Source organism: Lithobates pipiens, unplaced genomic scaffold (genome assembly GCF_037356315.1).
Source record: "Lithobates pipiens isolate NorthernLeopardFrog02 unplaced genomic scaffold, aLitPip1_a1.2 Scaffold_19, whole genome shotgun sequence".
Classification (NCBI taxonomy): domain Eukaryota; kingdom Metazoa; phylum Chordata; class Amphibia; order Anura; family Ranidae; genus Lithobates; species Lithobates pipiens.
Window position 1 is genome coordinate 30,971,861 of NW_027507764.1, and position 139,655 is coordinate 31,111,515.

The window sequence follows — 139,655 nt, forward strand, 5'->3', positions numbered from 1 at the left end:
GAGCTCGGTGTTCAACTGGAACGCATGTTTGACTCGAACATCGGCCGTTCGTCTGTTCGGCGAATTCAGAACTTTGTGGACTGTTCTCACCAAATTTGTGTGGCACGAACAGCCCACAATGCACTACGCCATGCGCTGTGATTGGCCAAGCATGCGGAGTCACAGTGCATGCTTGGCCAATCACAGCGCCAGCAGCAAGGAGAGCCATAATTGGCCACAGGCAGGATTATAGCTCAGGGGGTTTAGTACACGCCCCACACTATATAAGGCCACCAGTGCAGCAGCCTTGTGTAGTGTGTTCCGATGTGCAGGGAAAGAGCAAGATAGCCAGGGACAGTGTTCTTTTCTCAGGCATCTGCAGGAGTTAAAGTGGGTGTTGTGTGCCTCCAGCACAGTATACACCTGTATCTACCCTTTTTTTGCTGGTGTTCTCTAATACAGGCATCTGCAGGAGTTAGTGGGTGTTGTGTGCCTCCAGCACAGCACAGTATACACCTCTATCTACCCTTTATTGCTGGTGTTCTCTAATACAGGCATCTGCAGGAGTTAAAGTGAGTGTTGTGTGCCTCCAGCACAGTATACACCTGAAGATACCCCTTATTGCTGGTGTTGTCTGTTGCATATCTTGCATATTAGCCTTTAAAATGAGCACTTTTGATTTTGAATGTTCGAGTCCCATAGACTTTAATAGGGTTCTAAAGTTCGTACGAATTTTTGGTCCGTTCGAAGGTTCTGGTGCGAACCGAACCAGGGGGCGTTCGGCTCATCCCTAGTGTTAGAGTAAATTTGGAGTGATTATGTGGATATCTTATTACTACCTAGTCACAAAGATTTTGGTCAGAAAGAAAGAAAGGAAAAAAATACCAAGATCTGCAGAATCAGAAGTTTGAAGTCACCACATCCCAAGAATGTGGGAAAAACACGAAACCCCCTTGATGGGTGGGACTTTGAAAGTGACCAAAAACAATACTTATATCATATAAAAGGAGTTTATTACAAAATAGTCTATTCAATAAAAATACTTAAGTCATAAAAAGGCAAAAGTATACATTAACATTTGTATGGATTACGATACATATACAGACACATGTGGAATTTTTAGATGAACATGCAATGTAGGCATCTAAAAATCCTACATGTGTCTGCATATGTATTGCAATCTATACAAATGTTAAAGTTTACTTTTGTCTTTTACGACATATCTTTTTATTGAATAGACTATTTTATAATAAACTTCTTTTAAATGATATAAGCATTGTTTTTGGTCACTTTCAAAGTTACACCCGTCAAGGGGGTTTCATGTTTTTCTGAAAGAAAGGAAGGGCACAGAAGAAGAGTGGAGATGTTCTATGGCTACAGGCAGGTCCGGACTGGGGCAACAAATAGGCCCAGGCAATTTAGACTGAGCAGCCAATTTTCCAGCAACCGCCCGTTCGCGAGGGTGGTTGGTGGCGGGATAATCACGGAGTCGGTCCTCTGCACCATAATGTAATGGGGCACTGTCATATAAAGGGGACTGCACTGTAAAGGAAACTAATGATTACAGTCCCCTTTTACAGTGCAGTTCCCTTTTCATCACAGTGCCTCTACCAATCACAGCCCCCAATTACAGTGCCCCTTGCAGTCATGCCCCCTCCTTTTTCTCTGTAATCACTGTGGCCCCTTTTTTACCCTCAGTCCTACTTTTAGCAGGGTGTTTTTTATTCTTCTCGTTCTTTCACTTTTATCTTTTATTTTTTTTCTTTCTCCCTTTTTTTTTTTCTTTTCTTTTAATTATTATTTCTTTTTATATTTTTATTTCATTTTTTTTCACACTTTATTTTTTTCTTACTAATTTTCTTTTTTTTTCAGTTCATTTTCCAACATTTTTCTCAGTTGCACCTTACCCTCTTAATTTGTCTCCTTTGCCCACTCATTTCTTCCTTTTTCCTATTCTCATTTCTCTATCTTTATCCTTCTTTTTTTATTTTTCACTTGTATTTTTTTCTTATTTTCCTCCCCTTTCTCTCTCTTTTTTCTATTTCTTTTTTCTTGCTCTTTCTCCTTTTCTCTTTATATATCCCCCCCTTTTTTTCTATCTGTTCTTCTTCCCTCCTCCTTCCCCTCTTCTTCACCCTTCCTTATCTCTTTTTTGCAACCATTCATCTTTATTTAATTTACACTTTCCTGTGTCCACCATTACTCCTTTTTCTGCCTTTTCTTGTTTATCTTCAGTGTCTCCTTTCCTTGTATGCACTCCCGATCTGATGGCTTCACTTCTCACGTTTACTGTCTCCTTCACTCCCCTTGGTTTTATGAATGGACGTAATCTGCCTAGGTGGGTGGGGTCTCCTGATGTCATACATTTCCATGACATCAGTGGCTCCAGCCCTGCTCAGCGTCTCCAGTTGCCTAGCCATCGCCGGCTGTGGGCCAGCGATTGCTGTTTTAATTGGATCCGACCTGCTGCCCAGGCTGTTCAGTGTACAGATCTCTGGATCCTCCCACCCCTGCTGATAGATGACATCGTCGGCAGGGCAGGAGAGCCTGGAGAGGAGACACAGGCATGGCCACATAACAGGGGGGTGATCGGTGACCGCGTCCTCCAGGCCGCGGCCCCCACACACCTCCCACTGTTCGGCCCGGTCATCAACGGACATCGGACCATGGCCCCAAGGTTGAGCCCGGCGTCCCCGGTCCACCAGGCAAATGTCCGGTGTGCCCTATGGCCAGTCCAGGTCTGGCTACAGGTTCTTTCACTTCATTCCAGTGTGTTGAATGACAAAAGTACTGACCATTGTTCAGGTCTTTATCAGCATCTGGACAAAATTTGAGGCTTCCATTATGGCGGACATACAGGGTTGGATGAAAATAAAGAAACACTACATGATTTGCAGGTGTAAAAGTGATTCAATATTTTGAAGCGAAAGTGATTTAACATTTTATCTTTTACTTCTGCTGTGTGATGAGAACTCGAGCTAACAGGTGGAAAGTCTCACTTTCCTTACTCGCTGTGTGTGCTCCTAGTAATACGACATGTCAGAGCTTATTGGGTTTCAAAGAGTGCACATTTTTGGCACCCGCTTAGCTGGTGCCTCTGTGACTATAGTTGCCATCACTAAGCTCTGAGGGGTGGAGTGAAATGCATTGAGGCCATGGCCCGGTGGGAGCCCAGGCTGGGGTTGTCTCTCTCATAACCATCACAGGTTATCCTGATCACCTTCCCAGAGTAGAGTAAAAAAATAATTAAGTTGTTGTTTATATTATTTTTTTTTTGGTTACTTTCACTAGTCATCATGGGTGGAAGGAAAGAAAATTGCTAGAACAGTTAGTGTTGATGGGGAAATCCCTCACACAGGAGCCAGTGGTGGCTGGTTCTTAATTTTTTTGGGGGGGCAGAAAACAAACCTCCCCCCGCTCACTCGCATAGCCGCCACAACCCCCCCATTCGGGAGACAGACGGGAAGGCGGCTTTACCTTAGGAGATAACGAGGATGGATGACAAGGGGTAGGGCTGCTGCTCCTCGCTCTAGCCGAGGGAAGAGCCTGGGGCTCCTCCTCCTGGCCAAACAGACGTTGCTTCTCCTCCCGGCTGACCAGGAAGTGGATGCTGAGACCCGATTGGCTGGGAGTCCTAAGACTTCCTGGCCAATCGGGTCTCAGGACCCACTTCCTGTTTGGCCGGAGGAGAATCAGGAAGACAATAGCGAATACTCGCTATTGCCACACAAGTGGGTGGGCTCAGGGCACCCTGAGCCCACCCTTTTTTTAAGCCAATTAGAGCCTCATGCTCTAATCATCCTTCCAAAAAAAACAAACATTGAAATCCATGTGTCTGGCACCCTGCATGGAGATTAGGGGCCGGGCGCATGGATTAGGGGGGTGGCGCCCCTGTGCCCTGCATGGATGGGCTGCCATTGCACAGAGATATTGTGATCTGGTGGCAGGGAGCCTGCCCTGCTGGCAACACACAATGATCACTGCTGGTGGCTATAGCTACCAGCAGAGATTGCATACAAAAAATCTGACAGGCTGGTTGTACAGAATTCGATTGATGGATTAACTTCAGTACAACCAGCCTGCCTATAGAAGAATCTAATTTTGGCCTGTCCCTGCTGAATTTGCAGAGGTTTTTATCCACCAATGGCTGGCCTAAATCAAGGACAGGCAGCAGGAGAACGGTTGGCATAGTTAGTATACCACAAGGGAACAGTGCTATGGATAAAAGTTATAGCTGTAGCAGTAACAATAATAACCGTCATGATATCAGATGCCCTATACGGTTTTAGCAGAGGATAATCTCTGGGATTGATGACTCCTTTAGGCATACAGGGTCAATGTCAGTCTGTAGCAGAATTCAGAGGACAATAAATCTGCTAAGACAGATCAACAAATGCCTCTTACTGCACAGAGAGGGATCAGTGACCAGTGATTGTAAGGTGCGCCCCTCTAGTTCTGCTTGAGATGGACTCTAGTGGTCAATGGAAAAGCTCTCTGTAGTCAAGACACCATACACAGTGTGTGGATGATCACGAATACAAAAGTTTATTCCTGCTTCACAGAATAATATGCAATAAGCAAAAAGGGGTCCTATAGGGGGAAGGCCCCATGAACAACCAATCACATTCAAGCATTATGTTAATACAATATACAATTAATATTAACCTAAAAGATATTCATAGTAATTCTTCCTAGAGACAGCCTCAACGTCACAATATTTGACCTTATCACCTTGGCTTGAGGCCAATGTTCTCAACACACAATATATGTTCTTAATGTCCAGCAACTAACCGCAGATGCATCCTGCTTCACACTTCGCCTTAGCACGTCTGGTAATTTTAGCACAAGCTTAGCATGAGATGTTCCAACGGACCAAAAACGTTGCATACTCTGAAGCAAGTACGAGACGGAAGCTATTGGCTACTGGTTATTGAACTTCCTTTTTCTAGTCCCGTCGTACGCGTTGTACGTCACTGCGTTCTTGACGTTCGGACTTTGGTGTGATCGTTGTACACAAGACAGTTTCATCGGAAATTCCGTCGGAACTCCATCGGAAAAACCTTCAGAGTTTATTCCGACAGGAAAACCGGTTGTATGTACAAGGCATAAGACTATTTATTAAGGGTTTATTGTGAATGCTTGTTGACATTTACTTGTCTGTATTTTTAAGAAAAAGTACATGTAGCGCTGGTTCCTGACGAGCAGGCGCTATGGTTTTTTCAAAGTTAACTTTCCTGAAACCACAGTTGGGTTTTGGGGCTAATTTTCTAAAGTTCTGGTTTCAGTACCAGTCTAGCTGGGTTGCACTGGGTTGCACTGAGTTCCCCTTGACAGCAGGTGTCTTTCGGAAACTGCCTAGTGGGAATATTCTCTTGCTGGGCATTCTGGGAGGTGGCATTTAAGGTGCTAACATCACGTGCACCGGAGTTCTGTTCTGCTCTTTTGGAGAGAATATTTTCTGGCTGTTTGGTTCTGGTCCTCCTGACCAGCCCCATTGCCCTCCTGGCCTGGGGTGCGGAACCATGCAGTTCAAGTCTTGGGGCTGGCTAGCCCAAGTTAGTGCAACTGCAGGGACAGCCCTGAATGGATTTTGGGGGCCTATTGATCCAAAGGTGGTCCGGTGCTGTCTCATCCAAGGGAGAGGCCAAGCAACTGGAGAAACCCCAGGGGAGGACTCTTCAGGAGAAGGCCGTGCACAAGGCTGGCTTCTCTGAATTGAACAATTGAACAGTGTTTCAACTTGGGATCAGAGGGTTGGAAAGGAGGTGCAGGTACTCTTATGCCAAAGTCCAAAAAACGTTAAAGAACTTGCTTGCTTTGACTGTATCCACAGAATAGCCATTCACAGCTGTATGAACACTCAGATTGGAAGCCCCTCTCTTACAAGGCCTAGCAGCTAACAAGGTGCATTACTCAGGAACAAAGTCTTTCTCACAGACATTGTTGCAGAACATGTAGGGAAACTAAGCTTTAGAACACTTGTAGTCTACCTGGATCTTTCAGCCTGCTTGGCGATATCCACAAGACCGGATCCTCTCGGTAACCTCAGTCCTTCCAGGCTCTTGTTAAGAAAACCAACTCGCCCGTGGTGTTCTTCTAAAGAGTCCTCCCCTGGAATGCTTGAAGTACTCTGGGTCTCTCCCGAACCAGAGACGGCACCCAACCACCTCAGAATCCTCCTTTAGTTTCTTTGCCTTGGGCTAGCCAGCCCCGAGACATTAAAGTCAGGTGGATCTGCACCCCAGGCCATAGCCTTCCTGGGGGATGGTCAGGAGGACCAGGACCATGTAATCAGCACTTCATACTGGGCCGGAACCCCGAACCACGTGACGTCCACATCTTAAATACCCTCTCCCAGAGGGCACAGCGAGAGGGCCACTCCCACTGACCTGGCTCCGAAAGAGAGTAACTTAAGCGCCTGACCAGACCATGGTTCCACACCTGCCACAAGAGACAGTGCCCCCTGTGGCCAGGCTGAACATCTCACAGTCCAGTCAGACTGATGCAGAGGTCCAATTTAGACAAATAAACCCAAACCAAATTGCAGTTTAGTCAAAGTTTAACTTTGAAAAATGCATAGCATGTGCTCTTCAGGAGCCGCCGATACACCAATATGAACTAGAGATCAAAATGCTCACTGTAGGAGTGTATATATAGAAATAAAAAGCTGCGCCAACCCTCTAATTAATTAAATGACAAAGATCTAATATTAGAATATATGAATAATTATCATTGAATAATTATAGCAATCAAATAAACACCATAAGTGCATAAAAATCACAAAAATACATGAAGAAGTAAAAAATATCACAAACAAAATCCAATCATAAAAAGTTCATATGTGAGTCCAGGTAAACGTTTGTGGCACCACAGTGATTCAACACATTCCAAAAGCGCATGAAGTGCCCGTCACCATATAGTTAATGCGCTTACCAGAAAATATATAAATTAGAGCGTTTGTATATAGTCGATGGGTCCCATCAAAGATATCCTCCTTTTGGTGGGTCAGCACTCCATCTCATAACAGTACTCTCCGGATATTGATCTATTCCGTGGTCCCAATAGGGAGCTCAGTAATCCCCAGAAAAGAAAGGAACCGACATAGCATAATATCGTAGGGACAATTTATTGAAAGAAAAAGTAGCACACTTACATGTGGGTAGATAAAACACAGCGTATAGGAACAATATGTAAAAAGCCGGCCGGCAAACAGGAGCCCGTCCTCCTCTCCTACAACGTGGTGGCGTCACTGCGTGCCTTTCCAGACGCGTTTCGTCATACCTGACGTTGTCAATGGGGGGTGTATATATGCGTCTCAGACTGGCAGAGTGGGGATCTATTTATATAATAGCGCCGAACGTCCACGCGTGCGCAATAACCCGCCGTAACTGTGCATGCGTGGGAAAGTGACGGGAAGGAGAAAGCAGTGCCATCAGATTAAGTTAAACTGGAACGCAAGCCCTGTCCGCCCTTGGCAGAGGCAGCGGCTAAGATCAATAAACCACAAATGGAGAAAAGCCATCAGGTCAGAAAGACATGTACAGGAAATAAAACTACAAAATGTTAAAAAAAATATATGTCAAGTCGCCAGAAAAAAGTCTGATAATTGTGTAGCGTCCCTAGAGATTAAGAGCCTCTAATAAGGCACCCAAAAACGTCCCCACATTCACATTGCCACTTAGTGGAGACAAAAAAGAATGTATACATATGAAACAAAGCATGCACAATAAGGAATCATTAAGAGCAGGTACATGTATAACCCTGGTGTTTATTGTGTTTCAAGGGGATAGCACCATACCTATGTAGGTTTATGGGATATACAGTATATTTAGAGATAAAAATCTGGAATTGGAAACGGGGGGGGGGGGGGTATATATATAATGGTATATAGAGTAAACAAAGAATTTGTATTGACAGAAGTTAACCTTATTGCAATATTGGACCAGTGTTGCAGATGGTCCAGACACTTTTGAAACACTAGCAAAAGGTTGCTCTCGCAATGTTTACCCCACTACATCCCAGACGCCAAATGAAAACCCTTCTAAGAAAGGGCGATAGCTAATACAATCATTGAGGCCTGGTGGTAAAGTGGCTCGTAAGGCCACTATCCACCTTGTTTCTCTCTGTAGGTGGGTTTTATCCCAATCACCCCCTCCGTTGTTGGGGTGAACATGGTCCAGTACTGCAAATTTAATATTGGGAAAATTCCCCTGATGTATGTCCCGGGTGTGCCTGCCCAGAGGGAGATCTGGGTTACATGTACGCATACTATGTATATGTCTGTACATTCTTTTGTGTAACTCTAACTTGGTTTTTCCAACATAAAAGCACCCACAGGGGCATGTTAAAAGATAGACTACCCCAGGTGTGCGGCAATTAGTGTAATGGGAAGGTTTGTGTTTAAGACCATTTGGTAACAGAAAATCACTCTCGGTGTTGATAAATTGGCAGTAGGAACATCCCCCACATCTAAATGTACCCCATATCTTGCAAGGGTCCCCTCTGAATTCCCCAGTGTACTCACTGGTGACTAGTTTGTCCTTCAGTGATCGTGTGAGTTTTGTATGTGATCAGGGGATTCTGGGGTATAAATTGATTTAACATCGGGTCAATTCGAAGAATGTGCCAATGTCTCTCTAGATTTTTTTTTTTTAATTTATGTTGTTTGTTAAATGTGGTGATGATTCATATTTGTACATTTTCTCTAGTTAGGTTTCATCCCTTTTTTGGAAATAACAGGTCATGTCAAGTTTTTTCTGTGGCTTTTCTGTAGGCCTTTTTCAAGCCTTTGGGGGAATATCCCCCTTGTAAGAGCCTGGTTTGTAATTTGTTTGCTTCTATTTCTATTTCTATTTGGAAAGTACTCTCCTTGGAGCAGTTCTGACGAATGCAAAGGTATTGGGTATAAGGGATAGACTTGATCAATGGTGCGGGATGGAAACTAGTAGCGTGTAAGATTGTATTACCCACCATTTCTTTGTGGTACAATACACTTGAGAGGTCACCATCTGGGTTTTTTAGAATAGTAATGTCCAGGAAAGTGATCTTATGAGGATCACTTGCCATTGTAAACTTTAAGTTGAAATCATTGCAATCCATGTACGCAATGCACTGATTGAGAGTATCGGTGGAATTGTTCCCGATGAGAAACATATTGTCGATATATCTATACCAGGCTAATATCTTTTCGGTAAATGCACTGGATCTGTCATCAGATAGAAAGGAATTCTCCCACGCCCCCGGATAAAGGTTGGCATATGATGGGGCACAACATGATGGGGCACAACATGTCCCCATAGCTACCCCCTGTATCTGGAGGAAGTGGGAGCCGTCAAAAGCAAATGCATTATGTAACAAGATGAAATCCAAAGCTAACAAGATAAAGCAATGTAATGGCTTTGTTATCTCTGTGAGATTGGGAAATTGAATGTTTTATTACCTCGATCCCCTTGGTGTGTGGAATTGAGCTATATAATGCCTTGACGTCCACAGTGACCAAGATGGAGTTAGGTGGAACAAATAAATCTTCCAGGTTTAGGTGGGCTATGTCCCTGATATACGAGGGAAGATTGGTGACTAAAGGAAGTAATTGTTCATCTATGTATTTACTGAGATGTTCAGTAATGCTCCTCCTCCCAGACAAGATAGGTCTACCTGGTGGATTTTTGAGCTCCTTGTGGACCTTTGGGAAGACTATAGAAAGTAGGGATCTTTGAGTGGCTTGTGTGTATGAAATCCCATGTCTGCTTTGTAATGACATTGTCAAGATATGCCTGGTCCACCAGTAAATAGATTTTTTTGTCAAATTTTTAAATTGTTAGTTTAGATATGGGTTGGTACCAATCCTTATTGGACAAGATTTTCTTTTGCCCATGGACTGATATTGGGAGTTATTCATAATTACAATACCCCCCCCCCTTTATCCAAAGGTTTAGTTGTAAGTTGATGCTGTTTGGCAAGTTTATCCAATGCTTTCTTTTCGCTGTCTGATATATTGTCAGATGATGGGTTCTGTTTGAGATTTTGAATTTCCCTTGTAGTCATAGCAAGGAAGGCCTTTAGATTAAAATTTAAGTTAGGAGATGGAAACTTATTTGATTTATTTTCAAGTGTGGATTGCCACTGGTAGTAGGAGAAATTTGTTCTTAAACATTTTGATGAAACATTATTTTTTTTCCCCTTAGGATTCTAAGACTATGTATAAAGGGTTTATTGGGAAGGTTTGTTAACATTTACTTATTTTTGAGGAAAATGAGGTAGATGGGAGAATTTTGCTTAAAAAGGGATACAAGATTTGTTTGTCATCTACAAACAACAAATTCAATTTCATTAAGAAACAAGATTTGTCTTCACATTTAAATTAAAGCGGATTCTCTCAACATTTTTGAATCAAGATTCACTCTTCAGCAGTGGCATACAACATGATAGATTCCAGTATCCTACAACATTCAGCCATTACATTTTAAATTCCAAAAGATTTATAAATCAGCCACACATAAAGTGAGTCCTATTTGAAAATAAAAGCAGTAAAATACAGATGGATGAGTGTTCAGAAAACATTTTCTATGAGGATCCCATCCATTATACATAGACAACTTTGTGTTTAACAAGTTCTCACCAAACCTATTGCAAAATGATGGCCGGGTCAGCCTTTTCGTCAATCTGGGTGGACGTCCTCCCAGATTGAGCTGTAGCTTGATCTGTCATCGGCTGTGTCCATCGTAAATAGTAACCATTACAATACATGGGTCAGAATGGCTCATCTGCCCAAAACATTAGTGTTAAACTGCAGTCCTCAAAGCCTCCCAAATGCACTGTTTCCCCCACCAGAGTTGATTATAAGTGTTGTTGCCTTAGGCTGCCCATAGATAAAACCGCTTTCTAGGAGTGATATAAAAAAATAATCTGCAGAATGTGGGGGTTGGTCATGGTTCTTCTCCACTTAAAATGAGGAAACACATACAGTGCTTTGCTCCTTCCTTCTTCGTAGACTTATCACCCCCAAAAGCAGATTTCAATCATGAGCCAAGAATCTCTTCCCACCCATAAGACTAAGATCGATCAGAAATGGCTGTCTTTTGTTGATAGGAGGTGACATTTGCATTATCACTGTTTGTAATCATCAGGCAACCATCATCTACTGTCTTTGATTACTTTTATCTGATTGAAATAGTAATAAACATAATATACGGGTCAGAAAGTCTCTCACCTTCCCAAACTATTGGTGTTAAACCGCTGTCCTCAAAGTCTCCTAAAACGACAATTTTGTTGTTGTCTTAGACTGACCATAGATAAATGACTTTTTAGGAGTGATGGGCAAATGAATCTATAGAATATGGGGGTTGGTCATAGTTCTTGGTCAGTGAAGGAAGAAACACACACAAAGCTTTGTATCTTCCTTCTCCATAGATGTGTAAAGAATCCAAAGACTTCATTGTACCAAATCAAGTGTTTATGAGGGCCTGTGACTCTTGTTTTCACCACATAGAGAGGCCATATAAGTTCTAATCATTACAAGTGATTCTTACTTTGTGAGGATTGGGTTTAATAGTGTTTTTTTTTTGTTTTTTTTTGTTTTTTGTTTTTTGCAACTCTTGCACAGGTTACTAATTTAATCAGTTGTGTCTCTCCCAATACTGGGATAATCCTACAAATCTGGCATTCCCTGAGGGCCACAGTTGGACACCATTAGCCCCAACAATGGAGGTTGGCTTTCATAAACATGGCCATTGTGATGGAAACAGTATCGGCGGTCACACCCCAGCCAGGCATTCTCCCTCCTCTTTAACATATCAATTCACAAGGCCCTCACCATTGAAAATCCCCGGGTGTTAACGTCCTCTCTATATTCCGCAGCTGGATAGTCATTGTCAAAGTTTGAGGTAAAACCAAAGTGTATTTAGTGAATAACATAAACTCTGTTGTATTATTACATTTACCTAAATATTTAAATAGCTGCTATTTTACATTTTTCACTACATTTTACATTTTCAGGTGCTTCTTTTAGTGGCAGTTACCACACAGTCGGCATCCCTGATGAACAACAGGTGACATAAAAGGAAGCTCCATAGCAAAGATACTAGACTAGACTAGAGACTAGAAAAATAAAATTGCGATGAGGGGAAGCAAAGCAAAATTAATAGGATGGAATCAGATTCTCCATATGTAATGAGCAAATATGGCTACCTTTTTATATGCACATAAACATTGTTTTTTACTTAAACCTTAGCTAAGCAACTAAAAATTGCTGGCACATATTTTTTTATGGCGGATCAGACTCACAATGGTTCTTTCATCATGGAAGCTTCTTCCTTGCCTGTGAGATTGTTTCCTAATTGTACACTAACTGCCATACACAACAACTCGGCATGCAATCTCTGTATATCATGAGTAAGTGCTGGAACGTACTTATATCATACATGGCAAGACGATAGAGAATACTAAAGACTCCAGACACAGAAGACCGGGAGAAGATGGCATCTGCCATATTTTGTAAATATGATGTGCATACTTGCAAATTATGGCAAGAGACCTGGGGCCTCTTATGTTTAGTTCTACTTTAAGCTGAGAAGTTTCATATATAAATCTAAATGGTTTAAAAAGGCCAATTCCTTCTCAACCTTTTCCACATAGAGAAACCCATTAAATAACATTCAAGTCTCAGAGAATCCTCCTGCTAATGAATGCTAAATCCATAGACATGCGTAGGGAGTGTGCCAGTTGTGCCTGGGCACATCCAAATCACTCTGTGCAGTGCCAATTCCCCCTAGTGCCTGGGCTTCCCCCATGTTGGGCCACTGGCTTCCCTCCTCTCCTCCCAGTTTCTGCAGTTGGGATATTTCAGGATGGAGAGCAAAGTAACTGGATAGTTGCTATTTTATTTACCGACCCCCTTCCTTTTCAAAGTGAACAAAATGAACACACTCACTATATTCATTCATAAACGGTTTACTATGCTTCAGTTTGTGAATGAACAGGAAGGCACTCGGCACAAAGCACTTCCCATTCATTTGGTTGAACTGGATGGACTTGTGTCTTTTCTCAACCAGATTAACTGTGTAACTATGTGGCTTCACAGAGCCTGGGGACCTTTAATTCACAGCTTAGGCTGCAGAGAAAGGTATGTGTGTTTTAGGCTTTAGGCTGCGCACACCTATGGCTATATCTACAGCTCTGTGTATATTAGTGTGATGTTCAATAGGAAGAATGTTCCTTTTATTTGAGGTCAGAGGGAACCCCATGTACAGAAAGCTAGAAAAATCATTTGTTGTTAGTGGAAATATATTAATGAGGTAGACATTGCTCCTTTTATCAAGGAACCCTCAGTAACCTCCTGGAGGAACCTCCTTGTTTCATGGAACGATGGTTGAGAAAGACTGATCTACACAACCTCTCACCTTTTGGAAATTAAACATTTTCCTGCAGTAAAAGAATGGCTGGTTTTGGCCAATGTGGACATTGTTCAGTGGTTTCCCATGTATAATACTAAGGTTAAGGCTTTCTTTATACCATGACACAATCTAGTGTTTTGTTATTGTTTTTTTTATGGCAACTACTCTACAGATTACTAATGTTACCACCTGTGTGTGTTCCAATACTGAGACAATAATGCAAATTTGGTATCCGCTGAGAGCCACAAAAGGACACCACTCTTCCCAACAATGGAGGTTGGTTTCCATAAACACGGTCATTGTGATGGAATCAGTATCAGCGGTCACACCTCAGTCAGGTATTCTACCTCCTCTTTAGCATATCAATTCACCATCAAGTCCCTCACCATTGAGATGATTAGTTACATCCTGGGTGTAAACATTTCTCTATATTCTACAGATAGACATTGTCCAAGAAAACCAAAGTGTACTTTTTGTAAATAACACAATCTCAGTTGTATTATTACATTTACCTAAATTGTTAAATATTTGCTATTTTATATTTTTCACCACATTTCAAATATTCAGGTGCTTTTTTTTTTAAAAGGCCAACTCCATGCAATAGGCATCCCTGATGAACATGTGACATAAAGGGAAGTAACATAGTAATTGTATTGATTTTATACAGTCTGTTCAGACTGGTGGAACTATAATGAGATGAGGTGAAGTAAAACAAAAATCAAAAAGTTGGAACCAAATTCTCCATGTAGAAAGAGCAATTGTGACTCCCTCCTTGTACACATAAGCATTTTTTTACTTAAAGCATAACTAATCAAATGTATATACTGTAAAACCTGGCCGGCCAATAAATAAAGCTGAGGACTCTGAACCCAGAATACCAGGAGAAGGTAGCAATGGGGGCAACTAGATGAAATAAAGACATTGTGTGTGGTAAATCTGCCATAACATGCAAAAATTAGGTGCGTAGTTATTGCATTATGGCAAGAGCCCTGTGTACACTTATGTTTAATTCCACTATAAACTGTTTATATATACATACACCCTAGAGGACTACCTAAACCATCCCGTTCTCGAACTTTTGAAAATGGAGGAACCCCTGGAATAACCTTCAAATCTCAGAGGACCCCTGCTAACAATTGCTACACTTACTGCTCTGTGTACATTAGACCCCATACACATTCGATTTTCTGCAGATTTTTGTGTTCAGATTTACCAAAACCATGTAGTACAAGGGCCTACCGCATTGCGGTTAAATTTAAACTCTTAAGGCTTGACCTCATATTATACGGTTTTGGTAAATCTGAAGTCAAAAATCTGCAGAAAATCTAATAGTGTGTATGGGCCCTTAGTGATTTGGTCAGTGGAAAGAATCTTATTACATTTGTGGTCAATGGTAAGAACTCCCTTTACAGATATCGGAAAAGATCCTTGGTGTCAGTTGCAACTTATCAATGAGACAGAATTTGCTTCTTAGTCAAGAAACCCGTAACAACAATGGAACCCTGGTTAAAATAAGCTCATCTTCATCTAGATCAATTCTATTGTTATTGGAGTTAAGTTTTCAGCAGTTAAGGAATGACTCGTTTTGGGCCAATGGGGACATTCTGGTTTTCCATTTAGAATACTAAGATTAAGGCTTACTTTATGCCATGGTAACCTCAAGTGTTGTGTTATGGATTATAAAATGACTGACAACCCAGTTTTATTGTACAGTATTCAGAAGCATCGGTTTTGAAAAGTATTTACTTTTGAAGGCACAATCTACAGATTTGGCATTCTTGTCTCAATACTTGGTTTGTTGTTTTCTCAGAACATCATGTCAGTATGATATTTTCCATTATATGATATACACATGGATTGTTCTAGGTCAGAGACTCACCAAGTAGTGAAGAGATGATCAGGATGTTTGGAGATAAATCTCTAGAAATAAGCCCAGACATGGCAGCTCCAATACTCCTGCAAACTATTTGTATGCTGATGATATTTTTATGCTTCATTTTTTTATTTTCGATAAGGCCTTTTTAATCTAAACCCATTGGTGTACAATGTTACTAGAAGGCATAAAACATAGGCAAAAGGCAAAAACCCACAAGAACCTACAGCCGATGTTACATGTTTTTGTTTTTTCTCAATAAATTATCTGGTTAGTTTCCCCTTTTGTTTAAAAAATGAGCAGCACTGCTTTACTTTTTTAAACAGTTTTTTATTTATTTGATTCTCTATCAAAGCTACAACGGCAGTGGTCTGTTTTTTGGTATTTAAGGCCCTAAACAAAATTTTCTGTGGCGCTTTTCTTTTTATTCATCTTAACATATTGATAACCTTGTTGTATTTGGGTATATGGAGAAAAGGGTGGTAGATTTAAAGGAAGTTTTCAGTTAAACCAAGGAAAACCTGGGATAGACTTAGAAAGTAGAAACCAGTTGAAACATCCAAAACAAATTAAGATTTGGTGGGATGTGACTATTCTGGAATTCTATATTAAAGAGAGGAGAACCCAAAGGAGGTTGAGATGGGACACCAGAAAAACAGACCAGTGCTTCTCACTTTTTTAACAGTATTTTATTTGATGTTCTAGCAAAGCTTGGGTGTCAGCGGTCTGTTTTTTTTTTGGTATTTAAGTTTCTAAAAAAAATTCTTTGTGGTGCTGTTGGTTTTATTAATCTTTTGTTCTCCCTCTTGTATTAGTTATTCAGTCTATAATCAGGTACAAAATAAATATTAGAAAACAAATAATTTTCTATTTCGTAGTTAATATGGTGGAAAGTTTAATTTTAAAACTCAGTAAAGTTTTTAAAGTATTTGTGTATTCAGCATGTTTAATCCTATCAGCGATTCTCTAGAAAACCTGTTTATATGCAAATCAGCAAGAACAATGCGGGGTCATTTACACATCATTTACATGAGAAGTCAGCCAATGGAAAGCCTCCATTCTCTGCCTTCCCCGCCCATCTCCCTTGTATAAAGTGGGCCTCTCCCTCCTGTGATCAGTGACTACTTCCAGAGATCCCGGTATACTCATCTATTACAGCCTAGCTGCAGATTTGCCGGTGTTGATCTGCAGTTGAACTTAATACTTCGAGAAACGAATCCAACTTCATCACCGCTGAATCCTCCCGACATTAAGGTAAGTTCACTTTCATCTAACCAATCAATGGATCTTTATGATTTAATGAGCATTCTGATAATAATTCTGCAGAGGTTTATGAGGTGTATGTAATAAATATCTAAAACCTAAATATAAAAAACTGATGAAAGGGGTAATGAATGGAGGTTCAGGACAGAATATTATGAAATACAATGTATACAGAAGACAGGATAGCCATTGGCTTGCCATGATCAGCCTGATAACAACATTGTTTGTAATAAATTAAGTGCAATAAAAGTTGGGGCAGTAATTTGTGTGATGTAATCCAAAGGAAACACATGTTTGGGTAGCTAAGTAATGTATAATTTTTATAAATCTCCTATTATAAGTATATTCCAATCTGTACAAAACAAATGACTCAACATCATTGAATTCTTTGCTATGAAATTTTCCCTCTCAACAAAATCCGAGTACAACATTTTACATAATAACCTCACTGAGCATTCCCTTCACTTCATTTCATGAAGTCTGTCAGTCTGATGCTATGAGGTCTTACTGAGAACATAAAAATGACATTGAGCAGGAAAATGCACTGAAATCATTTTTTTAAGGTTCCTGAAAAGTGATGTGACAATGGAGTGTTTGGATGTTATCACATCACTCATGGTTATTGTTGGTCATTCTGGGACTTCACAGTTTTGAAGAGAATGTTATAAGGAAGTGTCACTCAGATCTTCTGATGGCTTTAGCATGGCCTCTGATGTCTTGTACTGGGTACAAAAGGTGAGGCAACCATTGTCCTTATTTTACATGATAGGTCTGATTAAATTTACACTTCTTACTTGGCTGAGCTCTGTGTTCATCCTCCTGACTTTATGTAAGGAAACTGGAAAGTTGAGATAGCTGGTCGGCAAAAAAAAAGCAGAGACTCTCTTGCAGATCATCCTATGGTATATTTGGTCTTTTCATGGCAGTACCTGCCAGAAATATAAGATTCACCAAAATTCTTCTGGCAGCAGATACACCTTTCCACCTGCTGGCCAAAGTCTATTACATTTCCTTCCCGAAGGACACTTGGAGGTAAAATTACTCTTTTGACCCCCCCCCCCAGTTTCCCAGACGGCCCCCCCACACACATAACTGAACTGGTAAATATTGGATATATCCTGGCACCTATTTATTGTTATAAGTCTTGGCTTTTCCATTTGATTTTGTAATTGACCAAGTTATACATTTGCTTGATAATTGTCTTGTATATGGATCGCTGTATTTCCATATTCAGGTCCTCTTAACTGTTCTTCATACATTTCTGTTGCTCTGTTAAAGCTCTCACTTATATAACTGAACCTTATTCCTGAGTCACATTCATTAAGATGTGGAGCTTTATTGAGCATTTCATATTTAAAGGGACAATTAAATGCTAGTAATAGTATTCATTTTTCACAAATTTTTAAAGTTTCTCTTTAAAGATTTGTTTTCTTCTTAATGTAACAAGTTTTCTGTTTTTCCTTTCCAGGACACTATGGCCTCCGTTGCTGATGATGTGGAAGGACTTCTGGACAGAATGTTCTCCTTCTGGTCCCAAGGACTAGTGAAGGTAGACTTACAGGAGTTCTTCCTCATTGTGAAGGAACTGGGAAAAGGAGGCTATGGAAGAGTATTATTGGCAAATGACAAGATAACAGGTCAGTGAATTATTCTAACCAACATTTCAATATCAATATTGTCTATGATGATTTATGTATATGTATGTAAATTTGATCTTTAAATTATAGACTATATATTTATTACATTTCAATAAGTATAAACTGTTTAAAGTATGGATTCAAATTGTTAGAATTATTTAGGTAACTAAGCAATGGGATGAGTCTTGGGAAGAGTTATGCAAATATCAAAATACTTTGATGGGTACATATCTGCCTGGAAGAGTAGACTGTATTTGCATGCAGACTGCCTCGATAATGATGGTTGCATCTGGGGAGGATATGATGCTAATAATGATGGAGGTTCCCCAGCCAGAAAACAAGATGGGGTCTTTCTGATTAGTTGCAGCTTCTAATGCACTTTGAGAAAAATCCAAGTAGGACATTTCAGTCCATGAGAGGTTCCTCTACACTTGACTGTTTATAAGGCTGAAATGTAACTTTAAGTGAAGCATAATACATTCTCAAACATTTTAATAAGATCTGTTGCTCCAAGACAGAGATTTTCAAGTGGACATAAAAAATAATCAGCTAAAAAATGTCCAATTCTTAATCCAAGTTAAATGATTATTATTATTTTTTTTTTACAGGCCAAACAATGGCGTTGAAGATCATGGATAAAAAGAAGACCAGCCTGCGGTCTTTCCTCCAGGAGTTCAGTGTTTCATACTTCCTTTCTCCTCACCCTAATATCATCGGATGTATTGGCATCGCCTTCACCACCATCGACTACTTTGTTTTTGCCCAGGAACTGGCCCCTGTTGGTGATCTGTTCACCATGATTTTACCCCACGTAAGTACATTAAGATTTCAGTATGCCCATTTTTTTTTTAGTTTTGGTAAAGAAGTGTTAACTAATATATTTTGAATTTTACATCACTTTGTCTTAATGATGGTGAAAAGTTATGGTCGTACATATACTTTCACTGATTCTGAATTTCTCTTTATATTCTACCAAACTGTATTTTTAACATCTCTTTTGTATTTTCATTTCTTTTTTCCTAGGTGGGAATCCCAGAAGATGCAGTCAAGAGGTGTTCTGTCCAGATCTCCAATGCTCTTGAATTCATGTCCGAGAAAGGACTTGTTCATATGGATTTAAAGCCAGAAAACATTTTATTGTTCGACAAGGACTGCCACCTCATCAAGATCACAGACTTTGGCCTTTCTAAGGTCAAAGGGAAAATGATAACCTCCAGGTGCGGCAGTAAATCTTATATGGCCCCAGAATTGCGTGACGTGACCATCTCTAATGGACTGGTGGTAGATGGTAGCCTGGATGTGTGGTCGTTTGGGGTCATCATCTACTGCATACTCACGGGGGAGATGCCATGGCAGGTGGCAACCCTTGATGATCAAGGATATAAATGTTTTGTTGACTGGCAGAACAATTTTCATATGGACAAGCCTCCTAAAGCATGGAGAAAGATTCCCACTGAGATAAGAAGGATGTTTATCTCTCTTTTGGCTATTGACTATATGAAAAGAAGTAAAGCTACAGAAATCCTGAAATATATGACTGAAAGCTGGAAGGAAGAAACCCCAGATGCAACCACAGGACAAGAAGACGAGGATCCAATAGAAAGCTGTTCTGTACAATCTGAGGAATACATGGCTTCCTACTTGAACCCCTCACAAGGTAGTGTTTCCATCACATCCTTGTCTTACCTTTTGGCCACAGAAACGTCTGGATCTCAGTCTGAAATGACTCCAGAACCACAGAAGGACAACATGGAGGAGGCACTTATCATATTTGATGATGAGTTTTCCTTACATGTTGGTGCAGAGGTAGACATTGAATGAACAATGAGTGATGGTGCATTGGAAAGAATATCACATATGGACATCTTTCTCAGGTATGTGGCTTTCTCAATTCAATATTCAATATTTTATGCCTGTGTCACACTAGCAGTTCTGCACTAAGTCATTACTTTTTGTACCACAATATCCATGAGTGATTTTGCTTTGAAACATAAGGCAATGCATGTTTGTGTATTTTGTAGCTGCCTTATTTTTCTCCTTTAGAATGATTTAAGTCTTTTTTGGAGCTCTCTGTTCCTCTTCTGATATACAGATTTCTCTAAAATGTACTATTTAATGCCCAAGAATGCTGTAACAAACTCAACCTTTCATCCAACCTTTAAAGCATTGCAAAACTAGCATGACATGTGTTCTATCCCTACATACTTGTGCTATGTGTCCTTCCCTTATATCTCAGGAAGTAGGGAGTTATGCCAATGATGGAACGTCTGTTATCAACTCTCAGAGTGGTGGGGATAAGACCTGTAGTTAAGAACATTAAAGGGAAACTTGAATCAAAGAAGCTGATACAAAGTGTCTTCTAGCTAACAATGGTAATAGCAGGACTCTTGTTGGATATTATCAGGTACCAAAGTGCTGGAGGCCAATAGATCAATGGTTTCCCTTGCAGCTCAGTTCCAGACTCCCCTGGAGGTCAAACAGGAGGAGTCAGGCCCAAAGTCGCACAGGTCGCAGGAGTTGCTTGCAGAAAAGGGTCAGGAACACTGCTGATGAGCTGCGGGGCTGCTGCAGGCAGGTCACGCCTATGAAATGTAGCAGGTAACCAGGGTCACAGAGAGATGGTAGTCAATACAAGTCAAGGTTCGGTGCCAGGTGGATAGCAGGGGAGACAAAGTTTAGGTGGGAGCCAAGGATCAAGACAGGTAGCAGGCCAAGGAGATCCGTTAAACAAGCCAAGGTCAAGGTCAGGAGGCAGGCAGGAGACATAATACATAATAAAGAATCACAAGAAACACAGGAACATTGGTAATAGCTGGGATCAAACACCACTTCAGCCAAGGGCTGACTTCCTTATAAAGGCCCATGTGATGTGCTGGCAGAGGTGCTGGGTCCTAGAACCCTTTTCGTGCTTTGACCGATGCTACATCCTAGAGACCTACTGCTATTGGTACCCTGACAGATATATTACCAGTTTGCTGGTAAACATTTTAAATGGTTGCTATTTTATTATGGCATTACCAAGACCAATTATAACACGTTTAGAGCAGTAACAAGAACACCAGTGTAGGATGGCTGCTTATTGGTTGGTGTATGTCTCTATCCATTTGTACTTTGTCTTGTTTACTAGATCTGTCTATTCTGGGGTTATTTTGTAATTTACACAACCACAACCTTTGATATTACCTCTTAGTGGAACCTTTTTTTAATCTTTTTGTAACCTTTTTAATGGAACCACAACCTGTGACCTTATGATTTATTACCATTTCATATATAAATATATAATTTATTACCGCAGCATACTCAGTTATTCTGCAGATAAATATACCTTCAGAACTGACCACATGCAGTTTGTTATTATAAATTACATTTTCATGATTTAATTTTAGGAACCATTTCTCTATTTTGTTCTAATAATATTTCTTTACATTTTTTAGATGACAAGTCTGGACTATCCCCAGTGGATGAACAAGACCCCTACCTGGTACATGGTGGATGTAACTTGTACATATATGAGTAGTTACTCCTCCTGTGCACTGGGTGGGGCTCTTGAATTTTCTCCACATGGAAAAATACCTGCTGATTCTGCTGCAGATATCCAGAGGAGAAAGGAGGTACATTGGTGGGACAGGTGAGAAGGTGGTTCAGCGGTGAGACAGAAGAGCATGGGGGTACAGCGGTGGAGCGGATGTGCAGGGAGATACAGTGGTGATGAAGATGAGAAAGGGGGCACATTGTTGGGGCAGATGGGCAGGGGGGTTACAGTGGTGGGACAGAAGAGCTGGGTGGTACAGAGGTGTGGCAGATGTGCAGGGTAGTACAGCGGGAAAACAGATTTTCAGGGGGTACAGTGATCTGAAGTGATTTGCAGGAATTGGGGCTGATGTGAGGACTGGAGGTACAGGACTTGGGACTGATCTAAGGCATGAGAGTGCAGGAGGTTAATTAGTCACTATTACTCAAGTAGTTTACAGAATTTACTTTATAAAAAAATATTTTGTGATTGAGAGTGTGAAGTTGACATTTTTTTGTTATAATATCGGCACGCTCAATTTCTTTGAAAAGATTTTTCGGCACACTGTGCTCAAAAGGTTGCCTAGCCCCGCTCTATTTCATTATAAATCAAAGAAACTGAATTAACTTTCATACAAATATTTTTGCTTCACTTGAACTTCTCTTCAACTTGTACATTTTTGCTGAAACCATTATTTTTTTTCCCTTTAAGATTCTAAGACTACGTATAAAGGTTTTTTTTTTAGGAAGGTTTGTTGACATTTACTTGTCTGCATTTTATTGCATTTTCTTTTCAATAAAAATTAGGTAGATGGGAGAATTTTGCTTGAAAGGTATACAAGATTTGTTCTTCATCTACAAACGACAAATTCAATTTCACTAGGAAACAAGGTTTGTCTCACATTCACTGTTGTTTGTAGTTATCAGACAACCATCAGACAACCAACTGTCTTTGATTACCTTTATCTGATCAAAATGGTAATAAATATAATATACGGGTCAGAGAGTCTCTCATTTTCTCAAACCATTGAAGTCCTCAAAGTTTTCAAAAAGGACAACTTTTACCAACAGCGTAGATTTATAAGTGTTGTTGTCTTAGACCAGGGGTCTCCAAATTTTCCCAACAAAGGGCCAGTTTACTGTTCTTCAGATCATGGCCAGCAGGAGTGGACATTTTTCTGGCATCAGTAGAAGTAAACATCACCACTTTTGGTATTAGGTTAGAGGAATAGTGTATCGTTGGTATCATAAGGAGGAATAGTGCCCTATTATTAGTGTCAATGGGAGAAATGGTGCTCCATTGTTGGTGTTAGATGCCAAAATAGTGTCTCCTATCAGTAGGACGATTAATGCCCCAAAGGGCCAGATAAAGGCAAGCAAAGGGCCGCATCTGGTCCCCGGGCTGCAGTTTGGAGACCCCTGTCTTAGCCCTTGTACACACGGTCAGGGATTCCGACAACCAAATCCGTTGGAGTTATTCCGACTGATTAATTCCGGACGAGGTCCGGAAGTGATGTTGCATACACACGGTCGGACCAAGTTGGCGGAATTTACGGTTGCCAAGAACGCAGTGACGTAAGCCGCGTACGGCGGGACTAGAAAAGGGAAGTTCAGCACCACGTCCGGCACCCTTTGGGCTCCTTCTGCGGATCTCGTGTGTATCGCGTGTTAGTAGAAGTTTGGTGAGAGACGATTCGCGCTTTTCAGATTTGTGATTCAGTTCGCAACTGCTCTTCAGTTTCTGCTTGTCTTTGTGTATCTGATAATCAGTGCGTGTAGTCAGTAAGTATTTGTTTTTCATTGTGGACTATATCTTGGTATAGTACGCTTTGATTTGCATTGCTTATTGTCTGCTTGCTTCTGCTATTCAGGTCGTTCTTTCAGACATTGCTGTTTATCCGTGCTTTCTGTTGTCCGTTCTGACCAGCCGACCGTTATAAACCATGTTTCGTCTACGTACTCGTCGTAGAGTTTGTGCTGTGCAGGGGCTTCGTGTTCTTACTTTGACACAAGCCCGGTCCATGAACAGGGAGGGGAGGCGTTTGTGGACCAAGAATTGGTTGCGCCAGCGTAACCAGTTCTCACACATGCTTTTGCTCCGTGAGATCCGCGAGAATAATCCTGATGATTTCAGGAATTATCTCCGGATGACGGACCCCGTTTTTCACCGTCTGCTGGCTTTGCTGACCCCTTATATCACCAGGCAGGATACCTGCATGCGGCAAGCCATCACTCCGGAGCAGAGGCTCATCGCCACGTTGTGCTACTTGGCGACAGGGAGAAGCCTTCAGGACCTCAAGTTCTCTACAGGCATCTCCCCCCAGGCTCTGGGGCTCATTATTCCAGAGACCTGTTCTGCCATCATTCAGGTCCTGCAGAAGGACTATATGAAGGTAAGTTTTATCCTTTAACATCACATTCTATGTATATAATGCTTGCTAATGTATTACATTTCTTTCCTCATTCCCTAATTACCATCATTGCAATATGCTCTAATTCATATGCTCTGCCCCTTTGTCCTCATGCATATTTGCCTCACTAACTTCCCCACCATGCTCTTTTTGGCCCATAAAACTATAGTCTAGTCACTTACCAATATCTTTTGTCATCTCCATAGTATTGCTTTCCCCCTAAACACCCCCTAAAATGTCTACAAATATGTGTGTGCTTCAATTCATGCAGAGTGACATTTTTTTTTGGGTTGTGCCAAACTCATTAGGAACCCCCCTCCCCCCAACTTCTAGCTCAGCTTATAGCAATCCTCTATCTGCTGATTTTACCAAACCCAATACACACTATATCTACCTTTTTGATGGTCACATTTATGGATGAATTCACCAAAGCATGTAGTGCAAGGGCCTGCCTCAATACTGTCAAATGCTATAATTTTTTTTAATTTTTTCCCTCTATTATTATCTTGATATGTAATAGCAGAATGTCAAAATGTGCTTCCATTTTGTTTTCTATTTTGGTATTATGACACTTATTACCTGTCCGGTGGGCTGCCAATAGTGTAAGTAAGGAGGGGCTTCCCAAAGTATCACACATTATTTAGGCATTCAGCTCTCAATCAAGTGGAGAGGGTTACCTGTCCTAAACATCCCCCCCTCATTTTTTAGCAAGGGCCCATCAGATGGGGGGATGGGGGGGGGTGATGACTCTGATAAGGGGACCTTATACTTTAGGCTTTACATACTCAGTTCCCAAAATGTTATACTGATATTGTCCAAAAATGTTTGTGTCTAATCTGCTTGCAATGTTGTTTTGTAAAATTACGAATTTTTTGTCTTGTTTCACTCCACAGTGTCCTTCAACGCCACAGGAATGGCAGACTGTGGCCTCCCACTTTGCCAATCGTTGGGACTTTCCCAATTGTGGAGGTGCAATTGATGGGAAGCACGTCCCCATCTTCCCACCACCCAACTCGGGGTCGTACTATTTTAACTACAAGGGGTTTCATAGTATCATGATGTTGGCTGTGGTGTCTGCGACATATGAGTTTTTGTATGTGGACGTGGGGCAAAATGGACGGATGTCGGATGGTGGAGCGTTCTCACGGAATGGAGTTCTACTGGCGTCTCCAGAGTGGCAGTCTGGGCTTGCCACCCCCAGAGGAGAATCAGGAAGGACTCCGTTCGTCTTTGTCACAGATGAAGCGTTTGCCCTGGCGAACCATCTGATGCGGCCTTTCCCGATGAGGACCCTCACCCCGGACCACAGTATTTTTAATTTCCGCCTGTCCAGTGCCCAACGAGTGGTATAGAACACCTTTGGAATACTGGCCAGCTGGTTCCGCCTTTTTTTAACACCTTTCCACATGGCAGAATACAATCTAAATCACATTGTGCTGGCCTGCTGTGTTCTTCACAATTTCCTAAAAAGACATTCTGCAAACTATGCGGTCTCAGTTGTCCAAGAAGCAGACTTGATGGAAAATGAGAACCTCACGGGCCTTGAAGCTGCTCATCCTGGCTTGCCCCCCCAAAGCGCCCGTGAGGTTAGAACCCAATACATGGACTACTTTGTGGGTAGGGGGGCCATTGATATGCCAGACAATGTCTGAGTGGCATTTTAAGAATAAATTATTCTTTCAAACGCCAACATTTTTTACATTTACTGCTTGGCTTGGTTTTAGGTGTCTCCTAGGTAAATTTTTGTTTTTTCTTGTTGTGCCTTTTTCACCAACAGTGCAAACCCAAGTTCTGAGCGAGATGAGGTGACAGACTCTTCTTCAGATAATCTTATTATGTTGTGGGTCTGCTACACACACACCTTGTTTTTGCTAACTAATGTATGTAGTGCATTACTGACCAAAATCATGCTCATTTTCAGCACCATGGCAGGAAAATGGCATGATTGTGAAAATTAACACATCACAGTGGGTGTTATTTATTAAAGGCACATCCACTATGCACTACAAGTGAACTGAAAAAGTGCACCTTAAACTGCACTTGGAGTCCAAAGTGGAGTTACCTTTAGTAAATAACACCCATTGTCACCGAAAACAACAATTTTACTCCAAATACATCATTTGCGCAATGAAAAAGGAAGCCACACATTGTTGATAATTAAAATTTTTAATCAAACCACACTCACATGTGCGTTTAGAAAAGGGTTTTACAACAAACCAACAAATTGGGTGTATCAAAAACATTATTTCTGGAAAATTTTGTATACTTGGTGTTTTTATGTAAACAGGCATGTATCAAAGCGTAACATACAGAACACAGGAACTTACAAAGTTCAACTTTGAAAAGTGAAGACAATATCAGACGAGTATGTACAAACTGGGCTGATATTGCCTTCATCACATAGGGTGTCACCCCTGGAAAATCCAAATTTGTAAGATGCACACAGTGTGTCAACATGTGCCATCTCCCATCATGGGGGATCAATGTACATGCTTTGGGGCTGCAACCCCTTCATCTCAGACACTTTACACAAAACACGTACATTGATCCCCCATGATGGGAGATAGCGCATGTTGACACACTCTGTGCATCTTCCAAATTTGGATTTACAAAAAATAAAACCCGAGCTAGTTTGGGCTGTTTCACACTCTCCCCAAAACATCAATGATGTTCATCTTCATTTTCATTTTATTTTTAACATCATTGATGTTTTGCTGTATATTTTCTAAATCCCGATTGCACCCCATTATCTCCCCAATCAGGATCTGGGCACTTTCACTGGTAAAATGGGATTCTTCTTCCACATCACCTACAAAACAAAGCAAATAAACACACCATGTATTATAAATATGGTGACATACATTAACCACTTCGGGACCGCCGTATTGCCAATGTACGTCAACACAATGGCACAGGCAGGCAGAATCACGTAAATGTACGTGATTGCCTTCTAGCGGGTGGGGGGTCCGATCGGACCCCCTCCCGCTAGATACGGCGGTCCCTTTCGGTGCCGGAGCGATCGGCGATGAGGGGATGGCCGTTGGTTTCCGCCCATCCCCTCTCGATCGCTCCTGGCCAGTGACGAACTTCCTCCCCTGTGAAAATGTAAACACAGGAGGAGGAAGTGATGTCACACTCCTCGTGGCGGTCTTTTTGAACCGGACAGCGAGGAGTGAAGACGCAAGTAAGTGCACCAACAGTCCACTGACACATAGGTACACACAGGCACACATTTCACCCCAGTCACCCCCCGATCACCCCCCCGATCGGCCCCCCGCCCCCCCCCAGTCACAGTGTCACTAATGCAGTGTTCATTTATTTATTGATCACTACATTTAGTGTCAGTTGTGACTGTAAAAAGTGTCAGGGCAGCTAGTGTTAGGCCCCTTTAGGTCCAGGGTAGCCCCCTACCCCCCCCTAATAAAGGTTTAACCCTTTGATTGCCCTCCCAGTTAACCATTTCACCCTCTTTTACCAGTGTCACTAAGCGATCGTTTTTCTGATCGCTGCAATAGTGTCACTGGTCCCGCTAGGAAGCTAGTTTTTTTTTAGGTTCAACGCCAGGTTTTTATACCGTTAGGTACCCCGATATATAACCTAATAAAGGTTTTAACCCTTTGATTGCCCCTAGAGTTAACCCTTTCACCAGCGATCGCTGCATAAGTGTCACTGGTGACGCTGGTTAGCCAGTTAGTTATTTAGTTATTTAGGTTCCCCGTCAGCTTTTTATAAAGCTTCAGGTACCCCCATATAAATACCCAATAAAGGTTTTAACCCCTGATTGCCCTTAGTTAACCCTTTCACCAGTGATCACCGTATAAGTGTTACGGGTGACGCTGGTTTGGTAGTTCGCTTTTTATAGCATCAGGGCACCCGCCATTTATTACCTAATAAAGGTTTAACCCCCTGATCACCCGGCGGGTGATATAAATTTGGTTTTAGGGTCAGAAAGGGTCTGCGTCGCCCCAGGCAGTGCTAGGTTAGTGCCAGCACCGCTAACACCCACGCGCAAAGCATACACCTCCCTTAGTGGTATAGTATCCGAACAGATCAATATCTGATCTGATCAGATCTATACTAGCGTGCCCAGCAATTTAGGGTTCTAAAAAAACGCATTGTTAGCAGGATCAGCCCAGATACCTGCTAGCACCTGCGTTTTGCCCCTCTGCCCAGCCCAGCCCAGCCCAGCCCACCCAAGTGCAGTATCGATCGATCACTGTCACTTACAAAACACAACACACATAACTGCAGCGTTCGCAGAGTCAGGCCTGATCCCTGCGATCGCTAACAGTTTTTTTTGGTAGCGTTTTATACAGTCGCTGACAGGCTAGGTGCTTTTTTACCTGTGAGTCTCACTACTGTACCCCTAAATTTAGAGCCCAAAATGGCAAAGCGAAGGTACACTAGTGAAGAGGCCTACACGTTTCTGAGCATGACAGATAGTGAAGAGGAAGACACTGATCTGTCAGAATCAGGCTCAGAATACGAACCTGTAGAGGACAGCGCCTCCATGTCAGATAGCTCTGACGACGAAGAAGAGGTCCCTGCTATTGTCAGGCGTACCCGACCCCGATTTTCTGATGTTGTTGAGGTGCAGGAACCGGAAGTCCCTCGTATGGAGTATAGAGCCAGTACTAGCGCCGCTCATCCTTTTGGTGAACTGGCAAGCACCAGCGGCCTAGTACACCCTGGGCGTACATCCAGCACTGCAGTATCACGTGGTGACGTGGCGAGTCCCATAAGTGCAGTTCAAGCTGGCGAGGTGGCAAGCACAAGTAGTGTCCCGCTGCCACCAAGAAGAAGAAGACAAAGACAGGCCCGTCGTACCCATAGTGCCCTTCCTGCAGAATTCGCCTATCCCAATTGGGTGCCCACCACTTCTGCAGAACCCGTACTTCCCCCATTCACTGCCCAACCCGGTATTCAGGTGGATACAGATGATTTTACGCCACTCGATTTTTATTCTCTGTATCTCACGGAAGATCTCTATAGATCTATTGTGGACCAAACCAATTTATATGCTGGTCAACGCATCGCCGCTAATCCCCAGTTGCCGTCTCTTGCCAGAGATTGGAAACCAGTTACGGTTTCCGAATTTAAGACGTTTTTGGGCCTTTCCCTCAACATGGGCACACACAAATTTATGCGGATGCGGGCTTATTGGTCCACGCATCCGGCTGACCACATGCCCCTGTTCTCTAACTCCATGCCCAGGGCACGATACGAGCAGATCTTGCGGTTCTTGCACTTCAGTGACAATGAACTTTGTTGTCCACGTGGAGACCCTGAATACGATCGGCTCTACAAAATTCGGCCCCTCATAAACCACTTCAACCAACGTTTTGCAGACTTGTTTATTCCCCAAAAAGTTGTCTGCGTTGATGAGTCCCTGGTTAAGTTTACTGGTCGCTTGTCATTCAAACAGTACATTCCCAACAAGCGTACCAGGTACGGGGTCAAGCTCTATAAGTGCTGTGACAGGGCCACAGGCTATGCATGGAGCTTTATGGTTTATGAGGGTAAAGATAGTTACGTAGAGCCGGAGAACTGCCCTGATTACATAGGAAGCGCTGGCAAGATAGTGTGGAAATTGGTGTCACCCTTATTCGGAAAGGGGTACCACTTGTACGTGGACAACTATTACACCAGCGTGCCACTGTTTAGTCATTTATTTGATAATCAGATTGGAGCATGTGGCACCGTGCGACCTAATCGCCGGGGCTTTCCCCAGCGGCTTGTAGATTCCCGTCTTAGGCTGGGGGAGAGAGCCTGCTATCGGTGTAATAATTTGCTCGCTATGAAGTGGAGGCATAATAAGAATGTTTTCGTTCTTACCTCCCTTCATGCAGACACGACGGTCCAAATTTCTACGGCGACTGGTATTGTGGAGAAACCCCTCTGTGTCCACGAATATAACAAAAATATGGGAGGGGTGGACCTCAATGACCAGATGTTAGCGCCGTATCTAACTTCCCGTAAGACCAGACGCTGGTACAAAAAAGTGTCTGCTTACTTATTTCAATTGGCTTTGCTGAATGCTTTTGTGCTATACAAAGCTTCAGGCGGAACATTAACCTTTCTTTTCTTCCAAAGAGAGGTTGTCACAGAGCTTCTGTTTCCAGACGGTTCTGTACCTCACCATTCCCAACCAAATGCAGTAAGCCGGCTGTATGAGAGGCATTATTCTTATGTCCTCCCGAGTACCCCTACCCAACGAGCCCCCCAAAAAAGATGTCGTGTCTGTAGCAAGCGCGGATATAGGCGTGACACCCGTTCTTATTGTCCACGCTGTCCTGGCCAGCCTGGTCTTTGTCAGGGTGAGTGTTTTGAACGCTACCATGAACGAGTGAAGTATTAGCGTAGGGTACAGCATTTCACAGGCTAGGCACACTAACACAGGGTCTCCCAAGATGCCATCGCATTTTGAGAGACCCGAACCGTTACAGTTACAGTTTACAGTTCAAAAAAAAAGTGTATAAAAAAAAAAAAAAAAAAAAAAAAGTAAAATAAAAAAACCAAAAAAAATATAAAATATAAAAACCAAAAATAGTTGTCGTTTTATTGTTCTCTCTCTCTCTCTCTCTCTCTATCTCTTCTCTCAAATTTTTTATACTTTACTGTTTACTGTGTTATTGTTAACCATTTTTCATGTTTTCAGGTACGCCATTCAGCTGCAGCGTGGATTTATTTATCTTGACAGCAACAGCGTTTGCTCCCACGATACATAAAGCTGCGACTCCAGTGCTGTAGGAGGTGATTTCACCACCACAGTTAAAAAAGAGCATATATGCCGAAGCATGGGGGCATAAGGGGTGGAGGAGCGATTTTGCTCCTAATGCCGCGTACATACGGTCAAAATTCCGACGGAGGGCTTGCCCGTGGAAAAGTTTGAACGTATGTACGCAGCATAACTTTTTTGCGGGAGGATGCCCCCATGCTTCGGCATATATATATTTTAGGCACAGGTTGTGTTAAAAAATGTTTTATTTTTTACTGTTTTTTTTGGCAATTGCTTTGCAGGTATGGTATGGTAAGGTTTTACTGGGATGTTACTTTGTTTTAACGTTAACCATAATTTGCTTAGCAGGTACGCCATTCAGCTGCAGCGCGGATTTATTTATCTTGACAGCAACAGCGTTTGCTCCCACGATACATAAAGCCGTGACTCCAGTGCTGTAGGCGGTGATTTCACCACCACAGTTAAAAAAGAGCATATATGCCGAAGCATGGGGGCATAAGGGGTGGAGGAGTGATTTTGCTCCTAATGCCGCGTACATACGGTCAAAATTCCGACAGGGGGCTTGCCCATGGAAAAGTTTGAACGTATATACGCGGCATAACTTTTTTGCGGGAGGATGCCCCCATGCTTCGGCATATATAAATGGTGCATGTATGTCCATCATTAGAAGTGGGTGGATGAAGGGAGGTATCTAATGGTGGGCATACCCACCGATCAATCTCTTTTTTTTCGTTCAGACAACATGACTCTCAGTAAATAGCTTGGGGTGTCTACTTTCCAAAATGGGGTAATTTGGGGGGATTTTGTGCTATTTTGGCATTTTATGGCCTTTGCACCCTTAGAAATCCTGAAGGTGGTGATTGGTTTTCGGGGTGCCGTACGCGACTAGACTCCCAAAAAGTCCCACACATGTGGTATCCCCATACTCGGGAGAAGTAGCCGAATATATTTTGGGGTGCAATTCCACATATAACCATGGCATGTGTGAGCAATATATCATTTAGTGACAACTTTTTGTACATTTTTTTTTTTTTTTTTTTTTAGTCATTATTCAATCCCTTAGGACAAAAAAAATAAATATTCAATGGGCTCAACATACCCATCAGCAGTTTCCTTGGGGTGTCTACTTTCCAAAATGGGGTCATTTGGGGGGGTTTTGTGCCATCTTGGCATTTTATGGCCGTCAAAACTGTGATAGGTAGTGATAGGTAGTGAGGAGTAAAATAAAAAAATTATGCCCTTAGAAATCCTGAAGGCGGTGCTTGGATTTCGGGGTCCCGTACGCGGCTAGGCTCCCAAAAAGTCCCACACATGTGGTATCCCTGTACTCAGGAGAAGCAGCAGAATGTATTTTGGGGTGTCATTTCACATATGCTCATAGCATGTGTGAGCAATATATCATTTAGTGACAACTTTGTGCAAAAAAAAAAAGTTTGTAATATTCCCGCAACTTGTGGCAAAATATAAAATATTCCATGGACTCAACATGCCTCTCAGTAAATAGCTTGGGGTGTCTACTTTCCAAAATGGGGTCATTTTGGGGGGTTTTGTGCTATTTTGGCTTTTTATGGCCTTCGAAACTGTGATAGGTAGTGAGGGGTAAAATCAAAAATTTGCACCCTTAGAAATCCTGAAGGTGGTGATTGGTTTTCGGGATGCCGTGCGCGACTATACTCCCAAAAAGTCCCACACATGTGGTATCCCCGTACTCGGGAGAAGTAGCGGAATATATTTTGGGGTGCAATTCCACATATAACCATGGCATGTGTGAGCAATATATCATTTAGTGACAACTTTTTGTACATTTTTTTTTTTTTTTTTTTTTAGTCATTATTCAATCCCTTAGGACAAAAAAAATAAATATTCAATGGGATCAACATACCCATCAGCAGTTTCCTTGGGGTGTCTACTTTCCAAAATGGGGTCATTTGGGGGGGTTTTGTGCCATCTTGGCATTTTATGGCCGTCAAAACTGTGATAGGTAGTGATAGGTAGTGAGGAGTAAAATAAAAAAATTATGCCCTTAGAAATCCTGAAGGCGGTGCTTGGATTTCGGGGTCCCGTACGCGGCTAGGCTCCCAAAAAGTCCCACACATGTGGTATCCCTGTACTCAGGAGAAGCAGCAGAATGTATTTTGGGGTGTCATTTCACATATGCCCATAGCATGTGTGAGCAATATATCATTTAGTGACAACTTTGTGCAAAAAAAAAAAAGTTTGTAATATTCCCGCAACTTGTGGCAAAATATAAAATATTCCATGGACTCAACATGCCTCTCAGTAAATAGCTTGGGGTGTCTACTTTCCAAAATGGGGTCATTTTGGGGGGTTTTGTGCTATTTTGGCTTTTTATGGCCTTCGAAACTGTGATAGGTAGTGAGGGGTAAAATCAAAAATTTGCACCCTTAGAAATCCTGAAGGTGGTGATTGGTTTTCGGGATGCCGTGCGCGACTATACTCCCAAAAAGTCCCACACATGTGGTATCCCCGTACTCGGGAGAAGTAGCGGAATATATTTTGGGGTGCAATTCCACATATAACCATGGCATGTGTGAGCAATATATCATTTAGTGACAACTTTTTGTACTTTTTTTTTTTTTTTTTTTGTCATTATTCAATCCCTTAGGACAAAAAAAATAAATATTCAATGGGCTCAACATACCCATCAGCAGTTTCCTTGGGGTGTCTACTTTCCAAAATGGGGTCATTTGGGGGGGGTTTGTACTGCCCTGCCATTTTAGCACCTCAAGAAATGAGATAGGCAGTCATAAATTAAAAGCTGTGTAAATTCCAGAAAATGTACTCTAGTTTGTAGACGCTATAACTTTTGCGCAAACCAAAAAATATACGCTTATTGACATTTTTTTTACTAAAGACATGTGGCTGAATAAATTTTGCCCTCAATGTATGACTAAAATTTAGTTTATTCGATTTTTCTTATAACAAAAAGAAGAAAATATCATTTTTTTTCAAAATTTTCGCTCTTTTTCCATTTATATCGCAAAAAATAAAAATCGCAGAGGCAATCAAATACCATCAAAAGAAAGCTCTATTTGTGGGAAGAAAAGGACGCAAATTTCGTTTGGGTGCAATATTGCATGACCGCGCAATTACCAGTTAAAGCAGCGCAGTGCGAAATTGCAAAAACACCTCTGGTCCTTAAGGTATTTATTGGTCCGAGGCTGAAGTGGTTAATGAGCTTACCGGAAGCTGTGTTCTCCGACACTCACCTGTTGTGGTGACAATTTGTCCAACTTCAACGATCTCTCCTTCCTCCTTCTCCTCCTCCTGCTCCTCTGCTTCTGGTTTTTGAATTTTGCCTTCTTTGGGAGGGGTGGGGTCCCTGGTGTCCTCATACTTGCTGAGTCTCCTCTCCCCTATGAGAATGTAAAAAAAAAATAATTAGCACACAGAGGGCAGAAATAGGAATATGAAACATTTCTTGGAAGTGTTGTACAATTGTGTTTTTTGGCCGAGTTCAACGGTGAGAACATTATTGTGGACGCTTTGTTAAGCTGGAATACTTACCTGCCCGAACGAATGAAACCATGAACTTGAAAGTGGCCATTTTAAAATGCACAACATGAAATCAAAGCACATGGAGCAGTATGCAAGCAAGAATAATGATATGAACACACGACAACTACTTACTTTTTTGAAGAACACGCTTGATCCTTCTGTACTGATGGTGCTCCCTCAGTTTCAGGTCTGACCAGCGTTTTCTCAGTTGATCCTTGGATCGGCGTACCCCAAAATTCTTATGAAGACTCTTCACAACTTTAGTCATGATCTTGGCCTTTCTGATATTTGGGTTTGGGTAAGGTCCATACTTCCCATCATAGTTGGTCCTGTTCAATATGTCCACCATCTCCAACATCTCTCCAAAAGACATATTTGAGGCCTTAAATCTTCTCTTCCTGGATCGGGACGTTTCAGGCTCCGGGCTTTCCTCACCCTCCTCCTCGTTAGTGGAACTATGATTGCGCACCTGCGTTCTCTCCGCCATGTGCTCTCCCCACTGCGCTGAAAGCGAAGGGGCGGGGAATAGTCTAGAAAAAACGTCAGGGGCGGGCGGAGTTTCACGCATGCGCACTGTATATAAAACGCAACACGCGTGTGTCGTCCGTATGATCTGGGAACAGAGTGAGGAGCTGACGCGACGATCGTGCAAATTAAGGCAACTTTTTGAACTTGCTACATCACTAGACTAGACTGCTTCTATCAAGGCCGATGTTGGGACAAGATTAGGAGGGTTTATCATGGCATTATTGGTATTTTAGGGTTTGTCTTTTGTTGTGTCTTGCAGACAAGATGGATCCATTCAAAAACCACAATTTTATGGGTCTATTCCTGGAACTGTACAGGGAGATGCCCTGCCTGTGGCAGATCACCAACCAGTTTTATTACGACAGAAGAAAGAGGAACGCAGCGCTGGAGAAACTTCTTTCTTTGGTGCGGATCATGGTCCCCACGGCAGACATGGCCTATGTGAATAGGAAAATTGGTGTAATGAAGAGTACATATCTCAGGGAGAGAAAGAAGCACCTGGAGTCCTTGAGATCAGGAGATCCAGATGCCATTTATTACCCGAGGATGGTTTACTTCCAGAGGCTGCATTTTCTGGTAGACCAGTGGGTACCCAGGCCACCACGCTCCAGTCTTCCTTCAAGGCTTCCTTCACCCCCAGCTGAGGCTTCCAACGTCCAACCTGGGCCTTCCAGGCAGCAACATGTGGTGGGGCCCAGTTTGAGACAGGTATTGCATTGTTGAACATATTTCTTGTGGTACATTTAATGATGTTAACTAGATGTTCTTATTGATCAGTAAGTTGTGATTTAACAAAGTGGTTTACATATCAATAGACAGTAGTGACCAAAAATGATTGGGACAAGAATGAAAAATGCTGGGCTCAGAATGATAGTCTGTTCTATTTGGGAACATTCAATTTGCACAATTTGCAAAATTCATGAGCTAAAAATGGTGTGATTGATGAGCAAAAAACTAAAACTATGTCCCATTTTCATACACAGGAAGACCTCAGCCGGGGGGAGGCTGTGGCAAGTGGCAGCCAGGAGGTCGACCATCACTGTCAAGATATGAAGACATATGTAACACATATCTGTATATAACCCAGAGTTCCCCTTCAATATAAGAATGTATTTCTTTATATAATGTTTTTTAATTCTTCTTGGGTATTCTCAATATTGCAACACATATCTTGTTATTCACTTGTTATTGTTATTGTTATTACTTGTTATTTGCTTCACATGAGATTATTCCCAGAAATGATGTTCAAATGTTTTTATGGAAAATACCTGTTGATAACATAACTTACCAAAAAGTCAGAATGACCTTTAAAGTTGTTATTGTGTTATGGCGAAAATGACCATGTGAAATATGAAATAGATTATCCTGGAATGTATTGTGTATTTTCTATTTTCACTCTTTCCCACACATAGACTGTAATGTTATAATTTTCTTATAAAAACGCTGTTACAAATTGAGTAATATCATCACTTTCATCACTTTCCCTTTGGAAAGGAAGTGACGTGATCCTCTGTACGGAGATTGATTTTCTGAGTAAATATACATTGATGAATGCAACTTCGTAGAGGTCTTTTATTTCAAGGCTGTACATAACATTTGGTGACCCTGACGTTCTTCTTGTCTGCATCCCCACCTCCGGCTCTCAACCCGCAACAGGAGGGACAACAAAGAGGCCTCAGGTGAGAAAAATGTTATTTCTCATTATTATAAAGTACTATCTTTCTGTGCGGTTTTGAGGAGCCGGGTGGGGCTTGTGGAATACAGAAGGTAACACGTTCCTTTTTGATTTCAATGCATTCTGTCTATGTATGATTACTGAGAATAATAATGGTACCAATTATAGCTGATGCATGCAAATGTACGTACTTGTGTTTCTTTTTGTTGCCCTCAGAAATGACAATGTATATAGTTGTGTTATTAAGGGATGTGTAAGAGGCAGGTGCCACAATTTCTATGAGTGAATAGAAGGTGGTGAATGTTGAATTTTTTGTGTGATTTTTTTGAGAAACATTTGTGGTCCTAAGGCGGATAGGTTTGCCTTCAGCGGACAGCCACAAATGGGTGAATGACCTGCTGTATGTTCTCTGGAATAGGGAGTTGAGAGATACTAGCCTATTACCACTCAGAAAGGAGACGTCCTTCTGAGAGTAGAACGAAGTGAGATATCTCAATATATGTACTGGGCTGCTGGTACACAGCCGTAAGAAGTAAAAAGTAGAGCTCTCAGTCCCGGAGCTCTAAACTATTGTCATTTCTGAAAGGGGTAACAGGAAAAACATAAAGAAAATGGGAAATTTGCTTGGAAAAAATATTTTACCGGTAATGAATACTTTTGGGTTAACAAAAAAAAGGGCAAAGAAATTATTAAAAATAGCAAAGAAAACAGGGTTAAATGTATCAAAGTTGCATCCAAGCACTCCTATCATCAAGATGATGGTAAGTGGAGAGCCGGATGCTTTAAAGCATCATGTAAAGTGGTGTAAAATTACAAAAAGGGAATACAAAAAGGACCCGTCTAAATGGTGGCCTCCACAAGGTGCATTTGACACCCCAACAATTGATGCGTTATTTAATTTACTTTTCAAAATGTCTGATTGTGGGGGGATTGAATGTTTGGCTGCTTGGGAAGAAGAGTCCCGAAAGAATCTAAAGCCACCCCCTTATAAAATGTGTACTGAAAAAACTGCTCTGCATCTGGAAGATGAAGAGGAGCTTCCCAATGCTTGGGCATCCCCGTATGAGTTTGCAAGAAGGGATTTAGAAGTAGCATCTAGAGCAGCATCTGCCCCTATAGGTGAAGTTGATCCTGTAGAGGAAAGGGAAGAAGACACGGGAGAACAAAGTGCTCCCTACCCGCCTTTTCAGGTTACCCCTCAGCAGCAGCAAGCTGTTTCCAGCTTCTCACAGGAGGGAAGGAGTCGAAGGCTAGAGGGAGCCCAAGGGACTTCCCAGCGGAGGAGTAGTTTGGGATCTTCATTAGATAGAAGTGAGGGGGTAATATTTGATAAAGATGGACAAATTTGGCAGTACACTCCATCAAGGCCAAATGCTTTAGCAAAATTCACAAAGGTAGATCAATCACATAGCCCCCTAAGACAGATAAATCAAAAATATAGCCCAGTAACTACAAGGCAAAAGGCAGCAAAACAGAAAACAACTCTGGGGGTACTGCATACTCCAGAAAGAAAGAGAGAAACAAGAGAGTTGCTTAGGTCTCTATTAAAAGAAAAGCCACTAGAGCAGATGCCCCTAAGGGAAGTAGCCCTGCCAGGAAGGATAGTGGGAGATCACTATGTAGCTAATATGGCCCAGGTTTATGTCCCGTGGAAGCCTAGTGAAATAAGAGCTATTGTAGCAGAATTGCCCAACATGGAAAAATGCCCTAAGAAATGGTATAGAAAAATGATGTGGATGGAAAGGACTCAGCAAGCCACATATATAGATATGTGGATCTTGATTGATTGTGCCATCCCTGAGAAGTATGTGGATGTCTGGAAGGTTTTTGCTCAAAAGAAGGGTGCCTGTCAGGAGGGAGTATTGAAGGTAGAAGAAGATGGGGCGGAAGCATATGAAAAAGCTGTTGATAGATTGAATGAGATTTTGAAAGACTGGGTTACAACTACGTTTGATAAGGGACAAGATATGCGAGTGTTAATGGATGTTGTTCAAAAGAAAGGTGAGGATGTATTAGATTATTGGAATAGGTTCAAGGATGCTATACAGAAGCACACAGATTGGATGGTTGATGATGAAGCTGATATGAAACGTCCTGAGTTAGTGAATGTGTTGGTAGGAGGAATGTTGCCTGAAATAAGAGAAGAAATAGAGCTTAGAACTGTAGGATGGAGAAAGAAGGCTGCCCCAGATTTGGTTGATATAGCACAAGCAGCCTATGAGGTGCTCCAAAAGAGAAAGGATAAAATAGAGAAGAAAGAGAAATCTAAAATAATGAATGTGCAAACTCCTGAAGTCAGAGAAAAGATCTCTGAGCCCAAAGGAATACCAGTTTCTACGGTGCAGGTATCACCTCAGGGTATGCCTGTAGCTGATCCTCCCTATCCACCCTCAGGTGTAGTATACATTTCTAATTATGGTGTTCCCCAAAATAGACTAACTAATTGGAAACAAAATTAAATGCCCCGCAGGAATCCTAAAATAAAATCCAGATATCAACAGATCATTCCAAATATACCTAGACCTGCGGCTCCCCAGCTTCGTGCTCCACCCACCTGCTTTAAGTGTGGTGTGGGGGGTCACCTGGCACGGGATTGCCGGAGGCGCTAGGATGAGGCGGAATGTGGTGATAATACGGAGGACCAAACAGTGTACCAGGCATTGGCAGCTATTGAAATTGATTCAGGTGAAGAGCCGATGATCATGATAAATGTCAATGGCGTTAACCTGTATAGCTTAATTGACACAGGTGCTTTGAGATCCCTTTTGAATGTCCTTGACCTTGACCTGCCGCTCTCTAATGAGAAAGTCTCATTGGTGGGGGTGAGTAATAATGTTATCTCAGCAGAGGTTACTAAACCTGTGCGAGTAACTTTGGGTGGACATTCAACAGAGCATTCCTTCGTATTGTCTCCACATTCCCCCTGTAATTTAGTAGGTAGAGATTTGCTGTCAAAAATGGGAGTGACCATTGCTTTATCCCCAGGGAAAACTATAGTAGATATACCCAGTGGAATGGAGCAGGAGGCTGCTGATCTCCTGTTCATGCCCTTATCAGTGAGGGAAATGGAAAAGGAGGGGGGGGATACCAGAGGGAGTAAAGCAACAAATTAACCCCTCCATTTGGGTGACTGGCGCTAACACGCCTGGCCTCATGCAAGTTTCTCCGGTAAGACTAAAAAGAGACCCTACACTGCCAGTACCTAGACTACCTCAATACCCCTTATCCCCAGATTCAGTAGAAGGTATAAGGCCAGTGATAGAAGAGCTACTACAGGAGGGGGTACTCACCCCCTGTAGGAGCCAGGCTAACACTCCTATTTATCCAGTACCAAAACCCATGAAAGCTGGTGAGGGGAGTTGCAGGTGGAGGTTGGTACATGATTTACGTGCAGTTAATAAAGTGATTGTTCCATCTGTACCAGTGGTGCCTAATCCTTCGACAATTTTGGCAACGATACCTCCCTCTGCTACTCATTTCACAGTAATTGATTTAGCTTCAGCATTCTTCAGTGTCCCTGTTCATCCAGAGGACCAATGGCTTCTAGCTTTCACGTTTGAGAAAAAACAGCTAACCTGGACACGGTTACCTATGGGATATCATGACTCCCCTAGCTGTTTTTCTCAGGCATTAAAGGACAAACTGGATGGGTGGCAGCCGCTCCATGGGTCCATCCTAATACAGTATGTGGATGATCTTCTATTGGCCTCATCGGATGAGGAAGCCTGTACTGAAGATTCTATATCCCTAATGAACTTTTTGGCCACTATTGGACAAAAAGTAGCTGCTACGAAAGTGCAATGGGTTAAAACTAAAGTGCAATACCTAGGTCACTGCATCTCTCATGGCATAAAACACCTCACCGATAAAAGGAAACAGGTAATTGCTAAACAAAAAATGCCTGTAACCTTAAAACAATTAAGAGCATTTTTAGGACTAGTGGGCTATTGTAGACAATTTTTACCACAATATTCCACTATAATAGGTCCATTACAAGACTTGTTGAAAGGTCATACGAAAAGCAATTACAAATTTACCACAGAAGAGTTAACTCCAGCAGTTAAGGAAGCGTTTAAACAGATAAAGCAATCCTTGCTAACTGTACCGAGTCTGGGTTTGCCTGATTATAGCAAGGATTTTTATCTGTTTTGTACGGAGGTTAATGGACACGCCAATGGGGTTCTAACTCAACATTTCTGTGCCAGGCATCGCCCGGTAGGGTATTATAGTTACCCACTGGACAGTGTAGCCAGAGGTTTGCCTGGTTGCCTAAAATCAGTAGCGGCGGCTGCCCTGCTGGTAGAAAAAACTACTGACATTGTACTTGGAAATGACTTATACTTAATGTGTCCGCATGACTTGGAAGCTATGTTAAACAGTGCTTATACTAAACATTTTTCTGTCCAGAGAATAACCCACTATCACTTGATTTTGCTGTCAGCTTCTAATCTAAAAATTCAACGTTGCCAGACCTTGAATCCGGCCACCTTCTTGCCAGAAGATGACACCGAGGAGATTGAGGACTCATACTTGGCACATGATTGTGCTACCTCAATTGATGAAGTGACCAAACCCAGACCCGACCTATTGGATGAACCCATCTCAGGCCTGCCTCTGTGTGCTGACCTATTTGTAGATGGCTCATCCCTTAGAAGACCTGATGGATTGAATCTAGCTGCCTGTGCAGTAGTGAACGGAGAAGGTAAACTATTGCATGCTGAAGTCTTGCAAAATTCTAAATCAGCACAGGCAGCTGAACTTACTGCTATTTGTGTGGCTTTAGAGCTTGCTGAAGGTGACACTGTGAACATTTATAGTGATTCAGCTTATGCTGTGGGTATCTTGCACAGCTTTGCACAACTTTGGCAGGAAAGAGGTTATCTTACAGCTGCAGGAACTCCTATCCAACACAAAGAATTGATTGTTAGACTACTTACTGCAGTACAGTTACCCTTCAAAGTTGCAGTAATCAAGTGCAAAGCCCACACCAGAGCGGAGGATAGTGTGTCTATTGGGAATGCTTTAGCTGATGAACAGGCTAGAACTGTTATACATTCCTATGATGCATCTAACCTGGTTTCTACTTTCACATTAATGGATCTACAAGTTGATCTAGCGGTACTATCAGCCTTACAAGACAGCTCGCCTCACAAATCTTCTTGGATCGCTAAAGGAGCGATCTGTGTAGAGGATGGATTATGGCGTTTCCATGGGAAATTAGTTGCCCCTCCGACTCTTTTTCCTTCTCTGTTTGCTTTGAGCCATGGGCCTTGCCATGTCTCAACAGGAGGGATGTGTCGGATGGTAAAAAAACATTGGTGGGCTCCAGGTTTCCACACATATGCTGTTAAGCAGGTTCAGGAATGTGTAACATGTCAAATGCATAATATTGGTAAACCAGTTCCCACTCCTATGAAGCATATTCCACATACTGAGGAGCCATTTCAAATTGTGCAAATTGACTTCTCAGATATGCCCCCTTGTGGCCGTTACCGGTATCTTTTGGTGTGCGTGTGTCAATTTTCGAACTGGGTTGAAAGCTTCCCCACTGCGAAGAATGATGCCCGTACGGTAGTTAAATGTCTTACTAGAGAATTAATACCTCGGTTTGGTATAGGGGCTGTCATTTCCTCAGATAGAGGTACACACTTTGATAATAAACTAATGGCAGAAGTGGTGAATATTCTGGGGATAAGACAGCAGCTGCACACGCCATATAGGCCACAAGCTAGTGGGATGGTTGAACGCACTAACCAGACTTTAAAGAGATATCTTGCAAAAATAACTGCTAATGGGAAAAGCACATGGGTAGAAGCGTTGCCTATAGCTTTAGCTACCATTAGGACTACCCCTAAAGAAAAACACGGGCTATCACCCTTCGACATACTATTTGGAAGACCACCTCGGAGACTTCCTGCACCTTTGGCACCCCCAGAGACAGTAAATTTGAGAAATGGTCAAGATACCATGATAGACTATGTGCGCAGACTGGCAAATGTGTTTTCTGATACTTTTTCCAGAGCCAAAGCAGGACAACCAGTGGACACAAGTGACGGAACGCATGGACTAAAGTCAGGAGAGTGGGTGTACATCAAGAATCATACACCCCGGACCACTTTGTCTCCTAGGTGGAAAGGTCCGTTTCAGATCATTCTTGTATCTCCAACTGCAGTGAAGCTGAAAGACTACAAGTACTGGGTTCATGGTTCCCATTGTAAAAAGACTGTAGCTCCGAAGGAACCTACAGATCAGTCTGCTGGTAGCAGGTATTCTTCTTTACCCTTGCATTCTAGGTCATCACCGCCAATTACTCGGGCCAGAGCCAGAAGACTCCAGAATGAATCTCCTGGGGCCTAGACCGAATGTGGTGTTATGGAGCATTATCCTCTGTGGTGGAGCGGTGGTGTGGATCACAGTAATGGCATTCGAATGGACATACCATAAAGAAAAGGGTAAGATACATGACACCTACCTTTTCAATGCCACTGTGACAAGTGAGAAATTGCAACCTGAAGAAAGCCGTAATCCCAATCAAAGAGCAAGAAGAGACACTCATGAGTATCATGTTAAATTGGGTGAACCCTTTCATAACTCCTTTGTGTCCATGCACCTACAGGCAGCAAAGAAACTGAACATTTCTAATTGCTGGATATGCACACACGCACCTATATCACATAAGACTATACCCTTATTAGGTGTTCCCAGCACATTGGCTGAAATAGAGAACAGTGCTCACTTTGAAGATGTAAGCAGAACTATGGTTGACAGAGTTGTTTCACTCCTGTTGTTCACTAATGCTCCAATGACAATCCCCTCTGTCTGCATAAACTTCACTCGAGAATATTCATCTGAGCTGCTTACTCAAGGTTTTCAAAGTACTACCAGACCTATTGGGAACTCTAACTGTATGGACAATGCTGAGATCAGATATTGGTTTGATGGTAAGGATACAGCATGGAGCACAGATCGGTATCAGGAACTACATGACTACACGCATCAACAACATTCTAGGCAAAACAATATGAAATTATTAATGTGTTTGCAGGGGTATAATTTCAAGAAGGCTTGTGCAGCTCCCCCAGGTTATTACTTTATATGTGGGAAGAAAGCATATAATTGGATCCCTTTAAATTCTATGGGGGTTTGTTATTTTGGGAGAGTAATACCTGCCACTTGGTATATGAGTAACAATGAGTTTAAGGAGTCCCAAATCCGTAAAATCCCCATACATCTTTTAAAAAGAGATTTAGATTCTCAGTCAGAACCTGGGGGGGAGGAAGAGAATCATGATGAGGTTGAAGATCCTGACATGAACAAGGAGGGTGAGACTAACATTGAGGTACCCCTAGTTAATGTTGAGGAAAATACTAATAACATTTATAATAGTGACCTTGGCACTAATATAGAGTCCCATGACAGGGAGATAAAGCCAATATTCTCCATACCATGGGTAAATAGATGTTGTATCAAAAAGGCATTCAGTTTTATCATTGATTTAGCTGACTTGATCGATAATATTACAGCATTGTATGATATGAACTTTGTGATGCTTGCCACTGAACTAAAAATGGTTAAAAAGGAGATGTTGCAGCACCGGCTGGTGCTGGATTATCTTACAGCGAGCCAGGGAGGAATATGCACCATAGTGGGAACAGGCTGTTGTAACTACATTGGAAATGATACTAAAGCAGAAGATGCTATCATTTCACATGTAGAACAGGTACAACAGCTTAAGCTCAATTTTCGGAAAGAGCATACTGAAACTGCTTGGGTTGAAGGAAGCTGGGAAAGCTGGACTTCCTGGCTTAATCCTGCCAACTGGTTTTCAGGCATTGGAGGTTGGTTTGCTGGTATATTACATGGTATCCTATATATTGTTGGTATCATAGTACTTATAATCCTTATAATCAAATGTGCACCTATGTTATTCAAATGCTGTTTTAAAGTAACTACCACTTCTTGTTGCGCTATTTGGAAAGCTTGTACTAACACTGGTTCTTTTGAGCCCCAAAGGTCAAGAGTTAGAACTGCTCATGAGATGGTGGCTCGTATAGCTGAAGGTCAACCCAGAGCCATAGAGGAAGTTTAAAGAGGAATACCCAAGGAATTATAAACATAGGAGGGATGTCAAGATATGAAGACATATGTAACACATATCTGTATATAACCCAGAGTTCCCCTTCAATATAAGAATGTATTTCTTTATATAATGTTTGTTAATTCTTCTTGGGTATTCTCAATATTGCAACACATATCTTGTTATTCACTTGTTATTGTTATTGTTATTACTTGTTATTTGCTTCACATGAGATTATTCCCAGAAATGATGTTCAAATGTTTTTATGGAAAATACCTGTTGATAACATAACTTACCAAAAAGTCAGAATGACCTTTAAAGTTGTTATTGTGTTATGGCGAAAATGACCATGTGAAATATGAAATAGATTATCCTGGAATGTATTGTGTATTTTCTATTTTCACTCTTTCCCACACATAGACTGTAATGTTATAATTTTCTTATAAAAACGCTGTTACAAATTGAGTAATATCATCACTTTCATCACTTTCCCTTTGGAAAGGAAGTGACGTGATCCTCTGTACGGAGATTGATTTTCTGAGTAAATATACATTGATGAATGCAACTTCGTAGAGGTCTTTTATTTCAAGGCTGTACATAACATCACCCTCCTTCTCCTCCTCCTGCCACAACTACAGGAGCCCAGCCACAGCCTCGAAGGATGCCTGGTGGGAAGTACCTAAGGAAGATGAGAGAGTGATGGCCTGGGTTCTGTCTGGTCTGACAGAAGATGCAGCCTCTTGAAGAACCACATCCTGGGGACATAGATGGCATCTGCTTTTCCTGATCTCTAGGACTTCTGGACCAGACTTCTCTCCCTGAGATATGTACTCCTCAGGCCACCAATTTTTCTTTTTCTAATTAGTTCATGTCTGCCCTGGGGGCCAAAGGCTTTGCCAAAGTAACAAGTTTCTCCAGCGCTGCCTTCCTCTTTTTAGTTGGTTGAGACCTAAATAAAGATTTTTTTTGTTTGAGGAAATACTTGCGTATGTGTTTTACTTCAAAAAGGACAGTTTATTTGTGAGCAGGCAGGTACATTTCAAAAATACTAAGTGAAATGAATAACAAGGGGTACGAATACTAAACAACCTCCTGTAGATTAAAAAAGAAAAAGAAAATCTAAAAAAGATAATAATGTTGTTGTGGTAAGTTTACACACAAAACACACCCAAAAAATGGAAAGATGAGCAAACTGTCAAAAAAGGAGATGTTTAGTAAAAAAACAAAAAAAAAAATTCACCCAAAAAAGAATAAACAAAAAATAAAATTTTGTATATGTGACGAACCTGAGCGAGCGCTTCCGTGTCCGAATTTGATTGTAAGCATGCGTGGCACCTTGTCCGTCGGAGTAGGCTACACATGATCGGAGTATGTCCGATCGGAGCATTTTGTCGGAAAATATTTCTGGCAAGTTGGAAAAGTTGGTCCGTCGGATATTCTGATGGAAACAGTCCGATGCAGACCACACACAGTCGGAATATCCGACAAAACGCTCTGATAGGAAACATTCCGACGGAATATCCGACCGTGTGTACAAGGGCTAAGACTACGTATAAAGGTTTTTGTTTTTTTTTGGGAAGGATTGATGACATTTACATGTTTGTATTTTATTGCATTTTCTTTTCAATAAAAATTAGGTAGATGTGAGAATTTTGATTGAAAAGTTATACGAGATTTGTTCGCCATCTACAAAACGACAAATTTGATTTCACTAGGAAACAAGGTTTGTATTCACATTTAAATTAAAGCAGATTCTCTCAACATTTTTCAATCAAGATTCACTCTTCAACATGAAAGATTCCAGTATCCTACAACATTCACTGTTGTTTGTAGTTATCAGGCAACCATCATCTACTATCTTTGATTACCTTTATCTGATCAAAATAGTAATAAATATAATATACGGGTCAGAGAGTCTCTCGTTTTCTCAAACCATTGCAGTCCTCAAAGTTTTCCAAAAGGACAATTTTTCCCAACAGCGTAGATTTATAAGTGTTGTTGTCTTAGACCAGGGCTCTCCAAACTTTCCAACTAAAGGGCCAGATTACTGTTTTTCAGATCGTGGCCAGCGGGAGTGGAAATTTTTCTGCCATCAGTAGAAGTAAACATCACCACTTTTGGTATTAGGTTAGAGGAATAGTGTATCGTTGGCATCATAACGAGGAATAGTGTCCTATTATTAGTGTCAGTGGGAGAAATGGTGCTTCATTGTTGGTGTTAGATGGCAAAGTAATGTCTCCTACCAGTAGGAGGATTAATGCCCCAAAGGCCCAGATAAAGGCAAGCAAAGAACCGCATCTGGCCCACGGGCCGCAGTTTGGAGACCCCTGTCTTAGACTGACCATAGATAAACGGCTTTCTAGGAGTGATAAGCAAATGACTCTATAGGATATGGGGGTTAGTCGTGGTTCTTGGCCAGTAAAGGAGAAAACCCATACAAAGCTTTGTATCTTCCTTCTCCATAGATGTGTGAAGAATCAGAAGACTTCAATGTACCAAATCAAGTGTTTATGAGGGCCTGTGACTCTTGTTTCCAACACATAGAGATGCCATAGAAGTTCTGATCATTACAAGTGATTCTTACTTTGTGAGGATCAGGTGTAAATAGAGTTTTTTTTATGGCAACTCTTGTACATGTTAGTAATTGAATCAGTTGTGTCTCTCCCAATACTGGGGTAATCGTGCAAATCTAGCATTCCCTGATGGCCACAGTTGGACACCATTAGCCCCAACAATGGAGGTTGGCTTTCATAAACATGGTCATTGTGATGGAAAGAGTATCGGCGGTCACACCTCAGCCAGGTATTCTCCCTCCTCTTTAACATATCAATTCACCAATCCATCACCATTGAGAATCCCCGGGTGTTAATGTCCTCTCTATATTCCGCAGCTGGATAATCATTGTCAAAGTTTGAGGTAAAACCAAAGTGTATTTAGTGAATAACACAAACTCTGTTGTATTATTACATTTACCTAAATATTTAAATAGTTGCTATTTTATATTTTTCACTACATTTTAGAATTTCAGGTGCTTCTTTTAGTGGCAGTTTCCATGCAGTCGGCATTCCTGATGAACAACAGGTGACATAAAAGGAAGCTCCATAGCAAAGATATTGTTTTTAGGGAGTCTATTCAGACTAGAAGAACTAAATTGTGATGATGGGAAGTAAAGCAAAATGTATAGGATGGAATCAGATTCTCCATATGTAATGAGCAAATATGGCTACCTTTTTATAGGCACATAAACATTTTCTTTTTTCTTAAACCTTAGCTAATCAACTAAAAATTGCTAGCACATATTTTTTTATGGCAGATCAGACTCACAATGGTTCATTCAATGTGGAAGCTTCTTACATCATACGTTGCAAGCCGATAGAGAATACTAAAGACTCCAGACAAGACCGGGAGAAGATGGCATCTGCTATATTTTGTAAATATGATGTGCATACTTACACATTATGGCAAGAGACCTGGGGCCTCTTATGTTTAGTTTTACTTTAAGATGAGAAGTTTCATATATAAATTTAAATGGTTTAAAAAGACCCAGTCCTTCTCAACCTTTTCCACATAGAAAACCCCATTTAATAACATTCAAGTCTCAGAGAATCCCCCTGCTAATGATTGCTAAATCCATAGGCATGCACAGGGAGTGTGCCAGGTGTGCCTGGGCACACCCTAATCACTCTCTGCAGTGCCAATTCCCCCTACTGCCTGGGCTTCCTCTGTGTTGGGCCGCTGGCTTCCCTCCTCTCCTCCTAGCTTCTGCAGTTGGGATATTTCAGGATGGAATAGTTGAATAGTTGCTATTTTATTTACCGACCCCCTTCCTTTTCCAAATGAACAAAATGAACACACTCACTCACTGTATTCATGCATACCAGAAGCATAGTAAACCTTTTACTATGCTTCGGTTTGTGAATGAACAGGAAGGCACTCGGCACAAAGCACTTCCCATTCATTTGGTTGAACTGGATGGACTTGTGTTATTTCTCAACCAGCTTAACTGTGTAACTATGTGGCTTCACAGAGCCTGGGGACCTATAATTCACAGCTTAGGCTGCAGAGAAAGGTATGTGTGTTTTAGGCTTTGGGGTGCACACCCTAATGCAATAGGCTGTGCACACCTATGGCTATATCTACAGCTCTGTGTATATTAGTGTGATGTTCAATAGGAAGAATGTTCCTTACATTTGAGGTCAGTGGGAACCCCATGTACAGAAAGCTAGAAAGATCATTTGTTGTCAGTGGAAATATATTAATGAGGCAGACATTGCTCCTTTTATCAAGGAACCCTCAGTAACCTCCTGGAGGAACCTCCTTGTTTCATGGAACGATGGTTGAGAAAGACTGATCTACACAACCTCTCGTCTTTTGGAAATTAAAAATTTTCCTGCAGTAAAAGAATGTCTGGTTTTGGCCAATGTGGACATTGTTCAGTGGTTTCCCATGTATAATACTAAGGTTATGGCTTTCTTTATACCATGACACAATCTAGTGTTGTGTTATTGTTTTTTTTATGGCAACTACTCTACAGATTACTAATGTTACCACCTGTGTGTGTTCCAATACTGAGACAATCATGCAAATTTGGTATCCGCTGAGAGCCACAAAAGGACATCACTCTTCCCAACAATGGAGGTTGGTTTGCATAAACACGGTCATTGTGATGGAATCAGTATCAGCAGTCACACCTCAGCCAAGTATTCTACCTCCTCTTTACCATATCAATTCACCATCAAGTCCCTCACCTTTGATATGATTAGTTACATCCTGGGTGTAAACATTCTCTCTATATTCTACAGATAGACATTGTCCAAGAATACCAAAGTGTACCTTTACTAAATAACACAATCTCAGTTGTATTATTACATTTACCTAAATTGTTAAATAGTTGATATTTTATATTTTTCACCACATTTCAGATATTCAGGTGCTTTTTTTTGAAAAGGCCAACTCCATGCAGTAGGCATCCCTGATGAACATGTGACATAAAGGGAAGTAACATAGTAATTGTATTGATTTTATACAGTCTGTTCAGACTGGTGGAACTATAATGAGATGAGGTGAACTAAAACAAAAATCAAAAAGATGGAACCAAATTCTCCATGTAAAATGAGCAATTGTGACTCCCTCCTTGTACACATACTTAAAACATAACTAATCAAATTTATATACTGTAAAACCTGGCCGGCCAATAAATAAAGCTGAGGACTCTGAACCCAGAAGAGAAGGAGAAGGTAGCAATGGGGGCAACTAGATGAAACAAAGACCTTATGTGAGGTAAGTCTGCCATAACATGCAAAAATGAGGTGCACACTTGCACATTATGGCAAGAGCCTTGTTGACACTTATGTTTAATTCCACTATAAACTGTTTATATATACATACACCCTAGAGGACTACCTAAACCATCCTGTTCTCGAACTTTTGAAAATGGAGGAACCCCTGGAATAACCATCAAATCTTAGAGGATCCCTGCTAACAATTGCTACATTTACTGCTCTGTGTACATTAGACCCCATACACATTATTCGATTTTCTGCGGATTTTTGTGTTCAGATTTACCAAAACCATGTAGTGCAAGGGCCTACCTGATTGCATTCAAATTTAAACTCTTAAGGTTTGACCTCATATTATACGGTTTTGGTAAATCTGAAGTCAAAAATCTGCAGAAAATCTAATAGTGTGTATGGGCCCTTAGTGTATTGGTCAGTGGAAAGAATCTAATTACATTTGTGGTCAATGGTAACAACTCCCCTTACAGATATCGGAAAAGATCCTTGGTGTCAGTTGCAACTTATCAATGAGACAGAATTTGCTTCTTGGTCAAGCAACCCATAGCTAGCTACATCTAGATCAATTCTATTGTTATTGGAGTTAAGTTTTCAGCAGTTAAGGAATGACTCATTTTTGGCCAATAGGGACATTCTGGTTTTCCATTTAGAATACTAAGATTAAGGCTTACTTTATGCCATGGTAGCCTCAAGTGTTGTGTTATTGATTATAAAATGACTGACAACCCAGTTGTATTGTACATTATTCAGAAGCATCGGTTTTGAAAGGTATTTACTTTTGAAGGCACAATCTACACATTTGGCATTCTTGTCTCAATACTTGGTATGTTGTTTTCCCAGAACATCATGTCAGTATGATATTTTCCATTATATGATATACACATGGATTGTTCTCGGTCAGAGACTCACCAAGTAGTGAAGACATGATCGGGATGTTTGGAGATGAATCTCTAGAAATAAGCCCAGACATGGCAGCTCTAGAATATTAATATAATATTCCTAACCTGACAAGTCGTTTTAATCCTCCTGAAAACTATTTGTATGCTTATGATATTTTTATACTTACTTTTTCATTTTTTTATTTTCAATAAGTCCTTTTTAATCTAAACCCATTGGTGTACAATGATACTAGAAGGCATAAAACATAGGTAAAAACCCACAAGAACCTACAGCCGGTGTTACTTTTTTTATTTTTCTCATAAACTTATCTGGTTAGTTTTCCCTTTTTGGTTAAAAAATGAGCAGCACTGCTTATTTTTAAAAAAGTTTTTTTTATTTGGTGTTCCATGAAAGCTACGGTGGCAGTGGTCTGTTTTTTGGTATTTGAGTCCCTAAACAAATTTTTCTGTGCTGTTGTTTTTATTAATCTTAACATATTTTGATAACCTTTTTGGATTATGATAACTAGCTGCAATGGATGTATTTGGGTATATGGAGAAAAAGGTGGTGGATTTAAAGGAAGTTTTCAATTCCACCAAGGAAAACCTGGGATAGACTTAGAAACCAGTTGAAACATCTAATGGGAAAAACAAATTAAGATTTGGTGGGATGTGAATATTCTGGAATTCTAAATTAAGGAGAGGATAACCCGAAGGAGGTTGAAACGGGACAGCAGAAAAACAGACCAGTGCTTTTCACTTTTTTTTTTTAACAGTATTTTATTTGATGTTCTATCAAAGTTTGGGTGGCAGCGGTCTGCTTCTAAACTCAATTTTTTTTTGTGGTGCTGTTGGTTTTATTAATATTTGTTCTCCCTCTTGTATTAGTTATTCAGTCTATAATCAGGTAAAAAATAAATATTGGAAAACAAATAATTTTCCATTTCATAGTTAATATGATGGAAAGTTTCATTTTAAAACTCAGTAAAGTTTTTAAAGTATTTGTGTATTCAGCATGTTTAATCCTATCACCGATTCTCTAGAAAACCTGTTTATATGCAAATCAACCAGAACAATCTGGGATTGTTTACACAACATTTCCATGAGAAGTCAGCCAATGGAAAGCCTCCATTCTCTGCCTTCCCCGCCCATCTCCCTTGTATAAAGTGGGCCTCTCCCTCCTGTGATCAGTGATTCTACTTCCAGAGATCCCGGTATACTCATCTATTACAGCCTAGCTGGAGATTTGTTGACGTTGTCCGGTGTTGATCTGCAGTGGAACTTAATACTTCGAGAAAAAAATCCAACTTCATCACCGCTGAATCCTCCCGACATTAAGGTAAGGTCACTTTCCTCTAAACAATCAATGTGATTTAATGAGCATTCTGATAATAATCCTGCAGAGGTTTATGAGGTGTATGTAATTAATATCTAAAACCTAAATATAAAAAACTGATGAAAGGGGTAATGAATGGAGGTTCAGGACAGGATATTATGAAATACAATGTATACAGAAGACAGGATAGCCATTGGCTTGCCATGATCAGCCTGATAACAACATTGTTAGTAATAAATTAAGTGCAATAAAAGTTGGGGTAGTAATTTGTGTGATGTAATACAAAAGGAAACACAAGTTTGGGTAGCTAAGTAATGTATAATTGTTATAAATCTCCTATTATAAGTATATTCCAATCTGTACAAAACAAATGACTGAACATCATTAAATTCTTTGCTATGAAATATTCCCTCTCAAAAAAAATCCGAGTACAACATTTTACATAATGACCTCACTGAGCATTCCCTTCACTTCATTTCATGAAGTCTGTCAGTCTGATGCTATGAGGTCTTACTGAGAACATAAAAATGACATTGAGCAGGGAAATGCACTGAAATCGTTTTTTAAGGTGCCTGAAAACTGATGTGACAATGGAGTGTTTGGATGTTATCACATCACTCATGGTTATTGTTGGTCATTCTGGGACTTCACAGATTTGAGGAGAATGTTATAAGGAAGTGTCACTAATATCTTCTGATGGCTTTAGCATGGCCTCTGAAGTCTTGTACTGGGTACAAAAGGTGAAGCAACCATTGTCCTTATTTTACATGACAGGTCTGATTAAATTTACACTTCTTACTTGGCTGAGCTCTGTGTTCATCCTCCTGACTTCATGTAAGGAAACTGGAAAGTTGAGATAGCCGGTCGGCAAAAAAAAGCAGAGAATCTCTTGCAGATCATCTTATGGTATATTTGGTCTTTTCATGGCAGTACCTGCTAGAAATATGATTCACCAAAATTCTTCTGGCAGCAGATACATGTTTCCAAAGTTTAGTACATTTCCTTCCCGAAGGACACTTGGAGGTAAAATTATTCTTTTGACCCCCCCCCCCCCAGTTTCCCAGACGCCCCCACACACATAACTGAACTGGTAACTATTGGATATATCCTGACACCTATTTATTGTTATAAGTCTTGGCTTTTCCATTTGATTTTGTAATTGACCAAGTTATACATTTGCTTGATAATTGTCTTGTATATGGATCGCTGTATTTCCATATTCAGGTCCTCTTAACTGTTCTTCATACATTTCTGTTGCTCTGTTAAAGCTCTCACTTATATAACTGAACCTTATTCCTGAGTCACATTCATTAAGATGTGGAGCTTTATTGAGCATTTCATATTTAAAGGGACAATTAAATGCTAGTAATAGTATTAATTTTTCACAAATTTTTAAAGTTTATCTTTAAAGATTTGTTTTCTTCTTAATGTAACAAGTTTTCTGTTTTTCCTTTCCAGGACACTATGGCCTCCATTGCTGATGATGTGGAAGGACTTCTGGACAGAATGTTCTACTTCTGGTCCCAAGGACTAGTGAAGGTAGACTTACAGGAGTTCTTCCTCATTGTGAAGGAACTGGGAGAAGGAGGCTATGGAAGAGTATTATTGGCAAACGACAAGATAACAGGTCAGTGAATTATTCTAACCAACATTTTCAATATCAATATCGTCTATGATGATTTATGTATATGTATGTAAATTTGATCTTTAAGTTATAGACTATATATTTATTACATCTCAATAAGTATAAACTGTTTAAAGTATGGATTCAAATTGTTAGAATTATTTAGGTAACTAAGCAATGGGGTGAGTCTTGGGAAGAGTTATGCAAATATCAAAATACTTTGATGGGTACATATCTGCCTGGAAGAGTAGACTGTATTTTCATGGAGACTGCCTCCATAATGATCACATCTGATGCTGATCCTCCATGATTAAAAGAACAGAAATCCAATGAATGAAAGGGGTGGGCCAGGAACAGTCAGGCTGGGGAGGATATGATGCTAATAATGATGGAGGTTCCCCAGCCAGAAAACAAGATGAGGTCTTTCTGATTAGTTGCAGCTTCTAATGCACTTTGAGAAAAATCTGAGTAGGACATTTCAGTCCATGAGAGGTTCCTCTACACTTGACTGTTTATAAGGCTGAAATTTAGCTTTAAGTGAAGCATAATACATTCTCAAACATTTTAATAAGATCTGTTGCTCTAAGACAGAGATTTTCGAGTGGACATAAAAAATAATCAGCTAAAAAATGTCCAATTCTTAATCCAAGTTAAATGATTAATATTTTATTTTTTTACAGGCCAAACAATGGCGTTGAAGATCATGGATAAAAAGAAGACCAGCCTGCGTTCTTTCCTCCAGGAGTTCAGTGTTTCATACTTCCTTTCTCCTCACCCTAATATCATCGGATGTATTGGCATCGCCTTCACCACCATCGACTACTTTGTTTTTGCCCAGGAACTGGCCCCTGTTGGTGATCTGTTCACCATGATTTTACCCCACGTAAGTACATTAAGATTTCAGTATGCCCATTTTTTTTTCCGTTTTGGTAAAGAAGTGTTAACTAATATATTTAGAATTTTACATCACTTTGTCTTAATGATGGTGAAAAGTTATGGCCGTACATATACTTTCACTGACTCTGAATTTCTCTTTATATTCTACCAAACTGTATTTTTAACATCTCTTTTGTATTTCCATTTCTTTTTTCCTAGGTGGGAATCCCAGAAGATGCAGTCAAGAGGTGTTCTGTACAGATCTCCAATGCTCTTGAATTCATGTCCAAGAAAGGACTTGTTCATATGGATTTGAAGCCAGAAAACATTTTAGTGTTCGACAAGGACTGCCACCTCATCAAGATCACAGACTTTGGCCTTTCTAAGGTCAAAGGGAAAATGATAACCTCCAGGTGCGGCAGCAAATCTTATATGGCCCCAGAATTGCGTGACGTGACCATCTCTAATGGACTGGTTGTAGATGGCAGCCTGGATGTGTGGTCGTTTGGGGTCATCATCTACTGCCTACTCACGGGGGAGATTCCATGGCAGGTGGCCACCCTTGATGATCAAGGATATAAATGTTTTGTTGACTGGCAGAACAATTTTCATATGGACACGCCTCCTAAAGCATGGAGAAAGATTCCCACTGAGATAAGAAGGATGTTTATCTCTCTTTTGGCTATTGACTATATGAAAAGAAGTAAAGCTACAGAAATCCTGAAATATATGACTGAAAACTGGAAGGAAGGAACCCCAGATGCAACCATAGGACAAGGAGACAAGGATCCAATAGAATGCTGTTCTGTACAATCCTACAAAAGGTAAGACAAGGATGTGATGGAAACACTACCCTCAGAAGGTAGTGTTTCCATCACATCCTTGTCTTACCTTTTGACCACAGAAACGTCTGGATCTCAGTCTGAAATGACTCCAGAACCACAGAAGGACAACATGGAGGAGGCACTTATCATATTTGATGATGAGTTTTCCTTACATGTTGGTGCAGAGGTAGACATTGAATGAACAATGAGTGATGGTGCATTGAAAAGAATATCACATATGGACATCTTTCTCAGGTATGTGGCTTTCTCAATTCAATATTCAAGTCATTACTTTTTGTACCACAATATCCATGAGTGATTTTGCTTTGAAACATAAGGCAATGCATGTTTGTGAATTTTGTAGCTGCCTTATTTTTCTCCTTTAGAATGATTTAAGTCTTAAGTCTAAGCATTGCAAAACTAGCATGGGATGTGTTCTATCCCTACATACTTGTGCTATGTGTTTTTCCCTTACATCTCAGGAAGTAGGGAGGTATGTCAATGATGGATAGTCTGTTATCAACTCTCAGAGTGGTGGGGATAAGACCTGTAGTTAAGAAAATTAAAGGGAAACCTGAATCAAAGAGGCTCATACAAAGTGTCTTCTAGCTAACAATGGTAATAGCAGGACTCTTGTTGGATATTATCAGGTACCAAAGTACTGGAGGCCAATAGATCAAGGGTTTCCCTTGCAGCTCAGTTCCAGACTCCCCTGGAGATGAAACAGGAGGAGTCAGGCCCAAAGTCGCACAGGTCGCAAGAGTTGCTTGCAGAAGAGGGTCAGGAACACTGCTGATGAGCTGCGGGGCTGCTGCAGGCAGGTGGCGCCTATGAAATGTAGCAGGTAACCAGGGTCACAGAGAGATGGTAGTCAATACAAGCCAAGGTTTGGTGCCAGGTGGATAGCAGGGTAAACAAAGTTTAGATTGGAGCCAAGGATTAAGACAGGTAACAGGTCAAGGAGATCCGTTAAACAAGCCGAGGTCAAGGTCAGGTGGCAGGCAGGAGACAGGTCTGGAAGAAAAAAAATAATAAAGAATTACAGGAAACAGGAAACACAGGAACATTGGTAACAGCTGGGCTATAACACCACTTCAGCCAAGGGCTGACTTCCTTATAAAGGCCCATGTGATGTGCTGGTGGAGGTGCTGGGTCCTAGAACCCTTCTCGTGCTTTGACCGATGCTACATCCTAGAGACCTACTGCTATTGGTACCCTGACAGATATATTATCAGTTTGCTGTTAAACATTTTAGATGGTTGCTATTTTATTATGGCATTGCCAAGACCAATTATAACAGGTTTAGAGCAGTAACAAGAACACCAGTGAAGGATGGCTGCTTATTGGTTGGTGTATGTCTCTATCCATTTGTATTTTGTCTTGTTTACTAGATCTGTCTATTCTGTGGTTATTTTGTAATTTACACAACCACAACCTGTGATATTACCTCTTAGTGGAACCTTTTTTTAAACTTTTTGTAACCTTTTTAATGGAACCACAACCTGTGACCTTATAATTTATTACCATTTCATATATAAATATATACTTTTTTACCGCAGCATACTCAGGTATTCTGCAGATAAATATACCTTCAGAACTGACCACATGCACTTTATTATTATAAATAAAATTCATGATTTAATTCCCAGAACCATTTCTCTATTTTGTTCTAACAATATTTCTTTACATTTTTTAGATGACAAGTCTGGACTATCCCCAGTGGATGAACAAGACCCCTACCTGGTACATGGTGGATGTAACTTGTACATATATGAGTAGTTACTCCTCCTGTGCACTGGGTGGGGCTCTTGAATTTTCTCCATATGGAAAAATACCTGCTGATTCTTCTGCAGATATCCAGAGGAGAAAGGAGGTACATTGGTGGGACAGGTGAGAATTTGGTTCAGCGGTGAGACAGAAGAGCATGGGGGTACAGCGGTGGAGCGGATGTGCACGGAGATACAGTGGTGATGAAGATGAGAAAGGGGGTACATTGTTGGGGCAGATGGGCAGGGGGGTTACAGTGGTGGGACAGAAGAGCTGGGTGGTACAGAGGTGTGGCAGATGTGCAGGGTAGTACAGCGGGAGAACAGATTTTCAGGGGGTACAGTGATCTGAGGTGATTTGCAGGAATTGGGGCTGATGTGAGGACTGGAAGTACAGGACTTGGGGCTGATCTAAGGCATGAGAGTGCAGGAGGTTAATTAGTCACTATTACTCAAGTAGTTTACAGCATTTACTTTATAAAAAAATATTTTGTGATTGAGAGTATGAAGTTGACATTTTTTTGTTAAAAAATTTATTTGAAAAGATTTTTCGGCACACTGTGCTCAAAAGGTTGCCTACCCCCGCTCTATTTCTTTACAAATCAAAGAAACTGAATTAACTTTCATACAAATATTTTTGCTTCACTTGAACTTCTCTTCAACTTGTAAATTTTTGATGAAACATTAATTTTTTTCCCTTTAAGATTATATAGTTTTATAGTTTCATAGTTAGTAAGGTTGAATAAAGACACCAGTCCATCCAGTTCAACCCGAGTGAGTGTCTACCCCTATCCCTGTACATTGCACACTCACATTGGTTTCTACCCTCAAAGAGCCCACAATCTAAGGTCCCCATTCATATACTAGGGCCAATTTTGGACAGAAGCCAGTTAACCTACCTGCATGTCTTTGGAGTGTGGGAGGAAACTGGAATACCTGGAGGAAACCCACACAGGTACAGGGAGAACATGCAAACTCCAGGCAGGTAGTGTTGTGGTTGGGATTTGAACCAGTGACCCTTTTTACTGCTAGGTGAGAGTGCTAACCACTACACCACTGTACCGCCCTGCTAACCACTACACCACTGCGATTAGATTCTAAGACTACGTATAAAAGTTTTTTTTTGGGAAGGTTTGTTGACATTTACTTGTCTGTATTTTATTGCATTTTCTTTTCAGTAAAAATTAGATAGATGGGAGAAATTTGCTTGAAAAGGTATACAAGATTTGTTCGTCATCTACAAACGACAAATTAGATTTTACTAGGAAACAAGGTTTGTCTTTACATTTAAAGTGGTTGTAAACCCTTACAACACACTTTGACCTACAGGTAAGCCTAGATTAAGGCTTACCTGTAGGCCCAAGAAATATCTCCTAAACCTACATGGTTTAGGAGATATTTACCGAAAGACAGGCACCGCTAGACAGCGGCGCAGGCGCACTGAGCGTGCCGCCTTCAATGCCGATATGCTGCGCGTGGCGGCTCCCGTGCGCATGCGCGGGAGTGATGTAAACGCGGCTTCGCCGAATGACAGCGGCGGAGCGGTGAGACCCCACCGAGAAGATGGATGCGCCGGACTACAGGGGACAGCGGTGACATCGCTGGCTCCTGTGTCAGGTAAGTGACACATAATGGACTACTATGCGATGCGATGCATAGTAGTCCATTATGCTTTACCTTTGCAGGGAATGAAAGAGGAAGTAAACTCATCAGGGTTTACTTCCTCTTTAAACTAAAGCAGATTCTCTCAACATTTTTCAATCAAGATTCACTCTTCAACATGAAAGATTCCAGTATCCTACAACATTCACTGTTGTTTGTAGTTATCAGGCAATCATCTGCTGTCTTTGATTACCTTTATCTGATCAAAATAGTAATAAATATAATATACGGGTCAGGGAGTCTCTCATTTTCTCAAACCATTGCAGACCTCAAAGTTTTCCAAAAGGACAATTTTTCCCATCAGCGTAGATTTATAAGTGTTGTTGTCTTAGACCAGGGCTCTCCAAACTTTCCCAACAAAGGGCCAGTTTACTGTCCTTCAGATCGTGGCCAGCGGGAGTGGAAATTTTTCTGGCATCAGTACAAGTAAACATCACCACTTTTGGTATTAGGTTAGAGGAATAGTGTATCGTTGGTATCATAAGGAGGAATAGTACCTTATTATTAGTGTCAGTGGGAGAAATGGTGATCCATTGTTGGTGTTAGATGGCAAAATAGTGTCTCCTATCAGTAGGAGGATTAATGCCCCTAAGGGCCAGATAAAGGCAAGCAAAGGGCTGCATCTGGCCCTCGGGCCACAGTTTGGAGACCCCTGTCTTAGACTTACCATAGATAAACGGCTTTCTAGGAGTGATAGGCAAATGAATCTGTAGGATATGGGGGTTGGTCGTGGTTCTTGGCCAGTGAAGGAGAAAACCCATACAAAGATTTGTATCTTCCTTCTCCATAGATGTGTGAAGAGTCAGAAGACTTCAATGTACCAAATCAAGTGTTTATGAGGGCCTGTGACTCTTGTTTTCACCACATAGAGAGGCCATAGAAGTTCTGATCATTACAAGTGATTCTTACTTTGTGAGGATCAGGTGTAAATAGAGTTTTTTTATGGCAACTCTTGTACAGGTTAGTAATTGAATCAGTTGTTTCTCTCCCAATACTGGGGTAATCGTGCAAATCTGGCATTCCCTGGTGGCCACAGTTGGACACCATTAGCCCCAACAATGAAGGTTGGCTTTCATAAACACGGCCATTGTGATGGAAAGAGTATCGGCGGTCACACCCCAGCCAGGTATTCTCCCTCCTCTTTAACATATCAATTCACAAGCCCATCACCATTGAGAATCCCCGGGTGTTAATGTCCTCTCTATATTCCGCAGCTGGATAGTCATTGTCAAAGTTTGAGGTAAAACAAAAGTGTATTTAGTGAATAACACAAACTCTGTATTATTACATTTACCTAAATATTTAAATAGCTGCTATTTTATATTTTTCACTACATTTTTTGAATTTTAGGTGCTTCTTTTAGTGGCCATTTTCCATGCAGTCGGCATTCCTGATGGACAACAGGTGACATAAAAGAAAGCTCCATAGCAAAAATATTGTTTTTATGGAGTCTATTCAGACTAGAAGAACTAAATTGCGATGAGGGAAAGTAAAGCAAAATTTATAGGATGGGATCAGATTCTCCATATGTAATGAGCAAATATGACTACCTTTTTATGTGCACATAAACATTTTTTTCTTACTTAAACCTTAGCTAAACAACTAAAAATTGCTAGAACATATTTTTTTATGGCAGATCAGACTCACAATGGTTCTTTCACCATGGAAGCTTCTTCCTTGCCTGCGAGATTGTTTCCTAATTGTACACTAACTGCCATACAGAGCAACTCGGCCTGCAATCTCTGTGTATCATGAGTAAGTGCTGGAATGTACTTACACCATACATGGCAAGACGATAGAGAATACTAAAGACTCCAGATACAGAAGACCAGGAGAAGATGGCATCTGCCATATTTTGTAAAAAAGCCTCTTATGTTTAGTTCTGCTTTAAGCTGAGAAGTTTCATATATAAATCTAAATGGTTTAAAAAGACCCATTCCTTCTCAACCTTTTCCACATAGAGAAACCCGTTAAATAACATTCAGGTCTCAGAGAACCCCCCTGCTAATGACTGCTAAATCCATAGACATGCGTAGGGAGTGTGCCAGGGGTACCTGGGCACACTCTAATCACTCTGTGCAGTTCCAATTCCCCCTACTGCCTGAGTTTCCCCCGTGTTTCCCTCCTCTCCTCCCAGCTTCTGCGAGGGGGGGATGTTTCAGGATGGAGAGCGAAGTAATGGGGTAGTTACTATTTTATTTACTGACCCCCTTCCTTTTCCAAATGAACAAAATGAACACACTCACTCACTGTATTCATTCATACCTGAAGCATATAAAATTATTTTGGTTGAACTGGGGACCTTTTTATTCACAGCTTTGGCTGCAGAGAAAGGTATGTGTGTTTTACACTTTGGGGTGCACACCCTAATGCAATAGGCTGCACACACCTATGGCTATATCTACAGCTCTGTGTATATTAGTGTGATGTTCAATAGGAAGAATGTTACTTACATTTGTGGTCAGTGGGAACCCCACGTACAGAAAGCTAGAAAGATCATTTGTTGTTAGTGGAAATATATTAATGAGGTAGACATTGCTCCTTTTATCAAGGAACCCTCAGTAACCTCCTGGAGGAACCTCCTTGTTTCATGGAATGATGGTTGAGAAAGACCGATCTAGACATCTTCTCGTCTTTTGGAAATTCAACATTTTCCTGCAGTAAAAGAATGGCTGGTTTTGGCCAATGTGGACATTGTTCAGTGGTTTCACATGTATAATACTAAGGTTAAGGCTTTCTTTATACCATGACACAATCTAGTGTTGTGTTGTTGTTGTTTTTTTATGGCAACTCTTGTACAGATTACTAATGTTACCACCTGTGTGTGTTCCAATACTGAGACAATCATGCAAATTTGGTATCCGCTGAGATCCACAAAAGGACACCACTCTTCCCAACAATGGAGGATGGCTTCCATAAACACGGTCAATGTGATGGAAACAGTATTAGCAGCCACACCTCTCATAAAGGGCTTAGCCGTGTCCCACACGATACCTAGCGTAGCAGTATCAACGTTCTCTTGTAAAAAGAGATTGAGTGCTTTGCGAATTGGGTCTGGCCCCGGGAACAGAGAGAGCCAGAAGGCGTTGAGTCTCCATATAGGTCTTTTGATTGTATCTGGCACAGAAATGGACACCCAGAATGAGGAATGGTCAGAAATATGTCTGTCAACATATCCCAAATCTACAATCCATTGCAGCATAGCATTGTTACCCAACCCCAGGTCAATCCTAGAAAGTCCCCCATGAGAGGCTGAGTAGCAAGAGTATTTTTTGTTCCTGGTTGTCTCAGTCACCATACATCTGTCAGTCCAAGTTCCCCCAGTACCCTGGCAAAAGGGGTATGTCCCTCACCAGTTAATTTAGCGCATGCTGGGATAGGTAATTTGTCTTGAAAGTGATTCAAGTAGTTATTGTAATCTCCCACTGAAAGCAGTGGGACCTCTGGATATTGAGCCATAAACCCCACCAGACACCTTAGGACCTTGGACGTATATGGTGGTGGTACATATATACCCGCTAATACACAAGTCATTCCATGAATTTCGCATAGTAAGAATATATACCTCCCTCCTGGGTCTATAACTTTTCTGGAGCAATGGTACTGTACATTCCGATCCACCAGGATGCTCACTCCCCGAGAATAAGCAGAGAATGTGGAATGAAATTGTGTCTCATACCTCGGGGACACATACTAGGGGGATGGTCTTGGGAAAAATGTGTCTCCTGCAGGCACACAATGCCTGCTGCCATTGATTTAGGATGCCTGAGGACTGCCACTCGCTTTACTGAAGGCCCCAGACCTCTAACATTCCATGATAATACTTTTAAATTAGCCGCCATAGATATACTTTAATATCATTGATATCCAAAGAAACAATTTTTGACCCCCCCACTGATATGTGCTAGAAAGCAGGTACGATTTTGTAAACTGACATCACCAGTGACATAGGAGGTGATCTGTGCAAGGACCATTTTAATTGGAGAGCTATGGCTAATTACTCGTGAGTTAGAACAAAAACATAGAGGTACGTTATGACAAAAGGACTGAAGTCTACACGTGGTTGTTATGCAATGTGCAACTGTAAGAGCCAACTGGGCTCTCAGCCAAGTAGGCTGTTCGGCAAACTGTTCCCTTGCATCCGCTAAGGGGAGGGGAAGGCTGTGGAAACTCCCAATAAACCCGCGGGTAGATTGAAGATGGGGTTTCATGCCTATAGCGTGTGTGGGGTACCCCACTGTTTATAAAAAGTTACAATGTTCTCCTTTATCCGCCTTGGCAAAAAGTAAATGCGTCTAGACATGACAACTGTTAGTAATGTGTAAATGTGTAAGTGATGGAACAGGTGATCAAAACCATTGGGCAACAGTGCAACTTGATAACAAACCAGGGTGGTGCCCTAAGTATTAGATGTTCATCTTTCAGCTTGGGGCGTTGTTCCGTTCCTTGGCTGCTTTAAGAGCTCGGTCCTCCCGGTCCAGTCATTGTGCTGCAGTCGTGGGACGGTCAAAAAAGTGGACTTCTGCTAGTGCGACCACCCAAAGTCGGGCAGGGTACAGCATGGCATATTTCAAGTTAAGATCCCTCATCCTTTTCTTGACATCCATGAACTTTGCGCGTTGCTTCTGCAGCTCAGCCGAGATATCCTGGTACAGGGAAACCTTAGAGTTTTCCAGTACCAATTCTCTGCCCACAGACCTGGCTTTAGAGAGAATGGCGTCTCTGTCCGTATAGTTCAGTAATTTGAACAAGAATGCATGTGGATGGTTTCCCGGTGGGAGCGGGCGGGATGGGACCCTGTGCGCACTTTCGACTGCAAATAGTGGGAAGAAGGTTTCCTTCCCAAAAGTGGTGATTAGCCAGTTTTCTATAAAGGCCACAGGATCCTTACCCTCAGCCCTTTCTGGTATTCCCAATGCTCGCACATTATTGCGTCGCATATGATTTTCTAGATTGTTCAGTCGGGCCGTGTGCTGATCTGTTAGGTGACAGTTTTATTGTAGGTCCCTTTGCATAGGGGTTATGTCATCCTCAACTGCACTTATTCTGCCCTCAATAGCAGCCGTGCATTCTCGCAATTTCTGCATGTCTTGTCTTACAAATGAAATTTCCGCCTTGACCCCCTTCACTTTGTTTGTCAACGTGGAAACGGACATGTTACACGTTGTAATTGCAGCAAAGATGTCCTGCAGAATGGGCTCTGTGCAATCTGATAGTGGGGAGGTGGATGGAGGCCCTGTGAATAGGTCCCTAGGTGTACTCACTGTGTTCCAGTCTGGAGACGATCCATCGCCATCCTCCTGCAGCACCGTGTCATCTGCCTCAGATTGTCCCCCACCAGCGTCCTCCAGGGTTGGTGCAGCGGGATGTTGTCCTTTAGGAGCCTTTCCTCCATAGAGAAGCTTCTGCGCTGCCTCCTTGTATATCTCCCTGGATGAGCTCTGTGACATGGCCATCTAGGCTGGAATCATCGTGCGGGCCCCCGATTCCGTCTTGACATGCTTTCGGTTGATTCCGACAGGGGATTGCTGGGTCACTAGACTTCCTTATAAAGGCCCATGTGATGTGCTGGCGGAGGTTCTGGGTCCTAGAACCCTTCTCGTGCTTTGACTGATGCTGCGTCCTAGAGACCTACTGCTATTGGTACCCTGACAGATATATTACCAGTTTGCTGTTAAACATTTTAAATGGTTGCTCTTTTATTATGGCATTACCAAGACCAATTATAACACGTTTAGATCAGTAACAAGAATACCAGTGAAGGATAGTTGCTTATTGGTGGGTGTAGGTCTCTATCCATTTGTATTTTGTCTTGTTTACTGGATCTGTCTATTCTGGAGTTCTTTTGTGATTTACACAACCACAACCTGTGATATAACCTCTTAGTGGAACCTTTTTTTAAACTTTTTGTAACCTTTTTAATGGAACCACAACCTGTGACCTTATGATTTATTACCATTTCATATATAAATATATAATTTATTACCGCAGCATACTCAGTTATATATATATTCAGAACTGACCACATGCACTTTATTATTATAAATAACATTTTCATGATTTAATTTCAGGAACCATTTCTCTATTTTGTTCTAACAATATTTCTTTACATTTTTTAAATGACAAGTCTGGACTATCCCCAGTGGATGAACAAGACCCCTACCTGGTACATGGTGGATGTAACTTGTACATATATGAGTAGTTACTCCTCCTGTGCACTGGGTGGGGCTCTTGAATTTTCTTCATATGGAAAAATACCTGCTGATTCTGCTACAGATATCCAGAGGAGAAAGGAGGTATATTGGTGGGATAGATGAGAAAGGGGGTTACAGTGGTGGGACAGATGAGCAGATGGGTTCAGTGTTAGGACAGATGATAAGGTGGTTCAGCGGTGAGACAGAAGAGCATGGGGGTACAGCGGTGGAGCGGATGTGCAGGGAGATACAGTGGCAATGAAGATGAGAAAGGGGGTACATTGTTGGGGCAGATGAGCGGGGGGGTTACAGTGGTGGGACAGAAGAGCTGGGTGGTACAGAGGTGGGGCAGATGTGCAGGGTAGTACAGCGGGAGAACAGATTTTCAGGGGGTACAGTGATCTGAGATGATTTGCAAGAATTGGGGCTGATGTGAGGACTGGAGGTACAGGACTTGGGGCTGATCTAAGGCATGAGAGTGCAGGATGTTAATTAGTCACTATTACCCAAGTAGTTTACAGCATTTACTTTATAAAAAATTATTTTGTGATTGAGAGTTTGAAGTTGACATTTTTTTGTTATAAAATCGGCACGCTCAATTTCTTTGAAAACATCTTTCGGCACACTGTGCTCAAAAGGTTGCCTAGCCCCGCTCTATTTCATTATAAATCAAAGAAACTGAATTAACTTTCATACAAATATTTTTGCTTCACTTGAACTTCTCTTCAACTTGTAAATTTTTGATGAAACATTATGTTTTTTCCCTTTAAGATTCTAAGACTATGTATAAAGGTTTTTTTTTTTGGGAAGGTTTGTTGACATTTACTTGTCTGTATTTTATTGCATTTTCTTTTCAATAAAAATTAGGTAGATGGGAGAATTTTGCTTGAAAAGGTATACAAGATTTGTTCATCATCTACAAACGACAAATTCGAGTTCACTAGGAAACAAGGTTTGTCTTCACATTTAAATTAAAGCAGATTCTCTCAACATTTTTCAATCAAGATTCGCTCTTCAACATGAAAGATTCCAGTATCCTACAACATTCACTGTTGTTTGTAGTTATCAGGCAACCATCATCTACTGTCTTTGATTACCTTTATCTGATCAAAATAGTAATAAATATAATATACGGGTCAGGGAGTCTCTCATTTTCTAAAACCATTGCAGTCCTCAAAGTTTTGCAAAAGTTTTGCAAAAGGACAATTTTTCCCAACAGCGTAGAATAACTGTTGTTGTCTTAGACCAGGGGTCTCCAAACTTTTTAAACAAAGGGCCAGTTTACTGTCCTTCAGATCGTGGCCAGTGGGAGTGGACATTTTTCTGGCATCAGTAGAAGTAAACATCACCACTTTTGGTATTAGGTTAGAGGAATAATGTATCGTTGATATCATAAGGAGAAATAGTGCCCTATTATTAGTGTCAGTGGGAGAAATGGTGCTCCATTGTTTGTGTTAGATGGCAAAATAGTGTCTCCTATCAGTAGGAGGATTAATGCCCCTAAGGGCCAGATAAAGGCAACCAAAGGGCCGCATCTGGCCCCCGGGCCACAGTTTGGAGACCCCTGTCTTAGACTGACCATAGATAAACGGCTTTCTAAGAGTGATAGGCAAATGAATCTATAGGATATGGGGGTTGGTCATGGTTCTTGGCCAGTGAAGGAGAAAACCCATACAAAGATTTGTATCTTCCTTCTCCATAAATGTGTGAAGAATCAGAAGACTTCAATGTACCAAATCAAGTGTTTATGAGGGCCTGTGACTCTTGTTTTCACCACATAGAGAGGCCATAGAAGTTCTGATCATTACAAGTGATTCTTACTTTGTGAGGATCAGGTGTAAATGGAGTTTTTTATGGCAACTCTTGTACAGGTTAGTAATTGAATCAGTTGTGTCTCTCCCAATACTGGGGTAATCGTGCAAATCTGGTATTCCCTGATGGCCACAGCTGGACACCATTAGCCCCAACAATGGAGGTTGGCTTTCATAAACACGATCATTGTGATGGAAACAGTATCAGCGGTCACACCCCAGCCAGGTATTCTCCCTCCTCTTTAACATATCAATTCACCAATCCATCACCATTGAGAATCCCCGGGTGTTAACGTCATCTCTATATTCCGCAGCTGGATAGTCATTGTCAAAGTTTGAGGTAAAACCAAAGTGTATTTAGTGAATAATACAAACTCTGTTGTATTATTACAGTTACCTAAATATTTAAATTGTTGCTATTTTATATTTTTCACTACATTTTAGAATTTCAGGTGCTTCTTTTAGTGGCCGTTTTCCATGCAGTCGGCATTCCTGATGAACAACAGGTGACATAAAAGGAAGCTCCATAGCAAAGATATTGTTTTTATGGAGTCTATTCAGACTAGAAGAACTAAATTGCGATGAGGGGAATTAAAGCAAAATTTATAGGATGGGATCAGATTCTCCATATATAATGAGCAAATATGACTACCTTTTTATATGCACATAAACATTTTTTTCTTACTTAAACCTTAGCTAAGCAACTAAAAATTGCTAGCACATATTTTTTTATGGCAGATCAGACTCACAATGATTCTTTCACCATGGAAGCTTCTTCCTTGCCTGTGAGATTGTTACCTAATTGTACACTAACTGCCATACAGAGCAACTCGCCATGCAATCTCTGTATATCATGAGTAAGTGCTGGAACGTACTTCCATCATACATGGCAAGACGATAGAGAATACTAAAGACTCCAGATACAGAAGACCAGGAGAAGATGGCATCTGCCATATTTTGTAAAAATAATGTGCATACTTACACATTATGGCAAGAGACCTGGGGCCTCGTATGTTTAGTTTTGCTTTAAGCTGAGAAGTTTCATATATAAATCTAAATGGTTTAAAAAGGCCCATTCCTTCTCAACCTTTTCCACATAGAGAAACCCATTAAATAACATTCAGGTCTCAGAGAACCCCCTTGCTAATGATTGCTAAATCCATAGACATGCGTAGGGAGTGTGCCAGGTGTACCTGGGCACACTTTAATCACTCTGTGCAGTTCCAATTCCCCCTAGTGCTTGGGTTTCCCCCGTGTTTCCCTCCTCTCCTCCCAGCTGCTGCGAGGGGGGGATGTTTCAGGATGGAGAGCGAAGTAATGGGATAGTTACTATTTTATTTACCGACCCCTTCTTTTTACAAATGAACAAAATGAACACACTCACTATATTCATTCATACCTGAAGCACAGAGAATTAATTTGGTTGAACTGGATGGACTTGTGTCTTTTCTCAATCAGCTTAACTGTGTAACTATGTGGCTTCACAGAGCCTGGGGACCTGTAATTCACAGCTTAGGCTACAGAGAAAGGTATGTGTGTTTTACACTTTGGGGTGCACACCCTAATGCAATAGGCTGCGCACACCTATGGCTATATCTACAGCTCTGTGTATATTAGTGTGATGTTCAATAGGAAGAATGTTCCTTACCTTTGAGGTCAGTGGGAACCCCACGTACAGAAAACTAGAAAGATAATTTGTTGTGATTGGAAATATATTAATGAGGCAGACATTGCTCCTTTTATCAAGGAACCCTCAGTAACCTCCTGGAGGAACCTCCTTGTTTCATGGAACGATGGTCGAGAAAGACTGATCTAGACAACTTCTCGTCTTTTGGAAATTAAACATTTTCCTGCAGTAAAAGAATGTCTGGTTTTGGCCAATGTGGACATTGTTCAGTGGTTTCCCATGTACAATACAATCTTTTTTTCCGGACTATTCTGCTGAGGTTCAAAAGCAAAGGGCTCAATTTAAAGATGTTAAAAGGCGACTTCGTGATATTCAAGTTCAATATTCCATGCTTTATCCTGCCAAATTAAGGATTATAGCTAGAGGAGAAACTTTTTTTTTTTGATAATTCTAAGGCAGCGGCATCTTGGCTTGACAAAAATGAGCAACATATTTCATCGCTTGTTGACAGCACTGATGTTGTGCAAGGAAACTGAACTTTTTATGAATAAATTCAAAGGATAATGATTAAAAGTATGATGAAAAACTAAAAATTTAAAATTTGTTAAAAATGCGATAGAAGGTGAAGAAATGCGACTGGGATTTGGAAAAGAACTTTTCTCTGTACTATATGGGGGAGGGGACAGTGACAAAAATGTTTTGTTTTCTAACCTTTAATCTCTTTTTTTTTTTCTCTTCCTTGTCCCCAACCCTGCCCCTTCCTTTCCTTGTCCTTTCCTTGCGCCCACCTAAAACATTTTTTTTTATTTTTCTCTTCCTTCCCTTATCCCTCCCCTTTTATATGTATATATATATATATGTATATATATGTATATATGTGTATATATATGTATGTGTATTTTTTTTTTTTTAGGCAGGAGCCCCTGCTTTTGCTTTTGTACTTGCAATAGTACAAGAACTCCTCCTCATTAGGGCTCAAGCCTGGATGGATTTTTTCCTTCTCCCCTGTATACACCTTCCTGCGGGAAACAATGTTTTTTTTTTTTTTATTTGTTTTTTGTGTGTGTATGGGTGTATGTGTGTGTGTATGGGCGACAATTTACATGTTACTGCTTGATGCTGTTGTATTATTTTGTTTATGTCTATTACAAACGACAAATTAGATTTCATTAGGAAACAAGGTTTGTATTCACATTTAAATTAAAGCAGATTCTCTCAACATTTTTCAATCAAGATTCACTCTTCAACATGAAAGATTCCAGTATCCTACAACATTCACTGTTGTTTGTAGTTATCAGGCAACCGTCATCTACTCTCTTTGATTACCTTTATCTGATCAAAATAGTAATAAATATAATATACGGGTCAGAGAGTCCCTCATTTTCTCAAACCATTGCAGTCCTCAAAGTTTTCCAAAAGGACAATTTTTCCCAACAGCGTAGAATTATAAATGTTGTTGTCTTAGACCAGGGGTCTCCAAACTTTCCCAACAAAGGGCCAGTTTACTGTTCTTCAGATAGAGGCTAGCGGGAGTTTTTCTGGCATCAGTAGAAGTAAACATCACCACTTTTGGTATTAGGTTAGAGGAATAGTGTATCGTTGGTATCATAAGGATGAATAGTGCCCTATTATTAGTCTCAGTGGGAGAAATGGTGCTCCATTGTTGGTGTTAGATGGCAAAATAGTGTCTCCTATCAGTAGGAGGATTAATGCCCCAAAGTCCCAAATAAAGGCAAGCAAAGGGCCCCCGGGCTGCAGTTTGGAGACCCCTGTCTTAGACTGACCATAGATAAACGGCTTTCTATGAGTGATAGGCAAATTAATCTATAGGCTATGGGGGTTGGTCATGGTTCTTGGCCAGTGAAGGAGAAAACTCATACAAAGCTTTGTATCTTCCTTCTCCATAGATGTGTGAAGAATCAGAAGATTTCATTGTACCAAATCAAGTGTTTATGAGGGCCTGTGACTCTTGTTTTCACCACATAGAGAGCCCATAGAAGTTCTGATCATTACAAGTGATTCTTACTTTGTGAGGATCAGGTGTAATAGTGTTTTTTTTTTTTCATGGGAACTCTTGTAAAAGTTAGTAATTTAATCAGTTGTGTCTCTCCCAATACTGGGGTAATCGTGCAAATCTGGCATTCCCTGATGGCCACAGTTGGACACCATTAGCCCCAACAATGGAGGTTGGCTTTCATAAACACGATCATTGTGATGGAAAGAGTATCGGCGGTCACACCTCAGCCAGGTATTCTCCCTCCTCTTTAACATATCAATTCACCAATCCATCACCATTGAGAATCCCCGGGTGTTATCGTCATCTCTATATTCTGCAGCTGGATAGTCATTGTCAAAGCTGGAGGTAAAACAAAAGGGTATTTAGTGAATAACACAAATTCTGTTGTATTATTACATTTACCTAAATATTTAAATAGTTGCTATTTTTAATTTTTCACTACATTTTAGAATTTCAGGTTCTTCTTTTAGTGGCCGGAGGAAGCTCCATAGCAAAGATATTGTTTTTATGGAGTCTATTCAGACTAGAAGAACTAAATTGAGATTAAGGGGAAGTAGAGCAAAATGTATAGGATGGAATCAGATTCTCCATATGTAATGAGCAAATATGGCTACCTTTTTATATGCACATAAACATTTTCTTTTTTCTTAAACCTTAGCTAATCAACTAAAAATTGCTAGCACATATTTTTTTATGGCAGATCAGACTCACAATGGTTCATTCAATGTGGAAGCTTCTTACATCATACGTTGCAAGCTGATAGAGAATACTAAAGACTCCAGACAAGACCGGGAGAAGATGGAATCTGCCATATTTTGTAAATATGATGTGCATACTTACACATTATGGCAAGAGACCTGGGGCCTCTTATGTTTAGTTCTACTTTAAGCTGAGAAGTTTCATATATAAATCTAAATGATTTAAAAAGGCCCATTCCTTCTCAACCTTTTCCACATAGAAAACCCAATTTAATAACATTCAAGTCTCAGAGAATCCCCCTGCTAATGATTGCTAAATCCATAGGCGTGCACAGGGAGTGTGCCAGGTGTGCCTGGGCACACTCTAATCACTCTCTGCAGTGCCAATTCCCCCTAGTGCCTGGGCTTCCTCCGTGTTGGGATATTTCAGGATGGAGAGCAAAGTAACTGGATAGTTGCTAATTTATTTACAGACCCCCTTCCTTTTCCAAATGAACAAAATGAACACACTCACTATATTCATTCATAAATGGTTTACTATGCTTCGGTTTGTGAATGAACAGGAAGGCACTCGGCACAAAGCACTTCCCATTCATTTGGTTGAACTGGATGGACTTGTGTCTTTTCTCAACCAGCTTAACTGTGTAACTATGTGGCTTCACAGAGCCTGGGGACCTATAATTCAGAGCCTAGGCTGCAGAGAAAGGTATGTGTGTTTTAGGCTTTGGGGTGCACACCCTAATGCAATAGGCTGTGCACACCTATGGCTATATCTACAGCTCTGTGTATATTAGTGTGATGTTCAATAGGAAGAATGTTCCTTACATTTGAGGTCAGTGGGAACCCCATGTACAGAAAGCTAGAAAGATCATTTGTTGTCAGTGGAAATATATTAATGAGGCAGACATTGCTCCTTTTATCAAGGAACCCTCAGTAACCTCCTGGAGGAACCTCCTTGTTTCATGGAACGATGGTTGGGAAAGACTGATCTAGACAACTTCTCGTCTTTTGGAAATTAAACATTTTCCTGCAGTAAAAGAATGTCTGGTTTTGGCCAATGTGGACATTGTTTAGTGGTTTCCCATGTATAATACTAAGGTTAAGGCTTTCTTTATACCATGACACAATCTAGTGTTGTGTTATTGTTTTTTTTATGGCAATTACTCTACAGATTACTAATGTTACCACCTGTGTGTGTTCCAATACTGAGACAATCATGCAAATTTGGTATCCGCTGAGAGCCACAATAGGACACAACTCTTCCCAACAATGGAGGTTGGTTTCCATAAACATGGTCATTGTGATGGAATCAGTATCAGCAGTCACACCTCAGCCAGGTATTCTACAACCTCTTTAGCATATCAATTCACCATCAAGTCCCTCACCATTGAGATGATTAGTTACATCCTGGGTGTAAACATTCTCTCTATATTCTACAGATAGACATTGTCCAAGAATACCAAAGTGTACTTTTAGTAAATAACACAATCTCAGTTGTATTATTACATTTACCTAAATTGTTAAATATTTGCTATTTTATATTTTTCACCACATTTCATATATTCAGGGGCTTATTTTGAAAAGGCCAACTCCATGCAATAGGCATCCCTGATGAACATGTGACATAAAGGGAAGTAACATAGTAATTGTATTGATTTTATACACTCTGTTCAGACTGGTGGAACTATAATGAGATGAGGTGAAGTAAAACAAAAATCAAAAAGTTGGAACCAAATTCTCCATGTAGAATGAGCAACTGTGACTCCCTCCTTGTACACATAAGCATTTTTTTACTTAAAGCATAACTAATCAAATTTATATACTGTAAAACCTGGCCGGCCAATAAATAAAGCTGAGGACTCTGAACCCAGAAGACCAGGAGAAGGTAGCAATGGGGGCAACTAGATGAAATAAAGACATTGTGTGTGGTAAATCTGCCATAACATGCAAAAATTAGGTGCGTAGTTATTGCATTATGACAAGAGCCCTGTGTACACTTATGTTTAATTCCACTATAAACTGTTTATATATACATACACCCTAGAGGACTGCCAAAACCATCCCGTTCTCGAACTTTTGAAAATGGAGGAACCCCTGGAATAACCTTCAAATCTCAGAGGACCCCTGCTAACAATTGCTACACTTACTGCTCTGTGTACATTAGACTCCATACACATTCGATTTTCTGCAGATTTTTGTGTTCAGATTTACCAAAACCATGTAGTACAAGGGCCTACCGCATTGCGGTTAAATTTAAACTCTTAAGGCTTGACCTCATATTATACGGTTTTGGTAAATCTGAAGTCAAAAATCTGCAGAAAATCTAATAGTGTGTATGGGCCCTTAGTGATTTGGTCAGTGGAAAGAATCTTATTACTAGTGATGGACGAACTTCCGACGGGACGTTTCGCGAACGCGAAACGCGAACGGGCACAAACGTTCGCGAAAACGACCGTTCGCCGCGGGCTCCATTGACTTCAATGGGAGGCGAATTTCGCAAACCTTTAGGTCGAATTTGCGGCCACGTGGTAATTATTAGGGGGTAGCACGTAGTCCCACCACCTGGACAATAGCATAATACATGTATGAGGTGAATTTGGGATCGATAACTACAAGCATTTTTTTTTTATTTGGGAAATTGTTCTGACAATTCAGGACTATGGAGCTAATGAAGGCAATGGAGGAGAGGGAAGGTCAGGGACCAGGGTAGGCAAACAAGAGGGTGCAGGAGATACAGAGCACTGACAGCAGCACCGTAATACAGAGCACTGACATCAGCACCGTGACATACAGCGCTGACAGCAGCTCCGTGACATACAGCGCTGACAGCAGCTCCGTGACATACAGCGCTGACAGCAGCTCCGTGACATACAGCGCTGACAGCAGCTCCGTGACATACAGCGCTGACAGCAGCTCCGTGACATACAGCGCTGACAGCAGCTCCGTGACATACAGCGCTGACAGCAGCTCCGTGACATACAGCGCTGACAGCAGCTCCGTGACATACAGCGCTGACAGCAGCACCGTGACATACAGCGCTGACAGCAGCTCCGTGACATACAGCGCTGACAGCAGCTCCGTGACATACAGCGCTGACAGCAGCTCCGTGACATACAGCGCTGACAGCAGCTCCGTGACATACAGCGCTGACAGCAGCTCCGTGACATACAGCGCTGACAGCAGCTCCGTGACATACAGCGCTGACAGCAGCTCCGTGACATACAGCGCTGACAGCAGCTCCGTGACATACAGCGCTGACAGCAGCACCGTAAGCAGCCCCAGGAGGAAGTCAGCACAGCACAGGGATGGTGTGATCCCCTCATAATAAGAACCCCCAGGAGGAAGTCAGCACAGCACAGGGATGGTGTGATCCCCTCATAATAAGAACCCCCAGGAGGAAGTCAGCACAGCACAGGGATGGTGGGAGCCCCTCATAATAAGAACACCCAGGAGGAAGTCAGCACAGCACAGGGATGGTGGGAACCCCTCATAATAAGCAGCCCCAGTAGAAATATGACACCGCTCAACCTCTTCAAAGAGGAGGGTAGGGGCATATAGTACGGTGTGCTTTTTTGGGTCAGGGAAGTGAGCCAAATGAATTAAGAAGGTCTGTGTGCTTGATTCCAAAAATTGTTTATAGACATATACATGGTCTACTGATCACATGTGTTGAATTCCTCCGAGATCCATGCCTCATTCATTTTTAGAAATGTGAGGTAGTTAACACTGTGGTGAGCTAGGCGAGTACGCTTATCGGTCACAATCCCCCCTGCTGCGCTGAACGTCCTTTCGGACAGGACACTGGATGAGGGGCAAGCCAACAGTTCGATTGCAAATTGGGCAAGCTCTGGCCAGAGGTCAAGCCTGCCCACCCAGTAGTCTAGGGGTTCATCACTCCTCAGAGCGTCCACATCGGCCGTTAACCCAATGTAGTCGGACACCTGACGGTCTAGGCGTTCCCTGATGCTGGATCCGGATGACACCTGTCGATGGGTCGGCTGAAAGAATGACCTCATATCCGAAGTCACCAACACATCTTCAAACCGGCCTCTTCTTGCAGGCGCTGTTGGATTGGTACCCGCAAATCCTTCTCTGGGAGTGGGAATTGCTCCTCTGCCAGCGCACGCAAAAGCAGAATGCAGCATTTCTCGAAGCAAGGCCTGGAAGTGCTGCATTCTGACAGCCCTCTGCGACGGCGGTAACATTTCCGCCATTTTGTGTTTGTACCGGGGGTCTAAGTACGTTGCCACCCAGTACTGGTCCTTGACCCTCATGCTTTTTATACGGGGGTCCCTATTAAAACACTGGAGCATGAAGGCCCCCATTTGCACTAAAGTGGAAGCGGTGTGGTGGCCTGGCTCCTGCTCATCATCCAGGATAATGTCGTCCTCTTCATTCTCCTCTCCCCATCCTCGCACAACAGGGATCCCAGAAAGGTTTAAAGCATGCTCTTCTTGCTCCTGCTCATCCGCCCCGGCACCATCCTCCTCTGACTCCTCATCAGACTCCTGTTGTTGACTTGTCTCAGATAGAGTAGCCCCCCCTGGGAATTCATCCAGCATTGCGACTTCCTCATCTTCCCGCTCCTGCTCCTCCACAGCCTGATCAATGACACGACGCAATGCACGCTCCAGAAAGAAGGCATAAGGTACCATGTCACTGATGGCGCCATGGCTGCGACTGACCAGTTTGGTGATCTCCTCAAATGGCCGCAGAAGTCTGCATGTGTCGCGCATGAGCAGCCACTGGCGCGGTGAAAAAAAACCCAGCTCCCCAGAACCGTTTCTTTCGCAGAGTTCATACAGGTAGACGTTAACTGCACGTTTCTGCTGGAGCAGCCTATCAAGCATATAGAAGGTTGAGTTCCATCGCGTCGGGCAATCGCAAATAAGACGTCTGACCGGCAGATGGTGTCGCCGCTGAATGTCAGCAAGGCGAGCCATGGCCGTGTAAGATCTTCTGAAATGGGCCGAGATTTTCCTTGCCTGCCGCAAGATGTCCTGGACCCCAGGGTATTTGACAAGGAATCGCTGCACGACCAAGTTTAAGACGTGTGCCATGCACGGCACGTGCGTGATTTTGCCCTGTTTCAATGCGCTAAGCAGATTGGCACCGTTGTCACACACCACTTTACCAACTGTCAAATTGAGCGGTGTTAGCCACTCATCTGCCTGTGAACGCAAAGCTGAAAGGAGTGCCGGGCCAGTGTGGCTCTTTGCTTCCAGGCACAACAGACGCAGCACGGCATGGCAACGTCTCACCTGGCATGTGGAATAGGTTCTGGGGAGCTTGGGCGGTGCAGTGGAAGAGACGCTAGCAGCGGAAAAGGAGGAGGCAGCTGAGGAGGAGAGGGAGGAGGATGGAGTAGGAGGAGGAGAAGAAGAGTCAGGCCTGCATGCAATCCGTGGCGGTAAAACCAAATCTACACGGGTGCCACGGGTTACATGCTTGACGGCCGTCAGAAGGTTCACCCAGTGGGCAGTAAAACTGATATACCTTCCCTGCCCGTGTTTGCTAGACCACGTGTCTGTGGTCAGATGTATCTTGGCACCGACACTGTGTGCCAGAGATACATTCACTTGCCGCTGAACATGGCCATATAGCTCTGGGATGCCCTTCTCTGAGAAATACTTCCTTCCTGGGACCTTCCATTGTGGTGTTCCAATGGCCACAAATTTGCGAAAGGCCTCCGAGTCCACCAGTTTATATGGCAGTAGTTGGCGGGCTATGAGTTCTGACAAGCCAGCCGCCAACCGTTGGGCAAGAGGGTTATCCGGCGTCATCATTTTTTTACGCTCAAACATTAGGCCCACGGAAGCCTGCCTTTTTGCAGAAAAATGTGAGCTTGGCGTGATGGAAGGTGGAGTGGAGGACAATTGTGAGGAGAGAGGAGAAGGAGAAGTAGAAGACGAGGCTGGACGGTGAGAGCCTGCAGTGTGGCTTTGTGTGTTCCGTTGCTCCCACTGGGCTCGGTGATGGCTGCTCATGTGCCTTCTTAAGGCGGTCGTCCCTAGGTGAGTATTGGGCTTACCGCGACTAACGCGTTGACTGCAAAGATTGCAGATGGCAACGCTATTGTCAGCAGCGGACACGTTAAAAAAAGCCCACACTGCGGAGCCATGTGCCGGTGTCCTGGGAGCGCCAGATGTGACCGTACATGGTCGATGACTCGCTCCTGATACATTTGCAGTCTGCTTTGTCCCTGCTGTGCAATGTAAGTCATTGCTGCTTCTCCTCCCTATCTGCTGGTCCATATCTCCCTCTGAACTCCCCTCCTCTTCCTCTCTTGTGGGCACCCACGTGACATCACTAGACACGTCATCATCAACGTCACCTTCCCCACCGCTATAAGTAGAGTAGGCAGCAACACCGGGGACCAACCTCCTCCTTGGGCTGATCTGGGTACTGGCGTCAGACTGCTGAGTAGCGCTTGTTGCTGCCTCCTCTTCCTGATCCAATACCAAGAGTGGCTGCGCATCAGAAATGTCCTCTTGATATGGATCGGAAAATAATTCCAGTGACTCAAGCGGAAGGTATGTGGTGGTGGTGGTGGTGGTCGTGTTGTTGGTGGTAGTGTCTTTGGGGGTGCACATAGCAGAGAGTGAAGAAGAGGGTGCAGATCGAGAGGATGAGGAGGGTGCAGAAGAATAAGGCTGAGTGAGCCACTCAACCAAGTCTGGTGCGTCCTTTAAAGTAATTGAACGCACCTTCTGCAACTTCCCACTTTGGCTCAAGGCTGTTGCTCCTGCCCTACCCCTACCACCCCTGCGGAAGGGCCTGCCTCTTCCTCTGCCTGTCATTTTTTAAATCACCCTGTGACAAAACTCTTAGTCCCTATACCGCTGAAGGACTGCTGCAGTATAGGGCAGCGGTCAGCAGTAGTGCACGTCAACCCTATGTATTGTGGACCGATAGCGGTCCTTACAGAACAGCAGACTGTAACGCACTCAGGCCTATGTACCGTAGCACCCTATACCAAGTTACCAGTCCTTATAAAAACTTTTGTGGACCAAGCAGGTTGTGTGTTAGTGATTAGCAGACTGTACGTCAGTCCCTATACCAATGAAGGACTGCTGCAGTATAGGGCAGCGGTCAGCAGTAGTGCACGGCAACCCTATGTATTGTGGACCGATAGCGGTCCTTACAGAACAGCAGACTGTAACGCACTCAGGCCTATGTACCGTAGCACCCTATACCAAGTTACCAGTCCTTATAAGAACTTTTGTGGACCAAGCAGGTTGTGTGTTAGTGTTTAGCAGACTGTGCGTCAGTCCCTATACCGCTGAAGGACTGCTGCAGTATAGGGCAGCGGTCAGCAGTAGTGCACGGCAACCCTATGTATTGTGGACCGATAGCGGTCCTTACAGAACAGCAGACTGTAACGCACTCAGGCCTATGTACCGTAGCACCCTATACCAAGTTACCAGTCCTTATAAGAACTTTTGTGGACCAAGCAGGTTGTGTGTTAGTGATTAGCAGACTGTACGTCAGTCCCTATACCAATGAAGGACTGCTGCAGTATAGGGCAGCGGTCAGCAGTAGTGCACGGCAACCCTATGTATTGTGGACCGATAGCGGTCCTTACAGAACAGCAGACTGTAACGCACTCAGGCCTATGTACCGTAGCACCCTATACCAAGTTACCAGTCCTTATAAGAACTTTTGTGGACCAAGCAGGTTGTGTGTTAGTGATTAGCAGACTGTACGTCAGTCCCTATACCAATGAAGGACTGCTGCAGTATAGGGCAGCGGTCAGCAGTAGTGCACGGCAACCCTATGTATTGTGGACCGATAGCGGTCCTTACAGAACAGCAGACTGTAACGCACTCAGGCCTATGTACCGTAGCACCCTATACCAAGTTACCAGTCCTTATAAGAACTTTTGTGGACCAAGCAGGTTGTGTGTTAGTGTTTAGCAGACTGTGCGTCAGTCCCTATACCGCTGAAGGACTGCTGCAGTATAGGGCAGCGGTCAGCAGTAGTGCACGGCAACCCTATGTATTGTGGACCGATAGCGGTCCTTACAGAACAGCAGACTGTAACGCACTCAGGCCTATGTACCGTAGCACCCTATACCAAGTTACCAGTCCTTATAAGAACTTTTGTGGACCAAGCAGGTTGTGTGTTAGTGATTAGCAGACTGTACGTCAGTCCCTATACCAATGAAGGACTGCTGCAGTATAGGGCAGCGGTCAGCAGTAGTGCACGGCAACCCTATGTATTGTGGACCGATAGCGGTCCTTACAGAACAGCAGACTGTAACGCACTCAGGCCTATGTACCGTAGCACCCTATACCAAGTTACCAGTCCTTATAAGAACTTTTGTGGACCAAGCAGGTTGTGTGTTAGTGTTTAGCAGACTGTGCGTCAGTCCCTATACCGCTGAAGGACTGCTGCAGTATAGGGCAGCGGTCAGCAGTAGTGCACGGCAACCCTATGTATTGTGGACCGATAGCGGTCCTTACAGAACAGCAGACTGTAACGCACTCAGGCCTATGTACCGTAGCACCCTATACCAAGTTACCAGTCCTTATAAGAACTTTTGTGGACCAAGCAGGTTGTGTGTTAGTGATTAGCAGACTGTACGTCAGTCCCTATACCAATGAAGGACTGCTGCAGTATAGGGCAGCGGTCAGCAGTAGTGCACGGCAACCCTATGTATTGTGGACCGATAGCGGTCCTTACAGAACAGCAGACTGTAACGCACTCAGGCCTATGTACCGTAGCACCCTATACCAAGTTACCAGTCCTTATAAGAACTTTTGTGGACCAAGCAGGTTGTGTGTTAGTGTTTAGCAGACTGTGCGTCAGTCCCTATACCGCTGAAGGACTGCTGCAGTATAGGGCAGCGGTCAGCAGTAGTGCACGGCAACCCTATGTATTGTGGACCGATAGCGGTCCTTACAGAACAGCAGACTGTAACGCACTCAGGCCTATGTACCGTAGCACCCTATACCAAGTTACCAGTCCTTATAAGAACTTTTGTGGACCAAGCAGGTTGTGTGTTAGTGATTAGCAGACTGTACGTCAGTCCCTATACCAATGAAGGACTGCTGCAGTATAGGGCAGCGGTCAGCAGTAGTGCACGGCAACCCTATGTATTGTGGACCGATAGCGGTCCTTACAGAACAGCAGACTGTAACGCACTCAGGCCTATGTACCGTAGCACCCTATACCAAGTTACCAGTCCTTATAAGAACTTTTGTGGACCAAGCAGGTTGTGTGTTAGTGTTTAGCAGACTGTGCGTCAGTCCCTATACCGCTGAAGGACTGCTGCAGTATAGGGCAGCGGTCAGCAGTAGTGCACGGCAACCCTATGTATTGTGGACCGATAGCGGTCCTTACAGAACAGCAGACTGTAACGCACTCAGGCCTATGTACCGTAGCACCCTATACCAAGTTACCAGTCCTTATAAGAACTTTTGTGGACCAAGCAGGTTGTGTGTTAGTGATTAGCAGACTGTACGTCAGTCCCTATACCAATGAAGGACTGCTGCAGTATAGGGCAGCGGTCAGCAGTAGTGCACGGCAACCCTATGTATTGTGGACCGATAGCGGTCCTTACAGAACAGCAGACTGTAACGCACTCAGGCCTATGTACCGTAGCACCCTATACCAAGTTACCAGTCCTTATAAGAACTTTTGTGGACCAAGCAGGTTGTGTGTTAGTGATTAGCAGACTGTACGTCAGTCCCTATACCAATGAAGGACTGCTGCAGTATAGGGCAGCGGTCAGCAGTAGTGCACGGCAACCCTATGTATTGTGGACCGATAGCGGTCCTTACAGAACAGCAGACTGTAACGCACTCAGGCCTATGTACCGTAGCACCCTATACCAAGTTACCAGTCCTTATAAGAACTTTTGTGGACCAAGCAGGTTGTGTGTTAGTGTTTAGCAGACTGTGCGTCAGTCCCTATACCGCTGAAGGACTGCTGCAGTATAGGGCAGCGGTCAGCAGTAGTGCACGGCAACCCTATGTATTGTGGACCGATAGCGGTCCTTACAGAACAGCAGACTGTAACGCACTCAGGCCTATGTACCGTAGCACCCTATACCAAGTTACCAGTCCTTATAAGAACTTTTGTGGACCAAGCAGGTTGTGTGTTAGTGATTAGCAGACTGTACGTCAGTCCCTATACCAATGAAGGACTGCTGCAGTATAGGGCAGCGGTCAGCAGTAGTGCACGGCAACCCTATGTATTGTGGACCGATAGCGGTCCTTACAGAACAGCAGACTGTAACGCACTCAGGCCTATGTACCGTAGCACCCTATACCAAGTTACCAGTCCTTATAAGAACTTTTGTGGACCAAGCAGGTTGTGTGTTAGTGTTTAGCAGACTGTGCGTCAGTCCCTATACCGCTGAAGGACTGCTGCAGTATAGGGCAGCGGTCAGCAGTAGTGCACGGCAACCCTATGTATTGTGGACCGATAGCGGTCCTTACAGAACAGCAGACTGTAACGCACTCAGGCCTATGTACCGTAGCACCCTATACCAAGTTACCAGTCCTTATAAGAACTTTTGTGGACCAAGCAGGTTGTGTGTTAGTGATTAGCAGACTGTACGTCAGTCCCTATACCAATGAAGGACTGCTGCAGTATAGGGCAGCGGTCAGCAGTAGTGCACGGCAACCCTATGTATTGTGGACCGATAGCGGTCCTTACAGAACAGCAGACTGTAACGCACTCAGGCCTATGTACCGTAGCACCCTATACCAAGTTACCAGTCCTTATAAGAACTTTTGTGGACCAAGCAGGTTGTGTGTTAGTGTTTAGCAGACTGTGCGTCAGTCCCTATACCGCTGAAGGACTGCTGCAGTATAGGGCAGCGGTCAGCAGTAGTGCACGGCAACCCTATGTATTGTGGACCGATAGCGGTCCTTACAGAACAGCAGACTGTAACGCACTCAGGCCTATGTACCGTAGCACCCTATACCAAGTTACCAGTCCTTATAAGAACTTTTGTGGACCAAGCAGGTTGTGTGTTAGTGATTAGCAGACTGTACGTCAGTCCCTATACCAATGAAGGACTGCTGCAGTATAGGGCAGCGGTCAGCAGTAGTGCACGGCAACCCTATGTATTGTGGACCGATAGCGGTCCTTACAGAACAGCAGACTGTAACGCACTCAGGCCTATGTACCGTAGCACCCTATACCAAGTTACCAGTCCTTATAAGAACTTTTGTGGACCAAGCAGGTTGTGTGTTAGTGTTTAGCAGACTGTGCGTCAGTCCCTATACCGCTGAAGGACTGCTGCAGTATAGGGCAGCGGTCAGCAGTAGTGCACGGCAACCCTATGTATTGTGGACCGATAGCGGTCCTTACAGAACAGCAGACTGTAACGCACTCAGGCCTATGTACCGTAGCACCCTATACCAAGTTACCAGTCCTTATAAGAACTTTTGTGGACCAAGCAGGTTGTGTGTTAGTGATTAGCAGACTGTACGTCAGTCCCTATACCAATGAAGGACTGCTGCAGTATAGGGCAGCGGTCAGCAGTAGTGCACGGCAACCCTATGTATTGTGGACCGATAGCGGTCCTTACAGAACAGCAGACTGTAACGCACTCAGGCCTATGTACCGTAGCACCCTATACCAAGTTACCAGTCCTTATAAGAACTTTTGTGGACCAAGCAGGTTGTGTGTTAGTGATTAGCAGACTGTACGTCAGTCCCTATACCAATGAAGGACTGCTGCAGTATAGGGCAGCGGTCAGCAGTAGTGCACGGCAACCCTATGTATTGTGGACCGATAGCGGTCCTTACAGAACAGCAGACTGTAACGCACTCAGGCCTATGTACCGTAGCACCCTATACCAAGTTACCAGTCCTTATAAGAACTTTTGTGGACCAAGCAGGTTGTGTGTTAGTGTTTAGCAGACTGTGCGTCAGTCCCTATACCGCTGAAGGACTGCTGCAGTATAGGGCAGCGGTCAGCAGTAGTGCACGGCAACCCTATGTATTGTGGACCGATAGCGGTCCTTACAGAACAGCAGACTGTAACGCACTCAGGCCTATGTACCGTAGCACCCTATACCAAGTTACCAGTCCTTATAAGAACTTTTGTGGACCAAGCAGGTTGTGTGTTAGTGATTAGCAGACTGTACGTCAGTCCCTATACCAATGAAGGACTGCTGCAGTATAGGGCAGCGGTCAGCAGTAGTGCACGGCAACCCTATGTATTGTGGACCGATAGCGGTCCTTACAGAACAGCAGACTGTAACGCACTCAGGCCTATGTACCGTAGCACCCTATACCAAGTTACCAGTCCTTATAAGAACTTTTGTGGACCAAGCAGGTTGTGTGTTAGTGATTAGCAGACTGTACGTCAGTCCCTATACCAATGAAGGACTGCTGCAGTATAGGGCAGCGGTCAGCAGTAGTGCACGGCAACCCTATGTATTGTGGACCGATAGCGGTCCTTACAGAACAGCAGACTGTAACGCACTCAGGCCTATGTACCGTAGCACCCTATACCAAGTTACCAGTCCTTATAAGAACTTTTGTGGACCAAGCAGGTTGTGTGTTAGTGTTTAGCAGACTGTGCGTCAGTCCCTATACCGCTGAAGGACTGCTGCAGTATAGGGCAGCGGTCAGCAGTAGTGCACGGCAACCCTATGTATTGTGGACCGATAGCGGTCCTTACAGAACAGCAGACTGTAACGCACTCAGGCCTATGTACCGTAGCACCCTATACCAAGTTACCAGTCCTTATAAGAACTTTTGTGGACCAAGCAGGTTGTGTGTTAGTGATTAGCAGACTGTACGTCAGTCCCTATACCAATGAAGGACTGCTGCAGTATAGGGCAGCGGTCAGCAGTAGTGCACGGCAACCCTATGTATTGTGGACCGATAGCGGTCCTTACAGAACAGCAGACTGTAACGCACTCAGGCCTATGTACCGTAGCACCCTATACCAAGTTACCAGTCCTTATAAGAACTTTTGTGGACCAAGCAGGTTGTGTATTAGTGTTTAGCAGACTGTGCGTCAGTCCCTATACCGCTGAAGGACTGCTGCAGTATAGGGCAGCGGTCAGCAGTAGTGCACGGCAACCCTATCTATTGTGGACCGATAGCGGTCCTTACAGAACAGCAGACTGTACCGCACCCAAGCCTATGTACCGTAGCACCCTAGACAGACCAAGTTACCAGTCCTTATAAGAACTTTTGTGGAACAAGTGAGTTGTGAATGATTAGCAGACTGCAGCAGAAGGGCAGCAGTCAAGTATAATATTCTTTCTATATTTGGAAGAAAGAATATTATACGTGTACAAGCCTATTACCGTACCACTGATACCAGTCCTGAAAAGAACCTTTGTGGAACTAATAGTAACAGCAAGTCTTTAAAATTATCCTCACTGCCTGACAACACTGCTTCCTGCCTGTCCCTATACAAATTGGCAAAAAAGAGTAGGCTGGAACGATTAGCTGGAACAGCTCTTTTGTGGACCTGATAGTAACAGCTAATGATGATGATGATGATGATGATGAAGAAAGACTAATCTGGCTGAGCTGTCCCTAAAATAGCAGCATACAGCGCTCTGTCCCTTTATCTAAACTGACAAAAGAAACTCAGGCTGCTGACCTAACACCTATACCAGTCCTGAAAAGAACTTTTGTGTACCAAATAGCTAGCGTTTTCTCTGTCCCTACTCCACACAGGATCCTTTCCCTACAGTGACAGAAGAAAGAATGTAAAATGGCCACCGGATCGGGTGTATTTATAGGTTAGGGGGAATGTCCAAGTGTCCATGAGCTGTCATGTCTCAATTGGTTGTCCTGTAACACATGATAAACGTGTCACGAAAGGTTAAAGTTCTTGTATACATTAAACACGTAAGTCCGCCGGGGCGAACGACGGAAAAAGGCGTTCGAACCCGCGGACGGCGAAAGTCGGAAATTCGCCGCGAAACGACCGCCGGGCGAACCGTTCGGCCATCACTACTTATTACATTTGTGGTCAATGGTAAGAACTCCCTTTACAGATATCGGAAAAGATCCTTGGTGTCAGTTGCAACTTATCAATGAGACAGAATTTGCTTCTTAGTCAAGAAACCCGTAACAACAATGGAACCATGGTTAAAATAAGCTCATCTTCATCTAGATCAATTCTATTGTTATTGGAGTTAAGTTTTCAGCAGTTAAGGAATGACTCGTTTTGGGCCAATGGGGACATTCTGGTTTTCCATTTAGAATACTAAGATTAAGGCTTACTTTATGCCATGGTAACCTCAAGTGTTGTGTTATGGATTATAAAATGACTGACAACCCAGTTTTATTGTACAGTATTCAGAAGCATCGGTTTTGAAAAGTATTTACTTTTGAAGGCACAATCTACAGATTTGGCATTCTTGTCTCAATACTTGGTTTGTTGTTTTCTCAGAACATCATGTCAGTATGATATTTTCCATTATATGATATACACATGGATTGTTCTAGGTCAGAGACTCACCAAGTAGTGAAGAGATGATCAGGATGTTTGGAGATAAACCTCTAGAAATAAGCCCAGACATGGCAGCTCCAATACTCCTGCAAACTATTTGTATGCTGATGATATTTTTATGCTTCATTTTTTTATTTTCGATAAGGCCTTTTTAATCTAAACCCATTGGTGTGCAATGTTACTATAAGGCATAAAACATAGGCAAAAGGCAAAAACCCACAAGAACCTACAGCCGATGTTACTTTTTTTGTTTTTTCTCAATAAATTATCTGGTTAGTTTCCCCTTTTGTTTAAAAAATGAGCAGCACTGCTTTACTTTTTTAAACAGTTTTTTATTTATTTGATTCTCTATCAAAGCTACAACGGCAGTGGTCTGTTTTTTGGTATTTAAGGCCCTAAACAAAATTTTCTGTGGCGCTTTTCTTTTTATTCATCTTAACATATTGATAACCTTGTTGTATTTGGGTATATGGAGAAAAGGGTGGTAGATTTAAAGGAAGTTTTCAGTTAAACCAAGGAAAACCTGGGATAGACTTAGAAAGTAGAAACCAGTTGAAACATCCAAAACAAATTAAGATTTGGTGGGATGTGACTATTCTGGAATTCTATATTAAAGAGAGGATAACCCAAAGGAGGTTGAGATGGGACACCAGAAAAACAGACCAGTGCTTCTCACTTTTTTAACAGTATTTTATTTGATGTTCTAGCAAAGCTTGGGTGTCAGCGGTCTGTTTTTTTTTTGGTATTTAAGTTTCTAAAAAAAATTCTTTGTGGTGCTGTTGGTTTTATTAATCTTTTGTTCTCCCTCTTGTATTAGTTATTCAGTCTATAATCAGGTACAAAATAAATATTAGAAAACAAATAATTTTCTATTTCGTAGTTAATATGGTGGAAAGTTTAATTTTAAAACTCAGTAAAGTTTTTAAAGCATTTGTGTATTCAGCATGTTTAATCCTATCAGCAATTCTCTAGAAAACCTGTTTATATGCAAATCAGCAAGAACAATGCGGGGTCATTTACACATCATTTACATGAGAAGTCAGCCAATGGAAAGCCTCCATTCTCTGCCTTCCCCGCCCATCTCCCTTGTATAAAGTGGGCCTCTCCCTCCTGTGATCAGTGACTACTTCCAGAGATCCCGGTATACTCATCTATTACAGCCTAGCTGCAGATTTGGCGACGTTGTCCGGTGTTGATCTGCAGTTGAACTTAATACTTCGAGAAACGAATCCAACTTCATCACCGCTGAATCCTCCCGACATTAAGGTAAGTTCACTTTCATCTAACCAATCAATGGATCTTTATGATTTAATGAGCATTCTGATAATAATTCTGCAGAGGTTTATGAGGTGTATGTAATAAATATCTAAAACCTAAATATAAAAAACTGATGAAAGGGATAATGAATGGAGGTTCAGGACAGAATATTATGAAATACAATGTATACAGAAGACAGGATAACCATTGGCTTGCCATGATCAGCCTGATAACAACATTGTTTGTAATAAATTAAGTGCAATAAAAGTTGGGGCAGTAATTTGTGTGATGTAATCCAAAGGAAACACAAGTTTGGGTAGCTAAGTAATGTATAATTTTTATAAATCTCCTATTATAAGTATATTCCAATCTGTACAAAACAAATGACTCAACATCATTGAATTCTTTGCTATGAAATTTTCCCTCCCAACAAAATCAGAGTACAACATTTTACATAATAACCTCACTGAGCATTCCCTTCACTTCATTTCATGAAGTCTGTCAGTCTGATGCTATGAGGTCTTACTGAGAACATAAAAATGACATTGAGCAGGAAAATGCACTGAAATAATTTTTTTAAGGTTCCTGAAAAGTGATGTGACAATGGAGTGTTTGGATGTTATCACATCACTCTTGGTTATTGTTGGTCATTCTGGGACTTCACAGTTTTGAAAAGAATGTTATAAGGAAGTGTCACTAATATCTTCTGATGGCTTTAGCATGGCCTCTGATGTCTTGTACTGGGTACAAAAGGTGAGGCAACAATTGTCCTTATTTTACATGACAGGTCTGATTAAATTTACACTTCTTACTTGGCTGAGCTCTGTGTTCATCCTCCTGACTTTATGTAAGGAAACTGGAAAGTTGAGATAGCTGGTCGGCAAAAAAAAAGCAGAGAATCTCTTGCAGATCATCCTATGGTATATTTGGTCTTTTCATGGCAGTACCTGCCAGAAATATAAGATTCACCAAAATTCTTCTGGCAGCAGAAACACCTTTCCACCTGCTGGCCAAAGTCTATTACATTTCCTTCCCGAAGGACACTTGGAGGTAAAATTACTCTTTTGACCCCCCCCCCCAGTTTCCCAGACGGCCCCCACACACATAACTGAACTGGTAAATATTGGATATATCCTGGCACCTATTTATTGTTATAAGTCTTGGCTTTTCCATTTGATTTTGTAATTGACCAAGTTATACATTTGCTTGATAATTGTCTTGTATATGGATCGCTGTATTTCCATATTCAGGTCCTCTTAACTGTTCTTCATACATTTCTGTTGCTCTGTTAAAGCTCTCACTTATATAACTGAACCTTATTCCTGAGTCACATTCATTAAGATGTGGAGCTTTATTGAGCATTTCATATTTAAAGGGACAATTAAATGCTAGTAATAGTATTCATTTTTCACACATTTTTAAAGTTTCTCTTTAAAGATTTGTTTTCTTCTTAATGTAACAAGTTTTCTGTTTTTCCTCTCCAGGACACTATGGCCTCCGTTGCTGATGATGTGGAAGGACTTCTGGACAGAATGTTCTCCTTCTGGTCCCAAGGACTAGTGAAGGTAGACTTACAGGAGTTCTTCCTCATTGTGAAGGAACTGGGAAAAGGAGGCTATGGAAGAGTATTATTGGCAAATGACAAGATAACAGGTCAGTGAATTATTCTAACCAACATTTCAATATCAATATTGTCTATGATGATTTATGTATATGTATGTAAATTTGATCTTTAAATTATAGACTATATATTTATTACATTTCAATAAGTATAAACTGTTTAAAGTATGGATTCAAATTGTTAGAATTATTTAGGTAACTAAGCAATGGGGTGAGTCTTGGGAAGAGTTATGCAAATATCAAAATACTTTGATGGGTACATATCTGCCTGGAGGAGTAGACTGTATTAGCATGCAGACTGCCTCGATAATGATGGTTGCATCTGGGGAGGATATGATGCTAATAATGATGGAGGTTCCCCAGCCAGAAAACAAGATGGGGTCTTTCTGATTAGTTGCAGCTTCTAATGTACTTTGAGAAAAATCCAAGTAGGACATTTCAGTCCATGAGAGGTTACTCTACACTTGACTGTTTATAAGGCTGAAATGTAAGTTTAAGTGAAGCATAATACATTCTCAAACATTTTAATAAGATCTGTTGCTCCAAGACAGAGATTTTCAAGTGGACATAAAAATAATCAGCTAAAAAATGTCCAATTCTTAATCCAAGTTAAATGATTATTATTATTTTTTTTTTTTTTACAGGCCAAACAATGGCGTTGAAGATCATGGATAAAAAGAAGACCAGCCTGCGGTCTTTCCTCCAGGAGTTCAGTGTTTCATACTTACTTTCTCCTCACCCCAATATCATCGGATGTATTGGCATCGCCTTCACCACCATCGACTACTTTGTTTTTGCCCAGGAACTGGCCCCTGTTGGTGATCTGTTCACCATGATTTTGCCCCACGTAAGTACATTAAGATTTCAGTATGCCCATTTTTTTTCTTTTTTTTTCTTTTTAGTTTTGGTAAAGAAGTGTTAACTAATATATTTAGAATTTTACATCACTTTGTCTTAATGATGGTGAAAAGTTATGGCCGTACATATACTTTCACTGATTATGAATTTCTCTTTATATTCTACCAAACTGTATTTTTAACATCTCTTTTGTATTTTCATTTCTTTTTTCCTAGGTGGGAATCCCAGAAGATGCAGTCAAGAGGTGTTCTGTACAGATCTCCAATGCTCTTGAATTCATGTCCGAGAAAGGACTTGTTCATATGGATTTAAAGCCAGAAAACATTTTAGTGTTCGACAAGGACTGCCACCTCATCAAGATCACAGACTTTGGCCTTGCTAAGGTCAAAGGGAAAATGATAACCTCCAGGTGTGGCAGCAAATCTTATATGGCCCCAGAATTGCGTGACGTGACCATCTCTAATGGACTGGTTGTAGATGGTAGCCTGGATGTGTGGTCGTTTGGGGTCATCATTTACTGCCTACTCACGGGGGAGATTCCATGGCAGGTGGCAACCCTTGATGATCAAGGATATAAATGTTTTGTTGACTGGCAGAACAATTTTCATATGGACAAGCCTCCTAAAGCATGGAGAAAGATTCCCACTGAGATAAGAAGGATGTTTATCTCTCTTTTGGCTATTGACTATATGAAAAGAAGTAAAGCTACAGAAATCCTGAAATATATGACTGAAAACTGGAAGGAAGGAACCCCAGATGCAACCATAGGACAAGAAGACGAGGATCCAATAGAATGCTGTTCTGTACAATCTGAGGAATCCATGGCTTCCTACTTGAACCCCTCAGAAGGTAGTGTTTCCATCACATCCTTGTCTTACCTTTTGACCACAGAAACGTCTGGATCTCAGTCTGAAATGACTCCAGAACCACAGAAGGACAACATCGAGGAGGCACTTATCATATTTGATGATGAGTTTTCCTTACATGTTGGTGCAGAGGTAGACATTGAATGAACAATGAGTGATGGTGCATTGAAAAGAATATCACATATGGACATCTTTCTCAGGTATGTGGCTTTCTCAATTCAATATTCAATATTTTATGGCCATGTCACACTAGCAGTTCTGCACTAAGTCATTACTTTTTGTACCACAATATCCATGAGTGATTTTGCTTTGAAACATAAGGCAATGCATGTTTGTGAATTTTGTAGCTGCCTTATTTTTCTCCTTTCGAATGATTTAAGTCTTAAGTCTAAGCATTGCAAAACTAGCATGGGATGTGTTCTATCCCTACATACTTGTGCTATGTGTTTTTCCCTTACATCTCAGGAAGTAGGGAGGTATGTCAATGATGGATAGTCTGTTATCAACTCTCAGAGTGGTGGGGATAAGACCTGTAGTTAAGAAAATTAAAGGGAAACCTGAATCAAAGAGGCTGATACAAAGTGTCTTCTAGCTAACAATGGTAATAGCAGGACTCTTGTTGGATATTATCAGGTACCAAAGTACTGGAGGCCAATAGATCAAGGGTTTGCCTTGCAGCTCAGTTCCAGACTCCCCTGGAGGTGAAACAGGAGGAGTCAGGCCCAAAGTCGCACAGGTCGCAAGAGTTGCTTGCAGAAGAGGGTCAGGAACACTGCTGAGCTGCGGGGCTGCTGCAGGCAGGTGGCGCCTATGAAATGTAGCAGGTAACCAGGGTCACAGAGAGATGGTAGTCAATACAAGCCAAGGTTTGGTGCCAGGTGGATAGCAAGGTAAACAAAGTTTAGATTGGAGCCAAGGATTAAGACAGGTAACAGGTCAAGGAGATCCGTTAAACAAGCCGAGGTCAAGGTCAGGTGGCAGGCAGGAGACAGGTCTGGAAGAAAAAAAATAATAAAGAATTACAGGAAACAGGAAACACAGGAACATTGGTAACAGCTGGGATATAACAACACTTCAGCCAAGGGCTGACTTCCTTATAAAGGCCCATGTTATGTGCTGGCGGAGGTGCTGGGTCCTAGAACCCTTCTCGTGCTTTGACCGATGCTACATCCTAGAGACCTACTGCTATTGGTACCCTGACAGATATATTATCAGTTTGCTGTTAAACATTTTAGATGGTTGCTATTTTATTATGGCATTACCATGACCAATTATAACAGGTTTAGAGCTGTAACAAGAACACCAGTGTAGGATGGCTGCTTATTGGTTGGTGTAGGTCTCTATCCATTTGTATTTTGTCTTGTTTACTAGATCTGTCTATTCTGGGGTTATTTTGTAATTTACACAACCACAACCTGTGATATTACCTCTTAGTGGAACCTTTTTTTAAACTTTTTGTAACCTTTTTAATGGAACCACAACCTGTGACCTTATAATTTATTACCATTTCATATATAAATATATACTTTTTTACCGCAGCATACTCAGGTATTCTGCAGATAAATATACCTTCAGAACTGACCACATGCACTTTATTATTATAAATAAAATTCATGATTTAATTTCCAGAACTATTTCTCTATTTTGTTCTAACAATATTTCTTTACATTTTTTAGATGACAAGTCTGGACTATCCCCAGTGGATGAACAAGACCCCTACCTGGTACATGGTGGATGTAACTTGTACATATATGAGTAGTTACTCCTCCTGTGCACTGGGTGGTGCTCTTGAATTTTCTCCATATGGAAAAATACCTGCTGATTCTGCTGCAGATATCCAGAGGAGAAAGGAGGTACATTGGTGGGACAGGTGAGAAGGTGGTTCAGCGGTGAGACAGAAGAGCATGGGGGTACAGCGGTGGAGCGGATGTACAAGGAGATACAGTGGCGATGAAGATGAGAAAGGGGGTACATTGTTGGGGCAGATGAGCAGGGGTGTGGGGTTACAGTGGTGGGACAGAAGAGCTGGGTGGTACAGAGGTGGGGCAGATGTGCAGGGTAGTACAGCAGGAGAACAGATTTGCAGGGGGTACAGTGATCTGAGATGATTTGCAGGAATTGGGGCTGATGTGAGGACTGGAGGTACAGGACTTGGAGCTGATCTAAGGCATGAGAGTGCAGGAGGTTAATTAGTCACTATTACTCAAGTAGTTTACAGCATTTACTTTATAAAAAATAATTTTTTTATTGAGAGTGTGAAGTTGACATTTTTTTTGTTATAAAATCGGCACGCTCAATTTCTTAAAAGGTTGCCTACCCCCGCTCTATTTCATTATAAATCAAAGAAACTGAATTAACTTTCATAAAAATATTTTTGCTTCACTTGAACTTCTCTTCAACTTGTACATTTTTGATGAAACATTCATTTTTTTTCCCTTTAAGATTCTAAGACTATAAAGGCTTTTTTTTGGGAAGGTTTGTTGACATTTACTTGTCTGTATTTTATTGCATTTTCTTTTCAGTAAAAGTTAGATAGATGGGAGACTTTTGCTTGAAAAGGTATACAAGATTTGTTCATCATCTACAAACGACAAATTCCATTTCATTAGGAAACAAGGTTTGTCTTCACATTTAAATTAAAGCAGATTCTCTCAACATTTTTCCATCAAGAGTCACTCTTCAACATGATAGATTCCAGTATCCTACAACATTCACTGTTTGTAGTTTTCAGGTAACCATCATCTACTGTCTTTGATTACCTTTATCTGATCAAAATAGTAATAAATATAATATACGGGTCAGAGAGTCTCTCATTTTCTCAAACCATTGCAATCCTCAAAGTTTTCCAAAAGGACAATTTTTCCCAACAGCGTAGATTTATAAGTGTTGTTGTCTTAGACCAGGGCTCTCCAAACTTTCCAAACAAAGGGCCAGTTCACTGTCCTTCAGATTGTGGCCAGCGGGAGTGGAAATTTTTCTGGCATCAGTAGAAGTAAACATCACCACTTTTGGTATTAGGTTAGAGGAATAGTGTATCGTTGGTACTATAAGGAGGAATAGTGCCCTATTATTAGTGTCAGTGGGAGAAATAGTTCTCCATTGTTGGTGTTAGATGGCAAAATAGTGTCTCCTATCAGTAGGAGGATTAATGCCCCAAAGGACCAGATAAAGGCAAGCAAAGGGCCACATCTGGTCCCTGGGCCACAGATTGGAGACCCCTGTCTTAGACTGACCATAGATAAATGGCTTTCTAGGAGTGATAGACAAATGAATCTGTAGGATATGGGGGTTGGTCGTGGTTCTTGGCCAGTGAAGGAGAAAACACATACAAAGCTTTGTATCTTCCTTCTCCATAGATGTGTGAAGAATCTGAAGATTTTGATGTACCAAATCAAGTGTTTATGAGGGCCTGTGACTCTTGTTTTCACCACATAGAGATGCCATAGAAGTTCTGATCATTACAAGTGATTGTTACTTAGTGAGGATCAGGTGTAAATAGTGTTTTATGGCAACTCTTGTAAAGGTTAGTAATTTCATCAGTTGTGTCTCTCCCAATACTGGGGTAATCGTGCAAATCTGGCATTCCCTGATGGCCACAGTTAGACACCATTAGTCCCAACAATGGAGGTTGGCTTTCATAAACACGGCCATTGTGATGGAAACAGTATCGACAGTCACACCCCAGCCAGGTATTCTCCCTCCTCTTTAACATATCAATTCACAAGCCCATCACCATTGAGAATCCCCGGGTGTTAATGTCCTCTCTATATTCTGCAGCTGGATAGTCATTGTCAAAGTTTGAGGTAAAACCAAAGTGTATTTAGTGAATAACACAAACTATTATTACATTTACCTAAATATTTAAATAGTTGCTATTTTATATTTTTCTCTACATTTTACATTTTCAGGTGCTTCTTTTAGTGGCAGTTACCACGCAGTCGGCATTCCTGATGAACAACAGGTGACATAAAAGGAAGCTCCATAGCAAAGATACTAGACTAGAAAAATGTAATTGAGATGAGGGGAAGTAAAGCAAAATTATAGGATGGAATCAGATTCTCCATATGTAATGAGCAAATATGGCTACCTTTTTATATACAACAAAAAAATTTTTTTTACTTAAACCTTAGCTAAACAACTAAAAATTGCTGGCACATTTTTTTGTATGAGAGATCAGACTCACAATGGTTCTATCACCGTGGAAGCTTCTTTCTTGCCTGTGAGATTGTTTCCTAATTGTACACTAACTGCCATACAGAGCAACTCGCCATGCAATCTCTGTATATCATGAGTAAGTGCTGGAACGTACTTACATCATACATGGCAAGACGATAGAGAATACTAAAGACTCCAGACACAGAAGACCGGGAGAAGATGGCATCTGCCATATTTTGTAAATATGATGTACATAGTTGCACATTATGGCAAGAGACCTGGGTCCTCTTACGCTTAGTTCTACTTTAAGCTGAGAAGTTTCATATATAAATCTAAATGGTTTAAAAAGGCCCAGTCCTTCTCAACCTTTTCCACATAGAAAAACCCATTAAATAACATTCAAGTCTCAGAGAATCCCCCTGCTAATGATTGCTAAATCCATAGGCGTGCGCAGGGGGTGTGCCAGGTGTGCCTGGGCACACCCTAATCACTTTGTGCAGTGCCAATTCCCCCTACTGTCTGGGCTTCTCCCATGTTGGACCGCTGGCTTCCCTCCTCTCCTCCCAGTTTCTGCAGTTGGGATATTTCAGGATGGAGAGCAAAGTAACTGGATAGTTGCTATTTTATATACTGACCCCCTTCCTTTTCCAAATGAACAAAATGAACACACTCACTGTATTCATTCATAAACGGTTTACTATGCTTCAGTTTGTGAATGAACAGGAAGGCACTCGGCACAAAGCACTTCCCATTCATTTGGTTGAACTGGATGGACTTGTGTCTTTTCTCAACCAGATTAACTGTGTAACTATGTGGCTTCACAGAGCCTGGGGACCTATAATTCAGAGCTTAGGCTGCAGAGAAAGGTTATGTGTGTTTTAGGCTTTGGGGTACACATCCTAATGCAATAGGCTGCGCACACCTATGGCTACAGCTCTGTTTATATTAGTGTGATGTTCAATAGGAAGAATGTTTCTTACATTTGAGGTCAGTGGGAACCCCATGTACAGAAAGCTAGAAAGATCATTTGTTGTCAGTGGAAATATAATAATGAGGTAGACATTGCTCCTTTTATCAAGGAACCCTCAGTAACCTCCTGGAGGAACCTCCTTGTTTCATCGAAAGATGGTTGAGAAAGACTGATCTACACAACCTCTCGTCTTTTGGAACTTAAACATTTTCCTGCAGTAAAAGAATGTCTGGTTTTGGCCAATGTGGACATTGTTCAGTGGTTTCCCATGTATAATACTAAGGTTAAGGCTTTCTTTATACCATGACACAATCTAGTGTTGTGTTATTGTTTTTTTTATGGCAACTACTCTCCAGATTACTAATGTTACCACCTGTGTGTGTTCCAATACTGAGACAATCATGCAAATATGGTATCCCCTGAGAGCCACAATAGGACACCACTCTTCCCAACAATGGAGGTTGGCTTCCATAGACATGGTCAATGTGATGGAATCAGTATCAGCAGTCACACCTCAGCCAGGTATTCTACCTCCTCTTTACCATATCAATTCACCATCAAGTCCCTCACCATTGAGATGATTAGTTACATCCTGGGTGTAAACATTCTCTCTATATTCTACAGATAGACATTGTCCAAGAAAACCAAAGTGTACTTTTAGTAAATAACACAATCTCAGTTGTATTATTACATTTACCTCAATTGTTAAATATTTGCTATTTTATATTTTTCACCACATTTCAGATATTCAGGTGCTTTTTTTTTGAAAAGGCAAACTCCATGCAATAGGCATCCATGATGAACATGTGACATAAAGGGAAGTAACATAGTAATTGTATTGATTTTATACAGTCTGTTCAGACTGGTGGAACTATAATGAGATGAGGTGAAGTAAAACAAAAATCAAAAAGATGGAACCAAATTCTCCATGTAGAATGAGCAATTGTGACTCCCTCCTTGTACACATATTTAAAGCATAACTAATCAAATTTATATACTGTAAAACCTGGCCGGCCAATAAATAAAGCTGAGGACTCTAAACCCAGAAGACCAGGAGAAGGTATCAATGGGGGCAACTAGATGAAACAAAGACATTGTGTGTGGTAAATCTGCCATAACATGCAAAAATGAGGTGCGTAGTTATTGCATTATGGCAAGAACCCTTTGTACACTTATGTTTAATTCCACTATAAACTGTTTATATATACATACACCCTAGAGGACTGCCTAAACCATCCCGTTCTCGAACTTTTGAAAATGGAGGAACCCCTGGAATAACCTTCAAATCTTAGAGGACCCCTGCTAACAATTACTACATTTACTGCTCTGTGTACATTAGACCCCATACACATTATTCGATTTTCTGCAGATTTTTGTCTTCAGATTTACCCAAACCATGTAGTACAAGGGCCTACCTGATTGCATTCAAATTTAAACTCTTAAGGTTTGACCTCATATTATACGGTTTTGGTAAATTTGAAGTAAAAAAATCTGCATGAAATCTAATAGTGTGTATGGGTCCTTAGTGATTTGGTCAGTGGAAAGAATCTTATTACATTTGTGGTTAATGGTAACAACTCCCTTTACAGATATCGGAAAAGATCCTTGGTGTCAGTTGCAACTTATCAATGAGACAGAATTTGCTTCTTGGTCAAGCAACCCGTAACAACAATGGAACCCTGGTTAAGATAAGCTCATCTTCATTTAGATCAATTCTATTGTTATTGGAGTTAAGTTTTCAGCAGTTAAGGAATGACTCATTTTGGGCCAATGGGGACATTCTGGTTTTCCATTTAGAATACTAAGATCAAGGCCGCGTACACACGGGCGGACTGTCTGTCCAACTTAGTCCGCTGAAACGTGTTTCAGCGGACAATCCGCTCGTGTGTGGGCTTCAGCGGACTTTTTCAGCGGACAGTCTGGCGGACTAAGTCTTTCGGAATTTCCGTAATACAGTCCGTCCAAACTTGGTTTCAGCGGACAGTCCGCTCGTGAGTAGGCAAGTTGGACGGACTAAGTATGGCGCATGCTCAGAAAGGATTTATACGGCCGAAGGTTGCATTGCAGTGTATTGGACGTCGAATTTCTAGTCCCGTCGTACGTGCCGTACACGTCATCGCGCAAGCTTTCAACGGACTGTCTGTTCGTCGTGTGTGGTCAAGTCCGTTCATTCAAAAGTAGGACGGACTGTCTGTCGGATTGTCTGACGAACTTAGTTGGCCAGACAATCCGCCCGTGTGTACGCGGCCTAAGGCTTACTTTATGCCATGGTAACCTCAAGTGTTGTGTTATGGATTATAAAATGACTGACAACCCAGTTTAATTGTACAGTATTGAGAAGCATCGGTTTTGAAAGGTATTTACTTTTGAAGGCACAATCTACAGATTTGGCATTCTTGTCTCAATACTTGGTTTGTTGTTTTCCCAGAACATCATGTCAGTATGATATTTTCCATTATATGATATACACATGGATTGTTCTAGGTCAGAGACTCACCAAGTAGTGAAGAGATGATCAGGATGTTTGGAGATGAATCTCTAGAAATAAGCCCAGACATGGCAGCTCCAATACTCCTAACCTGACAGGTCCTTTTAATACTCCAGCAAACTATTTGTATGCTGATGATATTTTTATGCTTCGTTTTTTTATTTTCGATAAGGCCTTTTTAATCTAAACCCATTGGTGTGCAATGTTACTATAAGGCATAAAATATAGGCAAAAACCCACAAGAACCTACAGCCGATGTTACTTTTTTTTGTTTTTTCTCAATAAATTATCTGGTTAGTTTCCCCTTTTGTTTAAAAAATGAGCAGCACTGCTTTACTTTTTTAAACAGTTTTTTTATTTATTTGATTCTCTATCAAAGCTACAACGGCAGTGGTCTGTTTTTTGGTATTTAAGGCCCTAAAAAAAAATTCTGTGGCGCTTTTCTTTTTATTCATCTTAACATATTGATAACCTTGTTGTATTTGGGTATATGGAGAAAAGGGTGGTAGATTTAAAGGAAGTTTTCAGTTAAACCAAGAAAAACCTGGGATAGACTTGGAAACCAGTTGAAACATCCAAAACAAATTAAGGTTTTGGTGGGATGTGAATACTCTGGAATTCTATATTAAAGAGAGGATAACCCAAAGGAGGTTGAGATGAGACACCAGAAATACAGACCAGTGCTTCTCACTTTTTTATCAGTATTTTATTTGATGTTCTAGCAAAGCTTGGGTGTCAGCGGTCTGTTTAATTGGTATTTAAGTCTCTAAACTAATTTTTTTTGTGGTGCTGTTGGTTTTATTAATCTATATTTTCCCTCTTGTATTAGTTCTTCAGTCTATAATCAGGTACAAAATAAATACTAGAAAACAAATAATTTTCTATTTTGTAGTTAATATGGTGGAAAGTTTCATTTTAAAACTCAGTAAAGTTTTTAAAGTATTTGTGTATTCAGCATGTTTAATTCTATCACCGATTCTCTAGCAAACCTGTTTATATGCAAATCAGCCAGAACAATCTGTGATTGTTTACACAACATTTCCATGAGAAGTCAGCCAATGGAAAGCCTCCATTCTCTGCCTTCCCCGCCCATCTCCCTTGTATAAAGTGGGCCTCTCCCTCCTGTGATCAGTGACTACTTCCAGAGATCCCGGTATACTCATCTATTACAGCCTAGCTGGAGATTTGTTGACGTTGTCCGGTGTTGATCTGCAGTGGAACTTAATACTTCGAGAAATGAATCCGACTTCATCACCACTGAACCCTCCCGACATTAAGGTAAGGTCACTTTCCTCTAAACAATCAATGGATCTTTGTGATTTAATGAGCATTCTGATAATAATCCTGCAGAGGTTTATGAGGTGTATGTAATAAATATCTAAAACCTAAATATAAAAAACTGATGAAAAGGGTAATGAATGGAGGTTCAGGACAGGATATTATGAAATACAATGTATACAGAAAACAAGATAGCCATTGGCTTGCCATGATCAGCCTGATAACAACATTGTTAGTAATAAATTAAGTGCAATAAAAGTTGGGGCAGTAATTTGTGTGCTGTAATACAAAAGGAAACACATGTTTGGGTAGCTAAGTAATGTATAATTGTTATAACTCTCCTATTATAAGTATATTCCAATCTGTACAAAACAAATGACTGAACATCATTAAATTCTTTGCTATGAAATATTCCCTCTCAAAAAAAATCCGAGTACAACATTTTACATAATGACCTCACTGAGCATTCCCTTCACTTTATTTCATGAAGTCTGTCAGTCTGATGCTATGAGGTCTAAAGCCCCATACACACTATCAGATTTTCTGCTGATTTTTTCCTTCAGATTTACCAAAACCATATAATATAAGGTCAAACCTTAGGAGTTTCAATGTGTATGCAATCAGGCTGGCCCTTGCACTACATGGTTTTGGTAAATCTGAAGACAAAAATCAGCAGAAAATCTGATAGTGTGTATGGGGCTTTACTGAGAACATGAAAATGACATTGTTGGTCACTTCACAGTTTTGAAGAGAATGTTATTGGTAAGTGTCACTAATATCTTCTGATGGCTTTAGCATGGCCTCTGATGTCTTGTACTGGGTACAAAAGGTGAGGCAACCATTGTCCTTATTTTACATGACAGGTCTGATTAAATTTACACTTCTTACTTGGCTGAGCTCTGTGTTCATCCTCCTGACTTTCTGTAAGGAAACTGGAAAGTTGAGATAGCTGGTCGGCAAAAAAAGCAGAGAATCTCTTGCATGTCATTTTATGGTATGTTTGGTCTTTTCATGGCAGTACCTGCCAGAAATATAAAGCCCCGTACACACGAGAGGACTTATGTCCGACAGACTTCCGAAGGAGTTCCGTCGGAGTTCTGCTGGAATTCCGACGGAGTTCTGACAGACTTTTCGGCTGAGCGGACTTGGCCACACACGATCACACTAAACTCCGACGGATTTGAACGTGATGACGTACGACTCGGCCCGAATAAGGAAGTTCATAGCCAGTAGCCAATAGCTGCCCTAGCGTCGGTTTTAGTCCGTCGGAGTAGCATACACACAAGCGGATTTTTCGAAGGGGACCGGGTCCGGCGGAGTTCCTTCGGAAAAATTTGAAGCATGTTCCATATTCTAAAGTCCTTCGGACTTTGGCGAGTCAAAAGTCCGTTGCAGCCCACACACGATCGGATAGTCTGACGGACTCAGTCCTTCGGACTTTGGATGTTGAAAAGTCCGCTCGTGTGTACGCGGCATAAGATTCAAAAAAATTCTTCTGGCAGCAGATACACCTTTCCACCTGCTGGCCAAAGTCTATTACATTTCCTTCCCAAAGGACACTTGGAGGTAAAATTACTCTTTTCACTCCCCCAGTTTCCCAGACGGCCCCCACACACATACCTGAACTGGTAAATATTGGATATATCCTGGCACCTATTTATTGTTATAAGTCTTGACTTTTCCATTTGATTAATTTTGTAATTGACCAAGTTATACAATTGCTTGATAATTGTCTTGTATATGGATCGATGTATTTCCATATTCAGGTCCTTTTAACTGTACTCCATACATTTCTGTTGCTCTGTTAAAGCTCTCACTTATATAACTGAACCTTATTCCTGAGTCACATTCATTAAGATGTGGAGCTTTATTGAGCATTTCATATTTAAAGGAAAAATTAAATGGTAGTAATAGTATTAATTTTTCACACATTTTTAAAGTTTCTCTTTAAAGATTTGTTTTCTTCTTAATATAACAAGTTTTCTGTTTTTGCTCTCCAGGACACTATGGCCTCCGTTGCTGATGATGTGGAAGGACTTCTGGACAGAATGTTCTCCTTCTGGTCCCAAGGACTAGTGAAGGTAGACTTACAGGAGTTCTTCCTCATTGTGAAGGAACTGGGAGAAGGAGGCTATGGAAGAGTATTATTGGCAAATGACAAGATAACAGGTCAGTGAATTATTCTAACCAACATTTCAATATCGTCTATGATGATTTATGTATATGTATGTAAATTTGATCTTTAAGTTATAGACTATATATTTATTACATATCAATAAGTATAAACTGTTTAAAGTATGGATTCAAATTGTTAGAATTATTTGGGTAACTAAGCAATGGGGTGAGTCTTGGGAAGAGTTATGCAAATATCAAAATACTTTGATGGGTACATATCTGCCTGGAAGAGTAGACTGTATTTGCATGCAGACTGCCTCGATAATGATGGTTGCATCTGGGGAGGATATGATGCTAATAATGATGGAGGTTCCCCAGCCAGAAAACAAGATGAGGTCTTTCTGATTAGTTGCAGCTACTAATGCACTTTGAGAAAAATCCAAGTAGGACATTTCAGTCCATGAGAGGTTCCTCTACACTTGACTGTTTATAAGGCTGAAATGTAACTTTAAGTGAAGCATAATACATTCTCAAACATTTTAATAAGATCTGTTGCTCCAAGACAGAGATTTTCAAGTGGACATAAAAAATAATCAGCTAAAAAATGTCCAATTCTTAATCCAAGTTAAATGATTATTATTATTTTTTTTTTACAGGCCAAACAATGGCGTTGAAGATCATGGATAAAAAGAAGACCAGCCTGCGGTCTTTCCTCCAGGAGTTCAGTGTTTCATACTTACTTTCTCCTCACCCCAATATCATCGGATGTATTGGCATCGCCTTCACCACCATCGACTACTTTGTTTTTGCCCAGGAACTGGCCCCTGTTGGTGATCTGTTCACCATGATTTTACCCCACGTAAGTACATTAAGATTTCAGTATGCCCATTTTTTTTTTCGTTTTGGTAAACAAGTGTTAACTAATATATTTTGAATTTTACATCACTTTGTCTTAATGATGGTGAAAAGTTATGGCCGTACATATACTTTCACTGATTCTGAATTTCTCTTTATATTCTACCAAACTGTATTTTTAACATCTCTTTTGTATTTTCATTTCTTTTTTCCTAGGTGGGAATCCCAGAAGATGCAGTCAAGAGGTGTTCTGTCCAGATCTCCAATGCTCTTGAATTCATGTCCGAGAAAGGACTTGTTCATATGGATTTAAAGCCAGAAAACATTTTATTGTTCGACAAGGACTGCCACCTCATCAAGATCACAGACTTTGGCCTTTCTAAGGTCAAAGGGAAAATGATAACCTCCAGGTGCGGCAGTAAATCTTATATGGCCCCAGAATTGCGTGACGTGACCATCTCTAATGGACTGGTGGTAGATGGCAGCCTGGATGTGTGGTCGTTTGGGGTCATCATCTACTGCATACTCACGGGGGAGATGCCATGGCAGGTGGCAACCCTTGATGATCAAGGATATAAATGTTTTGTTGACTGGCAGAACAATTTTCATATGGACAAGCCTCCTAAAGCATGGAGAAAGATTCCCACTGAGATAAGAAGGATGTTTATCTCTCTTTTGGCTATTGACTATATGAAAAGAAGTAAAGCTACAGAAATCCTGAAATATATGACTGAAAGCTGGAAGGAAGAAACCCCAGATGCAACCACAGGACAAGAAGACGAGGATCCAATAGAAAGCTGTTCTGTACAATCTGAGGAATACATGGCTTCCTACTTGAACCCCTCACAAGGTAGTGTTTCCATCACATCCTTGTCTTACCTTTTGGCCACAGAAACGTCTGGATCTCAGTCTGAAATGACTCCAGAACCACAGAAGGACAACATGGAGGAGGCACTTATCATATTTGATGATGAGTTTTCCTTACATGTTGGTGCAGAGGTAGACATTGAATGAACAATGAGTGATGGTGCATTTTAAAGAATATCACATATGGACATCTTTCTCAGGTATGTGGCTTTCTCAATTCAATATTCAATATTTTATGGCCATGTCACACTAGCAGTTCTGCACTAAGTCATTACTTTTTGTACCACAATATCCATGAGTGATTTTGCTTTGAAACATAAGGCAATGCATGTTTGTGTATTTTGTAGCTGCCTTATTTTTCTCCTTTAGAATGATTTAAGTCTTTTTTGGAGCTCTCTGTTCCTCTTCTGATATACAGATTTCTCTAAAATGTACTATTTAATGCCCAAGAATGCTGTAACAAACTCAACCTTTCATCCAACCTTTAAAGCATTGCAAAACTAGCATGAGATGTGTTCTATCCCTATATACTTGTGCTATGTGTCCTTCCCTTATATCTCAGGAAGTAGGGAGTTATGCCAATGATGGAACGTCTGTTGTCAACTCTCAGAGTGGTGGGGATAAGACCTGTAGTTAAGAACATTAAAGGGAAACTTGAATCAAAGAAGCTGATACAAAGTGTCTTCTAGCTAACAATGGTAATAGCAGGACTCTTGTTGGATATTATCAGGTACCAAAGTGCTGGAGGCCAATAGATCAAGGGTTTCCCTTGCAGCTCAGTTCCAGACTCCCCTGGAGGTCAAACAGGAGGAGTCAGGCCCAAAGTCGCACAGGTCGCAGGAGTTGCTTGCAGAAAAGGGTCAGGAACACTGCTGATGAGCTGCGGGGCTGCTGCAGGCAGGTCACGCCTATGAAATGTAGCAGGTAACCAGGGTCACAGAGAGATGGTAGTCAATACAAGTCAAGGTTCGGTGCCAGGTGGATAGCAGGGGAGACAAAGTTTAGGTGGGAGCCAAGGATCAAGACAGGTAGCAGGCCAAGGAGATCCGTTAAACAAGCCAAGGTCAAGGTCAGGAGGCAGGCAGGAGACATAATACATAATAAAGAATCACAAGAAACACAGGAACATTGGTAATAGCTGGGATCAAACACCACTTCAGCCAAGGGCTGACTTCCTTATAAAGGCCCATGTGATGTGCTGGCAGAGGTGCTGGGTCCTAGAACCCTTTTCGTGCTTTGACCGATGCTACATCCTAGAGACCTACTGCTATTGGTACCCTGACAGATATATTACCAGTTTGCTGTTAAACATTTTAAATGGTTGCTATTTTATTATGGCATTACCAAGACCAATTATAACACGTTTAGAGCAGTAACAAGAACACCAGTGTAGGATGGCTGCTTATTGGTTGGTGTATGTCTCTATCCATTTGTACTTTGTCTTGTTTACTAGATCTGTCTATTCTGGGGTTATTTTGTAATTTACACAACCACAACCTTTGATATTACCTCTTAGTGGAACCTTTTTTTAATCTTTTTGTAACCTTTTTAATGGAACCACAACCTGTGACCTTATGATTTATTACCATTTCATATATAAATATATAATTTATTACCACAGCATACTCAGTTATTCTGCAGATAAATATACCTTCAGAACTGACCACATGCAGTTTGTTATTATAATTTACATTTTCATGATTCAATTTTAGGAACCATTTCTCTATTTTATTCTAATAATATTTCTTTACATTTTTTAGATGACAAGTCTGGACTATCCCCAGTGGATGAACAAGACCCCTACCTGGTACATGGTGGATGTAACTTGTACATATATGAGTAGTTACTCCTCCTGTGCACTGGGTGGGGCTCTTGAATTTTCTCCACATGGAAAAATACCTGCTGATTCTGCTGCAGATATCCAGAGGAGAAAGGAGGTACATTGGTGGGACAGGTGAGAAGGTGGTTCAGAGGTGAGACAGAAGAGCATGGGGGTACAGCGGTGGAGTGGATGTGCAGGGAGATACAGTGGTGATGAAGATGAGAAAAGGGGTACATTATTGGGGCAGTTGAGCAGGGGGGTTACAGTGGTGGGACAGAAGAGCTGGGTGGTACAGAGGTGGGGCAGATGTGCAGGGTAGTACAGCAGGAGAAAAGATTTTCAGGGGGTACAGTGATCTGAGGTGATTTGCAGGAATTGGGGCTGATGTGAGGACTGGAGGTACAGGACTTGGGACTGATCTAAGGCATGAGAGTGCAGGAGGTTAATTAGTCACTATTACTCAAGTAGTTTACAGAATTTACTTTATAAAAAAATATTTTGTGATTGAGAGTGTGAAGTTGACATTTTTTTGTTATAATATCGGCACGCTCAATTTCTTTGAAAAGATTTTTCGGCACACTGTGCTCAAAAGGTTGCCTAGCCCCGCTCTATTTCATTATAAATCAAAGAAACTGAATTAACTTTCATACAAATATTTTTGCTTCACTTGAACTTCTCTTCAACTTGTACATTTTTGCTGAAACCATTATTTTTTTTCCCTTTAAGATTCTAAGACTACGTATAAAGGTTTTTTTTTTAGGAAGGTTTGTTGACATTTACTTGTCTGTATTTTATTGCATTTTCTTTTCAATAAAAATTAGGTAGATGGGAGAATTTTGCTTGAAAGGTATACAAGATTTGTTCTTCATCTACAAACGACAAATTCAATTTCACTAGGAAACAAGGTTTGTCTCACATTCACTGTTGTTTGTAGTTATCAGACAACCATCAGACAACCAACTGTCTTTGATTACCTTTATCTGATCAAAATGGTAATAAATATAATATACGGGTCAGAGAGTCTCTCATTTTCTCAAACCATTGAAGTCCTCAAAGTTTTCAAAAAGGACAACTTTTACCAACAGCGTAGATTTATAAGTGTTGTTGTCTTAGACCAGGGGTCTCCAAATTTTCCCAATAAAGGGCCAGTTTACTGTTCTTCAGATCATGGCCAGCAGGAGTGGACATTTTTCTGGCATCAGTAGAAGTAAACATCACCGCTTTTGGTATTAGGTTAGAGGAATAGTGTATCGTTGGTATCATAAGGAGGAATAGTGCCCTATTATTGGTGTCAATGGGAGAAATGGTGCTCCATTGTTGGTGTTAGATGCCAAAATAGTGTCTCCTATCAGTAGGACGATTAATGCCCCAAAGGGCCAGATAAAGGCAAGCAAAGGGCCGCATCTGGTCCCCGGGCTGCAGTTTGGAGACCCCTGTCTTAGCCCTTGTACACACGGTCAGGGATTCCGACAACCAAATCCGTTGGAGTTATTCCGACTGATTAATTCCGGACGAGGTCCGGAAGTGATGTTGCATACAGACGGTCGGACCAAGTTGGCGGAATTTACGGTTGCCAAGAACGCAGTGACGTAAGCCGCGTACGGAGGGACTAGAAAAGGGAAGTTCAGCACCACGTCCGCCACCCTTTGGGCTCCTTCTGCGGATCTCGCGTGTTAGTAGAAGTTTGGTGAGAGACGATTCGCGCTTTTCAGATTTGTGATTCAGTTCGCAACTGCTCTTCAGTTTCTGCTTGTCTTTGTGTATCTGATAATCAGTGCATGTAGTCAGTAAGTATTTGTTTCTCATTGTGGACTATATCTTGGTATAGTACGCTTTGATTTGCATTGCTTATTGTCTGCTTGCTTCTGCTATTCAGGTCGTTCTTTCAGACATTGCTGTTTATCCGTGCTTTCTGTTGTCCGTTCTGACCAGCCGACCGTTATAAACCATGTTTCGTCTACGTTCTCGTCGTAGAGTTTGTGCTGTGCAGGGGCTTCGTGTTCTTACTTTGACACAAGCCCGGTCCATGAACAGGGAGGGGAGGCGTTTGTGGACCAAGAATTGGTTGCGCCAGCGTAACCAGTTCTCGCACATGCTTTTGCTCCGTGAGATCCGCGAGAATAATCCTGATGATTTCAGGAATTATCTCCGGATGACGGACCCCGTTTTTCACCGTCTGCTGGCTTTGCTGACCCCTTATATCACCAGGCAGGATACCTGCATGCGGCAAGCCATCACTCCGGAGCAGAGGCTCATCGCCACGTTGTGCTACTTGGCGACAGGGAGAAGCCTTCAGGACCTCAAGTTCTCTACAGGCATCTCCCCCCAGGCTCTGGGGCTCATTATTCCAGAGACCTGTTCTGCCATCATTCAGGTCCTGCAGAAGGACTATATGAAGGTAAGTTTTATCCTTTAACATCACATTCTATGTATATAATGCTTGCTAATGTATTACATTTCTTTCCTCATTCCCTAATTACCATCATTGCAATATGCTCTAATTCATATGCTCTGCCCCTTTGTCCTCATGCATATTTGCCTCACTAACTTCCCCACCATGCTCTTTTTGGCCCATAAAACTATAGTCTAGTCACTTACCAATATCTTTTGTCATCTCCATAGTATTGCTTTCCCCTAAACACCCCCTAAAATGTCTACAAATATGTGTGTGCTTCAATTCATGCAGAGTGACATTTTTTTTTTGGGTTGTGCCAAACTCATTAGGAACCCCCCTCCCCCCAACTTCTAGCTCAGCTGATAGCAATCCTCTATCTGCTGATTTTACCAAACCCAATACACACTATATCTACCTTTTTGATGGTCACATTTATGGATGAATTCACCAAAGCATGTAGTGCAAGGGCCTGCCTCAATACTGTCAAATGCTATAATTTTTTTTAATTTTTTCCCTCTATTATTATCTTGATATGTAATAGCAGAATGTCAAAATGTGCTTCCATTTTGTTTTCTTTTTTGGTATTATGACACTTATTACCTTTCCGGTGGGCTGCCAATAGTGTAATTAAGGAGGGGCTTCCCAAAGTATCACACATTATTTAGGCATTCAGCTCTCAATCAAGTGGAGAGGGTTACCTGTCCTAAACATCCCCCCCTCATTTTTTAGCAAGGGCCCATCAGATGGGGGGATGGGGGGGGGGGGTGATGACTCTGATAAGGGGACCTTATACTTTAGGCTTTACATACTCAGTTCCCAAAATGTTATACTGATATTGGCCAAAAATGTTTGTGTCTAATCTGCTTGCAATGTTGTTTTGTAAAATTACAAATTTTTTGTCTTGTTTCACTCCACAGTGTCCTTCAACGCCACAGGAATGGCAGACTGTGGCCTCCCACTTTGCCAATCGTTGGGACTTTCCCAATTGTGGAGGTGCAATTGATGGGAAGCACGTCCCCATCTTCCCACCACCCAACTCGGGGTCGTACTATTTTAACTACAAGGGGTTTCATAGTATCGTGATGTTGGCTGTGGTGTCTGCGACATATGAGTTTTTGTATGCGGACGTGGGGCAAAATGGACGGATGTCGGATGGTGGAGCGTTCTCACGGAATGGAGTTCTACTGGCGTCTCCAGAGTGGCAGTCTGGGCTTGCCACCCCCAGAGGAGAATCAGGAAGGACTCCGTTCGTCTTTGTGACGGATGAGGCGTTTGCCCTGGCGAACCATCTGATGCGGCCTTTCCCGATGAGGACCCTCACCCCGGACCACAGTATTTTTAATTTCCGCCTGTCCAGTGCTCAACGAGTGGTATAGAACACCTTTGGAATACTGGCCAGCTGGTTCCGCCTTTTTTTAATGCCTTTCCACATGGCAGAATACAATCTAAATCACATTGTGCTGGCCTGCTGTGTTCTTCACAATATCCTAAAAAGACATTCTGCAAACTATGCGGTCTCAGTTGTCCAAGAAGCAGACTTGATGGAAAATGAGAACCTCACGGGCCTTGAAGCTGCTCATCCTGGCTTGCCCCCCCAAAGCGCCCGTGAGGTTAGAACCCAATATATGGACTACTTTGTGGGTAGGGGGGCCATTGATATGCCAGACAATGTCTGAGTGGCATTTTAAGAATAAATTATTCTTTCAAACGCCAAAATTTGTTTACATTTACTGCTTGGCTTGGTTTTAGGTGTCTCCTAGGTACATTTTTGTTTTTTCTTGTTGTGCCTCAAAGCGTAACATACAGAACACAGGAACTTACAAAGTTCAACTTTGAAAAGTGAAGACAATATCAGACATGAGTATGTACAAACTGGGCTGATATTGCCTTCATCACATGGGGTGTCACCCCTGGAAAATCCAAATTTGTAAGATGCACACAGTGTGTCAACATGTGCTATCTCCCATCATGGGGGATCAATGTACATGTTTTGGGACTGCAAACCCTTCAACTCAGCCACTTTCTACAAAACACGTACATTGATCCCCCATGATGGGAGATAGCGCATGTTGACACACTCTGTGCATCTTCCAAATTTGGATTTACAAAAAATAAAACCCGAGCTAGTTTGGGCTGTTTCACACTCTCCCCAAAACATCAATGATGTTCATCTTCATTTTCATTTTATTTTTAACATCATTGATGTTTTGCTGTATATTTTCTAAATCCCGATTGCACCCCATTATCTCCCCAATCAGGATCTGGGCACTTTCACTGGTAAAATGGGATTCTTCTTCCACATCACCTACAAAACAAAGCAAATAAACAAACCATGTATTATAAATATGGTGACATACATTAATGAGCTTACCGGAAGCTGTGTTCTCCGACACTCACCTGTTGTGGTGACAATTTGTCCAACTTCAACGATCTCTCCTTCCTCCTTCTCCTCCTCCTGCTCCTCTGCTTCTGGTTTTTGAATTTTGCCTTCTTTGGGAGGGGTGGGGTCCCTGGTGTCCTCATACTTGCTGAGTCTCCTCTCCCCTATGAGAATGTAAAAAAAAAAAATTAGCACACAGAGGGCAGAAATAGGAATATGAAACATTGCTTGGAAGTGTTGTACAATTGTGTTTTTTGGCCGAGTTCAACGGTGAGAACATTATTGTGGACGCTTTGTTAAGCTGGAATACTTACCTGCCCGAACGAATGAAACCATGAACTTGAAAGTGGCCATTTTAAAATGCACAACATGAAATCAAAGCACATGGAGCAGTATGCAAGCAAGAATAATGATATGAACACATGACAACTACTTACTTTTTTGAAGAACACGCTTGATCCTTCTGTACTGATGGTGCTCCCTCAGTTTCAGGTCTGACCAGCGTTTTCTCAGTTGATCCTTGGATCGGCGTACCCCAAAATTCTTATGAAGACTCTTCACAACTTTAGTCATGATCTTGGCCTTTCTGATATTTGGGTTTGGGTAAGGTCCATACTTCCCATCATAGTTGGTCCTGTTCAATATGTCCACCATCTCCAACATCTCTCCAAAAGATATATTTGAGGCCTTAAATCTTCTCTTCCTGGATCGGGACGTTTCAGGCTCCGGGCTTTCCTCACCCTCCTCCTCGTTAGTGGAACTATGATTGCGCACCTGCGTTCTCTCCGCCATGTGCTCTCCCCACTGCGCTGAAAGCGAAGGGGCGGGGAATAGTCTAGAAAGAACGTCAGGGGCGGGCGGAGTTTCACGCATGCGCACTGTATATAAAACGCAACACGCGTGTGTCGTCCGTATGATCTGGGAACAGAGTGAGGAGCTGACGCGACGATCGTGCAAATGAAGGCAACTTTTTGAACTTGCTACATCACTAGACTAGACTGCTTCTATCAAGGCCGATGTTGGGACAAGATTAGGAGGGTTTATCATGGCATTATTAGTATTTTAGGGTTTGTCTTTTGTTGTGTCTTGCAGACAAGATGGATCCATTCAAAAACCACTATTTTATGGGTCTATTCCTGGAACTGTACAGGGAGATGCCCTGCCTGTGGCAGATCACCAACCAGTTTTATTACGACAGAAGAAAGAGGAACGCAGCGCTGGAGAAACTTCTTTCTTTGGTGCGGATCATGGTCCCCACGGCAGACATGGCCTATGTGAATAGGAAAATTGGTGTAATGAAGAGTACATATCTCAGGGAGAGAAAGAAGCACCTGGAGTCCTTGAGATCAGGAGATCCAGATGCCATTTATTACCCGAGGATGGTTTACTTCCAGAGGCTGCATTTTCTGGTAGACCAGTGGGTACCCAGGCCACCACGCTCCAGTCTTCCTTCAAGGCTTCCTTCACCCCCAGCTGAGGCTTCCAACGTCCAACCTGGGCCTTCCAGGCAGCAACATGTGGTGGGGCCCAGTTTGAGACAGGTATTGCATTGTTGAACATATTTCTTGTGGTACATTTAATGATGTTAACTAGATGTTCTTATTGATCAGTAAGTTGTGATTTAACAAAGTGGTTTACATATCAATAGACAGTAGTGACCAAAAATGATTGGGACGAGAATGAAAAATGCTGGGCTCAGAATGATAGTCTGTTCTATTTGGGAACATTCAATTTGCACAATTTGCAAAATTCATGAGCTAAAAATGGTGTGATTGATGAGCAAAAAACTAAAACTATGTCCCATTTTCATACACAGGAAGACCTCAGCCGGGGGGAGGCTGTGGCAAGTGGCAGCCAGGAGGTCGACCATCGCCCTCCTTCTCCTCCTCCTGCCACAACTACAGGAGCCCAGCCACAGCCTCGAAGGATGCCTGGTGGGAAGTACCTAAGGAAGATGAGAGAGTGATGGCCTGGGTTCTGTCTGGTCTGACAGAAGATGCAGCCTCTTGAAGAACCACATCCTGGGGACATAGATGGCATCTGCTTTTCCTGATCTCTAGGACTTCTGGACCAGACTTCTCTCCCTGAGATATGTACTCCTCAGGCCACCAATTTTTCTTTTTCTAATTAGTTCATGTCTGCCCTGGGGGCCAAAGGCTTTGCCAAAGTAACAAGTTTCTCCAGCGCTGCCTTCCTCTTTTTAGTTGGTTGAGACCTAAATAAAGATTTTTTTTGTTTGAGGAAATACTTGCGTATGTGTTTTACTTCAAAAAGGACAGTTTATTTGTGAGCAGGCAGGTACATTTCAAAAATACTAAGTGAAATGAATAACAAGGGGTACGAATACTAAACAACCTCCTGTAGATTAAAAAAGAAAAAGAAAATCTAAAAAAGATAATAATGTTGTTGTGGTAAGTTTACATACAAAACACACCCAAAAAATGGAAAGATGAGCAAACTGTCAAAAAAGGAGATGTTTAGTAAAAAAACAAAAAAAAAATTCACCCAAAAAAGAATAAACAAAAAATAAAATGTTGTAGATGCGAGCGCTTCCGTGTCCGAATTTGATTGTGAGCATGCGTGGCACCTTGTCCGTCGGAGTAGGCTACACATGATCGGAGTATGTCCGATCGGAGAATTTTGTCAGAAAATATTTCTGGCAAGTTGGAAAAGTTGGTCCGTCGGATATTCTGATGGAAACAGTCCGATGCAGACCACACACAATCGGAATATCCGACAAATTGCTCTGATAGGAAACATTCCGACGGAATATCCGACCGTGTGTACAAGGGCTAAGACTACGTATAAAGGTTTTTGTTTTTTTTGGGAAGGATTGATGACATTTACATGTTTGTATTTTATTGCATTTTCTTTTCAATAAAAATTAGGTAGATGTGAGAATTTTGATTGAAAAGGTATACAAGATTTGTTCGCCATCTACAAAACGACAAATTTGATTTCACTAGGAAACAAGGTTTGTATTCACATTTAAATTAAAGCAGATTCTCTCAACATTTTTCAATCAAGATTCACTCTTCAACATGAAAGATTCCAGTATCCTACAACATTCACTGTTGTTTGTAGTTATCAGGCAACCATCATCTACTGTCTTTGATTACCTTTATCTGATCAAAATAGTAATAAATATAATATACGGGTCAGCGAGTCTCTCGTTATCTCAAACCATTGCAGTCCTCAAAGTTTTCCAAAAGGACAATTTTTCCCAACAGTGTAGATTTATAAGTGTTGTTGTCTTAGACCAGGGGTCTCCAAACTTTCCAAATAAAGGGCCAAATTACTGTTCTTCAGATCGTGGCCAGCGGGAGCGGAAATTTTTCTGGCATCAGTAGAAGTAAACATCACCACTTTTGGTATTAGGCTAGAGGAATAGTGTATCGTTGGTATCATAACGAGGAATAGTGTCCTATTATTAGTGTCAGTGGGAGAAATGGTGCTTCATTGTTTGTGTTAGATAGCAAAATAGTGTCTCCTATCAGTAGGAGGATTAATGCCCCTAAGGGCCAGATAAAGGCAAGCAAAGGGTCGCATCTGGCCCCCGGCCCGCAGTTTGGAGACCCCTGTCTTAGACGGATCATAGATAAACGACTTTCTAGGCGTGATAAGAAAATGACTCTATAGAATATGGGGGTTGGTCATGGTTCTTGGCCAGTGAAGGAGAAAACCCATACAAAGATTTGTATCTTCCTTCTCCATAGATGTGTGAAGAATCAGAAGATTTCAATGTACCAAATCAAGTGTTTATGAGGGCCTGTGACTCTTGTTTTCACCACATAGAGAGGCTGTATAAGTTCTGATCATTACAAGTGATTCTTACTTTGTGAGGATCAGGTGTAATAGTGTTTTTTATGGCAACTCTTGTACAGGTTACTAATTTAATCAGTTGTGTCTCTCCCAATACTGGGGTAATCGTGCAAATCTGGCATTCCCTGATGGCCACAGTTGGACACCATTAGCCCCAACAATGGAGGTTGGCTTTCATAAACACGGTCATTGTGATGGAAACAGTATCGGCGGTTACACCCCAGCCAGGTATTCTCCCTCCTCTTTAACATATCAATTCACAAGCCCATCACCATTGAGAATTCCCAGGTGTTAACGTCCTCTCTATATTCCGCAGCTGGATAGTCATTGTCAAAGTTTGAGGTAAAACAAAAGTGTATTTAGTGAATAACACAAACTTTGTTGTATTATTACATTTACCTAAATATTTAAATAGTTGCTATTTTATATTTTTCACTACATTTTAGAATTTCAGGTGCTTCTTTTAGTGGCCGTTTTCCATGCAGTCGGCATTCCTGATGAATCTATTCAGACTAGAAGAACTAAATTGCGATGAGGGGAAGTAAAGCAAAATGTATAGGATGGAATTAGATTCTCCATATGTAATGAGCAAATATGGCTACCTTTTTATATGCACATAAACATTTTCTTTTTTCTTAAACCTTAGCTAATCAACTAAAAATTGCTAGCACATATTTTTTTATGGCAGATCAGACTCACAATGGTTCATTCAATGTGGAAGCTTCTTACATCATACATGGCAAGCCGATAGAGAATACTAAAGACTCCAGACAAGACCGGGAGAAGATGGCATCTGCTATATTTTGTAAATATAATTTGCATACTTACACATTATGGCAAGAGACCTGGGGCCTCTTATGTTTAGTTCTACTTTAAGCTGAGAAGTTTCATATATAAATCTAAATGGTTTAAAAAGACCCAGTCCTTCTCAAACTTTTCCACATAGAAAACCCCATTTAATAACATTCAAGTCTCAGAGAATCCCCCTGCTAATGATTGCTAAATCCATAGGCGTGTGCAGGGAGTGTGCCAGGTGTGCCTGGGCACACCCTAATCACTCTCTGCAGTGCCAATTCCCCCTACTGCCTGGGCTTCCTCCGTGTTGGGCCGCTGGTTTCCCTCCTCTCCTCCTAGCTTCTGCAGTTGGGATATTTCAGGATGGAATAGTTGAATAGTTGCTATTTTATTTACCGACCCCCTTCCTTTTCCAAATGAAAAAAAAATGAACACACTCACTCACTGTATTCATTCATACCAGAAGCATAGTAAAACTTTTACTATGCTTCGGTTTGTGAATGAACAGGAAGGCACTCGGCACAAAGCACTTCCCATTCATTTGGTTGAAGTAGATGGACTTGTGTCTTTTCTCAACCAGCTTAACTGTGTAACTATGTGGCTTCACAGAGCCTGGGGACCTATAATTCACAGCTTAGGCTGCAGAGAAAGGTATGTGTGTTTTAGGCTTTGGGGTGCACACCCTAATGCAATAGGCTGCGCACACCTATGGCTATATCTACAGCTCTGTGTATATTAGTGTGATGTTCAATAGGAAGAATGTTCCTTACATTGGAGCTCAGTGGGAACCCCATGTACAGAAAGCTAGAAAGATCATTTGTTGTCAGTGGAAATATATTAATGAGGCAGACATTGCTCCTTTTATCAAGGAACCCTCAGTAACCTCCTGGAGGAACCTCATTGTTTCATGGAATGATGGTTGGGAAAGACTGATCTAGAAAACTTCTCGTCTTTTGGAAATTAAACATTTTCCTGCAGTAAAAGAATGGCTGGTTTTGGCCAATGTGGACATTGTTCAGTGGTTTCCCATGTATAATACTAAGGTTATGGCTTTCTTTATACCATGACACAATCTAGTGTTGTGTTGTTGTTTTTTTATGGCAATTCCTGTATGTTACCACCTGTGTGTGTTCCAATACTGAGACAATCATGCAAATGTGGTATCCCCTGAGAGCCACAATAGGACACCACTCTTCCCAACAATGGAGGTTGGCTTCCATAAACATGGTCATTGTGATGGAATCAGTATCAGCAGTCACACCTCAGCCAGGTATTCTCCCTCCTCTTTAGCATATCAATTCACCATCAAGTCCGTCACCATTGATATGATTAGTTACATCCTGGGTGTAAACATTCTCTCTATATTCTACAGATAGACATTGTCCAAGAAAACCAAAGTGTACTTTTAGTAAATAACACAATCTCAGTTGTATTATTACATTTACCTAAATTGTTAAATATTTGCTATTTTATATTTTTCACCACATTTCAGATATTCAGGTGCTTATTTTGAAAAGGCCAACTCCATGCAGTAGGCATCCCTGATGAACATGTGACATAAAGGGAAGTAACATAGTAATTGTATTGATTTTATACAGTCTGTTCAGACCGGTGGAACTATAATGAGATGAGGTGAAGTAAAACAGAAATCAAAAAGATGGAACCAAATTCTCCATGTAGAATGAGCAATTGTGACTCCCTCCTTGTACACATTCTTAAAGCATAAATAATCAAATTTATATACTGTAAAACCTGGCCAGCCAATAAATAAAGCTGAGGACTCTGAACCCAGAAGACCAGGAGAAGGTATCAATGGGGGCAACTAGATGAAACAAAGACCTTATGTGAGGTACTGTAAGTCTGCCATAACATGCAAAAATGAGGTACGCACTTGCACATTATGGCAAGAGCCTTGTTGACACTTATGTTTAATTCCAATATAAACCTATATATCTACATATATATATATATATATATATATATATATATATATATATATATATATATATATATATATATATATATATATATATATAAACCATGTAGTGCAAGGGCCTGCCTGATTGCATACAAATTGAAACTCTTAAAGTTTGACCTCATATTATACAGTTTTAGTAAATCTGAAGTAAAAAAATCTGCAGAAAATCGAATAGTGTGTATGGGCCCTTCGTGTATTGGTCAGTGGAAAGAATGTTCTTACATTTGTGGTCAATGGTAAGGACTCCCTTTATAGATATGGGAAAAGATCCTTGGTGTCAGTTGCAACTTATCAATGAGACAGAATTTGCTTCTTGGTCAAGCAACCCGTAGCAATAATGGAACCCTGATTAAGATAAGCTCATCTTCATCTAGATCAATTCTCATTGTTATTGGAGTTAAGTTTTCAGCAGTTAAGGAATGACTCATTTTTGGCCAATAGGGACATTCTGGTTTTCCATTTAGAATACTAAGATTAAGGCTTACTTTATGCCATGGTAACCTCAAGTGTTGTGTTATGGATTATAAAATGACTGACAACCCAGTTTTATTGTACAGTATTCAGAAGCATCGGTTTTGAAAAGTATTTGCTTTTGAAGGCACAATCTACAGATTTGGCATTCTTGTCTCAATATTTGGTTTGTTGTTTTCCCAGAGCATCATGTCAGTATGATATTTTCCATGATATGATATACACATGGATTGTTCTAGGTCAGAGACTCACCAAGTAGTGAAGAGATGATCAGGATGTTTGGAGATGAATCTCTAGAAATAAGCCCAGACATGACAGCTCTAGAATATTAATATAATATTCCTAACCTGACAGGTCGTTTTAATCCTCCTAAAAAACTATTTGTATGCTTATGATATTTTTATACTTATTTTTTTTTTTTTTTTTTCGATAAGGACTTTTTAATCTAAACCCATTGGTGTACAATGTTACTAGAAGGCATAAAACATAGGCAAAAACCCACAAGAACCTACAGCCGGTGTTACTTTTTTGTTTTTTCTAAATACATTATCTGGTTAGTTTTCCCTTTTTGGTTAAAAAATGAGCAGCACTGTTAGTTTTTAAACAGGTTTTTTTGTTTGGTGTTCAATGAAAGCTGTGGTGGCAGTGGTCTGTTTTTTTTTGGTATTTGAGTCTCTAAATACATTTTTATGTGATGTTGTTTTTATTAATCTTAACATATTTTGATAACCTTTCTGGATTATGATAACTAGCTGCCATGGATGTATTTGGGTATATGGAGAAAAGGGTGGTAGATTTAAAGGAAGTTTTCAGTTCCACCAAGGAAAACCTGGGATAGACTTAGAAACCAGTTGAAACATCTAATGGGGAAAAACTAATTAAGATTTGGTGAGATGTGACTATTCTGGAATTCTATATTAAGGAGAGGATAACCCGAAGGAGGTTAAAAAGGGACACCAGAAAAACAGACCAGTGCTTCTCACTTTTTTTTTAACAGTATTTTATTTGATGTTCTATCAATGTTTGGGTGGCAGCGGTCTGTTTCTAAACTCATTTTTTTTGTGGTGCTGTTGGTTTTATTAATCTTTTGTTCTCCCTCTTGTATTAGTTATTCAGTCTATAATCAGGTACAAAATAAATATTAGAAAACAAATAATTTTCCATTTAATAGTTAATATGGTGGAAAGTTTCATTTTAAAACTCAGTAAAGGTTTTAAAGTATTTGTGTATTCAGCATGTTTAATCCCATCACCGATTCTCTAGAAAACCTGTTTATATGCAAATCAGCCAGAACAATCTGAGATTGTTTACACAACATTTCCATGAGAAGTCAGCCAATGGAAAGCCTCAATTTTTTGCCTTCCCCGCCCATCTCCCTTATATAAAGTGGGCCTCTCCCTCCTGTGATCAGTGACTACTTCCAGAGATCCCGGTATACTCATCTATTACAGCCTAGCTGCAGATTTGGCGACGTTGTCCGGTGTTGATCTGCAGTTGAACGTAATACTTTGAGAAACAAATCCAACTTCATCACCGCTGAATCCTCCCGACATTAAGGTAAGTTCACTTTCATCTAACCAATCAATGGATGTTTGTGATTTAATGAGCATTCTGATAATAATCCTGCAGAGGTTTATGAGGTGTATGTAATAAATATCTAAAACCTAAATATGAAAAACTGATGAAAGGGATAATGAATGGAGGTTCAGGACAGGATATTATGAAATACAATGTATACAGAAGACAAGATAGCCATTGGCTTGCCATGATCAGCCTGATAACAACATTGTTAGTAATAAATTAAGTGCAATAAAAGTTGGGGAAGTAATTTGTGTGATGTAATACAAAAGGAAACACATGATTGGGTAGCTAAGTAATGTATAATTGTTATAAATCTCCTATTATAAGTATATTCCAATCTGTACAAAACAAATGACTGAACATCATTGAATTCTTTGCTATGAAATATTCCCTCTCACCAAAATCCGAGTACAACATTTTACATAATGACCTCACTGAGCATTCCCTTCACTTCATTTCATGAAGTCTGTCAGTCTGATGCTATGAGGTCTTACTGAGAACATAAAAATGACATTGAGCAGGGAAATGCACTGAAATCGTTTTTTAAGGTGCCTGAAAACTGATGTGACAATGGAGTGTTTGGATGTTATCACATCACTCATGGTTATTGTTGGTCATTCTGGGACATCACAGTTTTGAGGTGAATGTTATAAGGAAGTGTCACTAATATCTTCTGATGGCTTTAGCATGGCCTCTGATGTCTTGTACTGGGTACAAAAGGTGAGGCAACCATATTCCTTATTTTACATGATAGGTCTGATTAAATGTACACTTCTTACTTGGCTGAGCTCTGTGTTCATCCTCCTGACTTTATGTAAGGAAGCTGAAAAGTTGAGATAGCTGGTCGGCAAAAAAAGCAGAGAATCTCTTGCAGATCATCTTATGGTATGTTTGGTCTTTTCATGGCAGTACCTGCCAGAAATATAAGATTCACCAAAATTCTTCTGGCAGCAGATACACCTTTCCACCTGCTGGCCAAAGTCTATTACATTTTCTTCCTGAAAGACACTTGGAGGTAAAATTACTCTTTTGACCCCCCCAGTTTCCCAGACGGCCCCCACACACATAACTGAACTGATAACTATTGGATATATCCTGGCACCTATTTATTGTTATAAGTCTTGGCTTTTCCATTTGATTTTGTAATTGACCAAGTTATACATTTGCTTGATAATTGTCTTGTATATGGATCGCTGTATTTCCATATTCAGGTCCTCTTAACTGTTCTTCATACATTTCTGTTGCTCTGTTAAAGCTCTCACTTATATAACTGAACCTTATTCCTGAGTCACATTCATTAAGATGTGGAGCTTTATTGAGCATTTCATATTTAAAGGGACAATTAAATGCTAGTAATAGTATTCATTTTTCACAAATTTTTAAAGTTTATCTTTAAAGATTTGTTTTCTTCTTAATGTAACAAGTTTTCTGTTTTTGCTTTCCAGGACACTATGGCCTCTGTTGCTGATGATGTGGAAGGACTTCTGGACAGAATGTTCTCCTTCTGGTCCCAAGGACTAGTGAAGGTAGACTTACAGGAGTTCTTCAACATTGTGAAGGAACTGGGAGAAGGAGGCTATGGAAGAGTATTATTGGCAAACGACAAGATAACAGGTCAGTGAATTATTCTAACCAACATTTCAATATCAATATCGTCTATGATGATTTATGTATATGTATGTAAATTTGATCTTTAAATTATAGACTATATATTTATTACATCTCAATAAGTATAAACTGTTTAAAGTATGGATTCAAATTGGTAGAATTATTTAGGTAACTAAGCAATGGGATGAGTCTTGGGAAGAGTTATGCAAATATCAAAATACTTTGATGGGTACATATCTTCCTGGAGGAGTAGACTGTATTTGCATGCAGACTGCCTCGATAATGATGGTTGCATCTGGGGAGGATATGATGCTAATAATGATGGAGGTTCCCCAGCCAGAAAACAAGATGAGGTCTTTCTGATTAGTTGCACCTTCTAATGCACTTTGAGAAAAATCCAAGTAGGACATTTCAGTCCATGAGAGGTTCCTCTACACTTGACTGTTTATAAGGCTGAAATGTAGCTTTAAGTGAAGCATAATACATTCTCAAACATTTTAATAAGATTTGTTGCTCCAAGACAGAGATTTTCAAGTGGACATAAAAAATAATCAGCTAAAAAATGTCCAATTCTTAATCCAAGTTAAATGATTACTATTATTTTTTTTTTACAGGCCAAACAATGGCGTTGAAGATCATGGATAAAAAGAAGACCAGCCTGCGGTCTTTCCTCCAGGAGTTCAGTGTTTCATACTTCCTTTCTCCTCATCCCAATATCATCGGATGTATTGGCATCGCCTTCACCACCATCGACTACTTTGTTTTTGCCCAGGAACTGGCCCCTGTTGGTGATCTGTTCACCATGATTTTACCCCACGTAAGTACATTAAGATTTCAGTATGCCCATTTTTTTTTCTTTTTTTTCTTTTTAGTTTTGGTAAAGAAGTGTTAACTAATATATTTAGAATTTTACATCACTTTGTCTTAATGATGGTGAAAAGTTATGGCCGTACATATACTTTCACTGATTATGAATTTCTCTTTATATTCTACCAAACTGTATTTTTAACATCTCTTTTGTATTTTCATTTCTTTTTTCCTAGGTGGGAATCCCAGAAGATGCAGTCAAGAGGTGTTCTGTACAGATCTCCAATGCTCTTGAATTCATGTCCGAGAAAGGACTTGTTCATATGGATTTAAAGCCAGAAAACATTTTAGTGTTCGACAAGGACTGCCACCTCATCAAGATCACTGACTTTGGCCTTGCTAAGGTCAAAGGGAAAATGATAACCTCTAGGTGCGGCAGCAAATCTTATATGGCCCCAGAATTGCGTGACGTGACCATCTCTAATGGACTGGTTGTACATGGGAGCCTGGATGTGTGGTCGTTTGGGGTCATCATCTACTGCCTACTCACAGGGGAGATTCCATGGCAGGTGGCCACCCTTGATGATCAAGGATATAAATGTTTTGTTGACTGGCAGAACAATTTTCATATGGACAAGCCTCCTAAAGCATGGAGAAAGATTCCCATTGAGATACGAAAGATGTTTATCACTCTTTTAGCCATTGACTATAAGAAAAGAAGTAGAGCTACAGAAATCCTAAAATATGTGACTGAAAGCTGGAAGGAAGAAACCCCAGATGCAACCACAGGACAAGAAGACAAGGATCCAATAGAAAGCTGTTCTGTACAATCTGAGGAATCCATGGCTTCCCATATGAACACCTCACAAGGTAGTGTATCCATCACATCCTTGTCTTACCTCTTGACCACAGACACGTCTGGATCTCAGTCTGAAATGACTCCAGAACCACAGAAGGACAACATGGAGGAGGCTCTTATCATATTTGATGATGAGTTTTCCTTACATGTTGGAGCAGAGGTAGACATTGAATGAACACAAATTGGTGAGTGATGGCACATCGGAAAGAATATCACATATGGGCATCTTTCTCAGGTATGTGGCTTTCTCCATTCAATATTCAATATTTTATGGCCATGTCACACTAGCAGTTCTGCACTAAGTCATTACTTTTTGTACCACAATATCCATGAGTGATTTTGCTTTGAAACATAAGGCAATGCATGTTTGTGCATTTTGTAGCTGCCTTATTTTTCTCCTTTAGAATGATTTAAATCTTTTTTTGAGCTCTCTGTTCCTCTTCTGATGTACAGATTTCTCTAAAATGTACTATTTTATTTTTATTTTTTCCATAAAGAATATCTTGAATTTTCAAACAATACAATAACAAGCAATACAGAATGTACAAAAAAAAAAAGCATAGTACATGTTGGGGTCACAGATAACAGTATAGACTTAGAGGCGAACACGAACCCATCTTACTTCCCACTAAAATGTACTATTTAACTCCCAAGAATGTTGTAACACACTCAACCTTTCATCCAACCTTTAAAGCATTGCAAAACTAGCATGGGATTTTTTTCTATCCCTACATACTTGTGCTATGTGTCCTTCCTTTTCATCTCAGGAAGTAGGGAGGTATGCCAATGATGGAATGTCTGTTATCAACTCTCAGAGTGGTGGGGATAAGACCTGTAGTTAGGAAAATGAAAGGGAAACCTGAATCAAAGAGGATGATACAAAGTGTCTTCTAGCTAACAATAGTAATAGCAGGACTCTTGTTGGATATTATCAGGTACCAAAGTGCTGGAGGCCAATAGATCAAGGGTTTCCCTTGCAGCTCAGTTCTAGACTCCCCTGGAGGTGAAACAGGAGGAGTCAGGCCCAAAGTCGCATTGGTTGCAGTAGTTGCTTGCAGAAAAGGCTCAGGAACACAGCCGATTAGCTGCGGGGCTACTGCAGCCAGGTGGCGCCGATGAAATGTAACAGGTAACCAGGGTCACGGAGAGATGGTAGTCAATACAAGCCAAGGTTCGGTGCCAGGTGGATAGCAGGGGAGACAAAGTTTAGGTGGGAGCCAAGGATCAAGACAGGTAGCAGGCCGAGGAGATCTTTTAAACAAGCCGAGGTCAAGGTCAGGAGGCAGGCAGGAGACAGGTCTGGAACAAAAAAATAATAAAGAATCACAGGAAACAGGAAACACAGGAACATTGGTAACAGCTGGGATCAAACACCACTTCAGCCAAGGGCTGACTTCCTTATAAAGGCCCATGTGATGTGCTGGCGGAGGTGCTGGGTCCTAGAACCCTTCTCATGCTTTGACCAATGCTTCATCCTAGAGACATATTGCTATTGGTACCCTGACAGATATATTACCAGTTTTCTGTTAAACATTTTAAATGGTTGCTATTTTATTATGGCATTACCATGACCAGATATAACACGTTTAGAGCAGTAACAAGAACACCAGTGTAGGATGGCTGCTTATTGGTTGGTGTAGGTCTCTATCCATTTGTATTTTGTCTTGTTTACTAGATATGTCTATTCTGGGGTTATTTTGTAATTTACACAACCACAACCTGTGATATTACCTCTTAGTGGAACCTTTTTTTAAACTTTTTCTAGCCTTTTTAATGGAACCACAACCTGTGACCTTATGATTTATTACCATTTCATATATAAATATATAATTTATTACCGCAGCTACTCAGTTATTCTGCAGATAAATATACTTTCACAACTGACCACATGCAGTTTATTATTCTAAATAAAATTTTCATGATTTAATTTCAGGAACCATTTCTCTATTTTGTTCTAACAATATTTCTTTACATTTTTTAGATGACAAGTCTAGACTATCCCCGGTGAATGAACAAGACCCCTACCTGGTACATGGTGGATGTAACTTGTACATATATGAGTAGTTACTCCTCCTGTGCACTGGGTGGGGCTCTTGAATTTTCTCCATATGGAAAAATACCTGCTGATTCTGCTGCAGATATCCAGAGGAGAAAGGAGGTACATTGGTGGGACAGGTGAGAAGGTCGTTCAGCGGTGAGACAGAAGAGCATGGGGGTACAGTGGTGGAGCGGATGTGCAGGGAGATACAGTGGCGATGAAGATGAGAAAGAGGGTAAATTGTTGGGGCAGATGAGCATGGGGGTTACAGTGGTGGGACAGAAGAGCTGGGTGGTACAGAGGTACAGATTTGCAAGGAGTACAGTGATCTGAGATGATTTGCAGGAATTGGAGCTGATCTGAGGACTGGAGGTACAGGACTTGGGGCTGATCTAAGGCATGAGAGTGCAGGATGTTAATTAGTCACTATTACTCAAGTAGTTTACAGCATTTACTTCATAAAAAATTATTTTGTGAATGAGATTGTGAAGTTGACTTTTTTGTTATAAAATCGGCACGCCCAATTTCTTTGAAAAGATTTTTCGGCACACTGGGCTCAAAAGGTTGCCTACTCCCCTCTATTTCATTATAAATCAAAGAAACTGAATTAATTTTTCATACAAATATTTTTGCTTCACTTGAACTTCTCTTCAACTTATACATTTTTGATGAAACATTATTTTTTTCCCTTTAAGATTCTAAGACTACGTATAAAGGTTTTTTTTTGGGTAGGTTTGTTGACATTTACTTGTCTGCATTTTATTGCATTTTCTTTTCGATAAAAATTAGGTAGATGGGAGAATTTTGCTTGAAAAAGTATACAAGATTTGTTCGTCATCTACAAATGACAAATTCGATTTCACTAGGAAACAAGGTTTGTCTTCACATTTAAACTAAAGCAGATTCTCTCAACATTTTTCAATCAAGATTCACTCTTCAACATGAAAGATTCCAGTATCCTACAACATTCACTGTTGTTTGTAGTTATCAGACAACCATCATCTACTGTCTTTGATTACCTTTATCTGCTCAAAATAGTAATAAATATAAATCTATGCTGTTGGGAAAAATTGTCCTTTTGGAAAACTTTGAGGACTTCAATGGTTTGAGAAAATGAGGGACTCTCTGACCCGTATATTATAAGTGTTGTTGTCTTATGCTGCAAACACCTGTTCAGACTATCCAGCGGACTTAGGACCAGAGTTCGCCGGACAATCAGCCTGTGTGTGGGCTCCGGCAGACTTTTTCTTTTCAAAAGTACGGCGGACTTAGAAAGAAGTTTTGACTCAAAATTTTCTGCCGAACTCAGCAGTCTGGCAGACAATTCGTCCGTCTGTGTGCTAGTCCACCGGATTTTTGAAATGAACTGACTTTCCGAAGACCGGGCCACCGCTAGTGAAAAACTGGAAGAAGAAACCGGAGGCCTGCCAAGAAGAGCCGAAGAGGGGGACAAGATCCCCAAAGTTGGAAGAAGAGGCGGCGGCGACAGAAGACCGAGCCACCGCTAGTAAAAGAGCTGGAAGAAGATAGTGGAGGCCCGGCAAGAAGAACCGAAGAGGGGGACAAGTCCCCCGAAGTCAGAAGAAGACCCCCGGACGGCGGCGGCGATGATGAAGAAGAAAGTCGGGCACCTCCGCTAGTAAAAGAGCTAGCAGAAGATAGCGGAGGAGTTCGGCGAGAAGACCCCCCAAGATGGAAAACCACCGGAGCTGTACAATAAATTATTTTAAAAAGATGTGTTGTGTTTTTTTCTTTACACTTTTTTTCACCAGGTGAATGGGTAGGGGTACATGGTACCCCAATACTCATTCACATAGGGTGGGGGGGCGCTATCTGGAGATACCCTTATTAAAGTGGGCTCCTGGCTTCACATAAGCCCCCCGCCCGCAGACTCCGACAACCAATGGCCAGGGTTGTTGGGAAGAGGCCCATGTCCTCATCAACATGGGGACAAGGTGCTTTGGGGTGGGGGGTCGCAGGGCCCCCTTTCCCAATGCTCCCCCCATGTTGAGGGCACGCGGCCTGGTACAGCTCCCGAATGAGGGGGGGCGCTTGTCCATCCCCACCACCTTTCCTGACCGGCCGGGCTGCATGCTCGGATATGGGTCTGATATGGACCTTGGGGGGACCCCCCTACACAGTTTTTTTGGCGTAGGGCTTCCCCTTTAAGTCCCTACCAGGTGACGGGGCCAGCGAGGTGTCAATCTCGCCGATAGAGGCGGCGATATTGACCTCCTTCGCTTTTCCCGTCTACCTGGAGCCGCGTTCAAAATGAACAGAGTTTTCTCTGTGTGTTGTCACGTCCGTTCATTTCAAAATTCCGGCGGACTCCCGCCATAGTCCGGCGGTTTGTCCGCTGGACTAAGTCTGCTGGATAGTTGTGTGTACGTGGCATTAGACTGACCACAGATAATGGCTTTCTAGGAGTGATAGGCAAATGAATCTGTAGGATATGGGGGTTGGTAATGGTTCTTGGCCAGTGAAGGAGAAAACCCATACAAAGCTTTGTATCTTCCTTCTCCATAGATGTGTGAAGAATCAGAAGACTTCAATGTACCAAATAAAGTGTTTATGAGGGCCTGTGACTCTTGTTTTCACCACATAGAGAGTCCATAGAAGTTCTAATCATTACAAGTGATTTTTACTGTGAGGATTGGGTTTAATAGTGTTTTTTTTTTCTTGTTTTTTTTTTTTTGCAACTCTTGCACAGGTTTCTAATTTGATCAGTTGTGTCTCTCCCAATACTGGGGTAATCATGCAAATCTGGCATTCCCTGAGGGCCACAGCTGGACACCATTAGCCCCAACAATGGAGGTTGGCTTTCATAAACATGGCCATTGTGATGGAAACAGTATCGGCGGTCACACCCCAGCCAGGTATTCTCCCTCCTCTTTAACATATCAATTCACAAGCCCATCACCATTGAGAATCCCCGGGTGTTAACGTCCTCTCTATATTCTGCAGCTGGATAGTCATTGTCAAAGTTTGAGGTAAAACCAAAGTGTATTTAGTGAATAACACAAACTCTGTTGTATTATTAGATTTACCTAAATATTTAAATAGATGCTATTTTATATTTTTCACTACATTTTACATTTTCAGGTGCTTCTTTTAGTGGCAGTTACCACGCAGTCGGCATCCCTGATGAACAACAGGTGACATAAAAGGAAGCTCCATAGCAAAGATACTAGACTAGAAAAATTAAGTTGAGATGAGGAGAAGTAAAGCAAAATTAATAGGATGGAATCAGATTCTCCATATGTAATGAGCAAATATGGCTACCTTTTTATATGCACAAAAACATTTTTTTTACTTAAATCTTAGCTAAACAACTAAAAATTGCTGGCACATTTTTTTTTTAATGACACATCAGACTCACAATGGTTCATTCAATGTGGAAGCTTCTTCCTTGCCTGTGAGATTGTTTCCTAATTGTACACTAACTGCCATACAGAACAACTCGGCATGTAATCTCTATATATCATGAGTAAGTGCTGGAAAGTACTTACATCATACATGGCAAGACGATAGAGAATACTAAAGACTCCAGACACAGAAGACCGGGAGAAGATGGCATCTGCCATATTTTGTAAATATGATGTACATACTTGCACATTATGGCAAGAGACCTGGGGCCTCTTACGCTTAATTCTACTTTAAGCTGAGAAGTTTCATATATAAATCTAAATGGTTAAAAAAGGCCCAGTCCTTCTCAACCTTTTCCACATAGAAAAACCCATTAAATAACATTCAAGTCTCAGAGAATCCCCCTGCTAATGATTGCTAAATCCATAGGCGTGCGCAGGGGGTGTGCCAGGTGTGCCTGGGCACACCCTAATCACTTTGTGCAGTGCCAATTCCCCCTACTGTCTGGGCTTCTCCCATGTTGGACCGCTGGCTTCCCTCCTCTCCTCCCAGTTTCTGCAGTTGGGATATTTCAGGATGGAGAGCAAAGTAACTGGATAGTTGCTATTTTATATACTGACCCCCTTCCTTTTCCAAATGAACAAAATGAACACACTCACTATATTCATTCATAAACGGTTTACTATGCTTCAGTTTGTGAATGAACAGGAAGGCACTCGGCACAAAGCACTTCCCATTCATTTGGTTGAACTGGATGGACTTGTGTCTTTTCTCAACCAGATTAACTGTGTAACTATGTGGCTTCACAGAGCCTGGGACCTTTAATTCAGAGCTTAGGCTGCAGAGAAAGGTTATGTGTGTTTTAGGCTTTGGGGTGCACACCCTAATGCAATAGGCTGCACACACCTATGGCTATATCTACAGCTCTGTGTATATTAGTGTGATGTTCAATAGGAAGAATGTTCCTTACATTTGAGGTCAGTGGGAACCCCATGTACAGAAAGCTAGAAAGATAATTTGTTGTCAGTGGAAATATATTAATGAGGCAGACATTGCTCCTTTTATCAAGGAACCCTCAGTAACCTCCTGGAGGAACCTCCTTGTTTCATGGAACGATGGTTGAGAAAGACTGATCTAGAAAACTTCTCGTCTTTTGGAAATTAAACATTTTCCTGCAGTAAAAGAATGGCTGGTTTTGGCCAATGTGGACATTGTTCAGTGGTTTCCCATGTATAATACTAAGGTTAAGGCCTTCTTTATACCATGACACAATCTAGTGTTGTGTTGTTGTTTTTTTATTGTTTTTTTATGGCAATTCCTGTATGTTACCACCTGTGTGTGTTCCAATACTGAGACAATCATGCAAATTTGGTATCCGCTGAGAGCCACAATAGGACACCACTCTTCCCAACAATGGAGGTTGGTTTCCATAAACATGGTCATTGTGATGGAATCAGTATCAGCAGTCACACCTCAGCCAGGTATTCTACCTCCTCTTTAGCATATCAATTCACCATCAAGTCCGTCACCATTGAGAGATGATTAGTTACATCCTGGGTGTAAACATTCTCTCTATATTCTACAGATAGTCATTGTCCATGAAAACCAAAGTGTACCTTTACTAAATAACACAATCTCAGTTGTATTATTACATTTACCTCAATTGTTAAATATTTGCTATTTTATATTTTTCACCACATTTCAGATATTCAGGTGCTTTTTTTTTAAAAGGCCAACTCCATGCAATAGGCACCCATGATGAACATGTGACATAAAGGGAAGTAACATAGTAATTGTATTGATTTTATACAGTCTGTTCAGACTGGTGGAACTATAATGAGATGAGGTGAAGTAAAACAAAAATCTAAAAGATGGAACCAAATTCTCCATGTAGAATGAGCAATTGTGACTCCCTCCTTGTAAACATACTTAAAGCATAACTAATCAAATTTATATACTGTAAAACCTGGCCGGCCAATAAATAAAGCTGAGGACTCTGAACCCAGAAGACCAGGAGAAGGTAGCAATGGGGGCAACTAGATGAAACAAAGACATTGTGTGTGGTAAATCTTCCATAACATGCAAAAATGAGGTGCGTAGTTATTGCATTATGGGAAGAGCCCTGTGGACACTTGTGTTTAATTCCACTATAAACTGTTTATATATACATACACCCTAGAGGACTGCCTAAACCATCCCGTTCTCGAACTTTTGAAAATGGAGGAACCCCTGGAATAACCTTCAAATCTTAGACGACCCCTGCTAACAATTGCTACATTTACTGCTCTGTGTACATTAGACCCCATACACATTATTCGATTTTCTGCGGATTTTTGTGTTCAGATTTACCAAAACCATGTAGTGCAAGGGCCTACCTGATTGCATTCAAATTTAAACTCTTAAGGTTTGACCTCATATTATACGGTTTTGGTAAATTTGAAGTAAAAAAATCTGCATGAAATCTAATAGTGTGTATGGGCCCTTAGTGATTTGGTCAGTGGAAAGAATCTAATTACATTTGTGGTCAATGGTAACACCTCCCTTTACAGATATCGGAAAAGATCCTTGGTGTCAGTTGCAACTTATCAATGAGACAGAATTTGCTTCTTGGTCAAGCAACCCGTAACAACAATGGAACCCTGGTTAAGATAATCTCATCTTCATCTAGATCAATTCTATTGTTATTGGAGTTAAGTTTTCAGCAGTTAAGGAATGACTCATTTTGGGCCAATGGGGACATTCTGGTTTTCCATTTAGAATACTAAGATTAAGGCTTACTTTATGCCATGGTAACCTCAAGTGTTGTGTTATGGATTATAAAATGACTGACAACCCAGTTTTATTGTACAGTATTCAGAAGCATCGGTTTTGAAAAGTATTTACTTTTGAAGGCACAATCTACAGATTTGGCATTCTTGTCTCAATACTTGGTATGTTGTTTTCCCAGAACATCATGTCAGTATGATATTTTACATTATATGATATACACATGGATTGTTCTAGGTCAGAGACTCACCAAGCAGTGAAGAGATGATCAGGATGTTTGGAGATGAATCTCTAGAAATAAGCCCAGACATGACAGCTCCAATACTCCTAACCTGACAGGTCCTTTTAATACTCCTGCAAACTATTTGTATGCTGATGATATTTTTATGCTTCATTTTTTTATTTTCGATAAGGCCTTTTTAATCTAAATCCATTGGTGTACAATGTTACTAGAAGGCATAAAACATAGGTAAAAACCCACAAGAACCTACAGCCGATGTTACATATTTTTGTTTTTTCTCAATAAATTATCTGGTTAGTTTCCCCTTTTGTTTAAAAAATGAGCAGCACTGCTTTACTTTTTTAAACAGTTTTTTATTTATTTGATTCTCTATCAAAGCTACAACGGCAGTGGTCTGTTTTTTGGTATTTAAGGCCCTAAACAAAATTTTCTGTGGCGCTTTTCTTTTTATTCATCTTAACATATTGATAACCTTGTTGTATTTGGGTATATGGAGAAAAGGGTGGTAGATTTAAAGGAAGTTTTCAGTTAAACCAAGGAAAACCTGGGATAGACTTAGAAAGTAGAAACCAGTTGAAACATCCAAAACAAATTAAGATTTGGTGGGATGTGACTATTCTGGAATTCTATATTAAAGAGAGGATAACCCAAAGGAGGTTGAGATGGGACACCAGAAAAACAGACCAGTGCTTCTCACTTTTGTAACAGTATTTTATTTGATGTTCTAGCAAAGCTTGGGTGTCAGCGGTCTGTTTTTTTTTTTGGTATTTAAGTTTCTAAAAAAAATTCTTTGTGGTGCTGTTGGTTTTATTAATCTTTTGTTCTCCCTCTTGTATTAGTTATTCAGTCTATAATCAGGTACAAAATAAATATTAGAAAACAAATAATTTTCTATTTCGTAGTTAATATGGTGGAAAGTTTAATTTTAAAACTCAGTAAAGTTTTTAAAGCATTTGTGTATTCAGCATGTTTAATCATATCAGCGATTCTCTAGAAAACCTGTTTATATGCAAATCAGCAAGAACAATGCGGGGTCATTTACACATCATTTACATGAGAAGTCAGCCAATGGAAAGCCTCCATTCTCTGCCTTCCCCGCCCATCTCCCTTGTATAAAGTGGGCCTCTCCCTCCTGTGATCAGTGACTACTTCCAGAGATCCCGGTATACTCATCTATTACAGCCTAGCTGCAGATTTGGCGACGTTGTCCGGTGTTGATCTGCAGTGGAACTTAATACTTCGAGAAACGAATCCAACTTCATCACCGCTGAATCCTCCCGACATTAAGGTAAGTTCACTTTCATCTAACCAATCAATGGATCTTTATGATTTAATGAGCATTCTGATAATAATTCTGCAGAGGTTTATGAGGTGTATGTAATAAATATCTAAAACCTAAATATAAAAAACTGATGAAAGGGGTAATGAATGGAGGTTCAGAACAGGATATTATGAAATACAATGTATACAGAAGACAGGATAACCATTGGCTTGCCATGATCAGCCTGATAACTACATTGTTTGTAATAAATTAAGTGCAATAAAAGTTGGGGCAGTAATTTGTGTGATGTAATACAAAGGAAACACATGTTTGGGTAGCTAAGTAATGTATAATTTTTATAAATCTCCTATTATAAGTATATTCCAATCTGTACAAAACAAATGACTCAACATCATTGAATTCTTTGCTATGAAATTTTCCCTCTCAACAAAATCCGAGTACAACATTTTACATAATAACCTCACTGAGCATTCCCTTCACTTCATTTCATGAAGTCTGTCAGTCTGATGCTATGAGGTCTTACTGAGAACATAAAAATGACATTGAACAGGAAAATGCACTGAAATAATTTTTTTAAGGTTCCTGAAAAGTGATGTGACAATGGAGTGTTTGGATGTTATCACATCACTCATGGTTATTGTTGGTCATTCTGGGACTTCACAGTTTTGAAAAGAATGTTATAAGGAAGTGTCACTCAGATCTTCTGATGGCTTTAGCATGGCCTCTGATGTCTTGTACTGGGTACAAAAGGTGAGGCAACCATTGTCCTTATTTTACATGATAGGTCTGATTAAATTTACACTTCTTACTTGGCTGAGCTCTGTGTTCATCCTCCTGACTTTATGTAAGGAAACTGGAAAGTTGAGATAGCTGGTCGGCAAAAAAAAAGCAGAGACTCTCTTGCAGATCATCCTATGGTATATTTGGTCTTTTCATGGCAGTACCTGCCAGAAATATAAGATTCACCAAAATTCTTCTAGCAGCAGATACACCTTTCCACCTGCTGGCCAAAGTCTATTACATTTCCTTCCCGAAGGACACTTGGAGGTAAAATTACTCTTTTGACCCCCCCCCCCCAGTTTCCCAGACGGCCCCCCCCACACACATAACTGAACTGGTAAATATTGGATATATCCTGGCACCTATTTATTGTTATAAGTCTTGGCTTTTCCATTTGATTTTGTAATTGACCAAGTTATACATTTGCTTGATAATTGTCTTGTATATGGATTGCTGTATTTCCATATTCAGGTCCTCTTAACTGTACTCCATACATTTCTGTTGCTCTGTTAAAGCTCTCACTTATATAACTGAACCTTATTCCTGAGTCACATTCATTAAGATGTGGAGCTTTATTGAGCATTTCATATTTAAAGGGACAATTAAATGCTAGTAATAGTATTCATTTTTCACACATTTTTAAAGTTTCTCTTTAAAGATTTGTTTTCTTCTTAATGTAACAAGTTTTCTGTTTTTCCTTTCCAGGACACTATGGCCTCCGTTGCTGATGATGTGGAAGGACTTCTGGACAGAATGTTCTCCTTCTGGTCCCAAGGACTAGTGAAGGTAGACTTACAGGAGTTCTTCCTCATTGTGAAGGAACTGGGAGAAGGAGGCTATGGAAGAGTATTATTGGCAAATGACAAGATAACAGGTCAGTGAATTATTCTAACCAACATTTCAATATCAATATTGTCTATGATGATTTATGTATATGTATGTAAATTTGATCTTTAAATTATAGACTATATATTTATTACATTTCAATAAGTATAAACTGTTTAAAGTATGGATTCAAATTGTTAGAATTATTTAGGTAACTAAGCAATGGGATGAGTCTTGGGAAGAGTTATGCAAATATCAAAATACTTTGATGGGTACATATCTGCCTGGAAGAGTAGACTGTATTTGCATGCAGACTGCCTCCATAATGATGGTTGCATCTGGGGAGGATATGATGCTAATAATGATGGAGGTTCCCCAGCCAGAAAACAAGATGGGGTCTTTCTGATTAGTTGCAGCTTCTAATGCACTTTGAGAAAAATCCAAGTAGGACATTTCAGTCCATGAGAGGTTCCTCTACACTTGACTGTTTATAAGGCTGAAATGTAACTTTAAGTGAAGCATAATACATTCTCAAACATTTTAATAAGATCTGTTGCTCCAAGACAGAGATTTTCAAGTGGACATAAAAAATAATCAGCTAAAAAATGTCCAATTCTTAATCCAAGTTAAATGATTATTATTATTTTTTTTTTACAGGCCAAACAATGGCGTTGAAGATCATGGATAAAAAGAAGACCAGCCTGCGGTCTTTCCTCCAGGAGTTCAGTGTTTCATACTTCCTTTCTCCTCACCCCAATATCATCGGATGTATTGGCATCGCCTTCACCACCATCGACTACTTTGTTTTTGCCCAGGAACTGGCCCCTGTTGGTGATCTGTTCACCATGATTTTACCCCACGTAAGTACATTAAGATTTCAGTATGCCCATTTTTTTTTTCGTTTTGGTAAAGAAGTGTTAACTAATATATTTTGAATTTTACATCACTTTGTCTTAATGATGGTGAAAAGTTATGGTCGTACATATACTTTCACTGATTCTGAATTTCTCTTTATATTCTACCAAACTGTATTTTTAACATCTCTTTTGTATTTTCATTTCTTTTTTCCTAGGTGGGAATCCCAGAAGATGCAGTCAAGAGGTGTTCTGTCCAGATCTCCAATGCTCTTGAATTCATGTCCGAGAAAGGACTTGTTCATATGGATTTAAAGCCAGAAAACATTTTATTGTTCGACAAGGACTGCCACCTCATCAAGATCACAGACTTTGGCCTTTCTAAGGTCAAAGGGAAAATGATAACCTCCAGGTGCGGCAGTAAATCTTATATGGCCCCAGAATTGCGTGACGTGACCATCTCTAATGGACTGGTGGTAGATGGTAGCCTGGATGTGTGGTCGTTTGGGGTCATCATCTACTGCATACTCACGGGGGAGATGCCATGGCAGGTGGCAACCCTTGATGATCAAGGATATAAATGTTTTGTTGACTGGCAGAACAATTTTCATATGGACAAGCCTCCTAAAGCATGGAGAAAGATTCCCACTGAGATAAGAAGGATGTTTATCTCTCTTTTGGCTATTGACTATATGAAAAGAAGTAAAGCTACAGAAATCCTGAAATATATGACTGAAAGCTGGAAGGAAGAAACCCCAGATGCAACCACAGGACAAGAAGACGAGGATCCAATAGAAAGCTGTTCTGTACAATCTGAGGAATACATGGCTTCCTACTTGAACCCCTCACAAGGTAGTGTTTCCATCACATCCTTGTCTTACCTTTTGGCCACAGAAACGTCTGGATCTCAGTCTGAAATGACTCCAGAACCACAGAAGGACAACATGGAGGAGGCACTTATCATATTTGATGATGAGTTTTCCTTACATGTTGGTGCAGAGGTAGACATTGAATGAACAATGAGTGATGGTGCATTGGAAAGAATATCACATATGGACATCTTTCTCAGGTATGTGGCTTTCTCAATTCAATATTCAATATTTTATGCCTGTGTCACACTAGCAGTTCTGCACTAAGTCATTACTTTTTGTACCACAATATCCATGAGTGATTTTGCTTTGAAACATAAGGCAATGCATGTTTGTGTATTTTGTAGCTGCCTTATTTTTCTCCTTTAGAATGATTTAAGTCTTTTTTGGAGCTCTCTGTTCCTCTTCTGATATACAGATTTCTCTAAAATGTACTATTTAATGCCCAAGAATGCTGTAACAAACTCAACCTTTCATCCAACCTTTAAAGCATTGCAAAACTAGCATGACATGTGTTCTATCCCTACATACTTGTGCTATGTGTCCTTCCCTTATATCTCAGGAAGTAGGGAGTTATGCCAATGATGGAACGTCTGTTATCAACTCTCAGAGTGGTGGGGATAAGACCTGTAGTTAAGAACATTAAAGGGAAACTTGAATCAAAGAAGCTGATACAAAGTGTCTTCTAGCTAACAATGGTAATAGCAGGACTCTTGTTGGATATTATCAGGTACCAAAGTGCTGGAGGCCAATAGATCAATGGTTTCCCTTGCAGCTCAGTTCCAGACTCCCCTGGAGGTCAAACAGGAGGAGTCAGGCCCAAAGTCGCACAGGTCGCAGGAGTTGCTTGCAGAAAAGGGTCAGGAACACTGCTGATGAGCTGCGGGGCTGCTGCAGGCAGGTCACGCCTATGAAATGTAGCAGGTAACCAGGGTCACAGAGAGATGGTAGTCAATACAAGTCAAGGTTCGGTGCCAGGTGGATAGCAGGGGAGACAAAGTTTAGGTGGGAGCCAAGGATCAAGACAGGTAGCAGGCCAAGGAGATCCGTTAAACAAGCCAAGGTCAAGGTCAGGAGGCAGGCAGGAGACATAATACATAATAAAGAATCACAAGAAACACAGGAACATTGGTAATAGCTGGGATCAAACACCACTTCAGCCAAGGGCTGACTTCCTTATAAAGGCCCATGTGATGTGCTGGCAGAGGTGCTGGGTCCTAGAACCCTTTTCGTGCTTTGACCGATGCTACATCCTAGAGACCTACTGCTATTGGTACCCTGACAGATATATTACCAGTTTGCTGGTAAACATTTTAAATGGTTGCTATTTTATTATGGCATTACCAAGACCAATTATAACACGTTTAGAGCAGTAACAAGAACACCAGTGTAGGATGGCTGCTTATTGGTTGGTGTATGTCTCTATCCATTTGTACTTTGTCTTGTTTACTAGATCTGTCTATTCTGGGGTTATTTTGTAATTTACACAACCACAACCTTTGATATTACCTCTTAGTGGAACCTTTTTTTAATCTTTTTGTAACCTTTTTAATGGAACCACAACCTGTGACCTTATGATTTATTACCATTTCATATATAAATATATAATTTATTACCGCAGCATACTCAGTTATTCTGCAGATAAATATACCTTCAGAACTGACCACATGCAGTTTGTTATTATAAATTACATTTTCATGATTTAATTTTAGGAACCATTTCTCTATTTTGTTCTAATAATATTTCTTTACATTTTTTAGATGACAAGTCTGGACTATCCCCAGTGGATGAACAAGACCCCTACCTGGTACATGGTGGATGTAACTTGTACATATATGAGTAGTTACTCCTCCTGTGCACTGGGTGGGGCTCTTGAATTTTCTCCACATGGAAAAATACCTGCTGATTCTGCTGCAGATATCCAGAGGAGAAAGGAGGTACATTGGTGGGACAGGTGAGAAGGTGGTTCAGCGGTGAGACAGAAGAGCATGGGGGTACAGCGGTGGAGCGGATGTGCAGGGAGATACAGTGGTGATGAAGATGAGAAAGGGGGCACATTGTTGGGGCAGATGGGCAGGGGGGTTACAGTGGTGGGACAGAAGAGCTGGGTGGTACAGAGGTGTGGCAGATGTGCAGGGTAGTACAGCGGGAAAACAGATTTTCAGGGGGTACAGTGATCTGAAGTGATTTGCAGGAATTGGGGCTGATGTGAGGACTGGAGGTACAGGACTTGGGACTGATCTAAGGCATGAGAGTGCAGGAGGTTAATTAGTCACTATTACTCAAGTAGTTTACAGAATTTACTTTATAAAAAAATATTTTGTGATTGAGAGTGTGAAGTTGACATTTTTTTGTTATAATATCGGCACGCTCAATTTCTTTGAAAAGATTTTTCGGCACACTGTGCTCAAAAGGTTGCCTAGCCCCGCTCTATTTCATTATAAATCAAAGAAACTGAATTAACTTTCATACAAATATTTTTGCTTCACTTGAACTTCTCTTCAACTTGTACATTTTTGCTGAAACCATTATTTTTTTTCCCTTTAAGATTCTAAGACTACGTATAAAGGTTTTTTTTTTAGGAAGGTTTGTTGACATTTACTTGTCTGCATTTTATTGCATTTTCTTTTCAATAAAAATTAGGTAGATGGGAGAATTTTGCTTGAAAGGTATACAAGATTTGTTCTTCATCTACAAACGACAAATTCAATTTCACTAGGAAACAAGGTTTGTCTCACATTCACTGTTGTTTGTAGTTATCAGACAACCATCAGACAACCAACTGTCTTTGATTACCTTTATCTGATCAAAATGGTAATAAATATAATATACGGGTCAGAGAGTCTCTCATTTTCTCAAACCATTGAAGTCCTCAAAGTTTTCAAAAAGGACAACTTTTACCAACAGCGTAGATTTATAAGTGTTGTTGTCTTAGACCAGGGGTCTCCAAATTTTCCCAACAAAGGGCCAGTTTACTGTTCTTCAGATCATGGCCAGCAGGAGTGGACATTTTTCTGGCATCAGTAGAAGTAAACATCACCACTTTTGGTATTAGGTTAGAGGAATAGTGTATCGTTGGTATCATAAGGAGGAATAGTGCCCTATTATTAGTGTCAATGGGAGAAATGGTGCTCCATTGTTGGTGTTAGATGCCAAAATAGTGTCTCCTATCAGTAGGAGGATTAATGCCCCAAAGGGCCAGATAAAGGCAAGCAAAGGGCCGCATCTGGTCCCCGGGCTGCAGTTTGGAGACCCCTGTCTTAGCCCTTGTACACACGGTCAGGGATTCCGACAACCAAATCCGTTGGAGTTATTCCGACTGATTAATTCCGGACGAGGTCCGGAAGTGATGTTGCATACACACGGTCGGACCAAGTTGGCGGAATTTACGGTTGCCAAGAACGCAGTGACGTAAGCCGCGTACGGCGGGACTAGAAAAGGGAAGTTCAGCACCACGTCCGGCACCCTTTGGGCTCCTTCTGCGGATCTCGTGTGTATCGCGTGTTAGTAGAAGTTTGGTGAGAGACGATTCGCGCTTTTCAGATTTGTGATTCAGTTCGCAACTGCTCTTCAGTTTCTGCTTGTCTTTGTGTATCTGATAATCAGTGCGTGTAGTCAGTAAGTATTTGTTTTTCATTGTGGACTATATCTTGGTATAGTACGCTTTGATTTGCATTGCTTATTGTCTGCTTGCTTCTGCTATTCAGGTCGTTCTTTCAGACATTGCTGTTTATCCGTGCTTTCTGTTGTCCGTTCTGACCAGCCGACCGCTATAAACCATGTTTCGTCTACGTACTCGTCGTAGAGTTTGTGCTGTGCAGGGGCTTCGTGTTCTTACTTTGACACAAGCCCGGTCCATGAACAGGGAGGGGAGGCGTTTGTGGACCAAGAATTGGTTGCGCCAGCGTAACCAGTTCTCGCACATGCTTTTGCTCCGTGAGATCCGCGAGAATAATCCTGATGATTTCAGGAATTATCTCCGGATGACGGACCCCGTTTTTCACCGTCTGCTGGCTTTGCTGACCCCTTATATCACCAGGCAGGATACCTGCATGCGGCAAGCCATCACTCCGGAGCAGAGGCTCATCGCCACGTTGTGCTACTTGGCGACAGGGAGAAGCCTTCAGGACCTCAAGTTCTCTACAGGCATCTCCCCCCAGGCTCTGGGGCTCATTATTCCAGAGACCTGTTCTGCCATCATTCAGGTCCTGCAGAAGGACTATATGAAGGTAAGTTTTATCCTTTAACATCACATTCTATGTATATAATGCTTGCTAATGTATTACATTTCTTTCCTCATTCCCTAATTACCATCATTGCAATATGCTCTAATTCATATGCTCTGCCCCTTTGTCCTCATGCATATTTGCCTCACTAACTTCCCCACCATGCTCTTTTTGGCCCATAAAACTATAGTCTAGTCACTTACCAATATCTTTTGTCATCTCCATAGTATTGCTTTCCCCTAAACACCCCCTAAAATGTCTACAAATATGTGTGTGCTTCAATTCATGCAGAGTGACATTTTTTTTTTGGGTTGTGCCAAACTCATTAGGAACCCCCCTCCCCCCAACTTCTAGCTCAGCTGATAGCAATCCTCTATCTGCTGATTTTACCAAACCCAATACACACTATATCTACCTTTTTGATGGTCACATTTATGGATGAATTCACCAAAGCATGTAGTGCAAGGGCCTGCCTCAATACTGTCAAATGCTATAATTTTTTTTAATTTTTTCCCTCTATTATTATCTTGATATGTAATAGCAGAATGTCAAAATGTGCTTCCATTTTGTTTTCTTTTTTGGTATTATGACACTTATTACCTTTCCGGTGGGCTGCCAATAGTGTAATTAAGGAGGGGCTTCCCAAAGTATCACACATTATTTAGGCATTCAGCTCTCAATCAAGTGGAGAGGGTTACCTGTCCTAAACATCCCCCCCTCATTTTTTAGCAAGGGCCCATCAGATGGGGGGATGGGGGGGGGGTGATAACTCTGATAAGGGGACCTTATACTTTAGGCTTTACATACTCAGTTCCCAAAATGTTATACTGATATTGGCCAAAAATGTTTGTGTCTAATCTGCTTGCAATGTTGTTTTGTAAAATTACAAATTTTTTGTCTTGTTTCACTC

At 41.2% G+C, this 139,655-nt stretch overlaps 2 protein-coding genes across 2 annotated transcripts; both read left to right on the forward strand.

Annotated features, from left to right (window-relative positions):
• The first annotated feature begins 35,907 nt into the window (after window positions 1-35,907).
• LOC143998000 (uncharacterized) lies at window positions 35,908-90,399 on the forward strand. The gene is made up of 9 exons (XM_077493797.1): window positions 35,908-36,529; window positions 42,546-44,470; window positions 53,569-53,737; window positions 54,415-54,617; window positions 54,830-55,434; window positions 86,812-86,917; window positions 88,393-88,561; window positions 89,173-89,375; window positions 89,602-90,399. Exons 2-9 carry the CDS (start codon window positions 42,863-42,865, stop codon window positions 90,397-90,399), a joined length of 3,861 nt encoding a protein of 1,286 aa, XP_077349923.1. The 5' UTR covers window positions 35,908-36,529; window positions 42,546-42,862.
• An 8,702-nt stretch (window positions 90,400-99,101) lies between these two features.
• Window positions 99,102-121,673, forward strand: LOC143998001 (ribosomal protein S6 kinase 2 beta-like). The gene is made up of 8 exons (XM_077493798.1): window positions 99,102-99,143; window positions 101,144-101,312; window positions 101,915-102,117; window positions 102,330-103,112; window positions 104,741-104,800; window positions 119,670-119,838; window positions 120,447-120,649; window positions 120,876-121,673. Exons 1-8 carry the CDS (start codon window positions 99,102-99,104, stop codon window positions 121,671-121,673), a joined length of 2,427 nt encoding a protein of 808 aa, XP_077349924.1.
• Window positions 121,674-139,655: the final 17,982 nt, after the last annotated feature.

What these genes read in the sequence shown, in the direction of transcription:
- LOC143998000 (XM_077493797.1), top strand. Translation starts at nt 42,863, where the DNA reads ATGAATCTCCTGGGGCCTAGACCGAATGTGGTGTTATGGAGCATTATC. An exon ending in TATTCAAATGCTGTTTTAAA is followed by an intron (nt 44,471 to 53,568) that starts GTAACTACCACT and finishes TTTCCTTTCCAG; the next exon opens with GACACTATGGCCTCCATTGC. An exon ending in TCACCATGATTTTGCCCCAC is followed by an intron (nt 89,376 to 89,601) that starts GTAAGTACATTA and finishes CTTTTTTCCTAG; the next exon opens with GTGGGAATCCCAGAAGATGC.
- LOC143998001 (XM_077493798.1), top strand. Translation starts at nt 99,102, where the DNA reads ATGAATCCGACTTCATCACCACTGAACCCTCCCGACATTAAG. An exon ending in TCACCATGATTTTACCCCAC is followed by an intron (nt 102,118 to 102,329) that starts GTAAGTACATTA and finishes CTTTTTTCCTAG; the next exon opens with GTGGGAATCCCAGAAGATGC. An exon ending in CTACCTGGTACATGGTGGAT is followed by an intron (nt 104,801 to 119,669) that starts GTAACTTGTACA and finishes TTTGCTTTCCAG; the next exon opens with GACACTATGGCCTCTGTTGC.